General features: G+C 50.8%; 1 protein-coding gene across 1 annotated transcript; it reads right to left on the reverse strand.

Annotated features, from left to right (window-relative positions):
- Nucleotides 1–3,605: 3,605 nt before the first annotated feature.
- cers4a (ceramide synthase 4a) lies at nt 3,606–61,681 on the reverse strand. The gene is made up of 11 exons (XM_072482638.1): nt 61,508–61,681; nt 40,910–41,083; nt 38,081–38,198; nt 35,285–35,403; nt 25,170–25,227; nt 19,436–19,486; nt 17,973–18,065; nt 14,844–14,972; nt 11,874–11,980; nt 7,299–7,455; nt 3,606–5,701 (listed from the first exon to the last, which is right to left on the reverse strand). Exons 2-11 carry the CDS (start codon nt 41,080–41,082, stop codon nt 5,525–5,527), a joined length of 1,182 nt encoding a protein of 393 aa, XP_072338739.1. The 5' UTR covers nt 41,083; nt 61,508–61,681; the 3' UTR covers nt 3,606–5,524.
- Nucleotides 61,682–144,179: the final 82,498 nt, after the last annotated feature.

The raw sequence follows: 144,179 nt of genomic DNA on the forward strand, positions 1-144,179 counted from the left end.
GGGTCCTTTTTAAAAATAAATTTAGAGTACCCAATTGTTTTTTGTTTCTTCAGTTAAGGGGCAATCTACCTACCCTGCCCATCTTTGGACCCACGCAGACACTGTGCAAACTCCACATGGGCAGTGACCCGAGATCGAACCTGGGTGAGGCAGCAGTGCTAACCACTGTGCCTTAGTGTTGGGTGAGGTTACTGGGTTATGGGGATAGGGTGGAGGTGTTGACCTTGGGTCGGGTGCTCTTTCCAAGAGCCGGTACCGACTCGATAGGCCGAATGGCCTCCTTCTGCACTGTAAATTCTATGATGTCACCCTGTTGAGAGTTAAGCACAATTAAGACACACTATGGGTTAGTACTGCTGCCTCCCGATCTCGGCTCTGGGTCACTGTCCGTGTGGAGTTTGCACATTCTCCCCATGTTTTGCTCCCACAGCCCAAAAAAGATGTGCAGGGTAGGTGGATTGGCCACGCTAAATTGCCCCTTAATTGGAAAAAAAATGAATTGGGTACTCTAAATTTATTTTTAAAAAGACACTGTGTTGTGTCTAGAAATATTTTAATCTTGATTTTGATTAATAGATACTTGGTAGAAAATTGTGGCATTGTCCTTTAATGTTGGACATACAAAATATATAAGAACACAATTAGTTTAACCTCAATGACCATACTATTTAGGATTGTGCTTTTGGATTGCGGGTGGCATAGTTAATGAGAGGGATCCAGTTTGTGAGTTGTTTCTGGAGCACTAAACTGGACAGACAGGTTTCAGTTAGCTGCTATTTCCTGGTTGCTAATGTGCTTAATCCTGTGTTTAAATTAAAGTTTGTTTTACCACAAAAACTGTCTGCTGGTCAGTGTTTTCACTCCTGTTGTGGAGTAACATTTCCTCAGTTTTCCAAAGTAAAAAAAATTGGGGTTCTGGTCCAGACCCTTAACCCTTCTAAATAGTTCAGTTAGAAGTCTTTCCTCTCGTGTGTTATGACTGTAGATTATAGATGCGGACACACTTCTCTTTTAGCTCCGTTTCTTCCGTCATGTCAGAATTATTTGCAATGAGACATTTCCTCCATGACATCAGCAGTTTTTTTTCTACTCCCATTCAAATGCCTGAAAAATATACTGTACACCCAGTTGGTGAGCACTGCAAACCAAGTGTTTGCAATTAAAATAAAACTTCAAACAGTTCAGTGTTATTGGTTACATGGCAGAGTTGGTAATCTGACTCCTAGGGAAGTAGATTATCCCAGAACAGAAAGCCAGTCACATTCACACAGTGCCCAGTGCTCCGGGAGACATAATGACCTATTAGACTAAATTCCAAACCCCCCCCCCGCCCCCTCCCAATGCCGTGAGGGCCCTGCCAGGAACGGGTGTAGTCAAACTGCTACAAACTCATGAGCAAAGCCTTTACTACAGTGTGTCACTTGGGTGAACTACATGGCAGCAGTTGTTACTGGACAAGCAATCCAGAAACCCAGGCTAATCTTCTGGGGACATATGGGTTCACCATTGCAACCATTGGAATTAAATTGAAGAAATCTGGAATTAAGCGAGTCTCTGTAATGATGACCACAAAACCATTGTCGTTAAAAACCAAACCAATCTGGTTCGCTCATGCCCCCGAGTGATGTCAGAGGTAGGTTCTTTACTCAGAGTAGTATGGGCGTGGAATGCCCTGCCTGCAACAGTAGTGGACTCACCAACACTAAGGACATTCAAATGGTCATTGGATAGACATATGGACAATAAGGGAATAGTGTAGATGGACTTTAGAGTGGTTTCACAGGTCGGCGCAACATCGAGGGCCGAAGGGCCTGTACTGCGCTGTAATGTTCTATGTTCGATGAAGGAAATTTACCGTCCTGACCTGGTTTGGTCTACATGAGTTTCCAGGCTCACAGCAATGTTGTTGACTCCCAACTGCCCTCTGAAATGGTCCAGCAAGTCACTCCTTTGCATCAATCCACCACAGCAAAGTCAATAAGGAATGAAACCATATGGTCCCCTCAGCGTCGACCTAGGCACTGGAAACTACAATGGTGCACCCAGCCCCGTTGACCCTGCAAAGTTCTCCTTACTAACCTGTAAGGATTAATCCCCAAATTGGGATAGCTGCTTCACAGACTAGTCAAGCAACACCCTGACATAGTCATGCTCACGGAACCAGTCCGTACCATGTCCCAGTGTGAATAATATCAACAATCACCATCCCTGGGTATATCCTTTCCAATTGGCAGGACATATCCAACAGAGGTGGCAGCACCATGGTATACAGTCAGCATGGAGTTGCCTTGGGAGTTTTCAACAATTCACTCTAGTTACATAAAATCTCATGGCATCTGGTCAAACATGGGCAATTAGGTCTCCTGCTGATTACCACTAACTGCCCAACCCTTTTCATTTCCACTTTCAGCTGATGAATCAGCACTTCATGTTGAACATTTGGAGGAAGCACGAAGGGCATCAGTGGTACAGAATGTACTCTGGGTGGAGGACTTCAATATCGATCACCAAGAATGGCTTGGTAGTGCCAGAAAGTACATAGATGCTAATCTGTAGCAGGTGGTGAGGGGACTAAGAAGGAAAAACTGCTTGACCTCACTTCACCAATTTACCCGTTGACAGTACTGGTAAGAGTGACTGCTGCACAGTCCTTGTGGAGACAAAAGCCCCATTTTCATATTGAGAATACACTCCCAACGTGTTGTGTGGCACTACCATTGTGCTAAATGGGGTAATTTCAAACAGATCTTGTAACTCACAACTGGGAAGCCATGAGGTGTTGTGGGTCATCAGCAGCAGAATTGTAGTCACCACAATCTGTAACCTCATGGCCCAGCATATTCCCCACTCTACCATTACCACCAAGCTAGGGGATCAACCCAAGTATGCAGGAGGAGGAGCCAGGAGCAACACTAGGTATACCTAAAAAGGAGATGTCAGCCTGTTGAAGCTACACCATAGGACTGCTTTCATGCCAAACAATATACGCAACATGTGGCAGACAGAGCTAAGCGATCCCAAAATGAATGGGTCAGATCTAAGCTCTGCAGTCATGCCACATCCAGTCATTAATGGTGGTGGACAATTAAACAAATGACAAGAGGAGGTAGTTCCACAGATATCTCCATCCTCAGTGCAAAAGACAAGGCTGAAGCATTCACACTCATCTTTTGCCAGAGGTACTGTGGATGATCCATCTCAGCCTCCCCAGCATCACAGATGCCATTCTTCAGCTAATCTGGTCCACTCTACATGGTATCAAGAAATGGCTGATTGCATTGTATACTACAAAGTCTCTTGGCTCTGGCAACATTCTGGCAAATAGTACTGAAGACTTGTGCTCTAGAACTAGCCGTGCACCAAGCCAAGCTGCTTCAGTACAGCTACAACACTGGGATTTGATGATCAAAAAAGTGAAAAAAGCCAGTTCTATTTCTTTCCTTCTATCAGTCTGGGCTAGATTTGAACACTGATCCCCAAGGTGTTTAAATAATTCTTCCAAAGATCTATCGTGAAGCAATGCATAAGGAGTTATAAATCCAGCAGTAACCGTACAAGAGACACCTTGGCTGGCAATCCCTCAATTTCAATTAATATCAGAGCCATTGATGGAAAAAAATTATTTAATTTATTCAGATATTTCAAAACATAAAAACGTATTTAAATTTCTACTGAAATCTTATTTAAATTTCTACTTAAATTGTAATATGTCAATCAAATGTCAATCAGTTCAGGTACTTAAAGATGTGCACTCATATTTTAATATATTTACAAACAGTGTAACTAAGACTGTGTCATCTGTACAACAGCGTCATTCAGTCCAGATATGGTTCAACACCAAACTGATTAAATAAATATGAGTAAGAGGGCGCATTAGAAACTTGAACGTGAAATGAGGAAGTCCATAAGATTATTTCAGTCTTGGTTGTTGCACCTCATGCCCTAGTGTTCATGATTGAAAAGGAGTTTCTTTCAAACTGTCCTGTCACAACCCATCTTCTGTCCTTCAGATTTCAGACTCTATTCAATAATTGGTCATAACGTCAACACGATTGGCATGGTCTCGAGTCTTAAAACAAGACTCCTCTGGGCCCATTGATTTCTTTCCCCATGGCAGAGTTAGTTATACACAAAACATCTGGAGACTGCAGCACCTCACATCTTTAAAATGGTCCACTTTTGTGAGGCTTAGATCCAAGAAAACAACAGGTACACTTGTGCATCCTGCAAATAAATGCCACGGGACCATGTGAAATCGATCACGCCCCATCCCGACTGTCCATTCCTGGAAGCCATCTTGTGTCATTGCATGTTTTTCACGGCTGCAGGGATTGCTGCCTTTAGGGAATCGGACATCATTGCAGCGCAACCTGATAATGCCCCCAGAAATTTGAATTCCAACTTGGAAAGGTTTGTGGAAAAGTTAACCTCCATTCCAAGTGATGCCAGCTTACCCACAGTGCACGGGAAGTTAAAAGGAATAGTGCCCCATAAATGCTGCACCGCTTTACAGGCTGGTTACAACAGAATCCATTGGGTTTCCTACAGTGGGATAAGGAGGCAGAGCAGCAAAAGGTCAAAACCCCTGAAGCATGTCCCTTTCCTGCTCAACGTCTTAGTGAATATGCTAATTCCAGTGAGAAAATGGTGTCGTAAGCTGGATCGCCATCATCTCCGAGCACTTTGATCATTTCTATGTAGCTTCACAGAGAACTACTGAAACACAATTAAAAATCCCGTCGATCAGAAGCTGGGTTTGTATTCCAATTTGATGCCCTGTGATCAGCCCAGTGATACTTGCTCGGTCAAGCGCTAAACATTCAAAAGGACACCCCAAAATGCATTCAACAATTCTGCTTCAGAATAAAAACATTTTAAAAATGTAACACTAAACACTACAAATGTTTAGCATATCCAGTCAAAAGCGGTTTACGCTGGGGTCTGGATTGTCTTGTTAGTATCCTAGTGGGTTCCCTATCTCAGATGTGCTGATAACCAGTTCAGGCTTCTCCCAAGAACAAATCGGCCCAGACTAGTCTTGCGCACTAACTAGTGTCCACTATTGGAACCACACTGAAAAGTCCTGGGGAATTAATGGCTCAATGCAGTGGGGGGGGGGGGGGGGGGGGGAGAGAAATAAAACTGATCAGTTCTACAGAATCATTCAAACAACTTCACTTTGCTAATCAATATTTCAATTTTGAATGAGTTTCCTGGATCACGCTAAATTCTCTATCTGCACAAAGGTCTCAATAGTGACAATGAGATGCACGAAAATGAAAACAATTTGTGCCCTCCCACAAAACATTTGAAGGTTTTGGGTGAGAGTTGACAAATCACAGCGGAGCGACAGGCCTGATCCAGTTGAATTGTAGATTCTGTAGCGGAGACCCTTTTTTTTTTTTACAAACATGTAGGACAAGTGTCAAAGAGCAGGCAGTTGTTAGTGTTCAGCAAAAATCTAAAGAACAAATCTTTTAATAACAGTTGATGCTAAACTCGTCCTTATTTACGCAGCCGGCAGCTACCTGGCTTTGGGTAGCTTATTCCTTTCATTTGATTTGCTCCTCATCCCATTTGTCATTTTATTTAGCACACCATTGTGATTGGTCGATGATGCAGACTTTGATTCCATCCTCCCATCTTCCACCTCCTCAGCCTCATCGCTTTCTTCATCATCACTCCTTTCATCCTTGTCAATCTGTAGCAGATCCAAAAACAAGCTCTCAAATTTCCAAAGGGAGTCTACACATTAAATAATCAGTCACAAAGTTATCCATTGCAAGATCCCCTCCGCTGGCCTTCTCTGCAATCTCTCTGTAAAGTCTACATCATTCTGTTAGTCCCGTTAATCCCCCCCGCCCCCCCACCCTCGGAAACCTCCCAGTCTCAGGTGGGAGGGGGAAAGGAGCAGAGTGGAGAATAAACACCCCACTACTCAAAGAATATTCTGATCTCTATCCGTAGGGAATCCAACAAGATAAGATGGGAATACTAAACGTGAAAGAGTGCTGCTCAACCAAACTGGATCATTAAGCTCTCATGCCGAGATCTGCAATTTCCAACAGAATCTCAATCCCTGGGCAGCATGGTGGCACAGTGGTTAGCAGGTTCGATCCTGGCACTGAGTCACTGTGGAGTTTGCATATTCTCCCCGTGTTTGCGAGGGTTTCACTCCCACAACCCAAAAATGTGCAGGTAGGTGGATTGGCTACACTAAATTGCCCCTCATTTGGAAAAAAATACTGGGTACTCTAAATTTATTAAAAGAAAAAGAAAGAAAATGGCGAACTTAGTCTTCTGACATTGGAATGACTTCTTAACAATGGGATGAGGGGGTTAGATCCGTTTATGGATTGGAGTTGGAGGGTAAATTTGTGTGATATACTTAAAATGCGAAGTACTTCTTAAAAAAAAGATTATAGTCTCCTCAATGTTGGGCAGCACAATGGTGCAGTGGTTAGCACAGCTGCCTCACAGCGCTGAGGACCCGGGTTTGATCCCGGCCCTGGGTCATTGCCTTTGTGGATTTTGCACATTCTCAACGTGTTTGCGTGGGTCTCACCCCCACGACCCAAAAGGGTAGGTGGAATGGCTGTGCTAAATTGCCCTTAAATGGAAAAAAAAAAAGAATTGGGTACTTTAAATTTTTAAAAAAGGAAAAATATCTCTTCAATGTTCATTAGTCATCTTCCCTGTGATCAGGAATGTGATTGCTCACTGCAGATCCTAGCTCCATTCATATTGCCATTTGCTCTCTCATCTAAAGACTTGTCATCGGGGCAGCACGGTGGCGCAGTGGTTAGCATTGATGCCTCACAACGCCGAGGTCCCAGGTTCGATCCTGGCTCTGGGTCACTGTCCGTGTGGAGTTTGCACATTCTCCCCGTGTTTGCGTGGGTCTCGCCCCCCACAACCCAAAGATGTGCAGGGTCGGTGGATTGGCCACGCTAAATTGCCCCTTAATTGGAAAAATGAATTGGGTACTCTAAATTTTTTTAAAAGAATAAAGATTTGTCATCATAACTCTCATTTGGGCATTCTGTTAATCTGCTGTCACTGGAAGGAGAGATTTGGGATCATCTCATCCATTTGGGACCATCAAGCTCTATTTCCAAACTTATGGTTCCAGTTGATGAACGACCGAGCCCAGTGAGGCGAGGTCAAAAATCCTGTCGTGAAACTGAGCCAACTCTGGTAACCAGCCAGGTTCACCCACCCCAGAATCGTTGCTGCCACCCTCAAAATGTCTGCTCACTGTGCATTTCCAATTCATTTCACACGCAGCATATCCTTACCTTCCCAACAAACACAAACTTGGCTACCATCCTCAGGATGAGGTAGGCCCAAAATATGTGTAACAGCTGCAGGATCATCAGGAGAACGTTGAAAAAATAGTAACCAAAGAAGGGCCGGAAGACCTCCATGGAGTGGTAGAAGGTGGTATAAATTACCCTGCAAATGACAGTTTACAACAGTTAGCATGTGTGCCAGGGAAAGACAGCAGCAAACAAGAGATCGAGGGACCTCAATTCTCACATCTGTTGGCTCGAGACTCATGGGTGCACTGGCACTCGGTTCACTCTCATCTCTGTGGAATGTGCGCTGAATGCCGGTACATTGAGTAAATTTGAGGAGATAGATTTTTAACCAGTAATGGATTGAAGGATTATGGAGAACGGGCAGGAAAGTGGAGTTGAGACTGAGGCGATCAGCCATGATCGTATTCAATGGAGGAGGGGCTCGAGGGACCGACTTGCCTAAGCTTGCTCCTAGTTCTCATCTCAATAACCGTATCTCTCTATAACATGGGTTGCTGGTGGGAAGATTTTATGTTCAAAGGATGGCGCCTGGTGGGGTGGGGTTAAAAGGATGTTTTGCATGGAATCTGTACAGCAATTTGCATGTACTAAAGGGGTTCAGCTGGGCATTAATAGGTCAGAGTTCACAACAACAGTTCCTTATCAACTTTACTCCCACCTTGGTCAGATATTAGGTGATTGTGGGCAGCATGGTGGCACAGTAGTTAGCACTGTTGCCTCTTGGCGCCGAGGACCCAGGTTTGATCCCAGGTCACTGTCTGTGTGGAGTTGGCACATTCTCACCGTGACTGCGTGGTCTCATCCCCACAACCCAAAGATGTCCCACGTAGGTGGATTGGGCACGCTAAATTGCTCCTTAATTGGGAAAAAGAAATTGGGTATTTGAAATTTAAAAAAAGATTAGGTAGTGCAGAGTTAAGGGCCAGTTGTACCTAAACCAGTGGGAAACTTTGGGCAAGATTCTCTCAGCACACGCTGGGTCGGCGAATCGGCGGGCCGGGTGCGATTTGCATGACGCCGCCCCGACGCTGGTCCACCAATTCTCCGGTCACCGGAGAATCCGCGCCACTGGCACGGCGCCGGCCCCCCCGGCGATTCTCCGCCTGGGATGGGCTGAGCGGCCGCACAGAAAATGCCCGAGTCCCACCAGCGGCATTCACATCTGGTCTTACCCAACGGGACCTCGGCATCAATCCTGCCTGGGGCGGCCTGGTGGGGGGGTCCGACCCGGGGGGGGGGGGGGCTCCACCGTGGCCTGGCCCGCGATCGGGGCCAACCGAACGGCGGGCCGGCCTCTCGTAGTGGGGGCCTCTTTTGCTCTGCGCCAGCCCCTGTAGTCCTATGCCATGTTGTATTGGGGCCGGCGCGGAGAAAGGAGCTACCTCGCATGCGCGCATTCGCGCCGGTCGCAGCGCATATGCGCAGACCCACAGCGCCCATTTGACGTCGGTATCAGCAGCTGGAGCGGCGTGGGTCGCTCCAGTGCCGTGCTGGCCTCCTGTAGGGCAGAGGATCACTACACATAGCGGTCCGATGACACCGTCGTTAAACTCTCCAGTTTTTACGGCGGCATCAACACTCTGCCTTCAGATGGGAGAATCCCGCCCCAAATATTTATTGTAGGCAAACCCATAGCCATTCTTCGATGTATTCAAGTTCCACTAGCATTTTGCATGTCTAACCTCTATTTGGTGCATTTGTCGACAACTAAAGAGTAAGGAAAGTTGCCAATGATACCCACTAGCTCTAAAACACAGATACACGCAGTCAACTTAGAATTAAGATTCAAAACTAGCTTTGTCTTAAAGCTGCCCCAAGAAGCTGCTGTGCCATCAAGGCTCTGATGGTGGCATTACTGAGCTTGCACAGGTCACTTTACTCAACAGCACCACCTGTAGGACCTCACATTACTTCACCCCAACTCTCCCATTACTGTCACAAAGGCTGCAATGAACAGCATAGGACAGAATCCTCCCATTTTGAGACTAAATGCTATGGCAGGGACGGGAATGGCCGGTGGGAAAACATACCAAAACATCCAGCCCGGCCTCATTAATTATGTACCCGGGTGTTTTACGCCGTATTCAACTGCAGGGCAGGCCGGAGTGGTGCGTAGTCCATCGTCGTGTCCAGGTACCATGTTGAAAAGATGCCCAACATCACTGACCCACTATTGAAGAAAGAAGATGGACCTCGTGGAGCATCGAGATCGGAAGAATGGGCCTTCTGGAACATTTGAGACTGGAAGATGGACTTCCTCCACGACACTGAATCTGGAAGTTCCGCTTGCAGATGCACCCCTGGCCAACCGCTTTGGCTCCAGGGTTGTGGGTGGCCTCCATCCTGAGCTCCAAATGCAGACCCAGCCATTGTTTATGCGGTCCTGACATCTGTACACCACGTTCTGAACGCGTTTCACACCGGTGTGTTTTCCTGCCGGCATCGTGGAGAATCTGGTGTTTGTGCGGGGACGGTGTTCAGGCCTTCATCTGCATCCCCCTCTGTAAATTCACACGGGCGTGAAACAGATTTATGGGCCCTCCCGTCATATTCTCTCCCAGGCTTGGGGGAAATATCTCTGTCGGGTCAATATTTCCAGAAGTTTCTGTTTTTATTTGTCACCTTTGTTCAGTTTTCAAGATTGGAGTTTTTAAAAGAGTAGTTTAGCCTTGGGCACAATTAACATTTGCAAGCTTAATTGTGGATTTCTACTTCGGTTGGGACAGTCATTTAAATGAAATGAAAGAAAATCGCTTGTCACAAGTAGGCTTCAATGAAGTTACTGTGAAAAGCCCCTAGTCGCCACATTCCGGCCCCTGTTCGGGGAGGCTGTTACGGGAATTGAACCGTGCTGCTGGCCTGCCTTGGTCTGCTTTCAAAGTCAGCGATTTAGCCCTGTGTTAAACAGCCCTGTTGCATTTTGTAACATGGCCAAGGGCATGAATCTTAGGCCCGATATACAACGGGACACTTTAAATTAAAACCCACAGTCAGACAGGCCTGATGGGAATTTAAACAGCCAAGTTTGAATATACTGAACAGCGACAAACAGCCAGGGTAAGTCCGGGCCTGTCCTGTAAACAGGAGATCAGAACATAATTGGCCCCATTCAAATAGATCAATTGTTGTGAATTGCCCAGATGAAGCCAAACCTTCGGGCACCTAGATTTCCCATCATTACCTTATATGGGATAAGATTACATATGGACAATGCACCAGAGGAGGGACATCTGGGGCGGTGGTGGTGGGGGTGTGAAAAGAGTTCCTGGTGTTCTGCAGAGTTGCAAACAGCAAATTCCATTGGGTGTTGTGACCCCTGCCCAGCGACCTCATTGGTTGAGGGCCAGAGAAACCTCTGGAAGGGGCAGAGAGGGGGATAAGACGACACCCTGGGACCCTTCCCAATGAATTCCTGATGCAGAGGCAACAGAGAAGACTCGACGGCAGACAAAAGTACGGATAGAAGACGCGTGCAAGATCCACCTTCGCCGACGAAGATGACCGAGGTTCAGAGGATTGGACCCGCAGCTCGATTACGTCCATCAGCCCCTGTAGTATTAGAATCCTGGCCACGTTATATTTGGGAGGATACATTGGGTTTGAAAACAAACTTGTGTTGAATTGTTAACTTGTGTCTTTCCTTTGGTCACCTCACAAATAAGGATGCCCGGGTAAATGATTTGAATAATAAACTTGTTAGAGTGTCTGATAATTTCCAGATGATAAGGAACTAACAACTGGGACATATGAAGGCTTTTACACCTGAAAGCTTAACTTGGCTGACCGGTGGTTGTGTGTTTTCAGCATTTTCTGCTCAAAATCACTAGAGTTGTTGGTATTTAATTCTCGCCAATTTTTTCAATCCTGTGTAGCACTCTGGCTACAGGCCCATCAGTCTTCTGCTCTTTCTGAAAGAGTTGTTTACTGTAATACATACCTGCAGGCAACTAAGACCAGAATCATGCATCCGTACACTCCACATCAGAGTGACAGGAATGATTGCCAAAAGATTCAACAAGGGCATTGTCCCTCCCTTGATCTATCCCAGCATTTGCCAAGCAAAAAGAAAGAAATAAAAGAATTGGCCCTTCAGCAACAAGAATCCTATTCATTGCAACCTGTGTGACTTTGGGGCTAGTAAGAGTGTTAAAATGGGCCTTAATTAGAACTGCAGGAGCACTGCTTCAAGGGTAACTTTTTAAAAGGGAATTGGGTAGATAATTGGAATGAAAGATTGCCAGAGCAGGAATGAAAAATTGCCAGAGCAGGAGAGTGCAACTAATTAGATAGCTCCTTTAGAAAGCTAGCACAGGAACAATGGGCCAAATGGCCTCCTTCTGCACGCTATGACTCTTTTCACAGTGCTTCTAGAAAGGTTGGGTCTCATGTCCAGGACAGTTGGCAGCCTTCGATAGACCTTTGTCTTCGTTCTGGAGTAGAAGAGCTTTGTTTCAGCTTGAATGGTGGTAGATTGTTTTCTCAACCCTATTGGACAGTCCCCAATCACCCAGTGTGGAAAAACATAACATCTCCAAGTAAAGAAATACTCACACGTTTGGAAAGATGATCAGTCGCGTAATCAGAAAGACCACAGAAAAGGCCACAAACAGCACGTCACAGCTCCTTCGCCATCCTGCGTAGTTCAACATTTTCGCACACTGCAAATTCAATAAAAAGGCTAAAGGATTCAGGTCTTGGATTTACTCCTCAAACACAGGGTTCATTTCAGATTCCTCGGTGAACATTGGCTGATTAAATATTTGGAAAATTGAAGCCATTTGTCTTCAGTCCCAACCACAAACTTTATTCCTCAGTCACTGACTCCACCTCCTTCCCAAACAGCGTCTGAGATTGAACTGGCTGGCTTCTGACCTTGGTATCTTATTTCATCCCGATGTGAGTTTCCGACCTCATATTCCCAAGGCCATTCTGTGATATCATCTGTTTGTGCGCCACCTCAGCTCACTGCTGCGAAGGTTCAAGACCTTGACTATTTTGATATCTTCTTGATTGGTTTCCATGCTCCACCAATAAACCTGAGCTCATCCAAAACTCTGCAACTTGTAACCTAATTTGCACTAAGCCCTGTTCACCCATCACCAGTGCTTGCTCTCCTATTCTACTAGCACCTGCACGGAATCACCTCCATTTTGAAATTTGCATCCTGGTGTTCAAATCTGCCCCCGGGCCTTACCTATCTCTATAATCCTCCATCCAGCATGGGAGAAGACACTGGTGTAGTGGTAACATCACTGGACTATTAATCCAGAGGCTCTGGGGACACAGGTTCAAATCCCACCACTGCAGCTGGTGGAATTTATATTCAATGAATAAAACTTGGACTTGACGAGCATGAACGGATCATAGATTGTCATAAAACCCATCTGGTTCACTAATGTCCGATAGGAAAGGCAGCCCTCCATCCTTGCCTGGTCTGGCTGTGACTCCAGATCCACAGTGAAGTGGTTGACTCTCAACTACCCTCTGAAATGGCAAAGCAAACCTCTCAGTTCAAGGGCATTTAGGGATGAGTAATAAACGATGGCCCCGTCAGTGACACCCACATACCATGAAAGAATAAAGAAAAAGTACAATACTCCGAGATCTCTGCATTACTCCAATCTCCCCCAGCTGCGATTTCCTTTGCTCCACCATTGGAGCTTAGAACCTAACCCCTGGCATTCCCCTATTAAAACTCTCTGCCTGTCTACCCTTTTGACCAAGGTTATTGGTCCTAATATCGCTACATGGCTGTCAAATTATGTCAGCTAACAATCCTGTGAAACACTTTGGGATGTTATATTAAGTTGAAGCTTCTATGAAAGGTGTTATTTTCAGTGATGGACTGGGACTGTTGAGTGTCAGGTGCGCTGGAGTGAAACCTCTCCATGTTGGGCCCCTGAATTATACATCACACAGAAAATTCTATACACAACACAGATTTTAATGAGTCAGACTTGTTTTTGGCCTCTCGGATGTTACAAAACTGGTGCTTTCTGGTGAGAAGTGTGGGCTGGGAAACAGTGGCATTGAACATGCCGACGAGATGTGGATATAACCACCTCCTCTGCCCATAACCTTCCCCTTAGACCCTCCGCAACTCCGAACCCACGTCAGATCAGCCAACACAGCACAGACTGGTGATCACAACTTGCATTTTCCAAATGTGTATGACACCATGCGGTGCATTAGTCTATCTAGCCAACAAAAGCTTGTACATGACACTTGACCATATTTTCATTCTGTGCTGGTCAGTTTCCAGTCAATTCAACAGCAACAACATTTTAATAGCAAGTTCCAAACCTTACCACGGATTGTTACAATCCCAATAGAGACTGATAACATTAAAAAAAAAACGAAATTTGAACTTCCAGTCAGTAGCTAAAAGGATAATCTGACAAAATTTCACGTTTTAAAACTTTTACTGTAACATCAGACTAAAAACATTATTGACTAAACATTACTTTTGTAGGCAACTTGCACTTTATACCATGGCACAACTGAAAAAAAAACACCTCACAGGTATACTTTACATTGCCCTTTTAATTCTCCCCAAATCAATCAAAAATTATTCTCAACCTGGTAATTTCTAACCCCCAGAACTGTCCTTTACGGTGAGATTATTACTGGAGATTCTCCCTCTAGCACAAGCTAGGTGAATCGTCCAGCCTGGTTTTAATTTCCCGTGCATTGGTCTTTTCAATCCGAATGAGTTTACAGTCGCATTCAAGCACGGTGAATCTGGCCTTGAGCTGCTTTCATTACCCCGGACCCTGGTAGACTAACCGTGGAATAGAGCTATTGGGAAACCTTAGAAGCCCTTCCCTTCTCAGAACCCATTTCCATGGCAATATGAATAATGTGGGCTGTGTATCCAGGTAGAAATGTTGATTAACTATCCTCGAAAACTGGGGCGGCACCGGTTAGCACTGCAGCCTATGGCGCTGAGGACCCGGGTCACTGTGTGGAGTTTGTTTCACCCCCACACCCAAAAATGTGCAGGTCAAGTAGATTGGCAAATTGCCCCTTAATTGGAAAAAAAAATGATTGGGTACTCTAAAAATTCAAAGAAATTTTCAAAAAAACCTATCCTCAAGAACCACATTCTCAACACTAGAACTTTAGAAACTCAGTCTATTCACTGTTAGCAGGTAGTCCTTTGCCACTGTCTCCAGATGTGAACATCTTGCACCTTTGCCCAGTAAAATAACCTGAGCCCCCATTTAATCTTTAACAAACAAACCACTCAGGCAGGCTTCAGAACAGGTCATGTGATCCCCTCATTTTACTGCAAGTTGACAATTCCAAAACAATCTTACAAATCTCGCAGTTGTAGCAGGATTCAAAATTTACAATTTGTTTCACGAGCCATCTGTGTGAGATTTGGAAACTTCACCCAAAATTAGCCTGCCGAGAGCCCAAATTCCAAACTGACCCAATCTGGGAAAATCGGGACCTATCCCAATAGACCAGTGGGAGACAAGAATCACTATAGTGTTACATCTTGCAAAAGTATCTCACCTCCATAATATAATCAGATGCATCATGGACTAACATCACTAGGGTCCCCACCCGAATGTAGTTTGCACAGTAGGAGAAGCCAATCAAAAAGATGGTGGCAATGTGGTGAATAATCTGCTCCTTGAAGTCCTGCAGCAGAAGTAAACAGAAGCAATTTAGATTCAAGCTAACAGAACACACAACCCTGGAGATCAGGTTAAAAGCAGACTAAGGCCTTAGAGCAATGAGTATTTCAGACAATTTCTCCAAAACAACTAGGATCCACCGTCCCTAGAGTTTGCACACCTCTCCAGATTTTGAACGGCACCCGACCTGAAGCTGGGTTCAAATGGGTTTGGATAATTTCCCATAAACAGGACAAAGCTGAAAATGCTCAGGTCTGGCAGCATCTGCAAAGGGAGAAATAAAGTTAACACTTCAAGTCTGTGACGTTTTATCAGGTTCTCTGCTTAATCATAAAGGTGGGATTCCTCCTGATTTGTACACCTGAAAACATGACTTAAAAATAAATTATAATCCCTGTAATTATATAGGGGAATGTCATACCAAGGAAATATTCTGCAGAAACAGGCCATACAGCCCAACCAGTCCATGGTAGTATTTATGCTCCACTCAAGCCCCATCCTATCCAAATCTACCATCATAACCAACTATTTGTTTCTCCCTCTCTTGTCTAGTTTCCCTTAAAATGCATCTATGCTATTCACTAATGACTGTATGGTAGCAAGTTGCAATTCTTGAGTAAGGAAGCTCTTATGAACGGTGTATTGTATTACTTTGTGACTAGTTTATATTGATGGCCTCTCCTCGTGTCCTTCCCCACAGGCAGCACCATTTTTCTCTGCATCAACCCTGTTAAAACCGGTCATAATTTGAAAAGCCTCTCCTTGGGTCACCTCTCTTGAGAAGAGGAAGCTGTATACCCACACATTTTTGGTATCATCCTTGTAAATACGTTTCTCCAATGCCTCCATATCCAAGAACTGCTGCACATTTCTCCCAAGTGTAGTCTAACCAAAGTTCAACATAGAGTTTGCATCACTTCCCTACTTTGCATTCTCGCTCTCGAGCAATTGCCAACTTATGGCATAACTTAGAAAATGTTGGAAAAGCTCAGCAGCTCTGGAAGCATATGTGGAGAGAGAAACAGAGTTAACGTTTTGTGTCTATATGCGCTCTCTGAAGATTCATACAGACTCGAAACCGTTAACTCGGTTTCTCTCTCCCCAAATGCTGACAGACCTGCTGAACCTTTGCATCATTTTCTGTTTTTATTTCAGATTGCCAGCATCTGCAGTATTTTGCTTTTATTTTAGTGTTTAATACACAACCTTTAGTGATGGTTGCATTTGTACTCAGATCCCTTTGCTTCTCTACCTCACCCAAACTTGCAACATCGAAGAAAGAATTGATCTCCCTATTCTTCCTACCAGAAAGGTACTACATTTATCAGTGTTGAACTTAATTTGCTAATTAGTTGCCCATTCTGCAAGTCTATTAATGTTCTCCTGTAATTAGGTGCAGTCGTCCTCAGTATTGACAATCCTCCCTAATTTGCCGTCATCTAAAAACTTTTCACTGGAGCAAACTACTTTTACACTGGAGGGGGCAGGAGTCCAGAAGCACAGTCCAATGAGGAGAGAGTTAAATTCAATAAGACTTTTAATGCATCAAATCCCCACTGTGAAGGGGGCCATTCGGCCCATCGAATTAGCACCGGTCATCTGAAAAAACACCCTACCTAGGCCCACTACCCTGCCTTATCCCCAGTTAACCTGCACATCTTTGGACATTAAGGGACAATTTAGCATGCCAGTCCACCTAACGTGCGTATCTTTAAGACTGTGGGAGGAAACCAGAGCACCCGGAGGAAACCCACGCAGACACATTGCTTCTTAATCGAATTCTCTGTTAGCATTCAAAATTGCAAACCTTGGTCAACCTTCAATCCAAGTTTGCTGTCAGCTAATCAATACTTGTCTCGTTAGCTCCTATCCTCTATGCTCCAACCTTGCTTGATCCAACACTGTGGGACCAGGCTCTTCAGCCAGTGCTCCACACAAGAGAGCCAACTTAAGGTGAGCTGTTGACCTTGCTAGAAATATTTATTTAAGACTCTTGATGATTGCAACAAACAAATAGGAAAGTTTCAGAAGCCGGTCTCATTCTAAATTGTTTCTTGAATTATGTCAGCCAGTCACAAACCCCTGGACCAGCAGGCAATCCTGACAGAAGCTGGTCTTAAATATCTCAGAGTGACGCCAACAGTTCTGGCATTTAATACCTCAATGAGATTTTAAACGAGGTGGAATGAAGCCCAAGATTTCAGTAAGAGCAGCACCAGGTGATTTTGGTTGCATTGGTCCAAGGCTGAAACTCAACTCCAATCGCTAATTCAATTCTCTGTGTCACGTGATGCTGAAACAGGACACTGAAAGATCATCTTGTTCCACTGGTAACTCCTTCGGGGGCTTTTGATCTAAAGAAACAAACTAAGCCATGTAATTCCAAACATTCCCTTCCAAAAGTGAGCCGAGTGTGTTCAAAAACGATAGTAACTTTTAATGCAGAAGCAATTCAAAACTGAAGCTTAAAAAAAATCTAAGTCAGATGTGGAGATAGCGGAACAATAAATAGAATCTATGATTGAGAGACAATTGTTGAAGTTAGTGTAAAAAAACAATGTCAAATTAAGTCCACAAAGTCCACAGCCAAAATGTTTAGGTTAGTGGGGGCAGAGCACATCCTTACCAACTCCCAAAGCCCCGCTGCCATTTTATGCATCACTTGGAAGGAATACCCACCTTGGGAGAGCTGCTGGCCATCCAGTTCCTTCAGCAATATTGCTGCAGCGGCCGGATCCCTTATTATTGTTACTACTTTTATTCATTTACGGGATGTGAGAATCGCTGGCTAGGCCAGCAATTATTGCCCATCCCTTGTTGCCCTTCAGAAGGTGGTGGTGAGCTGCCTTCTTGAGCCGCTGCAGTCCTTGAGGTGTAGGCACACCCACTGTGCTGTTAGGGAGGGAGTTCCAGGATTATGTTGAAGGTGCTAAACAAATGCAAGTTATGATCGTTGTTGAGAAGATGTTAATGTCTATCACTAATAGATCAGGAAGTCACTTACTTTCCTCTTCACATCCAACGAGACCCTGAGGAGGAGGGACCAGTAGAAAGCCAGCTCTATCATATAGTACCAGTAATGGGAGGGCAGCAACATCTGAAACAGAAGCAGGAACTTAAGACAAATAGGGCTAAAAACTGAAACCAAGATGAGAGCAAGAGATACAGCACGCAAAAGTATTTTGTATAAAAGAAAACAAAACAGGGTTAAGCACTGAACCAAATTCAAAATCTAGATTTGATCCCGCATGTTTCAGGAGGGGGAAGAGCAAAACAATCAGGAAGTAATGACCGACCGGTCATGGCCCATAAATCAGGAATTTGATTTTTAAAATCTTTTCTGCAGAGTGTTTGCAATAAGATTCATAGATTATCATAGAATTTACAGTGCAGAAGGAGGCCACCTGGCCCATCGAGTCTGCACCGGCTCTTGGAAAGAGCACCCTACCCAAGGTCAACACCTCCCCACAACCCAGCAACCCCACCTAACACTAAGGGAAATTTTGGAAACTAAGGGCAATTTATCATGGCCAATCCACCTAACCTGCACATCTTTGGACTGGGGGAGGAAACCGGAGCACCCGGAGGAAACCCACGCACACACGGGGAGGACGTGCAGACTCCGCACAGACAGTGACCCAAGCCGGAATCGAACCTGGGACCCTGGAGCTGTGAAGCAATTGTGCTATCCACAATGCTACCCTGCTGCATAGGTTGTAGTTAGCGGTTTCATACATGGAGTCAGAACGGCACTGGAGGCAGCCGTTCAGCCCATCACATTCATGCCAACTCTCCTCAGAGTAATCCTCGGACTCATTCCGACAGTAGTTTGCGTCCACCAAATTTCCTTTCGAAATCATGGATCATCTCCACTTTCAGCTCCCCCAGCAGTGAGCTGCTGGTCACCATTAACCTCTCTCCTTCAGGCACAGCATCCGGTCTCAAACGATTCCAGGAGTTTACATCAGGTCCTAAATTCCCCTTTTCCCAAGAGTGGGCGACATAAACCAGGCAACATTTATTGCTCTAAATCAGAGTCAATCCATGTGAGCAAGACTGGGTGGTCGGTCCATTTCCATGAAGGACATTAGTTGTCACAATCCAGAAGCTTTCACATTCATTTACTCTGACCATCCCACAAATTAACAATTTTATTAATTGCCATGGTGATTTAAATTAATGGCCTGTACAATGGCCACTACATTGTCCTCTATATCTGCCCTGTAATCTTTTATACATCAGCAAACATCACCTCAGACAGTAAAAGGGCCTCAGCCTTTCCAGACTTCACCATAACACAATCATTTTGGTGGCAGGTCACTGCACCATGTCTCCTGCTGGATTAACAATATCAATTGAACATGCTGAGAATATTGCTGGGGATAGGTTGCCCACTAGGGGATTGTTGGGATAGTTTAAGCATCGCTCCTTGGATAGATTTACTTTGGAAACACAGCCAGTACATACTTGCTGAGGGTATCCTTTCCAGCACTCCTTTTGATCCCAGAACCATGGCTTCTGTAAACAAAAGACAAGTGTATTGCAGTGACTGACAGGCTGATTGGAGAGGTGGGTCAAGATAAATGTTGATAAAAGGGATATAGGAACAGGCGAAATAACAGTAATGAGAACTATTTGCTAGCACCGAGGGCAAAGGTGGATGAGCCAAAATGGCCCATTTCCCTGTCTTAACTTGTGTTTTTCTGGATTTTCATTACAGCCACATCTTTCACCTGTTAAGACACCTTCCTGCTCAGCAAGAACCTAACAATTGAAGCATAAGAATTTGTTACACTCAACTGGGTCCATGCTGGAACTTTGGTAACCCCTTTAAAAACTATTGTTGCCCATGATTATACTGAAGAATAACGTACCCTTTAATTTTTCAGTGCACTGCACAACCGATTAAGTTCATGGGGCCTTTAATTTTTTTTTTCCCCAAACATAGCCACGCACCAGTGACTTAGAGTTTGGGTTGTGCATCCCATGTGGAGTCCTCTTGGTTACTGTGCATCCACACAGCTTAGTGGGAGCATTACTCAAAAGCCCTATATTTTGTTCAGGATACTAGAACAACTCAAAACAGCAATATTCTTTCACTCATTTTCTCCCCTTTTGACATTGAACTGACAGAGAAGCCTCCACCATGTTAGTTCATGAGAATCTTCCGAGAGGGGTGTATGGGTGGAGCAGGTAGAAGATTTGACAGGGCCACCTACCCCATCGTTGGGTGGGGAGCATCTCAGGTACCAAAGGTTTCATCAGAATGGAGCTGGGAGTCGAGGCAGGGAGAATCGTGTCAGACAAGGGGGGTAGGTACATAATGGTGAGTGGGAAGCTGGAGGGGGTGCAAGTGGTACTTGTGAACATATTGATGCGACCATCAATTCACTCGAAGACACGTGGAGAAGTAAACTGGTTTTAATCAGCTTAGAACTGTGCCTGCCTGTGACTGGTACAATACTGAAGGCGGCCCCGCAGGTCAGCTGCTCTTATACTCCCTCTAAAGGTGTGGAGCCATGGGCGGAGCCCGTACATGCCCCAAAATATCCCCCTGTGGGTGAAGCCACACAATGGCCCATAAGTGGAACCCACAGGGTTAATAACATAACATAATACAGTGCACTGGTGAATTATCAGAAATTCTACATTCACCACATTCACCCCCTGTTTAAAAAATGAAGTCCGGGGGGGGTGACGGGCTCATAGATTCAGTCGGTCCGACTGCCAAAGCACTGGTGTTGCAGCCGCTTCGGGTGGCTGTGGAAGCGGGTCCGAAGCAGGCACAGGCGTGGACTCCAGGAGCAGCTCTTCGATACTGATGAATTATCAGTAATTATACATTCACCACACATATATGCTCCAAATTGGGACGACGTGGAATTCATGAGGCGGGTGTTAGGCAAGATCCCAGATTTAGAGTCACATAACCTGATCATGGGAGGGGACTTCAACACAGTCACTGCTCTGAAATTGGACCGGTCAATATCCAGGACAGGGAGGAGGCCGGCTGCGGCAAAGGAATTGCAGGGTTTTATGGAACAGATGGGGGGGGGGGGTGTAGACCCATGGAGGTTTGCACGGCTGAGGACGAAGGAGTTTTCCTTTTTTTCTCACGTCCACAAGATATACTCTCCCGTCGACTTTTTTGTTCTGAGCAGGACGCTAATACCGAAGGTGGTGGATACTGAGTATTCGGCAATCGCAGTGTCAGATCATGCCCCACACTGGGTGGATCTACGGGTTAGTGTGGAGAGGGCAACGCCCGCTGTGGAGTCTGGATGTGGGGTTGCTAGCGGACGAGGCGGTTTGTGGGCGGGTTAACAAGTCCATCCAGAACTAACTGGAAACAAATGATACGGGGGAGGTCTCTGCAGCGACGGTCTGGGAAGCTTTGAAGGCAGTAGGGGGAAGTCTCTGCAGCGACGGTCTGGGAAGCTTTGAAGGCAGTGGGCAGAGGGGAATTAATCTCGATACGGGCCCACAGAGAAAAGGCGGAATGGGCTGAGAGGGATAGAATAGTGGAGGAGATATTCCAGGTGGACAGGAGATAGTCGGAGGCCCCGGACGCGGGGTTATTGAGGGAGTGGCGGAGGTTACAGGTGGAGTTTTGGGGGTGGGGGGGGGGAAGCACCGGGTCTCGCTCTACGCAGGTGACCTGCTCTTGTACATTTCAGAACCGTTGGAGGGGATGGGGGTAGTAATGCAAATCTTGGGGGAATTTGGCAGTTTTTCGGGGTATAAATTGAACATGGGGAAGAGCGAGATGTTTGTGATCCAGGCAAGCGGGCAGGAAACAAGACTGGGAGAGCTGCCGCTTCGAATGGTAGGGAAGTGCTTTCGATATTTGGGAATCCAGGCGGCCTGGATGGAGGTACTACACAAGTTAAACCTATCCCGGTTGGTAGAACAAATGGAAGGGGACTTGAAGAGATGGGACATGCTCCCACTATCACTGGCGGGGAGGGTACAGATCGTGAAAATGACGGTCCTCTCCAGATTTCTGTTTGTCTTTCAGTGCCTCCCCATCTTCATCCCCAAGGCCTTTTTCAAGCGGGTGAATAAGATTATTTTGGGCTCTGTGTGGGCGGGTAAAACCCCGCGAGTGAAGAAAGTGTTGCTGGAGCGCAGTCGGGGGGGGGGGGGGGGGGGGGGGGGGAGGGTGGGTTGGCGCTGCCAAACCTCTGCAATTACTACTGGGCGGCTAATATAGCCATGATTAGGAAGTGGGTAGCTGGGGAGGGGTCGGCATGGGAGCGGATGGAGGTGGCGTCATGTAAAGACACCAGTCTGGGAGCATTGGTAACGGGACCTCTGCCGTTCTCGCCAGCCCGATACTCCACAAGTCCGATGGTAGAGGCGTCTGAGGATCTGGGGGGCAATGGAGGCGATATAAGAGAGGGGAGGGAGCATCGATTGGGACCCGGATTTATAACAACCACAGGTTTGTACCGGGTAGGCTTGATGGCGGGTTCTGGAGTTGGCAGAGGGCAGGAATTAGCGCCTGGGGGATGGGGGATCTATTTATAGATGGGAGCTTTCCCAGCTTGAAAGCTTTGGAGGATAAATTTAAATTGCCACCAGGGAATGGTTTTAGCTATTTGCAGGTGCGAGACTTCCTGAGAAAACAGGTGCCGGCCTTTCCGCTGCTGCTGCCACGGGGGATACAGGATAGAGTAGTTTCCAGCACCTGGGGTGGGTGAGGGGAAGGCATCGGATATTTACCAGGAGCTCTCAGAGGTGGAGGAAACTCCAGTGGAGGAGCTGGAGGGCAAGTAGGAGGATGAGCTTGGTGGAGAGAAGAGGTGGGTCTATGGCTGGATGCTCTAAGCGGGGTTAGTACCTCCTCATCATGCGCCAGGCTTAGCCTGATACAATTCAAGGTAGTCCACCAGGCTCACATGACAGTGGCTAGGATGAGCAAGTTTTTCGGGGTAGAGGACAGGTGTGCGAGGTGCACGGGAAGCCCAGCAAATCGTGTCCATATGTTTTGGGCATGCCCGAAGCTTAGAGGGTTTTGGCAGGGTTTTGCGAAGGCAATGTCCATGGTACTAAAAACACGGGTGGTGCCGAGTCCGGAGGTAGCGATCTTTGGAGTGTCGGAAGATCCGGGAGTTCAGGGGGTGAAAGAGTCCAATGTTCTGGCCTTTGCCTCCCTGGTAGCCCGGAGACGGATCTTGTTAATGTGGAGGGACTCGAAGTCCCCCGAGCGTAGAGACCTGGGTTAGTGACATAGCTGGGTTTCTCAGTCTCGAGAAAATAAAGTTTGCCTTAAGAGGGTCAATGTTAGGGTTCACCCGGAGGTGGCAGCCATTTGTCGACTTTCTCGGGGGAAATTAGAATGTCAGCAGATGCAGTATCCCAAGGAAGGGGGGTGGGGGGGGGGGGTGGGCGGCGGATTGTTGCTGTTTGGTTGAGGTGTGAGAAAATTGGGCTGGGGGGGGTGGAAATGTTTATTTTGCCATGTGGATGTTATTATTTTTGTTAATGTTATAAAAAATTTCAATTACCTCAATAAATTTATTTAAAAAAAAAAAAGAATGGAGCTGGGAGATCTGCGGTTAACCATTCCCCTCTATTGAGAAGCAAGTTAGCGTTCAAAGAGGTTTGGGAGATCAGGACACCGGTATATTATTTCTTAGTCCGAATAAAGCTCGTAGCCTTCCAGTTGAAGTAAATGTTTTATTGAGTAAGTTTGGTCTCTCTCCAGAGAGATGTTACATCTGAGCTGTCTGTCTGTGTCTGCCACTAGCTGCTATTCCTGTGAAGAGAGAGCTCCTGGCTTCCGTCTGTCTATTTTATACATCTCTAGTGCTCCGTCTAGTGATTAATGTAGTGTACTTACATTAACCCCTTGTGTACATACAGATATGCAGATCACTACAACCAGAATGTAACTTTTCTTGCGCATCTGCAAAGTACGACTACTACAGACAATTAACAAAGTGGTGTGTTATCGGATGTGTCACATGGTGTTGTTGGGATGGACAAGCCTTACGTTCTGTGCAACACCCAACAGAGTGGGCTCACAAATCCCACAGTTGGAAGATAGCTAACATGAGCATTTAACCAAGCCACACAAAATTACAAGAGTTTAAAGTGCACTGACCGACTCTGGAAAACTTTGTTCAAGCCTCGGTTGGCTGGAGCTGCTTGGGACCTGCAGCGAAAGAGAACCCGCAGGCCCCAGCCCAGGGACACCATGCACCCAGGGCCCAGTGAACCTGATGGGCCAGAGGGAAGGTAAGCATCTGGGTAAGTGCATGCAATTTCAAGGTCCCCGCTCTGGGAGGTGAGCCAGGTTGGGGTTAAAGAGTCGGATCCGTTTGAGAAGACGGGGAGTGTCTTCGAGTTGGCCGGGAGGATTGGAAGTGGGGGGAGGGGGTGAATGTTGGGAGGGGGTGAATGTTAGGAAGGGTGTCTCATGTGGAGCTCAATCTGGGGGTTTAAAATAGTTACACTGAAGTTAGAAGTGGTTTTATTCCTCTTTCAGAGTAACTACGAGGGTAAAACTGGCATCTGAAATTATCGATTCAAATCGCTTTGTTTGACGGTTCCTAGCCCAGCGCAATTGTCCAGGGAAAGTTGGCTCTTCTGCACAATTACTGAGTAAATCCTTACGTGGGAACTTCCTAGAGGGATTCGCCAGTGCACCTTTGGGTACTTCACAAATTCAACGCTGGGGAACCAGAAAGTCACAGGCTATTATATCTTTCAGAAAAGAGGGAAAAATAATTGAATCAAATCAGCACTCTCCAAGTCACCAGCCATAAATATGGTCTTTGCTGATGAAAACAGGCGCTAAAATGGATAGTTCACTACTCTGCAGCTTAATGCAAAACATCTGTTACCTGAGAACCAATTAAACCTTTGTACTAAAGTACAGACAGTAAAAATTACAGTAAAACAGAATCATGATAAAATGCCTCATGGGAAGTTCAGAACATCCATCGCTATAAGCTTGTGACTTTCTTCTCTACCATCCTGCCTTTTAAAATATTTGTTTCACTAGGATGTGGCTGGCTATCAACAAACACGCTGTAGAATTAACCATCAGAAGCAGTTGCAGTCACCATGGCAATCCCAACAAGAGAAGGGGATGTGAGGACAGCATTAGGCCTTGCCTGCCAAGCCCTTTAAAGCCTGGGCATTTTTCCAACACGGCTAACAATGCAGTCAAACAGGGAGGATTTATACTTACATCGAGGAGCACACAGAGGCCAGCAACAAACGCAAGCAGGTAAAATGCAAACCTCCAACTGCAACAGATAAAGAGAAGATGTGCTCAGAAACACAAGCAGCCAGAACAGTCAAAGTAAAGTAAAAGGGCAAAAGCCCCTTTACTCCGTCTGAAACCTTTGCTAATGTAAAAGCTTCAGTTACTAAAAACAGATCAGAAAAGGAAGCAGAAATTCCCTCTCACCGACCCATACATTGGGTGGGGTCATCCTTGGACTTGGCAATTTTGCCGAGGTTTTGTTGATGAAAGTACAGATGTTCCAACCCATCCGTAAAGCTCTGGTAAAACAGGCTGGAACATTGGTTACATGATGCTCCTGAGGGCACAGATTCTCTCCAGGCTGCAACATCACAAACACAAGCTGCTACTGGGATATTGGTTTGTGTTCAGTTGGTATCCTCCTGTTCCTGACTCACATCGCCACGTATGACATGTTAGACAGACGAGGACACATTTTCCAGCATTGGGGTCACAGAATAATAATCTGGTGTGTGAATCCATAGTACAGACTGGCTAGGGTAAAATCTAGCACCTTAATACCATGCATGCATTGATCTGATCTGTCAAGCTAAGGCCAGGGATGAAACCTGCAATTCTGTTTCCCCATGTGACTCAAATCACACACGGTTTAGTACAATCCAATTAAAAGAATCTTCCTCGATGAAATATTCACAAACAATCACCCCATCTCCAACAGTGATTGTACATGGTATGGTTTAAGTTTAAAATTCCTTTGTGTGTACGAATCATTCTTTATACATGTTCTTGCATTTCTCTAAATAGAATGAGGAACTGTACGAAACTGGGAAACACCACAATTATTCAGGATCGCCTCATATTTCAGTGTCTTGCCCGTCACCTCAACAATCCTGCCCCCGGACCTCCATTCAGCCCTTGTGATGCTGATCCCCACTGTGTTCAGCTCCTTTAACCCAGTTATCCTGTTCAGGACCCTCGCACTGTCTTACAGTACTCACTAACCGATGCTGCTCACGCAGCCACCCTGATCTTGGTTTCTGTGGTCCCAACATTCTCAACCAGTGACCAAACAACAAAGAACAAAGAACAAAGAACAAAGAAATGTACAGCACAGGAACAGGCCCTTCGGCCCTCCAAGCCCGTGCCGACCATACTGCCCGACTAAACTACAATCTTCTACACTTCCTGGGTCCGTATCCTTCTATTCCCATCCTATTCATATATTTGTCAAGATGCCCCTTAAATGTCCCTATCGTCCCTGCCTCCACTACCTCCTCCGGTAGTGAGTTCCAGGCACCCACTACCCTCTGCGTAAAAAACTTGCCTCGTACATCTACTCTAAACTTTGCCCCTCTCACCTTAAACCTATGCCCCCTAGTAATTGACCCCTCTACCCTGGGGAAAAGCCTCTGACTATCCACTCTGTCTATGCCCCTCATAATTTTGTATACCTCTATCAGGTCGCCCCTCAACCTCCTTCGTTCCAGTGAGAACAAACCGAGTTTATTCAATCGCTCCTCATAGCTTATGCCCTCCATACCAGGCAACATTCTGGTAAATCTCTTCTGCACCCTCTCTAAAGCCTCCACATCCTTCTGGTAGTGTGGCGACCAGAATTGAACACTATACTCCAAGTGTGGCCTAACTAAGGTTCTATACAGCTGCAACATGACTTGCCAATTCTTATACTCAATGCCCCGGCCAATGAAGGCAAGCATGCCGTATGCCTTCTTGACTACCTTCTCCACCTGTGTAGCCCCTTTCAGTGATCTGTGGACCTGTACTCCTAGATCTCTTTGACTTTCAATACTCTTGAGGGTTCTACCATTCACTGTATATTCCCTACCTGCATTAGACCTTCCAAAATGCATTACCTCACATTTGTCCAGGTTAAACTCCATCTGCCATCTCTCCGCCCAAGTCTCCAGACAATCTAAATCCTGCTGTATCCTCAGACAGTCCTCATCGCTATCCGCAATTCCACCAACCTTTGTGTCGTCTGCAAACTTACTAATCAGACCAGTTACATTTTCCTCCAAATCATTTATATATACTACAAAGAGCAAAGGTCCCAGCACTGATCCCTGTGGAACACCACTGGTCACAGCCCTCCAATTAGAAAAGCATCCCTCCATTGCTACCCTCTGCCTTCTATGGCCTAGCCAGTTCTGTATCCACCTTGCCAGTTCACCCCTGATCCCGTGTGACTTCACCTTTTGTACTAGTCTACCATGAGGGACCTTGTCAAAGGCCTTACTGAAGTCCATATAGACAACATCTACTGCCCTACCTGCATCAATCATCTTAGTGACCTCCTCGAAAAACTCTATCAAGTTAGTGAGACACGACCTCCCCTTCACAAAACCGTGCTGCCTCTCACTAATACGTCCATTTGCTTCCAAATGGGAGTAGATCCTGTCTCGAAGAATTCTCTCCAGTAATTTCCCTACCACTGAAGTAAGGCTCACCGGCCTGTAGTTCCCGGGATTATCCCTGCCACCCTTCTTAAACAGAGGAACAACATTGGCTATTCTCCAGTCCTCCGGGACATCCCCTGAAGACAGCGAGGATCCAAAGATTTCTGTCAAGGCCTCAGCAATTTCCTCTCCAGCCTCCTTCAGTATTCTGGGGTAGATCCCATCCGGCCCTGGGGACTTATCTACCTTAATATTTTTTAAGACACCCAACACCTCGTCTTTTTGGATCACAATGTGACCCAGGCTATCTACACCCCCTTCTCCAGACTCAACATCTACCAATTCCTTCTCTTTGGTGAATACTGATGCAAAGTATTCATTTAGTACCTCGCCCATTTCCTCTGGCTCCACACATAGATTCCCTTGCCTATCCTTCAGTGGGCCAACCCTTTCCCTGGCTACCCTCTTACTTTTTATGTAAGTGTAAAAAGCCTTGGGATTTTCCTTAACCCTATTTGCCAATGCCTTTTCATGACCCCTTCTAGCCCTCCTGACTCCTTGCTTAAGTTCCTTCCTACTTTCCTTATATGCCACACAGGCTTCGTCTGTTCCCAGCCTTTTAGCCCTGACAAATGCCTCCTTTTTCTTTTTGACGAGGCCTACAATATCACTCGTCATCCAAGGTTCCCGAAAATTGCCGTATTTATCTTTCTTCCTCACAGGAACATGCCTGTCCTGTATTCCTTTCAACTGACACTTGAAAGCCTCCCACATGTCAGATGTTGATTTGCCCTCAAGCATCCGCCCCCAATCTATGTTCTTCAGTTCCCGCCTAATATTGTTATAATTAGCCTTCCCCCAATTTAGCACATTCATCCTCGGACCACTCTTATCCTTGTCCACCAGTACTTTAAAACTTACTGAATTGTGGTCACTGTTACCGAAATGCTCCCCTACTGAAACATCTACCACCTGGCCGGGCTCATTCCCCAATACCAGGTCCAGTACCGCCCCTTCCCTAGTTGGACTGTTTACATATTGTTTTAAGAAGCCCTCCTGGATGCTCCTTACAAACTCTGCCCCGTCTAAGCCCCTGGCACTAAGTGAGTCCCAGTCAATATTGGGGAAGTTGAAGTCTCCCATCACCACAACCCTGTTGTTTTTACTCTTTTCCAAAATCTGTCTACCTATCTGCTCCTCTATCTCCCGCTGGCTGTTGGGAGGCCTGTAGTATACCCCCAACATTGTGACTGCACCCTTCTTATTCCTGATCTCTACCCATATAGCCTCACTGCCCTCTGAGGTGTCCTCTCGCTGTATAGCTGTGATACTCTCCTGAACAAGTAGCGCAACTCCGCCTCCCCTTTTACATCCCCCTCTATCCCGCCTGAAACATCTAAATCCTGGAACGTTTAGCTGCCAATCCTGCCCTTCCCTCAACCAGGTCTCTGTAATGGCAACAACATCATAGTTCCAAGTAGTAATCCAAGCTCTAAGTTCATCTGCCTTACCCGTAATGCTCCTTGCATTAAAACATATGCACTTCAGGCCACCAGACCCGCTGTGTTCAGCAACTTCTCCCCGTCTGCGCTGCCTCAGAGCCACACTGTCCCTATTCCCTAGTTCTCCCTCAATGCTCTCACCTTCTGACCTATTGCTCCCGTGCCCACCCCCCTGCCATACTAGTTTAAACCCTCCCGTGTGACACTAGCAAACCTCGCGGCCAGGATATTTATGCCTCTCCGGTTTAGATGCAACCCGTCCATCTTATACAGGTCACACCTGCCCCGGAAGAGCTCCCAGTGGTCCAGATAACAGAAACCCTCCCTCCTACACCAGCTGTTTAGCCACGTGTTTGTCTGCTCTATCTGCCTATTTCTAGCCTCACTGGCACGTGGCACAGGGAGTAATCCCGAGATTACAACCCTCGAGGTCCTGTCTTTTAACTTTCTGCCTAGCTCCCTGAACTCCTGCTGCAGGACCTCATGCCCCTTCCTGCCTATGTCGTTAGTACCAATATGTACAACGACCTCTGCCTGTTTGCCCTCCCCCTTCAGGATTCCCTCTACCCGTTCGGAGACATCCTGGACCCTGGCACCAGGGAGGCAACATACCATCCTGGAGTCTCTTTCACGTCCACAGAAGCGCCTATCTGTGCCCCTGACTATAGAGTCCCCTATAACTATTACTCTTCTGCGCTTTGACCCTCCCTTCTGAACATCAGAGCCAGCCGTGGTGCCACTGCTCTGACCAGAGAACACTTCCCCCACCCCCCTCCCCGCCCCGCCCGCCACTCTCAACACATCTGACCCTCCCCCTGCTCACCACCACACAGCCCCTGCTCCCCCTGTCCCCAAGACCCTGCTCCCCCTGTGCTCTCAGCTATCCCAGCTTCCCACCCTACAATGAATTCCAGATTATTTTCACTTATTTCTATTGTACACAGTGGGGAATGTGCAACCTATTCCCCAGAGGTAGCAAACAAAGTATCTGCGAATAAACCACCCAAAAGGCAGGCCTCCCACTCAACACTCACGATTCCATGGAGCCAAGTGTCTCCCAAAAGGCAGAAATCCATTTTGAAAGGGTCTTTCCAAATTAAACTTAATCCAATTATCTGAGTCGGCCATTCATGCATCTCACGTTTTCAGATTGCTCATTATTGTAATCTTGCTATGTAAAGAACAGACAGATTAAGTTTGTCATAATATCCACTCATGTATATAATGAGATGCAGACAGGCAGTGATTGCCACACAGGATGACCAGTAAGCACACAACACAGTGCAGGCAATCACCAGACAGGACACTACCACTATAAAGCCAGAGGGCACTAGGTTTCCCGCTCTCTCTGGACCCAGCCACTGAGACAGTCAGAGTCCACGAGCTAGCACAGTGCAAACACCATGCGGTAGCTAGTAAGTCTGGTCAGGCTACGACAAGGTCTCCAGTCAGTTCAGTATAGTGTCGACCAACAGCTGAATATGTATATCAGTTCTATCGTTGAATAAAACAGTGTTGGATCTTCTCCAGTGTTAGACGTCTGTTTCTAGCTTCCCTGCATCGAGTGCAGTCCACATCAAACCAACCTGCCTAACACATCTTGGTACCAGAGTGATACTGATCTTGACGGACCTACCTCGAGTGAATCAGCATTGTCCAGCAAACAGCCATCCGGTGAAATGGAAAACATCCAGCCTCCTCCGCAGCTCCGGCAACCTCGGCGCCAATTGGAAAATCTTCAAGCAAAAGTTCCTCTTGTACATCGAGGCCTCCGAACTCAAAGCAGCATCGGGTGCCAGGAAGATCGCGCTATTTCTCTCCACTGCGGGGGACCACGCCATCCACATCTACAACTCCCTTACGTTCGCTGATGGCGAAGACAAAACAAAATTCAAAATAGTCCTGCTGAAGTTTGACAGCCGCTGCAGCATTGAGGTGAATGAGAGCTTTGAACGGTACGTTTTCCAGCTGAGGCTTCAGGGTAAGGATGAACCTTTTCAGTCCTTGTTGACCCATCTCCGCATCCTAGCGCAGTCATGTAACTATGACTCGACGGCTGATTCCATGATCCGGGACCAGATAGTTTTCAGGGTCCACTCCGACTCCCTTCGGCAGCAGCTCTTGAAAGTCAAACAGTTGACCCTCTCTGTCGCTATCGAGATGTGCGTTGTCTGTGAGCATGCTAAGAATCGATACTCCCACATCAGGGTGGCAGAAACTGCAAAGCTGGCCTCCCACAAGGCAGAACGGGTGCAGGCCATTGCACAAATGTCGGGCCTGAGCATCAAGGAGAGTGGCTGTTTCGCGCGCTTTTCTCGGGTCTCTGTGCATGCGGGCCACAACCGAGTGGACGACGAGCCCGACAGCCCGATTGCACAGGTGCGTACGTCAACTGACCGGACTGCGCATGCGCAATGGCGCACGGAACGTGTCCGAATTGTGGCTCCGCCCATTTAAAGCGGCAATGTCCGGCAAAAGGACGCCGGTGTCTACAGTGTGGCAAGCTTGGCCACTACGCAGCCCTTTGCAGATCTGCTCCACCGCTCAGCAGCCAGCGATCCCAGCTGCGGCGCAGCTCAGTACAACAAGGCAAGCCAGATTCCGATCCTGACAGCCCAACAGACCCTGATGCCGAGTGCCTCAAGTCCCCATACCGGGTGGGCATCATAACTACACATGCGCTGCCTCCCACCACAATGGCGAAACGCCTCTCGTTCCTCAGTGTGGATCCCGACGGCAAGTGGTGTGCTGTCCTCACAGTTAACAAGGCTCACATCCGATTTAAACTGGACACCGGCGCATCAGCGAACCTCATCTCAAAATCCGCCCTCGACACCATCCGCGCCAGACCAAGCATGCTTCCACTGGCCTGCCAGCTCCTTGACTATAATGGCAATGCCATAGCTGCCAGTGGCTCCTGTCAACTAGGGGTATCCAACAAGGTGATCAAGGCGACGCTGCGGTTTGAAATCGTCGGGCCTGACAGAGTGTCCCTGCTCGGTGCCTGCTCGAGCCTGCAAGCTCCTGAAACTGGGTCAGCGCGTCCACACCATGTCATCATCACCGGCGACGGCCTCGCCCGATGGAAACTTGCAAGCCGACATAGATGACATCATCACGCAGTACCACAGCGTATTCGACGGAATGAGCACGCTCCCATACCGATACAAAATCCTGCTCAAGCCGAACGCCACCCCTGTAATTCATGCACCACTCCGGGTGCCGGCATCCCTCAAGGATCGTCTGGAGAAGCAATTACAGGACCCCGAAGACCAGGGCATCATATCGAAGGTCACAGAGCCAACAGACTGGGTCAGCTCCATGGTCTGCGTTAAGAAGCCGTCAGGGGAGCTTCGCATTTGCATTGACCCCAAGGACCTAAACCACAACATCATGCGAGAGCATTACCCGATACCAAAATGAAGAGTTGACCAGTGAGATGGCCGGATGCCAAATTCTTTACTAAGCTGGACGCCTCCAAGGGTTTTTGGCAAATACAGCTGGACGTGTCCAGTCGCAAGCTGTGCACGTTCAACATCCCGTTCGGTCGCTACTGCTACAACCGGATGCCTTTTGGGATCATATCTGCTTCCGAAGTATTTCACCGCATCATGGAGCAGATGGAGGGCATCGAGGTGGTGCGACGTAATTATCTGGTCCACAACGCCCCAGGAACATATCGCTCACCTCAAGAAGGTATTCCAGAGAATCATGAACATGGTCTCCAGCTCAACAGGGCCAAGTGCTCATTTGGTCAATTGGATATTAAGTTCCTGGGTGATCACATCTCGCAGCAGGCCGTGTGGCCAGATGCCGACAAGGTCTCTGTGATTAACGCCATGAAGACCCTGGAGGACAAGAAGGCGGTCCTCCGCTTCCTCGGGTTGCTCAACTTCCTCGGGAAATTCATTCCCAATATGGCATCCCACACCACGGCCCTCCACCATCTCGTTAAGTCGTCGACGGAATTCCAGTGGCTGCCCACGCATGAAGAGGAATGGCGTGAGCTGAAAGCAAAGCTCACCACAGCCCCGGTTCTAGCATTCTTCGACCCAATCAAGGAAACCAAGATATCGACTGATGCAAGCCAGGACGGCATTGGGGCGGTGCTCCTTCAGCGAGATGACTCCTCGTCCTGGGCTCCAGTGGCGTATGCCTCCAGAGCCATGACGCCCACTGAGCAACGGTATGCTCAGATTGAGAAGGAGTGCCTGGGCCTCCTGACAGGGATAGTCAAGTTTCACGACTACGTTTACGGCCTGCCAAAATTCACAGTAGAAACAGACCACAGGCCTCTAGTCCATATAATCCAGAAGGATTTAAATGACATGACACCCCAGTTACAGCAAATTCTTCTTAAGCTACGCCGCTACGACTTCGAACTTGTCTACACATCAGGCAAAGAGCTGATTGTTGCAGATTCCCTATCCAGGTCCATTACCACACAGTGTGAACAAAGTGACTTCATCTGCCACATAGAAGCGCAAGTGCAGTTGTGTGCCACCAACCTTCCGGCCTCTGATGAACAGGTGGTCCAAATTCGTGAGGAGACGGCCAAGGATCCTCTGCTGCAGCGTGTGATGCAGCACCTTACCAATGGCTGGCAGAAGGGACAATGTCCCCAGTTCTATAACGTAAATGACGACCTGATGGTGGTGGAGGGAATCCTTCTGAAACTCGACTGGATCGTAATTCCTCAGAGCATGCGCGCTATGGTGCTGGGCCAACTCCATGAGGGTCACCTTGGAGTCGAGAAATGCCGCCGCAGAGCGGTCTATTGGCCAGGCATCAGCCAGGACATTGCCGACACAGTCCTCAACTGCCCTACCGGTCAGAAGTTTCAACCAGCTCAACCCAAGGAAATGCTGCAACAGCACAAGATCATGACCTCTCCTTGGTCCAAAGTAGGTATAGACCTTTTCCACGCCAAGGGGCGTGACTACGTACTCCTGGTCGACTACTTCTCCAGTTACCCAGAAGTGGTGAAACTGTCCGACCTCACGTCGAAGGCGGTAATCAAAGCCTGCAAAGAAACGTTCGCCAGGCATTGGATTCCGTTCACGGTAATGAGCGACAACGGTCCTTGCTTTTACAGCCAGGAATGGTTTGATTTTGCACAGTCCTACAACTTCCGTCACGTGACCTCCAATCCCCACTTCCCGCAGTCAAATGGGAAGTCCGAGAAAGGGGTCCATATTGTAAAGCGGTTGCTGTGCAAAGCTGCAGACTCAGGCTCCGACTTCAACCTGGCGATGCTGGCATACAGGGCAACCCCCACTGTCCATTGGGCTGTCTCCAGTGCAGATGCTCATGAATCGCACTCTGAGGGCCACAGTTCCATTTTCTTGTTTACATATAGATGGCTAATGGAATATTGTTTGTGTTTAGGATTTTCCCTGGGTTGGAGATAATTTATGATGGATGGTGTTTAGTCCCAGCTAAGCAGGTCATGGGACATTTTAGTTGGGGGGGGGGGGTGGGAAGAGACTGGAGAATGCCTTATGCTTGGGATACAGATGACGTAATTAATGTGAGGAGCCAGGTCCAACTGTAGTTTTGCCATAGTATTTTAAGATGAACAGCAAGTGTCAGACAAGACAAGGATTTTTAGATTGTTCCTGAAAGAATCTCTCTCCACAGGTCAGCACAGAGAAGCAAGTAACCTTATTTATAAGTGGCACTTGAACTGTTACTTAATTGGAATGTACAGTGGCAGGTGTAGACAGTGTGTTAAAGTTTTTTTCCCTTGTATTTAAGAACGGTTTTAACTGTTAATTGGAAAGCTATTTCTTTGTGATTAATATGGTTAATTCTGTAAAGTGTGTTTTTTCTTTCACTTTTCTAATTAAGGGGCAATTTAGCATGGCCAATCCACCCTGCACATCTTTGGGTTGTGGGGGTGATACCCACGCAGACATGGGGAAAATTAAAGTTTGTCTTAGCATAAAAGATACCTATTGGTCAGCGTTATCAGTCCTGTGGTTTAGTGGTCTTCCCTCAGTCTTCCAAATTGTTGGGATTCTTGTACGGGACCCTAACCCAGGTAAAGGAAAAGCAGCATCTACACAATAGAACAAACTCTGTGATCTCAGAATTATTCAATGCTGATATATTGGGAGCCATCTCTATGTCTGAAATTAGGATGAACTTGGTTTAATTGTTTCATCATCCTCCTCACCTGGCTTCACAGAATTTCTGGGTGATGCTGGGTCTGTCCTGATTTCTCCGATGCCGAAACCATGCCGTCACCTGCTGCACCGGGATGTCACACTGCTTGGAAAGGGCAAGGAGATCACTCTACAATAAACAGAGAGCAAAGTACATTGATCAACCTGGCTTGCTCAATCTTATGAATACACAGCTTGTACCAGAAAGGTTATTTACACTGCAGCATAGCTTCAGTCAGACAGCACTGTCCACCCTTACACTAGCTTCTCCAAAAGCATTCAAAACAAGCCTCAAATTAGCTTTACACCCCTCATTTCATCCCAGTCAGGAGGAGAGGAAAAAAAAAGTCGAGGAGCCTTGCAGAGTGTTGACAGAAAAGTGGCAGGAGTTGGGAGAGTCTTGCTTTGGGTAACTATTTTCCAGAAGAACGGACAACACTAACTTGATTTCTAAGTCCTTTTTAGACACAAGTGACAAGAGAAAAATCAGGTCTATATTTCAGCAGAGTGCTCGTATGCTTTCTAATGAAGGGTCCTAATATTAGAATGATTTCTTCTCAGAGTTGCTCACCAACCTTTTCCCAAACCATTTCCAGTCCTTGGCCATTACAGTCCGAGCATTCCTTTCAATCAAATTCATTCTGCAAGGTACCCCACCCTGATGAATGCTCAGACCCATTAGGTTCAGCTCACTCTTGGGCACAGACAGCAAGTTGATAAAATATTTGTTTGATATATGATAAGCAGGAACCTCCAGCAAATACGTCACGTGCTCAGTGTTTAAGAACTTTCTATTTTATGGAATTCCAATGATCCAGAGGATGTCAGCTACAGGATGGCATCTGGCTGCTCCTTGACAAATAAGGAAGTCATCAAAAGTCAAATCCATTCAGACACTGCATGGGATGGTGGCCGAACGCCAGTCTTACACACTTCCCCCTTCTGTACAAATCCCTAGTCTCACATGGAATTCAGCTCTAGTGGGATCAGGTTACCAGCCAGGGATATGGAGGTGAATAATTTATACAACAGAGCTAGGTTTTGAAACGTTCGCCAGTCAGCAATTGTGACAAGTATGAAATAGTATAAACCACAATGAAGTCCCCAAACATCAGCTACTGGGTTACTTAATACTTCTGGTTTATAAAAGATGTTGTGAAAGCACACTGCACCCTCTACTATTTTCTGACAATAACAAATGAAACCTGTCAAGTAGCCAAGGCCTATTTACTCGAATCGATGGAACATTCTACACTTCCAAGCGGGAGTGTTGGAACCTCCTTTTAGAGCCGTTCATCCACCATACCCATGTTTCCCCCAAGTGCTGCTCATTTCCTCATGTTCCCCAGTTCTCCGTTTGTTGGCCTGAATAGTGCTGGTGTTCCCCTGGTCTCCAGTTGGCCACCAATTTCTTCATTCTTTCATTGGACGAGTTTAGGGCTAAATCGCTGGCTTTGAAAGCAGACCAAGGCAGGCCAGCAGCACGGTTCAATTCCCGTACCAGCCTCCCCGAACAGGCGCCGGAATGTGGCGACTAGGGGTTTTTCACAGTAACTCTATTTGAAGCCTACTTGTGACAATAAGTGATTTTCATTTCATTTCATTTGTTGCCCATCCCTAATTTCCCTTGAACTGAGTTGCTTGCTAGGCCATTTCAGGGAGCATTTAAGAGTCAACCACATTGTTGGGGGCCTGGAGTCACATGGAGGCCAGACCAGGTAAAGATGGCAGATTTCCTTCCCAAAAGAACATTTATGAAGAAAATGGGTTTTTGCAATAATCACTGAATTTCATGGTCACTATTACTGTGTTAGGAAAACAAAGATAGTTTTAAGGGATTTTATATATGTATTGGTAAATATTCAAAATAAGATATAGCTCCATGTGTGTTTAATTTAATGCTTATGTGCCTGAAAAGTTAAAAGCTGCAGTTAGAGTCGTGTTGGACAAAGGTTTGTATGTGTGGGGATTGATTTCAATTCCAACTGTGATTCTATTATGCTTAGAGAGGGTTATGGCGTGAAGAATAAATAGAAGTAGCAGTGATTGCTTAGCAACTGCAGCCTTGTAAGGCAGAGGGGCTTTTAAGTTTTAGTTAGCTGAATTTGATTGCAGTTGGAAATAGGTAGCGCTCACAGCTCTGCTGAAAACAAATTTGTTTTAGAAGGCTAAAGAGATTGCATCTCTCTTAGTCTTGCTAGAAGAAAAGCCATACTATGGAGTAATGGTTAAAAAAACATACTGGAAACCTAAAGTCAAGCTAGTTAAGGAAATTAGAGAAATGAGGGAACGTTCCCAAAAAATCTTTTCAGGAATGGAGGGAACTGGGATCCAGAATGTACCCGTGTCACTCCAGAGAGTCTTTTAATCCTTTTGGATATGTACTTTATTGCATTCCCTTATCCCTAAACCGTCTCTCCCCCCCTCCACCCACTCAGGACAGTTAAAATATGGCGCAAGTCAAATATTATTCCGCTAATTAATTTTCTGTATAATTGCATTGCTGGCAGTAAATGGGACTTTGATTTTAGTTTCAATGAAGCTTTTCCGCATTGGAGAAGGACCGGTGATTCCAGGAAATATCAGTCGTGAATGCACAATAGTATAGAAGGTAGTCATTGTCTTGTGCCATACTAACTCATTTATGTCACGGATAAGGATGCAAATTTCAGATCACATGAAATGCTGGCCACCTAATGAAAACTGCCCAATTGTTGTGAAGCTTATTGGGAGAGTGCTGAATTGTATTATTGAGCTGCAAGTCCCTCCCACCCCACGTTGGAATGATATAGAATATTCTCGCCCACCTTCTTGGGACACGTGTTCTGTGTTGCATACACCTTCTCCAAGGTCGGCTGAGAAGGTGCGATCTTTCGGGATTTCTCTCTCACACCCATATGTTTGCTCAGAGGTAAAGCAATAAACCTGAATAAGCAGAAAAGGCATAACTGTCAATGAAAATACTTTGAACAGTAGCAGTCCAGGACATATATGGAGTCTCAGCGGAGTGCCGGGTGAAAAATTTAACTGTTTTTACTGCAAGGAGATCAGAGTCAGTTGCCGCTATTCACCGCCCAGCAGTTGCTTCTTCAGTTAAATCCTGATTTTGCTACATGAACATGAATATTTTCTGCACAGACATGGAAATAGTCAGCATCACCTCACTACCGCAAGCTGCCCAATGCTTGAAATTCCTCAATGAAGGTTTGCATGTACAATCTCTGACCAATACAAGGTGCCACACAACACAAGAGCATATGGAATTGGAGGGGTGGGCCATTCAGGCCTTTTGAGCCTGTTCCACCATGCAATGGGATGATAACTAACCTGCTACTTTAGCTACACCTTCCCACGCTATCCCCAATATCCTACTCTAAATTTACTTTGAAAAAGGGGATAATTTGAGGCTTCTCCACATTATACTACATCTGCCATGTTCTTGCCCATCTCGGTGTCTTTGGGTCCTTCTCACAGTTTACTTTCCCATTTGTATCATTAACGAACTTGGTTACATTATGCAGAATCCAAGACATTGATAAAGATTGCAAATAGCGGAGGCCCAATATTCCTCCAGTCAAAGCCTGTGAACCTAAAAAGGAATGGCTAACTCACTCGATTATCAGCACCTTCACAAATCCTCAATCAATACTAATATATTGGCCCCAATCCTACGAGTTCCACTCAAGCAACTTCTTGTTGCATTTTATTGATGGTTTAAAAACAATAAAATTCAAATACACATCCACTGACTGGTTTCCCGAGCCTACCCTTGAAAGTTACATCCTCAAATCATTAACTGATTTGTCAAACCCCACTTCCCTTTCATAAATCCGTGTCTACTCTACCCATCAATCAAATGTGGATTTATTGGCCATCTGACCAAGTCTCTAATAATTTCCCATGTTTCCTCTACTAATGATGTCAGGTTAACTGGACTATGAATGCTGTATTTTCACTCTCCTCCTTTATAAAAAGAGTAGCGTTATATTTGCCCCCCATCCAATTCACGGAGACCATTCTTGAATTTTGGATATTCTGAAAGATGGAAACCAACACATCCACTATTTCTGCAGCCATCTCTTAAAACCCTAGATTGTAGGCTAGGACATTTAGACATTTAGCCTCATTAATTACTCTCATACTATCTTTAAGCTCTACTTTCTCTTTAGAAGGATTAGCTTTCTTCGTCTTAGATAAGTGTGAGTTATTGAAACTAGAAGTGACCAGGAAGTTGGGAATTAAAATCACAAGGGCAATATTCATGCTCTATAAACCACTGCCGGGGACAGCACAGTGGCGCAGTGGTTAGCATTGCTGCCTCACGGCACCGAGGTCCCAGGTTCGATCCCGGACCTGGGTCACTGTCTGTGTGGAGCTGCACATTCTCCCAGTGTTGCGTGGGTTTCACCCCCACAACCCAGGAGATGTGCAGGGTAGGTGGTTTGGCCACACTAAACTGCCCCTTAATTGGAAAAATGAATTGGGTACTCTAAATTTATTTTATAAAATATAAACCATTGTCCACTGTGAATGGATTAAATGCCAAAGAAAGATTATAAGATTGTATCAAGAAGACGAGAAAGCTGTCACTGTTCCCAACTAACAACAAGAGACTTTTAATCAAGAGGAGAGATCAAATTTACAATTGTGGCTTGAAATATGGTTTGGAACTAAAAACCAGAAAATCCTTTTAAGTGTTTTTTATATATCTATGTAACAAAATGGGTTTACACTTATAGTTCCACTTCACTCAAATCCGCTATCTCGGGGCCCAATATCCCCAGCTTTCTCAGTTTTTGAGCCTCTCTGAAACATGACCACATCATCAGAACCATCAGCTGCCACAACAATTTGCTACTTTTACACTCCCTGCCCCTTACCAAGAATGCCAACACTCCACTTGCCTTCCTAATCACTTGCTGTACTTGCGTACTAACTTTACTGCTCCGATTTCAATTGTGGTGCAGGTTAACCAGAGGTTAATTGAGTAGGCTGACAATCCAGTGCAGTACCGTGGGAGTGCTGCATTGTCTGCGCTGCCATCTTTTGCATGAGCCCCATTCTCTCTCGGGTGCATATCAATGATCCCACGGTCACAGAATAAGGACAAGGGAAATCGCCCTGGTCAACATCTATGCCTCAATCAGCATCACAACATATATAAAATGCTGGAAAAACTCAGCAGATCTGGCAGCATCTACGGAGAGAAAAATATAGAATTAACATAAGAGTCCAATATGTCTCTTTCTCGGAACCTCACAACATAGCTAGTCATTATCATCTAACAGTTTGTGGGAGTTTGCCAAGGGCAAATTGGCTGCCACATTTCTTACATTACTATCGTAACAATGCTTCAAAAGTATTTCATTGGTTGTAAAGCAAACAGTGGTCACGAAAGGTACCAATATAATTGCCAGTCTTTCAACATATTGAGCCTATACCCGGATCATATTTCTTACTTCAATCCTGCCAAATGGTTTTTAAACAACAATCTTCAAGTTGAAATAGTTTCATCGAGACTAGACTATAAATTATTAAAGAGGATTCTTCTAATTATAGCCATGCAAACGAGAACAGAATATAGAAATAAATGAGTACCAAACATAGGAATATTGGCGAGTTGGCGCTAAACTTACCTTTCAAACAGAAAGCGTACAGCGATAAACACAAAGGCATATGGGATAGCGATGGCAAGGTCACGAGGTCGGGGATATCGGGCATGTTCAGAATCTTCCATTTCTTTCCATGTGATACCTGGTGGAAGCCAGTATTCGTGGTGCCACAGCCACTTGTCCAGGACAGAAGACATCCTAGAGGCAAGGGGGGTGGGGGAGGGAAAGGAGGTGGTCAATTTAAAGTCAATGCCGACAGCTTTCAGTTCATTTTCTTGCACTTCCCTGAATTCGGCCTCAATCCTATTTTCCAAATAAGCTATTAACCCAAATTTGAGTTCAAGTAGTGCACAAACCTACACATGTTTAAATACATTAAAGGAATCCCATCTCATATCAAAACATGATCCCGAATCCAGAGGATACGCAGGCAGAATTCCTAGTTGTACCTCTTGGGCGAGGACAGTTTTGAAGATGAAAAAAAAAAAGATTTTCACACAGTTCCTTCCATAACATCACATCCACACCATGAAAACACTCCAGGACTCGAGCACACAAAAAAAATTTAAGGCTGGCATTCCAGCGTAGTCCTTGGAGTGCTGCAACGCGAGGAGTACGGTGTTCTGGATGAGACATTAAACTGAGGTCCCATCTACCCCTCGGGTGATTGCAAAAGATCCCATGGCACTATTTCAAAGACGACCAGGGGAGTAGTTATTCCTAGCATCCTGACCTATATTTACCCTTTAATCAACACCATAGATAACAGATCATCTGATCATTATCGCATTGCTCTTTGAGGGAGTTTGTTGTGTGCAAGTTGGCTGTCACATTTTCTACATTACAACACTTTGCTTCGAGATGCTTCAGTAGTCATGAAAAGCACCATCTAAATGCAGGACTTGTCATATGTTGGCACCACTTCTCACCAATGGTTTGGTTTAGTTTCCAGTGCAGTCACTGGGATTTCAATAACAAAAATGGACATGGCAGAATTTCACACCGTCCCCAGATGAAGTGTGGTGAATATGGAGTAAGGTGACCATACTTTTTTCAGTAATGAGCCACAAGTGCATGTCTCAGGACAAGCAAATGTTTCCATCGCAACCCGATATTACTTTGGGAATCACTATCCGAAGAGGGACATTCGGGCTCTGGCATCTTCATTGCTCAGCAGAAACCCCAGTTGGTGAACAGTCAAGTGTGGGGAAGGCACCAGAAGATGACTGAATTAGGCCCAGTTCCGAGGAACCCAATCAGTACTTCCTCAAAGTTTAGATATGAAGACTGAAACCTTGCCCAAGCACCTGAAAAGGCACAGGCAACATGGAATAATCAAAGTGAGGGAATTTTCCCGTCTGGACATGATGGGAGAAAAGTAAAAACTAGGTGAAGTGATAAGGATGTGATCGGTATGCTGGTGTGCCATGGGATGGGCCTGTGGGTCTCTCCATTCTAACCAACCAAGGTCAATTCAGGTGTCTTTATTTACCCAATTAGTCAGGACGCCAAAAAGAAAACGCATTGGTTTCCCCATTCCTACACACACAGTGCTTTTCTTTACAGTAATTAATTACAAGTCACTTTCCATGGGCTTCTTGTTGAACCAGTTTCTGACCATGTTTATTTCATTGCATCATAATAAATGCTGTTGAGACATATTGCAGTGAGACATTATGCGGCTTTGAGGAAGTAATATTTCTAACCAACAATATGCTTGTAACATTCCTCTCCTCCATGGAATCATAGAAGAATCATAGAATGTCTACAGTGTAGGAGGCCATTTGGCCCATCAAGTCTGCACCAATTCTCTGAAAGAGCACCCGACCTAGGTTCACTCCCCCTGCCCTATCCCCATAACCCCACCTTTAAAAATTTTTTTTTAAAGAGTATCCAATTATTTTTTCCAATTAAGGGGCAATTTAGTGCGGCCAATGTACGTACCCCTACACATCTTTTGGTTTTGTGGGGGTGAGACCCGCGCAGTCATGGGGAAAAAACTCCACATCGACAGTGACCCGCGGCTGGGATCGAACCTGGGTCCTCTGTGCGTGATGCAGCAGTGCTAACCACTGCACCACCATGCTGCCCTAACCCTACCTAACCTACACATCTGTTTGAACACTAAAGGGGCAATTTGATCATGGCCAATCCACCCAACCTGCAGACTTTTGGACTGTGGGAGGAAACCGGAGCATCCGGGAGGAATCCCACGCAGACAAGGGGAGAAAGTGCAAACTCCCCACAGACAGTCGCCTGTGGCAGGAAGTGAACCCGGGTCCCTGGCACTGTGAGGCAACAGTGCTACCACCATGCCACCTGATCAAACACTATCCCGTACCAGCTTCCCCGAACCGGCGCCGGAATGTGGTGACTAGGAGCTTTTCACAGTAACTTCATTGAAGCCTACTTGTGACAATAAACGATTATTATTATCTACACAGACAGCAAAGACCCCTTTATGGGTCTTTTAACTGGTGCTTAGATATTCAATGGCTCAGTGGGTAAATGCACTGTGTGGTGTGGTGCTGAGTCACTTAATAGTGCAAAGTCACAGGTTGCAGTTCAAAGGGAACCACAGAAGCTTGGTGCACAGAAAGGGTCCATCTGGCCCATCAGGTGCATGCTAGCCTTCGATTAGAACAATTCAAAACTAATTCACTGCCCTGGTGCCCTGTCCAATCTCCAATATCTGCTTAAAAGATTTGGTGATCTCTGCCTCAGGCATTCCCTGATCAAGGCAGAAATAACCATTCTCAACAAGGGCAGGAACAGAGCATCACAATTGGCCTGAGCTCCCTGGACATAGAAAGGAAAATGGAGGTCAGCCAGGGCTACGAGCATTGTCCACGGTTTCCCCATGCAGAAAAATTGGGTGCATCGTGCTAACCTGCAAAAGCTGATGAATATCTATTGAGCTGCGCTGTGCCAAAATAAAATGCTGACAATTGAAAAACAGTCCAATTTTTTAAAAATCCAACGACTTGCGTATTTAAATTCTCACTTTAAAAATAAACTCTCAACCCCAGTAAGTGTTGTCAGATTGCACACCGCAATTCAGTTTGTTTTTGTCAAAATAGAAACCCAATAATTTCACTGAGCATGTGCAAAAATAGCAACGGGAATCCCGTGGGCCAGGAACCTCTCATGTCAGAAGAAGCCTCTTTGCCCAACCTTCCATCAGTTGTGTTATTGGGGAGGGTAAAAACAGATTGGCAATTTCTGCAGATGAATTTGGGCATTTTTGAAGATGAGGTTAACTCGGATGGTGTTTGCTGAGCTCAGTTGATATTTTCTCCTCCTCTTAAAGCAGAAGTTTATGGATTCAAGCACAACGTACCTGAACACAATCCAGGTAGAGTACGTATTGCAAAATAAATTGTCTTTTTACGGAGTTATTAAAATAAGGCCCCACCTACCTGCTCATTTATAAAAATGCAGGAGTTATTCCAATGGCCTAGCTAACATCCCTCAATCAATGCCCAAAACAAATTACCTGGTCATTTGTTTAGTGCTGTTGTTGGGTTCTTGGGCAGAAAATGGTTTATATATAAATAACAAAGTGACTCAGAGAAGGTGCGCCATAAAATGTGGACTGCTCATGTCCTATAAAATATCCATGATGTGGAGATGCCAGTCTTGTACTGGGGTGGGCACTGTAAGAAGTCTTACAACACCAGGTTAAAGTCCAACAGGTTTGTTTCGAATCACTAGCTTTCGGAGCACAGCTACTTCATCAGGTGAGCACTTATCTGATGAAGGAGCTGCGCTCCCAAAGCTAGTGATTCTAAACAAACTGGTTGGACTTTAACCTGGTGTTGTAAGATTTCTTGCTGTAAAGTATGGAATGGACTGGTGGGTGTCATAATATACACCAGTATATCATGGTGCAGACACACACTGATGGACACACAGTGGGACCAATCAACATACACAACACCACAGCCAATCGCCAGTGAGAGCACACGCACTATAAATTCAGGGGACATCAGAGTTCCCGCTCATTCGAGTAGCAGCTAGCTCGGTGCACAGAGCTCACAGCCTGCAACACAGACATTCACCATGTGCTGAGTGCATCAACTGGTTAGGACAAGGCAAAGGTCTTTAGTCAAAGCTGGTATCGTATTTACCCACAGTTCAAGTATGTTTAAATAGTTAACCTTTTCATAAAATAGTGTTGCACTACTTCAAGTGTTGGTGACCTGTATGTGATCCAGAACACCCAACACATCATGGTACATCAATGGGAATGGGCAGAAACAAGTACCTGGTGCCCCACCCCCAGCAGCGACAAAACACAAGGTAGCCTACCACACAAACTAAGAGTATTTGTTTCTAAGGTAGTGCATCAACAATCTTTTCTTCACAAGGACAATCCCAGGCTGTCAAAGGAAAGTCACAGCCACATCACTTGAAATCGTCAAGACCCATCTCTCCATCATTTCTATTTATAGGGTTTCCCATCATCAGATTACAATTTCAGCACATTAGGTCTGGTTTAGCTGCCATATAAAATCAGTAGAACATGGATGTTAGTCGGTGATGCCAAAGTAGAAATAAGGGGAGAGATTGTCTGGCCTTCCCACACAGTGTTTCTCGGTGGCAAGAGGTGGCCCACCTTTGGCAGATGATGGAATATTGCTGGTCCCACCGCTGTCAGGGATTTCCCATTGAATCCACCCATGCCACCAGGAAACCCATGGCGCAGGTGCCAAGATCTCACCCATGGTATTTCTCATCTCCCTATTCTATTCCATCCCAAACTCTCTCTTTAATGGAAGATTGTAATGCGTGAACTTTGCATCTTATTTAAATGTTTTCCATTGCTGTTCTACACTCATTTACAAATTTTTCCTTCCATTTAATCCAGGCAAGGTCCCCAACCTTGATCACCTCCTACACGGAACCAAAAAATAGCACTTTACTCAAAGGCTCATCTGTTTTTATACTCGTTTCCCTTCATTACCTCGGACATGAAGTTGCACTTCTTGACATTGAAATAGCACCACAGTGAGACAATTGTCCAGAATGCACTGGCAAAATCTTCCCACGATAAACAAATATTTCACCTATTCCGATTTTATCTTTGTAAAATTAGAATATCCTGCTACTATATCCTTAAAACACATCTCTCTTATTTGACTACAAGTTTAATTTCCTTTCCACTGTTAGGCAGTCAGTATAAAATACTGACTGCATTTAAAATCAATCCCTCCAATATTCCTCAGTTCAAATTGAAAAGGGTCTTATTTGGATCACTTTTATTTAAACCATCACAAAGAACAATGTCAAAGCTCTAAATGTGTACGGACATTATTCTATAAACATACCACAATAACACACTCGCGAGATAAGTAAAGTGCTCACAAGAACCCTGTACTTAAATGCTGGTGTCACACAAATTGCTGGCAGACACAAACCCAGCGCTGAACTTTGACAGCACTTTCTGCAGTCAAAACTAAGTGAAAGGATATAATTGAGGACCAATACTCAAGGGCCCGGCCTTTCAGAGTTTAAAAATCACATTCCAAACTGTACTTGCATAAGGAGAAAGCTGTATCAGAATTCTAAACAGTTCAAATCATTCCACATCCAGTGATCAGATTTAATAACTCTTAGTGTGATAGCAAGATAAAACTTGTATTCATCTCCTCTGTGTGTTATCAACAGGAGGGAACAAAGATCAACCACTTGCACCCTTATCGATGGCCCACTGAAAATGTGCTGCAGAAGGCGGCGGAACTTCATTTTGAAGTGGCAGGACGAGTTCTTCTTCAGCAACATCTCACTTGCAGCAATTCCTCTGGGCCCCCCACCCACCTACCCCAGGCCTAACAGGATTACAGCAGACTTTTTGGCCTGGAGTCTCGAATAATAACCTTTCGGACACTTAAAACTCAGAGACATTATGATAATGATCTTTTGTCATTTTAACACCTTTGTCTTTGAGTTATGCAAGTATTGGGCGAAAGGCTGTCTAACCGGACAAAACATTTGGGGGTGGGAAATTATAATAATCTTTATTGTCACAATTAGGCTTACATTAACACTGCAGTGAAGTTACTGTGAAAAGCCCCTAGTCGCCACATTCCGGCGCCTGTTCCCCAAGAGTACATCCACTCAAACTTCACAAAGGGAGTAAAGGTCCCAAGTGGGTTCACGAGGTGTTGCCTGGTACAATGAGAGTAACGCATGCCCACACAGCCATGGTGGAATCACCCCCACACACTGCCCCACGACAACAGCAATGGAGAGTTGACACAGTGGCAGGGAGGGGGTGGTCTTTGTTTTACACCCCCCCACCAATCATTTTTATAGTGTTATATGTAACTGACACACAAATAGGCTGAACTTCCCCTGTGCAACCTTTAGCACCCTAAATCATTTTGCAGGAAAACTCTGCATGGATTTCAAAAATCAAACAGGTAGTGACTTAAACAAAATAAAAACAACACACCAGAATTTCATAAAATGTGTCAACTATTGAAAGACAGCATAATGGAAATTCAGCCCTAAAGACATTAAATTATACAATCTTGGCATCACAGAAATGGATTCAGAGATGAGTGTCCAGACAATGGTGGCAGAAAATTTTAAATTAATCTCCATTGAAAGGATCAGACATTAAGGGCAACTGGATGTGTATTTTTGAGATTCAATTGTTATTTTTAGGGAGCAGCTGAACTGTCCTGTGTGGATCAATTTCATTCCAGTAATTATCCCACTTAGTGGTGAGATCTAGGGCATTCATTATATAAAAGTGACCATCACCAGATTTACAACATCCGAGGTATCTGCACTCCTCCAATTCTCATCTCCTCTTGTATTCTTGCTTTACACGGCCCAGCCGCCCATCCTAAACTGCAGGGTGCCTGTAGCTTCAGTCACTAAAGTCTGTGTGATGAACGGTTACTGTACTACTGAACCCTTGTCATCATGTAAGGTGATGTCCCCTTTAAGACCGGGCTTGGAACCCTGGGGGACTCCGCCTCCGCCCACCTGGGAGCCATATACAAGGGGCTGCCTTGTGGGCGGCACCCAGTTAGCACCCGTCTCGGCACCAGGCCAGTTCTTAGCTTATTAAAGCCTTCTTTACTGTTTTACTCTCTTTTAAAAACATTTTTTTTTTTTTAATTCTCCTCCTTTTTCCACATTTTCTCCCACATTTACATCCATCAACAATAAACAATAGTCAGCAAGATATGTCAGTCCCCATAATAACAACAATCCCATCTACCCACCAACCCCCAAACCTCAGCCCACATGTTTACATAAACAAATGACAAAAAGGAATCAGGGATTACCCGTAGTCACCCTTAATCTTACACAGCAGCCCCCCCCCCCCCAGGTCTCCAGCTCCTCACGTCCACTGCCTCTTGTAAAACTCCTCCTCCCAACCTCGGTTCCTTCTCCCCAACTTTCCACCCCGGCTGGACCACTCGGACCCCGTTCTACCAGGCTCCGATGGCCGCAGCCCCTCCCCCCACCTCACTCCCGTTCACTGGCCGGCTTAAACCGGCCAGCGTAGAGGCCCCCGCCCGGGTCCCTTTCCCACTTGCCTGGCCCTAGGAAAGCCCAAAGATCCCCTTTTAGCACACAAACCCCGCATATCCACCTACACCCCAAAGGACCCTCATACCGTTTTACTCTCTAAGCGTAGTTATTGAAGGTACAACAATCTGGAATTCCCTCTGTACTTCACTCTTCCCCTTTTCAAAGAAAAAAGCCATTTAAGCGGCAATTTAGTGTGGCCAATCCACCTACTCTGCCTATCTTTTTAGATTGTGGGGGTGAAACCCATGCAGACACGGGGAGAATATGCAAACCCCAGATCTTCCCCTGTAGTACTCTCCTTAAAACCCACCTCTCTGACCAGACCAAGCCTCGAGCCCGGACACCTTCCAGTGGCAATATTGAGTCATCAGGGTTCAGTTTTCCAGCAAATGGGCGGACAGGAAGGGTAAGCATAGCAAAAGTAGATAGAAACAAATTCTTTAGCTGTTTGTTGATTTGGAAAAAAAGAGTTGACTGTGTTGTCAATTAGTTAGAAATGAATATTAGCCTTTAATTGGGACCGATGGCTACCCGAGATCCGATGCTATCCGATGAGGATACAGCTGATGGATCTCAGATCAAAGAGCAGAATTTAAATAAGAAAAAATATAAAATCAAATTTCTGTCATAGTCCAGAAAGTAGTTGAAGGATGATAATGAATCAAATCTTTATTCCAGTCTATTAATTTACAGAGTGCAAGATTACAAGCATACAGCTAGTTTAACCACACAATTTCTACAAGCGTCTCTTTATGTGCTAAGGTAAAACCCCTAATGAATGCCCTCTACTAGTATATATTTAAACATAATTGATATACAACTAACACTTCAGACCATCCGCTTTTTAAGCCCAAAGGTGTCAGATGTCCAGTTTAGAGCAGAAAAGAGAACCCAAACCCGAAATATTTTTAAAATTATTCTTGCTGATGTAATTTTTTCTTAAATCACATTACATCACTTGTAATTTCATGATTGCAAGTGGTTTCGGTTAACCCCCAGGTGAGGCGAGTTAGCTCCCAATGTATCTCCCCCGTAAACGTCCATTACATTTGTTTACTGCCCAAGATGTGATCAGGCCATTATTCTGTGAATATCGAAGGCAAGGTTATTTTCAGAGGGAGCAGATCAGCTGTCAGTTTAAATTGTTGGCACAATTTAGAAAGCCTTGGTGCACAAACGGCAGCCTTAGCGTTCGTGCAGGATGATCTCTGATCTCGGAGTTGGGGCCAAGCCCTGTTTCCACCCCCAGCAAGGAAAGTCATTCACCAGCAGGGTTGACACAACAAGCTGCTAATCATAACATTGCTGTTGTCATGGCTCCACTCCTGGCAAGCTTCATATTACAAAGTAGCTGGGTTCAGTTAAGGGTGCTGCAGGAGCTTATTGATCTTGTACTAAAATGGAGACCGTTGGCAGAATTTTCCAAAGCTCCTGACGACGTGACTCATCTGAACAATGCCTTGGATTGCTCCCAAGATGGAGGCCAGCCACAACCCTGCAGTGGGTCGGGGGTGCATCCACATGTCGACCTATCAGATTCAGTGTCCTGGAGGGACAGTCTTAGAATGTTCCTGGAGATCCATCTCCAATTTTCAGGAGGTCCGCCTTCTTTCATCAATAGGGTGTTCGGCACCTTTTCGATATGGCAGCCGGATACAAAGAGCAGATCCCAGGTCTGCCCCATCACCAAACATGGTGCATACCTGGGTGTATAATTAATGAGGTCAGGGTCGGAAGATTTGGCGTGTTTTTCCGTCGGATACTCCTTTGTTCCCGTCCCCACCACAGCATTTAGTCTCAAAATGGGAGAATGCCACCTCATGTCCAAAACGTCTAAACTCGAAACAAGATACAGATCCTTTTACCCAGTGAAAACCAGTACTGACACCTCAACGACCCCATCTTAACTCCTTTCCTTGCCCCATCCATCTCATGAAGGTGGGGACTCTCACTGGGTCGATGTTTGCTGGGCTCTTTTTGGTACACCGCCCAAGTGGTTATTCATCATATGTGTCTAGCCAGTGCCAGTTAGGGATTTGAACACCAGGGATATAACATACAAATCGAATCCATCTTGCACCCAGAAGGGATTACTGATAGAAACAGGGACCCCTAACTCAGTCTCCGTCAAACAGAGGTTCTTGATATACTACATTTGGCAGCTCCCGCTCAAGGCAGATTTTTCGGATCTTTTCCCCGCTCGTAGGGTGGAAGTTTTGATGAAAAAAGGTGCAGGAGTGATTGGAGAAAGTGAAACTCCACTGGTGTGGCTGGATCCACGGACCAGAAGCGAGTTGAAAAGAAGGGAGCAGTTGGAGCGGGAGAATCTTCGTGCGCCACAGATCAAGATGGTGGAGGTAAAGGCCCAGTCATAGAGTCATCGATGTTTACAGCATAGAAACAGGTCCTCCGGCCCAGCTTGCCCATGCCGCCCAGTTTCTATCACTAAGCTAGTCCCTTGCCCGCATTTGGCCCATAATCGCTCTATACCCACCCTGCCCATGTAACTGTCTAACTGTTTTTTTTTTTAAAAAGGAAAACATTGTACCCGCCTCTACCACTGCCTCTGGCAGCTCGTTCCAGGTGCTCACCACCCTCTGTGTGAAAAAATTCCACTCTGGTCTCTTTTGTATCTCTCCCCTCTCACCTTAAACCTATGCCCTCTAATTCTAGTCTCCTCTACCTTTTGGAAAAGATATTGACTATCTACCTTATCCATGTTCATTATTTTATAGACCTCTATTAAGATCCCCCCTTAACCTCCTACGCTCCAGGGAAAAAAAATCCCAGCCTCTCCTTATAACTCAGACCATCAAGTCCTGGTAGCATCCTCGTAAATCCCTTCTGCACTCTTTCTAGTTTAACAATATCCCTCCTGTAATAGGGGGACCAGAACTGAACACAGTATTCCATGTGTGGTCTTACAATATATCTTGTACAACTTCAACAAGATGTCCTAACTCCTGTATTCAATATTCTGACCAATAAAACCTAGCATTAGGAATGCCTTCTTCACCACCCTGTCCACCTGCGACTCCACCATCTTTAAAAAAAAAACATTGAGTACCCAATTAATTTTTTCCAATTAAGGGGCAATTTGACATGGCCAATCCACCTACCCTGCTTATCTTTTGAGTTGTGGAGGTGATGCCCTATCTATTACGACGAGACGAGAGTAGAGAGTAGAGAGTAATCAAGGCTTTATTAAGCAGAGATGTGTTGCCTCCTGCAGCTGCTGCCGAAATGGCTGCAGCTCAGTGAGCACACACATTTATACTCCGCCTACTGGGCAGAGCCAGCAGGCAGGGATCTACCCCCATACCTGCAGTACAGGAGCCTTACCGTATTATCTCTCATATACGTATTATACAAACAGTGGTGACTACCACAGGGGGCAAAACCCATGCAAACAGAGAGAATGGGTTGTTGAACGAGAGGTAGAAGGTCCAGATGGAGCTTGGGTTAGTGTCCACGGGGAAAGCAGTAGAGCAGTTGTGGAGGGCTGAAGGAGCGGTGTGTGAACACGGGGAGAAGGCAAGTAGGATGCTGGCCCACCAACTTAGGAAGCAGGAGGCGGCGAGGGAGATTGGAAGAATGAAGCACGTGATGGGAAGAGTGGTACTGGACCCGGTGGGGGTCAATGAGGTATTTTCTTTTATAAATTTAGAGTATCCAATTCTTTTTTTCCCCCCAATGAAGGGGCACTTTAGTGTGCCCAATTCACCTACCCTGCACATCTTTGGGTTGTGGGGGCGAGACCAACCAAACACAGGACGAACGTGCAAACTCCACATGGACAGTGACTTAGGACCAGGATTCAAACCCGGGTCCTCAGCGCCATGAGCCAGCAGTGCTAACCTCTGCACCACCGTGCCACCAGTTAAAGGGGTATTTGAGGAGTTTTGTAGGAGGAGTCCCCAGCCGGAATTTTCCTGTTATTTCCTCAGGGATGCTTTTCCAAGATCAGTGGGAGCACAGGATTGGGTAAAGGCCATCTAAAAATAACACCTTTCAGATTATATATACTCGCGCTACCCAATCCCACTTGTAAAGTCGCCACATTATTGGTCTAAATCTCAAGAGGATATTCAAAACTCTTTTTAGTTTTTAACTTTTGACAAGATTTGTATTAAACAGATCACTACAGACGTGTAGTTAGCCAGGGTACCAGAACAGTGCCCTGTGGAATCATTCTGTCACTGTTTCCTATGCAATGCCTGTGCGAAGCTTCAAGTCAAAATACAAGTATATAAAAGGGGATGCAATTCAATTAAATTTCAACAAAACATCCCCCACCCCATCCCAAATTACCCAGAACCAAATGAACAAGGACAAGGGGCTGAGGAGATCCCATTTATTCCCTTTTCAGAAAACCTCACCAATAAAAGTGCGCTCTAAACTCCTGGCATCTTTGCTTGACCCCAGTGACATCCATCACCATTTGTTTCCAAATGGATATAAATCCTGTCCCTGAGAATTCTCTCCAATAATCTACCTACTACCGATGTGAGGCTCACCGGCCTACAGTTTCCAGGATTATCCCTGCTACCTTTCTTAACCAGCGGTCCCACATGAGCTATTATCCAGACCTCTGGGATCTCACGTGTAGCCAATGAGGATACAATGTTGTCAGTCAAGGCCCCAGCAATTTCCACCCTTGCTTCCCTCAGTATTCTGGGGTAAATCCCATCCAGCTCAGGAGATCACTCTATGTTAATATCTTTTAGCAGACCCAATACCTCCTCCTTTTTGATGTTAATATGACCCAGACTGTCCACACACCCTACCCAAGAATCATCTTCCACAAAATCTCTTTCTTTGGTGAACACTGATGCAAAGTACTCATTTAGTACCTCACCCATTTCCTCGGGCTCAACACATAGATTCCCCCCGCTGTCCTTAAATGGTCCAATTCTTTCCCTGGCCACTCTCTTGCATTTTACATATGAACAAAAAGCTTTGGGATTCACCTTAATTCTACTTGCCAAGGACTTTTCATGACCCCTCCTAGCCCTCCTTATTTCCTGCTTCAGTACCTTCCCACTTTCTTTATACTCCTCAAGCGTTTCGACTGTCCGCACACTTCTAGACCGTACAAAAGTCTCCTTTTTGACGAGGTTCACAATATCCCTCATTATCCAAAGCTCTCTAAACTTCCCATACTTATCATTCGTTTGTGAAGTTTGCACATTCTCCCCATGTCTGCGTGGGTCTCACCCCCACTACCCAAAAGATGTGCAGGCTAGGTGGAGTGGCCACACTAAATTGCCCTTTCATTGGAAAAAAAAATAATTGGGTACTCTAAATTTTTTTAAAAGGTTAGTCAGGCATGACCTACCTGTCATGAATCCATGCTGGCTGTCCCTAATTAACTGAAAATTTGAGGTGTTCAGTTATCTTATCCTCGATTATCGACGCCAACAATTTCCCCACCATAGATGTAGGCTACCTGGTTTGTAATTCGCTGATTTTCCTCTTTGTCCTTTTTAAAAAGCGGAGTGACATGGGAATTTTCCAATCCGGAGAGACTCCTGAATCTACAGAACTCTGAAAGATTATTCTTGGGCATCTACAATGTGCTCCCCTACTTTCTTTAAAACTCTTGGATGGAAACCATCGTCCGGGAGATTTGTCACTCTTCAGTTCCATTAATTTCCTCATTATTGATGTTATGCTTACACTAATTTTAATTAGTCCCTGTTCCAATCCACTCAATGTCTTCTGGACCTCCGACAAGCTATTGTTGCTAACTTTCTCCTTGGTTCAATTGCTCTGTTTTGTTACCTTTGCTCTCGAGTCGCCAGGTATCTTTATGATACCGCCACGAGGTTCAAGTCGGAGTAATGATCAATAACCCAATACACCGATTAGTAAGATTCAAATCAAAGCACATTTATTATACACAGTAATCGCTACTCATGCACAAATTCTACGTCTAAGCTACTTCTACAACTAACAGGCCTATACTTAACTTCGGACTGGCCCACCAGGTCAGGGGAACAAATGGCCTTTCGTTCGGGTTCTGAGGTCTGCGGGATTCGAAGTTGGTACAGATCGGTAGCGAGGAGCGCCTATCTCGTAGCGAGCATTGAATTAAGACTTACTTTGTTCGGGGGTCACTGCATCGGTCATGGTCAATGTTGGTTCGTGTTGCTGGGTGACCCGGGCAGGACGCAGAGATGAAGAGAACGATTTGAACTTGGGGCTTAACTCTTATAGTCCCCAGGGGCTTCCCGCCTTTCGGGGCGGACACTGTACCTGGTCCCAAGTGATTGGACTTTGTCCCAATCGCTTGGTTCGATTTCTCCAATACTGGAGCGGTTCCCTGATTGATGGGCGGTCTTGAGGTGCTCGTTCACCTCCTTTGTGTTGGCTCCTGCTGGCGCCGAGGAGTCTGGCTTTGCTTTGTGTGTCCCAAATGTTACTTATTGTTCCCGGGGATTGCTCATCAGTATGTAGATGGCTGTTCGCTTTGTTATGCTGATGGTCGCTGGTATCGATGATGTCTTGGCTTTGCAGAGGTAAATACACAGCAAACCTGCAGCTGCTGGTTTCTGTCTATGTTGGCTGACTTTCCCATCAGCCTTTGCCGTTTAAATCGAGAGTTGGCCAATTTAGGTGGCTACACTATCCTCATTTTCCACTGTAAATACTGAGGCAAAGTAATTATTCAACATGTCTGCCATTTTCCCATATTCAGTGACAATATCCGTGCTTCCAGTCTGTAGCAGGTCAACATTGCTCCTGATCACCCACGTTCCCTTTATGTAATAAGACTGGTAAATTCCTCTCTCTCTGTTACTCTCAGCTACCGCCTAGAATCTGCAGGTGTTCAAAACCCAAACTGGCCGTCACCTGATCATTGCTTCCCAATTCACTGCCTCCTCACGCTACCTATTTTCAAACTTGTGGAACTTGGCTCTTGCCAAGTTTTCTTACAACACAAACATCAGAAGATGGTGGCAGCAGGATCGGACTACAATGGAATAGGAGGGGCTGTGGTGAAGAATACCTTTGAAACTCAATCCCTGCACCTACAGTTAAAGCAGAACAATTTAGAAAGCTCGTGCATTATAATTGGTTGCTACTTTTGCACAACATGCACCATCCATGCTGCTTACTGAGACTCCGTATTGCCTTCTTTTCTTTTAACATTGAAATCTCTCAAAGCCTCCCATTCTCTTGCTGAAAATAAACCTGAAGTCACCAATAAGCAGACATTCATAATGATCAATTATGCAAGCCACTGACTAATCAGGAATACCAGAGATACACATTTGCTGCTAACTTACTGGATCAGGCATTGAGCTACCAACGGTCACACCTTCATAATGATCAATTATGCAAGCCACTGACTAATCAGGAATACCAGAGATACACATTTGCTGCTAACTTACTGGATCAGGCATTGAGCTACCAATGGTCACACCCAACGATTACCTTAAAGAAAGGTGCGAAGTGAGTGGGAAAACCAATAGACGTGTGTGTCGTGTTGGGTGTTCTGGTCTACAAACAGGTCAACATGGCTGGAGATGGTGTAACTCTATTTTATTAACAATTCAACTGTAATAACATACTGTAAGCTTGGGTACGTGCATTACCAGCTTATCTGTGGACCCTGTCCTATCACTATCTAGGTGAGTAACTCAGCACATGGTGAATGTCTGAGAGGCAGGCTGTGAGCTCTGTGCTCTGAGCTGGCTGCTGCTAGAATGAGCGGGAACTCTGGTGTCCCCCATCTTTATAGTGCGTGTGCTCTCACTGGTGATTGGCTGCGATGTTGTGTATGCTGGCTGGTCCTACTGTGTGTCCATCAGTGTGTCAGTGTGTGTGTGATTGCACCATGATATGCTGATGTATATCATGACAGTGTGGTTAGAACTAATGGGGAAACGAAAAGGAAGCACAGGAGAAAATGCATAGGAGAAAGCGAGACACGGTGGTTAGCACTGCTGCCTCACAGCTCCAGGGACCCGAGTTAAATTCCAGCCTTAGGTTACTGTGTGGAGTGTGTATGTTCTCCCTGTGTCTGTGTGGGTTTCTTCCGGGTCCTACGGTTTCCTCCTTCAGTCCAAAGATGTACAGGTTAGGTGGATTGGCCACAATAAATTGCCCCTTAGTGTCCAAAAGGTTAGGTGGGGTTACTGGGGTATGGGCCTAGGTAGGGTACTCTTAGAGGGTTGGTGCAGACTCGATTGGCCAAATGGCTTCCTTCTGCACTGCAGGGCTTCTATGATAATTAGATACAGCTCATCTTTCCTGACTGCTTCTCTGCAAACATGGTTTGCTACTCGCACACATCTTTACACTTGGAAGCACTTGCTCGTAAGATCTTTAACCACAAATAGTGAACATGAAGCAATACCACAACTCTAAAAATTCTCATCCACTCATTCAAATCTCTCCATGGTCTCGCCCTGCTGATCCTCTGTAACCTCCTCCAGACCTACAACCCTCTGAGGTCTGTTCACTCCTCCAGTTTTGAATGCTTCAGCATCCTTGATTTTTATGGCAAGAGCATTGGTGGCTGAGCCCTCTGCTACCTAGGCCCCAGCTCTGGAATTATATCCCCAAACATTTTCGTAAGAAAAATAGAAACATTGAATTAGAAAATAAGGAGTACAAGAGCAAAGGGATCTAGGGATTCAAGTGAACAAATAATTTAAAAGTAGCACGACAGATCAGAAAGGCAATTAAAATGCTACCAAAGCATTTTTTAATTTCGAAAGAATTCAAAATGTGTGAAGTTATCATGCAAGAAACCATGGTCAGGCCTCATTCAGAATGCTGTGCATAGTTCTATTTTTTTTCCATAAGGGTTTATGTATTTGAAAAAGCACAAAAGAGATTTATAAGAAAAGGTACTGGAACTGAGGACTACAGATACCAGGAAAGGTTGATAGATTGGGACTCTTTGGAAAAGAGAAGACTTATAAAAGGCCTGATTGAGACCTTTAAAATATTAATGAGTTGAACAGTCTGGATGTGCAATGCTTCCACTTGTGGGAGAGTTCAAAACTAAAGGCCATAAATACTAGATAGCTAACAAATCTGACAGGAAAAATCAGGAGAAATTTCTTTATTTCGGTTAGAATGTGGAACTCATTACCACAGGAAATAGAGACAAAGAGCAGATGTATTCATCTAGTTTTCTTTTACATGTACAAGGGAAAAGTGAATAAAAGTGAACAATATGAGGAGGGGCTGAGAAAAGACAGATGGGATGGGAGAGACGTGTGTGGATTATAAGCACCAGCGCATAGTTAAGCCTGATGGCAGGCTCAATGCTGAATAATCTACATGAACCCCTCCTTTCCCTACAAGAGGCTTTTCAAATCTTACTTCTACCAATGTTTTAATCATCTTGCCCAATGGCTTGGTTGAGAAGGCAGGGCCGGTACGGGCATTGAACCCATGTTGCTCCGCATCATGAACCAGCTGTCCAGCCAACTGAGCTAAGCCAATCCCCTATGTTGAGCTGAATATAGTGGAGCAAAGAGCCCCACTGCTGATCTCATGAAAGAGGGGTGGATAAGCAACTAACAACATAGGTCTTCAACCGACAACCTCCTGACTCAGGAGGCAAAGGAACAACCAACTCAGGCAGGTTGACAGCTATGCAGTGTACAAACATGGTTTTGTACCGTGTTCAAGTCCGACTGTGTAAACTCGCTCTCAAGTCCGTCTGTTTTAAATTCGATAATTAATGCACCACAGCAGATCGAAAATTCAAATCCAGTTTTTAAAATTAAGGTCTGGTCACAGTCCCCTTTTCAGGATTTTACAATAGGCTGTTGTTTGTTTATATCAGTTAGTCGAACAATGTTCAGACTGGAGAATTTGCATGCAGCTTTTGGTGAAGTTTAATACCGGCCTGAATGTGTTGGATGTACTGGAGTCCGGGGAATTCCTGAATATTGTGGTTGGGCTTGTTCTACAGTTACTATCCTTTCTCAAATACAAAAAGGTTGTATATTTATATCCCATTAGAAGCAGTTCAGCGGAGGTTCACTCGATTCCATTGCTTGGATGAAAAGGAAGGCCGAACAGATTAGGTCTATACCCGGTAGAGTTTAAAAGAATGAGGGGTATTAAAGGATACAAGAACACAAGGGGATTTTTGGGGGTAGATACTGGGGGACGTTTTCACTTGTGGAGGAAACTAGAAGGAGGGAACATAGTTTATGAATAAGTGGTCTCAAATAAGTAGTCTTACTTTTCAGACAGAGATGAAGAGAAATGGTTTCTCCCAGAGGCTCATTAGTGTGGAATTCACTTCCCCAGAAGATAGTGGAGGCTTGGTCATTAAATTTATTCAAGGCTGACTGAGACAGACTTTTGTTAATCAAGGGTTATGTGGGAGGGAGGAAGGGGGGGGGGGGGGGGAGGGAGAAGAGGCAGACAGGAAAGTGGAGCTGAACCAGATTAGCCATCTTATTGAATGTTGGAGCAGGCTCGAAGGGCCTACTGCTGTTCAGAAATCCCATGCTGACATGGTCTTCCTCATCATCCACTACCTTTCTAGCCTATTCTTAAATGTTGACATTGGGCACGATCTAACCGAATTGCAACAGAGTCCTGTGTTAAGTGTGTTTAACCAGGTGCTTCCTGGCACTCCCAGCGGTGAGAAAGACCACACGATCTAATGGGACTTTGTTGCAATCCAGGGCTGGGGGGGGGGGGGGGGGGTGCAAAAAGTGGTTCTAAAATTGTTGTTCTTCAATCAAGCAGGATGTGCTCCTATCCCACTGTAAGTTGTAACCTTGCCCACATCCCTACCCCTCAGGTCCGCGGTTCCTCCTGCTCACAGCCTCTACCTGGACACACACCAAACCTAGCTCCTCTCACCCATGCTTCCTACACCCCTCCCCTTATCCGAACGTTTTGTCAACACTGGCTGCTGATAATTCCGTCCAATTTAAACTTTGTGCCACTGTCCAACTCTCCATCTCTTTCCTAATGGGAGAGATAACAGAGTGTGTTCAACACAGATCTGACTGGATGCTCAGTCCAGGAAACACATCAAGTGAATGAAAGACTGAAGATAGGCCAAATAGCATCTCACCCATGGAGCAGAGGCGACCGAGGGGGGACATGATTGAGATGGATGGAATTATGAGGGGCATTGACAGAGTAGACGGGAAGAAACTTTTCCACTTGGTGGAGGGATCAATATCCAGGGGGTTAGGGTTGGGGCAGGAGGTTTAGAGGGATTGAGAGGAAAATATATTCACCCATGAGGGTGGTGGGAGTCTGGACCTCACTGCCTGAAAGGGTGGGAGAGACAGAGACCCGCATAGTATAGTCTTAAGAATTCCTCTGCCCCACAAAAAAAATCTAATTCTTCTCCAGAAAATTACCTAATTTGTGTGACTTGCTTTAGTCCATGATAAGGAACGGTGGTCAAAAAGAAAAATTATGTTTATAAAACACCCAAATAACATTTTTCTATCGATTCCAAATAAAAGCAAAATACTGCAGATGCTGGAAGTCTGAAATAAAAACAGAAAATGCCGGAAAACGTCAGCGGCGAGAAACAGTCAATGTTTTGAGTCTGAATGTGAAGAGGCATATTGAATTGAAACATTAACTTGGATACTCTTTCCACAGATAATACCGGATATACAACATTTCAAAGTTCTGTTTGGAGATATGCGATTTGCAAAAGGGCTGGACAGACAGGATGGAGGAATGCTGTTTCCTCTGGTTGGGGGAAGGTCTCGAGCAAGGAGTCACAGCCTCAGGATACGGGGTAGGCCATTTAGGACAGCGATGAGGAGAAACCTCTTTACTCAAGGGTGGTGAAGCTGTGGAATTCTCTACCACAGAAGGCTGTGGAGGCCAAATCACTAAATATATTTAAGACGGAAATAGGTAGATTTCTAGATCTTAAGGTATGGGGAGAGAGCTCGGGAAGTATGGAGTTGAGATCGAGGATCAGCCATTGAACCCCTGCAGTGCAAAAGGAAGCTATTCGGCCCGTCGAGTCTGCACCACCCCTCTGAAAGAGCACCCTACCTAAGCACACTCCTCCACGCTATCCCTATAATTCCAGAATCCCACCTAACCTACACATCTTTGGACACCAAGGGGCAATTTAGCATGGCCAATCCACCTACCCTGCACGTCTTTGGACTGTGGGAGGAAACCGGAGCACCTGGAGGAAACCCACGCAGACATGGGGAGAATATGCAAACTCCACCTAGTCACCCACAGCCTGAATTGAACCCAGGTCCCTGGCACAGTGAGGCAGCAGTGCCAAACATTGTGCCACCATACTGCCATGATCACACTGAATGGTAGAACAGGCTCAGTTGGCCGAATGGCCTACACCAGCTCCTATTTTCTGCGTTTCTATGTAAGCATGGGCCATTGCTCCATGTAGATATCCTGAAGGAGCGTAATTCCAACACTCATCATATACACAGTCACCTTGACCTGGGTCATACCAAAGTACCCTTTGAGCCTGCACAATCAGCCAAAAAATTACTTTACAATCACCAGGCAACCCCCAGGTTGAAAACATAACGCACGACACAGCATTGAGAATGTTCCAGATTGGGGGGGGGGGGGGGGGGGAGCACCTTTCGCCCCCCCAATCTGGAACATTCTCAATGCTGTGTCGTTTTTCTAGCGATAGTGTTTCTACCAATTTACCAACCAGAAATCTCCAACTTTAAAATGCACATATTGAATTCAGTGGAGGGTTAATCCCAGAATGTCAGGCAGCTGACTAACTGCACAATCGCAAATAAAAATTACAAGACAATAACTGCAGATGTCCCAAGACAAAACACGAAAGTAAATAATGAAGCAAAAAACAAGCCTCCTTCGCTCTCTGCACACTTCACACCTGCCCCATTATTCTCTGTGCTGTCTCTTCACTCATTTCCACTAAGCTGACCAATTCTAACCCTCCTGCCCCGATGCTCTGCCTCTTTCCCTCTTCCTCTCTCCCCCCATTCCTTCTCCTCTTCCCATTCCTCCGTCCGGCCGCAACCCTTTCATTTCATTCATACAACCGGGAAAGTTGCAGTAACTGTTTCTGGGTTAAAGTTTCTCACCCACCTGCCGCTTGCAGCTGATGTGACTTCGACACTGGTTTGAGGATTTGATAAAACAGCGGGAGGGCGGGAGAAAGCCGGGCAGCTTCAGAAGGACACGGCTCGGCCGGCAGAGTGAATTCCAGGTAGAGGATTCTCACTGAGCCTGGCCAATAGCGGAGCTGAAATAAAGCTGCCACCGAGCGCACAACCTACAACTACCAGAGATCCTCTAACAGGCGGGGTGGAGACTTCCAATTGATCAGCTGCACATACCCAGGTCCAGATGTGGGCTGGGGGAGGCAAAACATACTCACTTGAGGCGAGGAAAGCCCAACACCGACGACTCAGGGGGGAATCCCCAACACCCCGACCTGGAACTCAGAGGGGAATCCCCAACACTCCCACCTGGGACTCAGGGGAAACCCAACACCCCCACCTGAGACTCAGGGGGGGATCGCCAACACTCCCACCTGGGACACAGGGGAACCCCAACACTCCCACCTGAGACTCAGGGGGGGATCGCCAACACTCCCACCTGGGACTCAGGGGAACCCCAACACTCCCACCTGGGACTCAGGGGGGAATCCCCAACACTCCCACCTGAGACTCAGGGGGGAATCCCCAACACCCCCACCTGGGACTCAGGGGAACCCCAACACTCCCACCTGAGACTCAGGGGGGAATCCCCAACACTCCCACCTGAGACTCAGGGGGGAATCCCCAACACCCCCACCTGATACTCAGGGGAACCCCAACACTCCCACCTGAGACTCAGGGGGGAATCCCCAACACTCCCACCTGGGACTCAGGGGAACCCCAACACCCCCACCTGAGACTCAGGGGGGAATCCCCAACACCCCCACCTGGGACTCAGGGGAATGCCCAACACTCCCACCTGGGACTCAGGGGAACCCCAACACTCCCACCTGAGACTCAGGGGGGAATCCCCAACACCCCCACCTGAGACTCAGGGGGGAATCGCCAACACTCCCACCTGGGACTCAGGGGGGAACCCCAACACTCCCACCTGAGACTCAGGGGGGAATCCCCAACACTCCCACCTGGGACTCAGGGGAACCCCAACACTCCCACCTGAGACTCAGGGGGGAATCCCCAACACCCCCACCTGAGACTCAGGGGGGGATCGCCAACACTCCCACCTGGGACTCAGGGGAACCCCAACACTCCCACCTGAGACTCAGGGGGGAATCCCCAACACCCCCACCTGAGACTCAGGGGGGGATCGCCAACACTCCCACCTGGGACTCAGGGGGGAATCCCCAACACTCCCACCTGAGACTCAGGGGGGAATCCCCAACACTCCCACCTGGGACTCAGGGGAACCCCAACACTCCCACCTGAGACTCAGGGGGGAATCCCCAACACTCCCACCTGGGACTCAGGGGGGATCCCCAACACACACGTTTGGGGCTGGCAAGATCCCCAACAAACACACATGGACGGCATGGTAGCACAGCGGTTAGCACTGTTGCTTCACAGCTCCAGGGTCCCAGGTTCGATTCCCGGCTTGGGTCACTGGCTGTGCTGAGTCTGCATGTTCTCCCCGTGTCTGCGTGGGTTTCCTCCGGGTGCTCCGGTTCCTCCCACAAGTCCCGAAAGACGTGCTGTTAGTATGGTAGTATGTATTAGGGGTCACGTGGGACTGTGAAGCCGTGATGCTATTGGCTGACAGATCCCGGGTCCTGGTTGGCTGTTGACCTCTGGCTCCGCCCTGAAGGCGGAGTATAAGAACCCGTGCTTCTCCCCGCCGCTCCATTCTGTTGCTGAACTGCTGGGAACAAGTCATGCTTAATAATGCCTCATCGACTTCATCTCTACTCGTCTCTCTTGTAAGTCATTGTGCGCTACAATTTATTAAGCGTGCTTAAAGGACTATGGAGCTCCGGATCGCCCCGGAATGCCTGCGGATCAGCCCCCATGCAGTGAACTCGGCAGCAGTTTTTAAACACTGGCAAGCTTGTTTCGAAGGCTACCTCTGAACGGCCCCCGGCCGGATCACAGAAGACCAGAAACTGCAGGTCCTGCACTCAAGGGTAAGTCCGGAAATTTACCCTCTCATAGAAGACGCAGAGGATTTCCCGACGGCGCTCGCAGCACTGAAGAGCATCTACGTTCGCCCCGTGAACCTGGTCTACGCACGCTACCAACTCGCAATGAGGTGGCAAAGTCCCGGAGAATCGTTAGAGGAGTTCTACGCCGCGCTGCTAATTTTGGGACGGGGCTGCAGCTGCCCGCCGGTAAACGCGACTGAACACACGGACATGTTAATTCGCGATGTGTTTGTGGCAGGTATGAACTCTCCCCAAATCCGCCAAAGACTTTTAGAAAAAGAGTCGCTAGGACTCTCAGAGGCACGGGCCATTGCAGCTTCCCTAGATGTGGCCTCGCAAAACGCCCGCGCCTATGGCCCCGACCGCGCGGCAGCCCCTTGGGCTCCATGGACCCCCGTCGCGTCAAACCCCCCCCCCTCCCTCACTGGCTTGCGCGGTTAAAGCGCCGGATCATCCCGGGGGGGGCCCGCTGCTATTTCTGCGGGCAAGCGAAACACCCCCGGCAGCGCTGCCCGGCCCGCGCAGCTATGTGCAAGAGCTGCGGCAAAAAAGGCCATTTCGCGGCTGTGTGCCGGTCCCGGGGGGTCGCCGCAATCCCTGGAGAAGAACGAGCCCAGCGCATCCCAACCGCTCCCCAACCGCCCCATGTGCGACCCGCGGGCGCCGCCATTTTGAGTCCCGGCCACCACGAGGGGAGGATGGGCGCCACCATCTTGTGACTCCCCAGCCACGTGCGATGCATGGGGGCGGCCATTTTGTCCACCCCCGACCACGTGCGATCCATGGGGGTGGCCATTTTGTCCACCCCCGGCCGCGTGCGATTCATGGACGCCGCCATCTTGGATGACAACAAAGGACCCCAGCATTGACGGCTCCACGGGGTCCGAAGAAGACGCTGTGACACTACGACCACGACTGGCTTCGGTGACGCTGGATCAATCACGGCCCCGGACGCTCCAGACGACGACAACAACGGTGCTGATCAACGGACACGAGACACCATGCCTGATCGACTCCGGGAGCACCAAAAGTTTCATCCACCCCGACACGGTAAGACGCTGTTTTTTGACCATCCATCCAAGTACGCAAAAGATTTCCCTAGCTGCAGGATCCCACTCCGTAGAGATCAAAGGGTTCTGCATCGCGAACCTAACGGTGCAAGGGAGGGAGTTTAAAAACTACAGGCTCTGTCCTTCCCCAACTCTGCGCGCCCACATTACTGGGATTAGATTTCCAGTGCAACCTGCAGAGCCTAACGTTTCAATTTGGCGGCCCAATACCCCCACTCACTATCTGCGGCCTCGCAACTCTCAAAGTTGAACCGCCGTCCTTGTTTGCAAACCTCACCCCGGATTGCAAACCCGTCGCCACTAGGAGCAGACGGTACAGCGCCCAGGACCGGATATTTATTCGGTCTGAAGTCCAGCGGTTGCTGAAGGAAGGCATAATCCAGGCCAGCAATAGTCCCTGGAGAGCACAGGTGGTAGTAGTAATGACCGGGGAGAAGCAAAGGATGGTCATAGACTATAGCCAGACCATCAACAGGTACACACAGCTAGATGCGTACCCTCTCCCCCGCATATCCGACATGGTAAATCGGATTGCCCAGTATAAGGTTTTCTCCACCGTGGACCTCAAGTCCGCCTACCACCAGCTCCCCATCCGCCCAGGTGACCGCAAGTATACAGCCTTCGAGGTAGACGGGCGTCTATACCACTTCCTAAGGGTCCCATTTGGTGTCACGAACGGGGTCTCGGTCTTCCAATTGGAGATGGACCAAATGGTTGACCAGCACGGGTTGCAGGCCACGTTCCCGTATCTCGACAACGTAACCATCTGCGGCCACGATCAGCAGGACCACGACGCCAACCTCCAAAAATTCCTCCAGACCGCTAACGCCTTGAACCTCACATACAACGAGGAAAGGTGTGTTTTTAGCACAAACCGGCTGGCCATCCTGGGCTACGTAGTGCGCAATGGGATAATAGGCCCCGACCCCGAACGCATGCGCCCCCTCATGGAATTTCCCCTCCCCCACTGCTCCAAAGCCCTGAAACGTTGCCTGGGGTTCTTTTCATATTACGCCCAGTGGGTCCCCCAGTATGCAGACAAGGCCCGCCCGCTAATACAGACCACTACTTTCCCCCTGTCGACAGAGGCTCGCCAGGCCTTCAGTCACATCAAAGCGGATATCGCAAAGGCCACGATGCACGCCATTGACGAGTCCCTCCCCTTCCAGGTCGAGAGCGACGCCTCCGACGTAGCTCTGGCGGCCACCCTTAACCAAGCTGGCAGACCCGTGGCCTTTTTTCTCCCAAACCCGCCACGCCTCAGAAATCCGACATTCCTCAGTGGAAAAGGAAGCCCAAGCCATAGTGGCAGCTGTGCGACATTGGAGGCATTACCTGGCCGGCAGGAGAGTCACTCTCCTCACCGACCAATGGTCGGTAGCCTTCATGTTCGATTGCATCAGTATTCACCAAAGAGAGAGAATTGGTAGATGTTGAGTCTGGAGAAGGGGGTGTAGATAGCCTGGGTCACATTGTGATCCAAAAAGACGAGGTGTTGGGTGTCTTAAAAAATATTAAGGTAGATAAGTCCCCAGGGCCTGATGGGATCTACCCCAGAATACTGAAGGAGGCTGGAGAGGAAATTGCTGAGGCCTTGACAGAAATCTTCGGATCCTCGCTGTCTTCAGGGGATGTCCCGGAGGACTGGAGAATAGCCAATGTTGTTCCTCTGTTTAAGAAGGGTAGCAAGGATAATCCCGGGAACTACAGACCGGTGAGCCTTACTTCAGTGGTAGGGAAATTACTGGAGAGAATTCTTCGAGACAGGATCTACTCCCATTTGGAAGCAAATGGACGTATTAGTGACAGGCAGCACGGTTTTGTGAAGGGGAGGTCGTGTCTCACTAACTTGATAGAGTTTTTCGAGGAGGTCACTAAGATGATTGATGCAGGTAGGGCAGTAGATGTTGTCTATATGGACTTCAGTCAGGCCTTTGACAAGGTCCCTCATGGTAGACTAGTACAAAAGGTGAAGTCACACGGGATCAGGGGTGAGCTGGCAAGGTGGATACAGAACTGGCTAGGCCATAGAAGGCAGAGAGTAGCAATGGAGGGATGCTTTTCTAATTGGAGGGCTGTGACCAGTGGTGTTCCACAGGGATCAGTGCTGGGACCTTTGCTCTTTGTAGTATATATAAATGATTTGGAGGAAAATGTAACTGGTCTGATTAGTAAGTTTGCAGACGACACAAAGGTTGGTGGAATTGCGGATAGCGATGAGGACTGTCGGAGGATACAGCAGGATTTAGGTTGTCTGGAGACTTGGGCGGAGAGATGGCAGATGGAGTTTAATCCGGACAAATGTGAGGTAATGCATTTTGGAAGGTCTAATGCAGGTAGGGAATATACAGTGAATGGTAGAACCCTCAAGAGTATTGAAAGTCAAAGAGATCTAGGAGTACAGGTCCACAGGTCATTGAAAGGGGCAACACAGGTGGAGAAGGTAGTCAAGAAGGCATACGGCATGCTTGCCTTCATTGGCCGGGGCATTGAGTATAAGAATTGGCAAGTCATGTTGCAGCTGTATAGAACCTTAGTTAGGCCACACTTGGAGTATACTGTTCAATTCTGGTCGCCACACTACCAGAAGGATGTGGAGGCTTTAGAGAGGGTGCAGAAGAGATTTACCAGAATGTTGCCTGGTATGGAGGGCATTAGCTATGAGGAGCGATTGAATAAACTCGGTTTGTTCTCACTGGAACGAAGGAGGTTGAGGGGAGACCTGATAGAGGTATACAAAATTATGAGGGGCATAGACAGAGTGGATAGTCAGAGGCTTTTCCCCAGGGTAGAGGGGTCAATTACTAGGGGGCATAGGTTTAAGGTGATAGGGGCAAGGTTTAGAGTAGATGTACGAGGCAAGTTTTTTACGCAGAGGGTAGTGGGTGCCTGGAACTCGCTACCGGAGGAGGTAGTGGAAGCAGGGACGATAGGGACATTTAAGGGGCATCTTGACAAATATATGAATAGGATGGGAATAGAAGGATACGGACCCAGGAAGTGTAGAAGATTGTAGTTTAGTCGGGCAGCATGGTCGGCACGGGCTTGGAGGGCCGAAGGGCCTGTTCCTGTGCTGTACATTTCTTTGTTCTTTGTTCTTTGTTTGATAATGCACAGCGGGGCAAAATTAAAAATGACAAGATCTTAAGGTGGAGGATCGAGCTCTCCACCTTCAACTACGAGATCTTGTACCGTCCCGGAAAGCTGAACGAGCCGTCCGATGCCCTATCCCGCGGCACATGTGCCAACGCACAAATAGACCGCCTCCAAGCCCTCCACGAGGACCTCTGCCACCCGGGGGTCACTCGGTTCTACCAGTTTATAAAGTCCCGCAACCTCCCCTACTCTGTGGAGGAGGTCCGTACAGTCACCAGGAACTGCCACATCTGCGCGGAGTGCAAACCGCACTTTTTCAGGCCGGATAGAGCGCACCTGATCAAGGCTTCCCGCCCCTTTGAACGCCTCAGTCTGGATTTCAAAGGGCCCCTCCCCTCCACCGACCGCAACACATACTTCCTGAACATGGTGGATGAGTACTCCCGTTTCCCCTTCGCCATCCCCTGCCCCGACATGACAGTAGCCACAGTCATTAAAGCCCTTGGCACCATATTCACACTGTTCGGTTGCCCCGCATATATCCATAGCAACAGGGGGTCCTCCTTCATGAGTGACGAGCTGCGCCAGTTCCTGCTCAGCAAGGGCATAGCCTCAAGCAGGACGACCAGCTACAACCCCCGGGGGAACGGGCAAGTAGAGAGGGAGAATGGCACGGTCTGGAAGACTGTCCTACTGGCCCTACGGTCCAGGGATCTCCCAGTTTCCCGGTGGCAGGAGGTCCCCCCGGACGCTCTCCACTCCATCCGGTCGCTGCTGTGTACCACCACTAACCAAACGCCCCATGAGCGCCTCCTTGTCTTCCCCAGGAAGTCCTCCTCCGGAACGTCGCTGCCGACCTGGCTGGCGACCCCAGGAGCCATCTTGCTCCGGAAACATGTGCGGGCGCACAAGTCGGACCTGTTGGTCGAGAGGGTTCACCTCCTCCACATGAACCCGCAGTACGCCTACGTGGCATACCCCGACGGCCGACAGGACACGGTCTCCCTGCGAGACCTGGCGCCCGCCAGCAACACACACACCCCCCCGACACCGATCATCCCCTCCCTGCCACCGGCGCACCCCGCGACCACCCCCTTCCCGGGAGGATCGGTCCTCCTCCCGTGTCCGCCCAGGAGTGAAACAGGAACAAACACCAAAACGCTCCCGGAGACGACAATGCCGGAACAAGCACCTGCACCACCACCGGGGCTGAGGCGATCGACGAGGAAGACCAGACTGCCCGCTCGACTCGTGGCATCGGTGTGACATCAAGAATGTTGTTGGACTGTAACGAAAATGTTCTTTTCTCTTACGAATATTGTAAATAGTTTCACAAACCTTGTACATAGCCCAGTGTAGGGCTAAAATTGTAATGACATGCCCAAAATTTTTCCTCCCAGGACCAGCCTTGTAAACCCCTACCACCATGCGAACCACCACCCCGCCGGGTTCATTCTTAACAAGGGGTGAATGTGGTAGTATGTATTAGGGGTCATGTGGGACTGTGAAGCCGTGATGATATTGGCTGACAGATCCCGGGTCCTGGTTGGCTGTTGACCCCTGGCTCCGCCCTGAAGGCGGAGTATAAGAACCCGTGCTTCTCCCTGCCGCTCCATTCTGTTGCTGAACTGCTGGGAACAAGTCACGCTTAATAAAGCCTCATTGACTTCATCTCTACTCGTCTCTCTCGTAAGTCATTGTACGCTACAGTTAGGTAATTTGGGCATTCTGAATTCTCCCTTTGTTGGGAACACCAACGCCTACCTGAGACTGGGATAACCCCAACACAGACACACTCACCTGGGACTGGGGGAATCCCTAACACACACACACACACACACACACACACACACACACACACACACACACACACACACACACACACACACACACACACACACACACACACACACACACACACACACACACACACACACACACACACACACACACACACACACACACACACACACACACACACACACACACACACACACACGGGACTGGGAGGATCCTCAACAGACACACATACCTGGGACTGGGGGAATCCCCAACACACACACATACCTGGGACTGGGGGAATCCCCAACACACACACATACCTGGGACTGCGGGGATCCCCAACACACACAACACACCTGGGACTGGGGGGATCCCCAACACAGACATGCTCACCTGGGCCTGGGGGGATCCCCAACACACACATCTGGGAGTGGGAGGGACCCCAACACACACCTGGCACCGGGAGGGAAACCCACACACACACACATGTGACTGGAAGGGGGCTGCACCCAATGACACAAACACCCACTCACACACATGGGACTGGGAGGAGGCTAAACCCCAACACACACGCACACAAACCTGGGATGGCGGGGATCCCCAATGTACACACCTTGGAATGGGGTAGCCCCAACACACACACCTGGGATTGGGGTGAACCCCACGCATACACGCAGCTGGGGCTGGAGGAGAAACGCCAACACACACATTCATCTGTGACTGGGGGGGAACCCCAACACACACACACCTGGGACTAGCGATACCCCAACCTACTTAAACATCTGGGAATGGATTAACCCCAACACACACACACCTGGGACTGGCGATACCCCAACCTACATAAACAGCTGGGAATGGATTAACCCCAACACACACACCCGGGACTGGGGGAACACCAACATACACACACAAAGTCAACATCTGAGAACGGGGACACACACCAACACACATACCTGGAACTGTTGGGGGGGGGGGTGAACAGCAACACACATACAGCTGGGACTGGGGGGGGGGCACCAACACAAACAGACACCTAGGACTGAGGGGTACACCAATGCACATACACACCTTGGACTGGAGTAACCCCAACATACACACATCTATGAATGCGGTATCCCCAACACATACACCTGGGACTGCGAAGATCCCCAACACACATACACATCTGGGACTGGGGTGATCCCCAACACACACACACACCTGTGACTGAGGTGTTCCCTAATGTACATACACACCTGGGGATAGGTGCCCCAAAACTCACCTGAGACTGAGGTGTTCCCTAATGTACATACACACCTGGGGATAGGTACCCCAAAACACACCTGAGACTGAGGTGTACCCTAATGAACATAAGCACATGGGAATGGGTACCCCAACACACACGCCTGGGACTGAGGTGTTCCCTAATGTACAAACACACCTGGGGATAGGTACCCCAATGCACACACCTGGGACTGAGGAGTTCCCTAATGTACATACACACCTGGGAATGGGAACCCCAACACACCCACCTGAGACTGAGGGGTACCCTAATGTACATACACACCTGGGGATAGGTACTCCAACACACACACTTGGGTCTGAGGAGTTCCCTAATATACATACACACCTGGGGTTACGTACCCCAACATACACACCTGAGACTGAGGGGTACGCTAATGTACATACACACCTGGGACTGAGGGGTACCCTAACGTACATACACACCTGGGGATGGGTACCACAACACACACACCTGGGACTGAGTGGTACCTTAACGTACATACACACCTGGGGATAGGTACACCAACATACACACCTGAAACTGAGGGGTACCCTAACGTACATACTTACCTGGGGTTGGGTACCCCAACACACACACCTGGGACTGAGGGGTACCCTAACGTACATACACACCTGGGGATGGGTACCCCAACACACACACCTGGGACTGAGGGGTACCCTAACGTACATACACACCTGGGGATGGGTACCGCAACACACACACCTGGGACTGAGGGGTACCCTAACGTACATACACACCTGGGGATAGGCACCCCAACACACGCACCTGTGACTGAGGAGTTCCCTAATGCACATAAACATCTGGGGATGGGTACCCCAAAACGCACACCTGGGACTGAGGTGTTCCCTAATGTACATACACACCTGTGGATGGGTACCCCAACACACACACCTGGGACTGAGGTGTTCCCTAATGTACATACACACCTGGGGATGGGTACCCCAACGAACACACCTGGGACTGAGGTGTTCCCTAATGTACATACACACCTGGGGTGGGTACCCCTACACACACACCTGGGTCTGAGGAGTTCCCTAATATACATACACACCTGGGGATAGGTACCCCAACACACACACCAGAGACTGAGGAGTTCCCTAACGTACATATACACGTGGGGATGGGTACCCCAAAACACACACACCAGGGTCTGAGGTGTTCCCTAATGTACATACACACCTGGGGATAGGTACCCCAAAACTCACCTGAGACTGAGGTGTTCCCTAATGTACGTACACACCTGGGGATAGGTACCCCAAAACACACCTGAGACTGAGGTGTACCCTAATGTACATACGCACCTGGGAATGGGTATCCCAAAACACACACCTGGGACTGAGGTGTTCCCTAATGTACATACACGCCTGGGGATAGGTACCCCAACACACATACCTGGGACTGAGGTGTTCCCTAATGTACATACACACCTGGGAATGCATACCCCAACACACACACCTGGGACTGAGGTGTTCCCTAACGTACATACACACCTGTGGATAGGTACCCCAATGTACACACCTGAGACTGAGGGGTACCCTAATGTACATACACACCTGGGGATAGGCACCCCAACACACACACCTGGGACTGAGGTGTTCCCTAATGTACTTACACACCTGGGGATAGGTACCCCAACACACACACCTGGGACTGAGGTGTACCCTAATGTACATACACGCCTGGGAATGGGTACCCCAACACACACACCTGTGTCTGAGGTGTACCCTAATATCATACACACCTGGGGATGGGTACCCCAAAACACACACCTGGGTCTGAGGTGTTCCCTAATGTACATACACACCTGGGGATAGGTACCCCAAAATTCACCTGAGACTGAGGTGTTCCCTAATGTACATACACACCTGGGGATAGGTACCCCAAAACACACCTGAGACTGAGGTGTACCCTAATGTACATACATACCTGGGAATGGGTATCCCAACACACACCTGGGACTGAGGTGTTCCCTAATGTACAAACACACCTGGGGATAGGTACCCCAACGCACACACCTGGGACTGAGGAGTTCCCTAATATACATACACACCTGGGGATACGTACCCCAACATACATACCTGAGACTGAGGGGTACGCTAATGTACACACACACCTGGGACTGAGTGGTACCTTAACGTACATACACACCTGGGGATTGGTACCCCAACATAAACACCTGAAACTGAGGGGTACCCCAACGTACATACTCACCTGGGGATGGGTACCCCAACACACACACCTGGGACTGAGGGGTACCTTAACATACATACACACCTGGGGATAGGTACCCCAACACACACACCTGGGCCTGAGGTGTTCCCTAATGTACATACACACCTGGGGATAGGTACCCTAACACTCACACCTGGGACTGAGGTGTTCCCTAATGTACATACACACCTGGGGATAGGTACGCCAACACACACACCTGGGACTGAGGAGTTCCCTAATGTAAATACACACCTGGGGATGGGCACCCCAACACACATACCTGGGACTGAGGTGTTCCGTAATGTACATCCACCCCTGGGGACAGGTACCCCAACACACACACCTGGGACTGAGGTGTTCCCTAATGTACATACACACCTGGGGATAGGTACCCCAACACACACACCTGGGACTAGGTACGACACAAACCCATCCACCTGGGACTAGGGACGACACCAACTCACACACATGCACACCCACTCTTAGGTTTGAGGGGCACACCAATACACACACACCTGGGATTGGGGGCGGGTGAACCCCAACACACACACACACCTGGGATTAGGATAACCCCAACACACACACACACACCTGGGATAACCCCAACACACACACACACACCTGGGATAACCCCAACACACACATACACCTGGGATAACCCCAACACACACACACCTGGGATTGGGATAACCTCAACACACACACACACACACCTGGGAATGGGATAACCCCAACACACACACTCACCTGGGATAACCCCAACACACACACACACCTGGGATAACCCCAACACACACACACACCTGGGATTGGGATAACCCCAACACACACAAACACCTCAGATTGGGATAACCCCAACACACACACAAACACACCTGGGATAATCCCAACACACACACACACCTGGGATAACCCCAACACACACACACACACCTGGGATTGGGATAACCCCAACACACACACACACCTTGGACTGGGTAACAACCCTAACATATGTACACACACACACACACCTGGAATGGGGGACCGTATCACACACACACATGGGACTATGGTGACCCCAACACAAACATACACATAGACATCTGAGACTGAGGTGGAATCCCGCCACACACACACACACACAGACCTGGGACTGGAGGAACCCCAAAGCACATGCAGCTCGGACTGGGTTGAACCCGACTCATACACACACCTAGGCAAAATATGGATCCTTTTCCTCCACTGGCCAAGTTCCTCTCTGATGTTGCTGACTACTTTGGAGGCTCAGCCTATTAAGTCTGCAGTGACTTACTGAAATGGCTCATACCTGGGCAAGACAGTGAGTATTAAACTGAGGAGGTGTCGTGTTGAAGCCTATCCTCTTCCCATTCAATTTAAGGGGTATGAGGAACTTCAGTTCTGGAGGTAGATCAGGGAAGTTAGGATTGTTTTCCTTATAGAGGTGAAGGCTGAGAGGGGCAGTCAAAATCATGGGGAGTCTGGATAGAGTAGTTGAGGAGAAGATGATGACTTCCGGTGACGGTCATGAGCTGAGTGATCGCACAAAAGGGGACTCAGGTCGAGCAACCTTGGTTAAGGCCCTTTACCACCAACATACAAGCACCAAAAGAAAGAAAAATCCCCTAAATTAATCCTCCATCGACCACAATGCTGCTCAAAGCGCCGAGGAATCAGCAATCCAAACAAAAAACTTCCAAAGAGGAAGAGCAGGAAACCTCAGCCTCGGAACACAGGAGCCCGTGTGGCGGCAAGGAACTGACCGCGGACAGGCCCATGGACTTTCCAGTGCAGGCCCAGGCACTGATGGAGAAAATGATGGGTCAACGCAGAGTTCGGCAAGAAAACAATGGCCGAACTCCCTGACCGAGACACCAACCGCCTCATCATGTGGGTTGACTTTAATTGCGTGCAAGACCCGAAAAGGGACAGATCCAATTACAGGGAGAGAGCCATAACCGGAATGGCCCAAGAGCTAAACTCCTCTATGGACCAGGTGGGGTGGGTAGACCCATGGAGGTTCAACCACCCGAGTGAAAAATAATTCTCCTTCTTCTCCCCTGTGCACAAGGCCGACTCACGTATCGACTTTTTCATTGTGGGGAAAATGGTGCTTCCAGAGGTAGTGAAGGCAGAATACTGCACGTTGATAATCTTCGACCACGCGCCTCATTATATGGACAAAAAGTTGGGGAAGGGCTGGGTCCAAACCCCCCCACCCACCCCCACCCCCCATCCCCCATGGAGGCTGGGCACAGCCCTCCTCGCTGAGAGGGAATTCTGTACAAAAATATCCCAAGCCATCGACAATTACGTAACCTGCAATCAGAACTGGGAAGTCTCACCCTCTACGTTCTGGGAGACACTGAAAGCGGTGATCAGGGTGGAAATAATGTCTTATAGGGACCTTAGGGTCAAGAGGCAAAGGGCAGCGGCTGATCAATTCCATGCGGGAGGCGGATCAGCAATACTCCTCAGCCCCAACCATAGAACTGCTGGCTGAAAGGAAAAAGCCGCAGATGGAATTTGATCCAGCTCTCCATGAGGAAAGCAGACCACCAGCTCCACCGGTCACGGGCGACCTTCTACGACATGGAGACACAGCCAGCCACATGCTGGCCCATCAACTAAGAATGCAGGCTGCCGTGCAAGTAACGGACTGCAATGATAGGATGGTGCCAGTCCCGAATAAGGTTAATGAGGCCGTTGCAAAGTTTCACCGAGGCCTGTACACCTCAGTGCCCCTGAAAAGGGACTCAGAGATTAAACTGTTCCACGACCGGAAGTACTGGTGATGGGGGAGGAAAAGAGTCAAGGGCTTGAGGAGGTCATGGACTGAATGAATTCCATGCAGTCATGGAAGGCGCCGCAACCATACAGATTCCCGGTAGACTTTTATAAATAATTGTGGTGAACCACTGTATTACAGGATGTAAGGTAGGACCTGCACTACAGGTTCGCCGGTAGCTCCTGCCGGCTGGCTCCGCCCACGGAGAACTGTATAAATATGCATGACCTCCAGTGTCCTGCCATTTCGGCAGCTGCAGCAGGAGGCCACGCATCTGACTGTAATAAAGCCACAGTTGTACCCAACTTTAGTCTTTGTGCAATTGATCGTGCATCAATTTATTACAGCCAGATTTTCCACAGAATGGATATCAGAATTAAGCCCGATCGCCTGCAGCTGGATCCACACACGTCCGACGCCAGGAAAGACTTTACTCACTGGCTATCATGTTTTGAGGCCTACATCAAGGCTGCAGACCCAGAGCCAACGGAGGCTCAGAAGATAAACGTCCTGTACTCCAGACTGAGCTCCAGCGTGTTCCCGTTGATCCAAGACGCCACGAATTACACAAAAGCAATGGAACTCCTCAAGGAACACTACGCGCAGAAGGCGAACACGCTCTTCGCCAGGCATGTACTTGCCACCCACTCGCAACTACCTGGTGAGTCCATCGAAGACTTCTGGCGGGCCCTAATTCCACTTGTCCGGGACTGTGACTGTCAGGCCGTTACGGACGGAGAACACGCAAATCTCCTCAAGCACGATGCCTTCATGACGGCGATTGCGTCGGACCGCATCCGAGAACGATTACTGCAAGGGGCCACGCTCGAACTGGCGGAGATGAAAACCTTGGTGCTCTCCATGACGGTCGCATCCCGTTACGTACAATCATACCCCTCCCGCCACGCTGCCCACCCTTCTACTCCTTCCTACCCCTCCTGGACTCCGCCGACGACCTCCTCAACCGGGGCCCTGCCATCCCAATACGCCTGCGCCGCACGCCGATCTGCGCACCCTGGGGGTCCCCGCTGCTGCTTCTGCGGTCAGCAGAAGCACCCCCGCCAACACTGCCCGGCCCGCACTGCAGTTTGTAAAGCCTGCAGTAAAAAGGGCCACTTTGCGCTTGTGTGCCAGGCCCGCGCAGTCGCTGCGATCGCGCCCGCTATTGCCCCCTCACCCACGCCAGACACACAATGGGAGCCGCCATCTTCTCCTCCCAGGTCCATGTGCGACCAATTGGCGCCGCCATCTTGTCCCCCTTCGGCCATGTGCGCTGCACGGTAGCATTGTGGATAGCACAATTGCTTCACAGCTCCAGGGTCCCAGGTTCAATTCCGGCTTGGGTCACTGTCTGTGCGGAGTCTGCACATCCTCCCCGTGTGTGCGTGGGTTTCCTCCGGGTGCTCCGGTTTCCTCCCACAGTCCAAAGATGTGCAGGTTAGGTGGATTGGCCATGATAAATTGCCCTTAGTGCCCAAAATTGCCCTTCGTGTTGGGTGGGGTTTACTGGGTTATGGGGATAGGGTGGAGGTGTTGACCTTGGGTAGGGTGCTCTTTCCAAGAGCCGGTGCAGACTCGATGGGCCGAATGGCCTCCTTCTGCACTGAAAATTCTATGATAATCTACCGGCCAGACCGTGCGTGCCTGGTGAAGGCTTCCCGCCCCTTTGAACGCCTCAGCGTGGATTTCAAAGGGCCCCCCCCTCCACCGACCGTAACACGTACATTCTCAGTGTGGTCGATGAGTACTCCAGATTCCCCTTCGCCATCCCATGCCCCGATATGACGTCTGCCACCATCATCAAGGCCCTCAGCACCATCTTCACTCTGTTCGGTTTCCCCGCCTACATCCACAGTGACAGGGGATCCTCATTCATGAGCGATGAGCTGCGTCAGATCCTGCTCAGTAGGGGTATAGCCTCCAGCAGGACGACCAGTTACAACCCCTGGGTAAAAGGGCAATTAGAACGGGAGAATGGGATGGTGTGGAGGGCCGTCCAGCTGGCCCTACGGTCCAGGAACCTCCCAGCCTCTCGCTGGCAGGATGTCCTCCCTGACGCTCTACACTCCATCCGGTCACTATTGTGCACCGCCACTAATAACACACCCCATGAATGTGTTTTTACCTTCCCCAGGAAGTCCACATCCGGGGTGTCGCTCCCGACTTGGCTCGCTGCTCCAGGACCGGTCCTTCTCCGTAGGCACGTCCGACTCCACAAGGCGGACCCCTTGGTGGACAGGGTTCACCTGCTCCATGCCAACCCTCAATATGCCTATGTTGAGTTCCCCGACAGCCGCCAAGATACTGTCTCACTCAGGGACCTGGCACCGTCAGGTTCCACCCCAATACACCCCCCCACCAATGTGCCCCCCCCCCCACCTCCCACCACGCCGCCAATATTGACCAACCAGAGCAACCCCCCCCCTTTTCCACACAAGAGGATGAAGAGTACTTCTGCACGCTCCCGGAGTTCCCCGATGACTGGCCAGCACCACCACCGCCATTGGTGCCACCTTCACCACCGCCAGCACCGACTTCACCGCCACCGTTACGCCGCTCCCAACAAAGCACCAAAGCACTGATCCGGCTGAAACTTTGACGGATTCCGGACCGTCGGACTTTTCTTTCCCTACCACTGTACATAATTGCACTATTTGTATATAGTTTCACGTCACCCCTGCCGGTCTCATTTTTAACAGGGGGTGAATGTGGTAGAACCATTGTAATAGGAGATGTAAGGTAGGACCTGCACTACAGGTTCGCTGGTAGCTCCTGCCGGCTGGCTCCGCCCACGGAGAACTGTATAAATATGCATGACATAGTGGCGCCAACAACGACATGTCCTCTAACCCGAAATGTTGCCTGCACTGGGTTCACACCCGCAACGCTGAAACCACCGCTGGGCTCACGGAGTACTGGACCGGCGAGAATGGAAGGGACGCCAACAACAGTGCCCTCAAACCCGCAACTCAACACGACGTTGCCTCCATCCGCCCCCACTGATCCCTCCTCCGCTGCCCATTTCCTCGCAATTGGGATATTCGCCGCCCATTAACAGTTCATCAAACCCAGCAACGCCAGCCCGCCCCTCTCCCCCCGCCCCCAGAACACCCTCCTCACCCGCGGAGTCTTCCCCGTCCACACAAACCCTGAAATTACCCCGTTCACCTTCCTGAAAAAGGAATTGGGGACAGAGATGGGGAGGTTTTGGAACGTGAAGAAGAACCTGGGCAGCACCATCATTGTAACCATCTGCACCCACCCAGCCAATGACAGCTGCAACATAACCCACCTGTTGAAATCCGCCTTCATTCCCTCCACCAGTCGTGCCAACTTCAATTTATGCAACTATGCCCAGCTCCACACTACCTGGATTCCGAGATACCGAAAACTCACCCCCGCCACCCAGAACGGCAACTCCCCTTACCTCCTCTCCTGCTCTCTAGCATTAATCGGGACCACCTCGCTCTTCCCCATGTTCAATTTATACACCGAGAACCGGCCAAATTCCCTCAGGATCTCCATGATCCTTTCAAAGCTGCCCATTTTCCGAGATATATAACAAAAGATTGTCTGCATACAACAAGACTCTGCTCGGCACCATCCCGCTCAATCCCTTTCCAACCACTTGACGCCCTAAGTACCATTGCCAGCTGCTCTATTGCCAAAGCAAAAAGCAATGAGGAGCGTGGGCATCCCTGTCTCGTCCCCTAATGTAGCCCGAAGTACCGCAAGCTCGTTCTATTCGCCTGGAAACTTGCCATCGGTGCCCAGTACAGCAGCCGAAACCAATCCACCAACTCCTGGCCAAACACAAACCAACCCAGCACCTCCAACAGATACGCCCACTCCACCCAATCAAAAGCCTTCCCTGCATCCATTGCCACCACTACCTCTACCCTCTGCCCCTCTGAGAGCATCATAATGACAGTAATGACAGCCAACGCACATTTGTCGACAACTGACGTGCCTTCACAAATCCCGACTGGTCCTCCCCCTCACCCCTGGCATACAATCCTCTATCCGCGATGCTAACACCTTCGCCAACAACTTCTCTTCGACATTAAGCAGCGATATCAGGCGGTACGACCCACATTGATCCGGGTCCTCATCTTTCTTCAAAATCAGCGAAATGGACACCTGCGACAATGTGGGGGGGGGGGGGGGGGGGGGGGGGTGGGGTGGGGGGGGGGGGGGGCGGGGAGAGCGGGGAGAGCTCCCCCCTACCCCTCACCTCATTGTACACCCCCACTAACAGAGGCCCCAACTCCACACCAAACGTCTTGTAAAACTCTGCTGGGAACCCATACGTCCCCGGGGCCTTCCCTGCCTGCATCGCACCAACGTCGTCCAACACCTCCCTCAGCCCAATCGGGGCCCCAATCCGTGCACCTTCCCCTCCTCCGGCCTAGGGAACTCCAACTTATCCAGGAACCACTTCATACCCTCCACGCCAGGGGGAGCCTCCGATTCATGCAGTCTTCTATAGAAGGCCCCAAATACCTCATTCACTCTTTTGGTCTGACACCACCTTGTCCCACTCATTCCTCACCCTACCAATCTCCCTCATCGCTGCCTGTTTCCTCAGTTGGTGGGTCAACATCCTACTCGCCTTCTCCCCATATGAGTACACTGCCCCTCTGGCCCTCCGCAATTGCTCTACTGCCTTTCCCGTGGATACCAAACTAAACTCCATCTGGAGCCTCTGCCCTCTCCTCGAAAAGCCCCTCCTCTGGTTCAACCGAGTACCTCCGCTCCACTCTCAAAATCTCATTTGCTCTCTCCTTCAGTTCCACCCTCTCCCTATGTGCCCTGATCGAGATAAATTTGCCCCATCTACCGCCTTAAGTGCCTCCCACAGCGTGGAGTCCGAGACTTACCCCGTATCATTCCGCTCCACATACCCTCGAATGGCAGCCCTCACTCTCTTGCACACCCCCTCATCCTCCAACAACCCCACGTCGAACCTCCACTGCAGCACTGGGCCTCCTCCTGAGCCACCTGCAAATCCACCCAGTGCGGTCGCGTGGTCAGAACCATGACTGCCGAATACTCTGAGTTTGTCAGCCCGCCAGCAATGCCTTGTTCATCATGAAAAATCGATCCAGGAGTACACCCGATGCACATGTGAGAAGTACGAGAACCCCTTCACCCTCGACCTCCCAAACCTCCTCAAGTCTCCCCCCCCACCCCATACTGTCCATGAACCCCCTCAACTCCCTCGCCATCGCCGACCCCTTCAACGACCTGTGACATGACGGGCGGGATTCTCCCATGCTGCGCCGTATGGGGGAATCGCGTGCGCGCCATTTTTTCCCGCGGCACCGGTCCGACGCCGTTCCGCCATTCTCCCAACCGGCAAGAACGGCAGGTCACGCCGACGCCGTTCACCCCTGGTATATAAAATGTGGAGGAAGGAGGTGAGTGGCCGACATCACCTTAGGCAGCAGGAAGTGGTGTCCACGGCCGGTGCTGGGGGGGCCGTGGGAGGATTCTCGGAGAAGGATGCCGCCATGCCCGGGGTGGGGGGGGGGGGGGGGGGGAGAAGGGGGGGGGAGGAGCAGGGGGTGGAGGAAGGAGTGGGGTAAGGAGGAGGGGGTGGGGTGAGGAGGAGATGGTGGAGGCAGGAGGAGGGAGTTGAGGAATGAGGAGGGGGTGGGGAATGGAGAAGGGGTGGAGGAATGAGGAGGGGGTGGGGGAAATGATGCCGCCATGCTGTGGGGGTGGGGGGGGGGAGGGCGGGCAAGGTTACCTGTGGGAGCGACATGCCAGTTAGGCGGTCAGCATCAAAACGTGCAGGTGTTGGCAACATTATATGACTGGGTGGGGGACACTGGGCGCCATGCTAATGGCAGCTCTCAAGGGGGGGGGTGTTGCCCATGTGGGTCGGGTACAACGTGGTGTCCCCAACTCCCCTCCCTCCTGCATGGGGGGGGGGGTCCCGCAAGATGTGGTGTGGGGGGAGGGAGGGGTGGGGTGTGGCCCGAGGGAACCCTCGGGGTACTTACCCTGGCAGCCCTCGTGAGGCTGTGGAGCTTCTTTCAGCACTGGTCTCTAGAGCGGGGAATGTGCCCCACAGCTCTAACCGCGGTGCCCACCTCACGCCAGCCGCGCTTCACAGTGCTGGGTGGTTGCCGGTGCCCACGTCTCGGGCACAAGATGGCCCTGCGCTCCTCTACAGCATCCAGCAGCATCTCAAGATCACTGTCCCGGAACCTGGGAGAGGCACGGCGGGGCTCAGCCATCTCGATCCTTCGGGTCCTGTGGCGCACTTTAAATGACGCAGCGTCAGCCGGGTGATGCGCGATGATGCAGCTGCTCTGGCGCCATGCCCACCGCGTTTCCCGCGGCCCCACTGCTGGCCCCTTTTCGGGGCCTGGATCGATCGTGCCCGCGGCCATTTCGCGCTGTCGTGTAATGCGACGGCCTTCATGATGGCGCGGACACTCTGTCTCAATATCGGAGAATCCCGTCCGACAAGCCCATCCTCAGATCCAGAACCGTGTTAAAATTGCCCTCCAGCGTCAGTCGGTGTGTCCAAATCTGGGAGCTTCCCCAATATCCTTCTCATCAAGTCCACATCATCCCAATTTGAGGCATAAAGATTCACCAGGAGTACCGGAATCCCCTCCAGCTTCCCACTGACCATCACATATGTACCCCCTGATCGGCTACAATACTACCCACCTCGAAAGCCACTTTCTTATTGACCAGCACCGCCACCCCCCTCGTCTTCATGTCCAACCCCGAGTGGAACACTTGCCCCACCCATCCCTTCCTCAGCCTCGTCTGATCTCCCAACTTCAGTTGCGTCTCCTGCAAAAACACAACATCTGTCTTCAAAATCCCCCAGTGCGCACAAACACGCAAACGCTTAACCAGCCCATTCAACCCTCGCACATTCCAAGTAACCAGACAAGTCAGGGGGCTCCCTGCCCCCCCCTCCCCTGCTGCAGCCATAACCCTTCCTTAGCCAGCTCCCCCCGGCCGTGCCACGCACTCTCCAGGCCCGCCTCAAGATGTCTGCCGCCATCTCTCCCTTCCCAGCCTCACCCTCAACTCTAACTTCCCTCCCTAGACCCAAACAAAGACCATCCCATTCCCCCCTCCCCCACTCCCTCCTCCTGACAACCGCCCACTTCACTGCTATTAACTAGCCCACCCAGCTGGCATGGTGCCCCCCACTCGGGGCCTCTGGCAGATGGAATACAATGTTGACAAATGTGAGGTTATCCATTTTGGTAAGAATAACGGCAAAAAGGATTATTATTTAAATGATAAAAAATTAAAACATGCTGCTGTGCAGAGATCTGGGTGTGCTAGTGCATGAGTCGCAGAAAGTTGGTTTTCAGGTGCAACAGGTGATTAAGAAGGCAAATGGAATTTTGTCCTTCATTGCTAGAGGGATGGAGTTTAAGACTAGGGAGGTTATGCTGCAATTGTATAAGGTGTTAGTGAGGCCACACCTGGAGTATTGTGTTCAGTTTTGGTCTCCTTACTTGAGAAAGGACGTACTGGCACTGGAGGGTGTGCAGAGGAGATTCACTAGGTTAATCCCAGAGCTGAAGGGGTTGGATTACGAGGAGAGGTTGAGTAGACTGGGACTGTACTCGTTGGAATTTAGAAGGATGAGGGGGGATCTTATAGAAACATATAAGATTATGAAGGGAATAGATAGGATAGATGCGGGCAGGTTGTTTCCACTGGCGGGTGAAAGCAGAACTAGGGGGCATAGCCTCAAAATAAGTGGAAGTAGATTTAGGACTGAGTTTAGGAGGAACTTCTTCACCCAAAGGGTTGTGAATCTATGGAATTCCTTGCCCAGTGAAGCAGTAGAGGCTCCTTCATTAAATGTTTTTAAGATAAAGATAGATAGTTTTTTGAAGAATAAAGGGATTAAGGGTTATGGTGTTCGGGCCGGAAAGTGGAGCTGAGTCCACAAAAGATCAGCCATGATCTCATTGAATGGCGGAGCAGGCTCGAGGGGCCAGATGGCCTACTCCTGCTCCTAGTTCTTATGTTCTTATGTTCTTATGTACCCTTCACCCTCCAATCCGTCCAAACAACCAAGCATACAAAGTAAAACAAAAGGTCCACTCACCATCACTGCTGCTCCCGTCGTAACCCGCACCAACCCACCGGCCCACTGTGCCCCACATGTTACACAGAACTCCACTCCAAAGTTCAATGTCCTCACACTCCTCCCAGTCAAGGTCCCTCATAAAGTCCATCGCCTCCTCTGGCGAATCTAAATAAAACTCTTGCTTCTGATGTGTAACCCACAAGCGGACGGGGTACAGAACCCTAACTTTACAGCCTTCAAGTAGAGGGCGGCCTTAATCCGGTTATACTTGGCCCTCCGCTTGGCCAACTCTGCTTCCAGGCCCTGCTAAATCCGCAGCCCCACCTCCTCCCAGGTACATTTCTTGGTCTGCTTCGCCCACCTCAGGATCTTTTCATTACCAAGGAACTGATGCTGCCTCACCGCCATCGCCCTTGGTGGCTTCCCACCTGCGGCCATCTCCTCAGTGCCCTGTGCGCTCGGTCCACCTCGAGAGGCCAGCCAAAAGCCCCCTCCCCCATCAGCGTCTCCAGCATGCTCGCCACGTACTTGGCGGCCTCCGCGCGTCAATGACTTCAGGCATTCCCACGATCCGCAGGTTTTGCCTCCTGGAGCGGTTCTCGAGATCCTCCAGCTTCTCCCTCAACCTTTTCGGGCTGCTCATCACCACCCATCTCTGCCTGCAGCGAGGTCAACCGATCCTCAAGCTCCCCCACCGACTCCAGGCCCTGAGCCTGCTGCCTCTGCTCCATCCGCTCGATCGCCGCACTAAGTGTCGCCATCACCTAGGTCAAGACCTCTGAGGCCTCCTTCCTCTGCTGCTGGAATTTGCCGTTAATGATTTCCCAGCTGCTCATAGACCACAGGGCGGGCACGCTGCCACCCCCATCCCCCCCCACCCCCACTCTCTGCCATGTTGTGTTCTGTGATATAACCGTTGTATTGAGATACACAGAACATCTAGTTGTTTGACTGGAAAGATAACTTATTGACAAACATGTGGAAAGATAACTAACAGATAACATATAGACAAAGGCTACAAAGTGAATTCGGTGAATTCTCCTAGAACTATTCAATCTGCGACTATCCTCTCGCACGTTCTACTACCAACTGACGGGTATCTCATGTCACGTGATGGATATATGACGCCACCAGCTGGTTGGATGTTGCATTACTAACTATATACAAAACTGTGCACAAGCATATCACCACACACCACAAAAACGTTCTTGCTCAAGTTGCTGTCTCTTCCTCGTTGCACTTCTCATCCAATGAGCCATAAAGCAGTCCCACCAGAGGAGTGTCACATTCCCTGGGCACGCATGCACTTTCTGCCATCAAACATCTCGAGCGGGAGCCACCAAATGTGCAACCACTCACTCCGTGGCCGTCACCAGGAGTCCCCCTGCTTCATGATTCTTATTCCTCGCACCTCATATCCTGTCTTCATTCATTCCACTTTATGAAGCTTGCTGCCCACTGAGCATGCTCCTTACTCCCCGCTTTCCAACACCCACACCAATCTCTGGCCTGTTTCCCGGCGGAATGAGCCCATCTCCTCCGTGTGGTTCTCTAAAAGAGGTAATCAATTAGGGCCACACATCCCTCTCTCTCTCTATCGGCCTGTAACCTCTCAACATCGAATGTTTATTGTAATCCATTTTGAAAGTCACTATTGCATCTGCTTCCAACACTTTTGCACCTCCCATTAATTTGACTGATTCAAAACCCCTGCTGTCCACATCTGTACCAAGCCCTGTCACCCGATCAGTCAGTGCACGCTGATGATTATTAGCCCCTGCTCCTGGTCCAGCATCGCTTCGATTTTAACATGTTCTTCCTTGTCTTCAAATGGTTCCAGGGCCTCATCTCTCCCTATTTCTGTAACTCCTCAAGCCCTACAACCCACAGCAGATCAGGAACAGGAATAGGCCATACATTCCGTCGGGCCCGCTCTGTTATTCAATATGGTCATGCCTGACCTTGGGCCTCTTCAACTCACTCCCCATTTCCCTGAGAGACCACAAATCTGTCAATCCCCGTCTTAAATATATTACTCGATGCAGCATCCATGACGCTCTGGAGCAGGAAATTCCAAAACTTCACTACCCTTTGAGTGAAGTACTTTCTCCTCATCTCAATCCTGAAAGATCCGCCCCCCCCGATCCGGGGACTGTGCCCCTGTGTTTTAGATTCCCCGAGCAGCGGGAAGGACCTCTCAGTCTCTACCCTAACCAAGTCACTTCAAAAACCTGTAGGCTTTAATGAGAACACCTCTCATTCTTCTAAACTCCAGAGAATATAAGACCCAATTTACTCAACCTCTCGACCCAGCGATGAATTTAGTGCAGCTTTGTTGAATCATCTCCAAAGCAAGTGTATCCTTCCTTAAATATGGAGACTAAAACTGCACACAGTGTTCCAGGTGTGGTCTCACTGAGGCCCTGTACAATTGTAGCAAGACTTCTTTTTTTTCTGTAACCCAATCTCCTTACACTCAAGGTCAACATGCCATTTACATTCCTAATCTTCAGCCCACTATTGGTGGTCATGCCTCCAGCTCCCTCTTGCTCCTTCTTTAAGATGCTCCTTGAAACCTACCTCTTTGACCGAGCTTTTTGTCTCTTGTGTGAATGTTTCCTTCTTAAACTTGCTTGCTTGAGCTCCTGTGAAATGAAGTGTTAGGTAGGCGGCACAATAGCATAGTGGTTAGAACTGTTGCTTCACAGCGCCCGGGCCCCAGGCTCGATTCCCGGCTTGGGTCACTGTCTGTGTGGAGTCTGCACGTTCTCCCCGTGTCTGCGTGGGTTGATGCGATCATCAATTCACACGAGACGGAGAGTTGAAGTGAACAGTGGTTTTAATCAGCTAGAACTGTGCCTGCCTGCGACTGCTCTGTACTGAGTGCCGCCTACAGGCTGCAGATCTATATACCTCCCCCGAGGGGGCGGAGACACAGGCGGAGCCCACTAGGGCACCAACATAATACAATGTAATGTAATGTAATACAATGGTGAATGGTAGCAGTAATACATTCACCACATTCACCCCCTTGTCAAAAATTGAAGTCCAGTGGGGGTGTAGTGGGCTCACAGATTGAGTCTATCCGGCGCCTTGATCATTCGCTGTGATCGCCTGAGCTCTGGTTTCGCTGCGTGCACGGGTGTTAAACTCGTCGCCGCGGGCACGTTTGTTGAACTCCGATGCAGCATCCATGTTGACTCTGGGACCCTGTCTTCTGGAGCTTCATCCCTGTAGGTCGGCGATGGGGGGAGGGGTGTGTAGGCCATGTAGGGGCGGGGACGGTGTTCGTTGTAGGATGGGGGGGTAGGTGATGGTCACAGGGGAACCGGCGGATGCCAGGTTCTGGAGGCAGACCGTAGCTTGTCGGCCGTCGTGGTGCACCACGTAGGCATACTGGGGGTTGGTGTGAAGGAGCTGGACCCTCTCAACCAGGGGGTCGGACTTATGGCTCCTCACGTGCTTTCGGAGGTGTACGGGCCCCGGTGTCATCAGCCAGGACGGAAGCGAAACCCCGGAGGTGGATTTCCCAGGGAAAACAAACAGGCGGTCATGAGGGGTCTCGTTCGTGGCTGTGCAAAGGAGTGACCTAATGGAGTGGAGCGCGTCGGGGAGGACCTCCTGCCAGTGGGAAACTGGGAGACTCCTAGACCGTAGGGCCAGAAGGACGGCCTTCCACACCGTCGCGTTCTCCCTCTCCACCTGTCCGTTTCCCTGGGGGTTGTAACTGGTAGTCCTGCTCGAGGCGATGCCCTTAACGAGCAGGTACTGACGCAGTTCGTCGCTCATAAACGAGGAGCTCCGGTCACTGTGGACGTAAGTGGGGAAACTGAACAGGGTGAAGATACTATGCAGGGCCTTAATGACAGTGGCCGCGGTCATGTCGGGGCAAGGGATTGCAAAGGGGAAACGGGAGTACTCGTCAACGACGTTAAGAAAATACGCGTTGCGGTCAGTGGAGGGGAGGGGCCCTTTGAAATCGATGCTGAGGCGCTCAAAGGGGCGGGAGGCCTTCACCAGGTGGGCCTTGTCTGGTCGACAGAAGTGCGGCTTACACTCCGCGCAGATTTGGCAGTCCCTGGTCATGGCCCTGACCTCCTCGGTGGAGTAGGGCAGGTTGCGGGCCTTGATGTAGTGGGGAAGCCGGGTGACTCCCGAGTGGCAGAGGTCGTTGTGAATGGCCCGGAGTCGTTCATCGTGCACGCTGGCGCATGTGCCGCGGGACAGGGCATCTGGGGGCTCGTTGAGCTTCCCTGGACGATATACGATATCGTAATTATAGGTGGAGAGTTCAATCCTCCACCTCAAGATTTTATCATTCTTGATCTTGTCCCGCTGTGTATTGTCGAACATGAAAGCTACCGATCGTTGGTCGGTGACGAGGGTGAACCTCCTACCAGCGAGGTAGTGCCTCCAATGCCGTACGGCTTCCACGATGGCTTGAGCTCCTTTTTCGACTGAGGAGTGTCAAATCTCGGAGGCATTGAGGGTACGGGAGAAAAAGGCTACGGGCCTGCCTGCCTGGTTAAGGGTAATGGCGAGGGTGACCTCTGACGCGTTGCTGTCCACCTGGAAGGGCATGGACTCATCCACCGCGCGCATCGCGGCTTTGGCAATATCTGCCTTGATGCGGCTGAAGGCCTGGTGGGCCTCAGCCGCTAGTGGGAAGATGGTGGCTTTGATCAGTGGGCGGGCTTTATCCACATAGTTGGGGACCCACTGGGCGTAATAAGAAAAGATCCCGAGGCATCTTTTCAGGGCAGTGGGGGAGGGGGAGTTGCAGGACGGGGCGCATGCGATCGGGTCGGGCCCTAAGACCCCGTTTTCCATGACTTAGTCGAGGATGGCCAGTCGGGTTGTGTGGAAAACGCATTTCTCCTTGTTATAGGTGAGATTGAGGGCTTGGGTGGTTTGGAGAAACTTCTGAAGGTTGGCGTCGTGGTCCTGCTGATCGTGGCCGCAGATGGTGACATTGTCCAAGTACGGAAATGTGGCCCGCAGCCCGTACTGGTCCACCATTCGGTCCATCGTTCTTTGGAAGACCGAGACCCCATTGGTGACGCCGAAGGGGACCCGGAGGAAGTGGAAGAGGCAGCCGTCTGCCTCAAAGGCCGTGTAGTGGCGGACACCGGGCGGATTGGGAGCTGGTGGTATGCGGACTACAGATCTACCGTGGAGAACACCCGATAGTGTGCAATCTGATTCACCATGTCCACTATCCAGGGAAGGGGGTACGCATCGAGTTGCGTGTACCGGTTTATGGTTTGGCTGTAGTCTACAACCATCCGGTTCTTTTCCCCGGTCCTGACGACCACCACTTTAGCTCTCCACTGGCCTCGATAACCCCCTCCCTCAAGAGCCGCTGGACCTCTGACTTGATAAAGGTCCTGTCCTGGGCACTGTACCGCCTGCTCCTGGTGGCGACGGGTTTACAGTTGGCGGTGAGTTTCGCGAAGAGCGGGGGAGGAGCGACCTTAAGAGTCGCGAGGCTACATACGGTGAGAGGGGGTAGGGGCCCGTCGAACTTCAGGGTCAGGCTCCTGAGGTTGCACTGGAAGCCCTGTCCCAACAGGAGAGGGGCGCAGAGGTCGGGGAGGACATATAGTTTGAAATTGGCGTACTCGGCGCCCTGTATCGCGAGGTTCGCGACACAGAATCCCCGGATCTGCACCGAATGTGATCCGGAAGCGAGGGAGATTGCTTGGAATGCGGGGGAAATTTGGAGAGAACAGCACCTTACCGTGTCTGGATGTACAAAGCTCTCCGATCTCCCAGAGTCAAACAGGCAGAGTGTTTCGTGCCCATTGACCCGGACGGTCATCATCGAGTTCCTGAGGTGCTTGGACCGTGACTGGTCGAGGGTGACAGCACTGATCTGCGGGTAGCCGGCGTGGTCGGAGGTGGTGGGGTGGTCCCAAGATGGCTGCCCCCATCGGTCGCATGTGTCGGGCGGCGTTGAAGAGGGCGGCCAACATTGCTGCCCCCATGAGTCGCATGGGTAGGGTTAAAGAAGGCTGCCCCCACGGACAGGACGAGGCTGATGATGCGTCTGAAGGGGGAGGTACCGGCAGGCACGCAGCCATGCTGCGGGGCCTGCGGGCCTGTGAGTCTGAAAGTCGGGCCTGTGATTTAGAAGATTTGGATCTGTCCATGCAGACTTTGGCAAAGTGACCTTTCTTGCCGCAGTCACTACAGGTTGCGTTCCGAGCCGGGCAACGCTGCCTGGAGTGCTGGTGCTGGCCGCAGAAATAGCAGGGCAGCCCCCCCGGTTGGGCGGGCAGCCGCGCGGCACAGGCCTGGGGTTCCCTCTGATCGGGTGTCCACGAGGGGATCGCGTGGTCGGAGGGGGAAGCATTGATGCTCTGAAACGCTACTTCTAAGGAGGTGGATAGTTTTACCGTCTCTTCTAGGTCGAGGGCGCTCTTTTCGAGCAAGTGCTGTCTGACGTAGTTGGACCGGACTCCAGCCACATAGGTGTGCCGGATGGCGAGTTCTATATGCTGCGAGGCCGTGACGTCCTTATAATTGCAGTTTTGAGCGAGTACCTTCAGGTCACGTAGGTATACCTCCAGCGGTTCCCCGGGGCGTTGACGACAAGAGGTGAGGAGATGCCGCGCGAACACTTCGTTCACCGGCCTCACGTACTGCCTTTTCAGGATCACGACCGCGTCTGCGTACGTGGTCGCTTCCTCGATCTGCATGGAGATTCTGTGGCTCACCCGGGCATGGAGGGGACTCAGTTTCTGTTCCTCGGTGATGGTGGGTGAGGAGGAGGCGGCGAGGTAGGCCTCAAAACAGCTAAGCCAGTGCGAGAAAATTCCTTTGGCTTCTGCTGCCTGAGGGTCGAGTTCCAGTCGATCAGGTTTGAGGGCTGCTTCCATTGCGATATTGTAGCTGATTAAATTGATGCGACCATCAATTCACACGAGACGGAGAGTTGAAGTGAACAGTGGTTTTAATCAGCTAGAACTGTGCCTGCCTGTGACTGCTCTGTACTGAGTGCCGCCTACAGGCTGCAGATCTATATACCTCCCCCGAGGGGGCGGAGCCACAGGCGGAGCCCACAAGGGTACCAACATAATACAATGTAATGTAATGTAATACAATGGTGAATGGTAGCAGTAATACATTCACCACATGGGTTTCCTCTGGGCGCTCCCGTTTCCTCCCGAAAGACATGCTTGTTAGGTGAATTAGACATTCTGAATTCTCCCTCTGTGTACCTGAACAGGTGCCAGAGTGTGGCGACTAGGGGATTTTCACAGTAACTTCATTGCAGTGCTAATGTAAGCATACTTGTGACAATAATAAAGATTATTAGATTATTATTAAAGCCGCTGTATAAATTCAAGTTCTTGTTTCTGGTGTTGGTTCTTGGTAAGCCACCAGATGGCAGCCTCTCCTCACGGAAGGTGGACTTAACTGCCAGCGGCCTCAGAAGAAAGGATGCCGGGGTTAATTCACTCACCCCAGCAGAAGAGCTGCAGAAATCACAACAAAATGGTGTCAGTTTTTTTTCTGCAGCCCTTCTCCCTGTTTTGGTGGAGCAGGGGGAGAACCACCTGCTGCACATTATGGGGTTACGGGGCTTGGGGGGGGGGGGGGGGGGTGGGGAGGGTAGGGGGGCAGTGGGTCTAGTAGAGTGCTCTTTCAGAGGGTCGGTCCACACTCGATGGGCCAAAAGGCCTCCTTCTGCACTGTAGGAATTCTATTCTATTCCATATTCATTCCCTTAGAGTAGACTGTCTGCATCGCTGGAGAGACGGTCATCATTGTGACTTGCCAAACAGTCTAGCTTGGCCTGAAGGCATTTGAAAAAATACTTTAATGGGATGTTGGCATCGCTGGCAAGGCCAGCATTTGTTGCCCACCCCTTAATGCCCTGGAACTGATGGACTTACTTGGCCATTTCAAAGGACAGCTAAGAGTCAACTACATTGCTGTGAGGTCTGGAGTCACACGTAGGCCAGACCGGATAAGGACGGCAGATTTCCTCCCCTAAAGGGCATGAGTGAACCAGATGGGTTTTTACAACAATCGCTGATGGTTGTCGAGGCCACCATTTACCGGGACCAGATTTATATTCCAGATTTGCTTATTGAATTTAAATTCCACCAGTGGCTGTGGTGGGATTTGAATCCGGGGACCCCGGAGCATTCGCCTGGGCCCGTGGAATGCCCGTCCGATGACTTTTGCCATTGCACCACCATCTCCTCCGATCTTGATTTGACTTTGCGAAGTTGCCCCCCCTCAGCACTGGCCCCAGTTTTATAGGGGCAGCCGATTCTCTCAGGGGGTGATCGCTCGCCATTGCTGCCAAAAGTGAGGTTTACCTGTGACCGTGAACAGCGCCTAGGAGCACCTCTCTGTGGCTGTAAGGCCATCGTCACAGAATCACAGAAAAATCCAGTGCAGAAAAGGCCCTTCGGCCCATCGAGTCTGCACCGCCGCATGAAAGGCACTTGCTCTGCCAATCCTAATCCCATTTGCCAGCACTTGGCCCATAGCCCCGAATGTTAAGACGTGCCAAGTGCTCATCCAGCTACTTTTTAAAGGATGTGAGGCAGCCTGCCTCCACCGCCCTCCCAGGCTGTGCATTCCAGACCGTCACCACCCTCTGGGTAAAAAATATTTCCTCAAATGCCCCCCTGAACCTCCCACCCCTCACCTTGAACTTGTGTCCCCTCGTAACCGAGCCTCCAACGAAGTGGAACAGCTGTTCCCTAGCTATCCTGACCATGCCCCTCATTGAAAAGTGGTTGAAAGGTGGAGTGTGTGTCCCAGGAATCCTGCAACAACCAAACGCACCCACAAACCACCCATAGCCCCACAATGCATTGGCATGAAGGCGGGGAAGAGCAGTCAAGCCTTTCAGCCTCTCTGAGTTTGTCATTGTGTGAAATAGATTCCAACCTGACTCCACTAGGAAACATTCTCCAGGTATAATCCATTGGAAAGTCACCTAATCTATCAGTCACACAAGTTGATAGAACCTGTGTTGCACTTAAATTGAAATGCATGGCCTGAAACTTACCAATCACACACAGGATTGCTAAACTAAATGTAGATTTGGTTTATTCAGAGGTGCAGTACAGGTCGAGTACAGGTTTGCCCAGCAGACATATTTACTACAAAGATTCAACAGCTATTGTTAACAAGAAAGCACAACTACAATTCTTTCACACCAAATGCTGCCAGCTAAATTGAAAACCTTCTCTGGTCACATGATTACATCCTGGCTACTCACTCATTAAGTAATTCTCTCTTCAAGCAACATTACAACAGTAACTACCAAAAAGCAATTGGATAAATACTTGAAGCAGAAAGATTTACAGGACTGTGGGGAAAGAGCAGGAGAATGGGATTAATAGGACAGCTCTTTCAAAGAGCCCACAAAGGGACGATGGGCCGAATGGCCTCCACCTGTGTGGTATGAGTCTATTCAGTTAAACTGGGATAAATTGGCCCTGACTCCAGGTCACATTCAAAGGTCTGGAATCAAAATGTCAGAGCGGCACGGTGGTTAGCACTGCTGCCTCATGGCGGCGAGGACCCAAATTCGATCCCGTCCCCAGGTCACTGTCCGTGAGGAGTTTGCACATTCTTCCCATGTCTGCCTGGGTCTCACCCCACAACACAAAGATATGCAGGGTACGTGGATTGACCACGCTAAATTGTCCTTTAATTGGAATTTTTGTTTAAAATGGAATCAAAATGTCTCAGTTCAGCTCTCCTCTTCCTCTGATATCTCTGTGTTAACTGTGTGGGACCCTTTAAATCTGAGTCACTCTTCAGCAAGTGAGTAATAGTCATGACCACCTACCCCACACAATATGCCAATTCATCCACAGAGCAAAACGGCTCTGTCCTTCTGGCCAGCAGGTGGCAACAAGTCCTCGTTGGGTTCATATATTAGCACAGCAGCACAGCGTATATTGAGGTGAGACAGATTGGGACCAGTTGGCGTTTAAAGTTATTTAATCAATCTAAACTGTAGTCATTCAATGGAAAGAGAACAGTTGCAGTTTTATAACCCTTTTCAACACCTCCCAAAGCAATGAAGTACTTTATGAAGTTTAGTCACCGCCGTAACGCAGTGGAAAGCGGCAGCCAATATGTGCACAGCAAGATCCCACAAATGGGAAGGTTCATGTGGGAAGGTTTGTGCAATAGATTGAACATGGAGTCTGCCATGGATCCAATGTCTCCATCACCTGCCAGCTCTGTGTTTGATAACTGCTAGTGTCCCTTGTTGTCAGGGAACTATTGACCATGCTGTATATTAACCACGCTTCACCCTTCAGCCCCTAACTGGGGCATCAGTAAGTGGCTTTGATGGCGCTCTGAATCACCAGAGGGGACCATGAGCTGTGGGGCTCAACAGGCATCCACTCCATCCATTCGGGTGCCTTCTGTGCCACTGACCACTCAATGAGTCCGAGTACAGGAGGGAGATAGAGAACTTAGTAACATGGTGCAATGACAACAATCTCTCCCTCAATGTCAGCAAAACTAAGGAGATGGCCATCGACTTCAGGAAGAAAAGTGTTGTACATGCCCCTGTCTGCATCAATGGTGCCGAGGTGGAGATGGTTGACAGCTTCAAATTCCTAGGTGTAACCATCACCAACAATCTGTCCTGGTCCACCCAGGTCGAAGTTACTACCAAGAAAGCACAACAGCGCCTATCCTTCCTCAGGAAATTAAGGAAATTCGGCATGTTCACAATGACTCTTACCAATTTTTACAGATGGACCATGGAAAGCCTCCTATCTGGCTGCATCACAGCCTGGTATGGCAAATGCTCGGCCAAAGAACACAAGAATCATGAGAGACATGAACACAGAGTCATGAATACAGCCAAGTCCATCACGCAAACCCACCTCCCATCCACTGACTCTGTCTACACCTCCTGCTGCCTTGGGAAAGCGGGCAGCATAATCATAGGCCCCTCCCACCCGGGTTATTCTCTCTTCCAACCTCTCCTATCGGGCAGAAGATACAAAAGTTTGAGAACATTTACCAATAGATTCAAAAACAGCTTCTTCCCCGCTGTTACCAGACTCCTGAATAACTCTGTTATGGACTGAACTGATCTTTCTACGCATCTTCTTTACAATTTAGCTCTGCATTCCGTATGCTTCACCCGATTACTATGTTTATATATTTACATTGCGTATTTATCGTATGTTCTATGTTTGTCACGTAAACGATCTGCCTGGACTGTATGCAGAACAATACTTTTCACTGTACCTCAGTACATGTGACAATAAATCTAAATTCTCCAGAGCATTGCATGAATTCTGTGCATGTCAGTACATTGTTCCTGCATCTGCTCTGAGTGCTGTTGCAAATGGCTCTCTGTGAATTTGGTCATCTTTCTCGTAGCTTCAAAACCCTGAACCACTGGGGCCGGGTTCTAGGCCTCATAGCTGGCTCTGTGGTCTGTCGATCGGTATGGTTTGTCGGTTTCCTGCCCAGGGGGGTGGGAGTGCAGGTTGGTGCCCCTCCCCGTACCGAGCGGTTTGGCCTTGGCCAGCCCCCATTTTGTCCTGCGGCCTTTCATCCCAGCTGGAGAGCCCTGACTTTGTGGCTTTGTTCTTGGCCCCCTGTTGTCTATTCTGGCAGTTCCCAACCTTCCCCCCCTTCTCCCTGGCCTCCCCCACCCCCCCCCCCCCTCCCTTCCACCCTCTTCCTGTTCCCTGGTGTGTTTTTGGACCCTGTTTGCCCCCCCCCCACTCCACCCCCCCCCCCTCCCACACACACACACTTGCTCTATTGGCTTCAAACAGGTCTCGGAACAAGTTGGTGAATGGTCCCTAATTTTGTGGAAGCTCACCTCTGACCCTCGGTTGATAAATTTGATTTTCCCCGGGTGGAGAAATTCTTACAGGTCTGCCAGCCAGTCTGCAGCTGTGGTCGGAACTCTCGAAGCATTGAAGAAGTATTTTGATGTTCACGTGCGCAGCAAATACCTCCAGGGTTCTGAGCCAAGCGCTGGAAAATGGGATTAGTGTAGTCAGATCTTTGTTGACTGGCGTGGACACGATGGGCCTCCTTCTGTGCTATAAATGTCTGTGAATCAATGAATCCATGAGCCTCTATTTTGCCTTTTAACATTTTGTGCAGCACCTTATCAAATACCTTTTGGAAATCCAGGTATATGACATCTCCTGGCTCCCCTTTATCTGCCCGACTAATACCCTCAAAAAACTGTACTGCAATCAATCTGATGATCAGGATGTCCCTTTAGTAAAACCACATTGACTTGTGATCAAATTAGACTTTTCTAAGTACATTGTTAAGAATTCCTCAATAATAGGTTCCAGCATTTTCCCAAAAACTGATGTTTGACTAACTGGCCTGCAGTTCCCTGCTTTCTCTTTCCCTCCTTTCTTGAAAAGTGGAGTAACTTTTGCCAACTTTCAATTGAATAAGACCATTCCGGAATCAAAGGAATTTTAGAAATTCATAACTTGTGCATCCATTATCTCTGCAGCTCTCTCTTTTAAAACACGAGGGTGTAGGCCATCGGGTCTCTGGAATTTGCCAGTCGTTAATCCCTTAAATCTCTCCAATATTTTATCTCTGCTGATAACAATTTTCTACATTTCCTCACCCTTCTTAGCCCCTAGGTTACCATCCATTTTTTGTCTGAAATATGTCTCTTTTCCTTTGAAGTCAGACCCAATATATTTGTTCAGTGTTTCTGTCATTTCCACATTCCCCATAATAATTTCTCCTTTATTTGCTTCAAAGGGACCAACCTATACTTTAGCTACTTCCCTCCTTATTGCACACAACTTCATGTTGGGCTCCAGCCTCCTTTCCACATCCGCAATCATCCCTCTGCCTAATAGTCTCTCACCGCTCCGCTGTCCGTTTCATGCACATGATTCTGCTTATCACCACTCCACGGTCCCCATGCTGATCTTTGTTGGTAGAGGATAGCCCTGCCTATGTACCACAGGACCCAATGTGAACAGCCCTGTGCCCCACAGTACCCAGTGAGTAGCCCTGTGCCCCACAGCACACAGTGTGAACAGCCCTGTCTGTGTCCCACAGCACCCAGTGTGAACAGCCCTGTCTGTGTTCCACAGCACCCAGTGTGAACAGCCCTGTCTGTGCCCCACAGCACCCAGTGTGAACAGCCCTGTCTGTGCCCCACAACACCCAGTGTGAACAGCCCTGTGTCCCACAGCACCCAGTGTGAACAGCCCTGTCTGTGCCCCACAGCACCCAGTGTGAACAGCCCTGTGTCCCACAGCACCCAGTGTGAGCAGCCCTGTCTGTGCCCCACAGCACCCAGTGTGAACAGCCCTGTGTCCCACAGCACCCAGTGTGAACAGCCCTGTCTGTGCCCCACAGCACCCAGTGTGAACAGCCCTGTGTCCCACAGCACCCAGTGTGAACAGCCCTGTCTGTGCCCCACAACACCCAGTGTGAACAGCCCTGTCTGTGCCCCACAGCACCCAGTGTGAACAGCCCTGTCTGTGCCCCACAGCACCCAGTGTGAACAGCCCTGTGTCCCACAGCACCCAGTGTGAACAGCACTGTCTGTGCCCCACAACACCCAGTGTGAGCAGCCCTGTCTGTGCCCGACAGCACCCAGTTTGAACAGCCCTGTCTGTGTCCCAGAGCACCCAGTGTGAACAGCCCTGTCTGTGCCCCACAGCACCCAGTGTGAACAGACCTGTCTGTGCCCCACAGCACCCAGTGTGAACAGCCCTGTGTCCCACAGCACCCAGTGTGAACAGCCCTGACTGTGTCCCACAGCACCCATTGTGAACAGCCCTGTCTGTGTCCCAGAGCACCCAGTGTGAACAGCCCTGTCTGTGCCCCACAGCACCCAGTGTGAACAGCCCTGTGTCCCACAGCACCCAGTGTGAACAGCCCTGACTGTGTCCCACAGCACCCATTGTGAACAGCCCTGTCTGTGCCCCACAGCACCCAGTGTGAACAGCCCTGTCTGTGCCCCACAGCACCCAGTGTGAATAGCCCTGTCTGTGCCCCACAGCACCCAGTGTGAACAGCCCTGTGTCCCACAGCACCCAGTGTGAACAGCCCTGTGCCCCACAGCACCCAGTGTGAACAGCCCTGTCTGTGCCCCACAACACCCAGTGTGAACAGCCCTGTCTGTGCCCCACAGCACACAGTGTGAACAGCCCTGTGTCCCACAGCACCCAGTGTGAACAGCCCTGTCTGTGCCCCACAACACCCTGTGTGAGCAGCCCTGTCTGTGCCCCACAGCACCCAGTGTGAACAGCCCTGTGCCCCACAGCACCCAGTGTGAACAGCCCTGTCTGTGCCCCACAGCACCCAGTGTGAACAGCCCTGTGTCCCACAGCACCCAGTGTGAACAGCCCTGATTGTGTCGCACAGCACCCAGTGTGAACAGCCCTGTCTGTGCCCCCACAACAGCCAGTGTGAACAGCCCTGTCTGTGCCCCACAGCACGCAGTGTGAACAGCCCTGTCTGTGCCCCACAGCACCCAGTGTGAACAGCCCTGTCTGTGCCCCACAGCACCCAGTGTGAACAGCCCTGTGTCCCACAGCACCCAGTGTGAACAGCCCTGTGCCCCACAGCACCCAGTGTGAACAGCCCTGTCTGTGCCCCACAGCACCCAGAGTGAGCAGCCCTGTCTGTGCCCCACAGCACCCAGTGTGAGCAGCCCTGTCTGTGCCCCACAGCACCCAATGTGAACAGCCCTGTCTGTGTCCCACAGCACCCAGTGTGAACAGACCTTTGCCCCACAGCACCCAGTGTGAACAGCCCTGTGCCCCACAGCACCCAGTATTAACAGCCCTGTGCCCCACAGCACCCAGTGTGAACAGCCCTGTCTGTGCCCCACAACACCCAGTGTGAACAGCCCTGTCTGTGCCCCACAGCACCCAGTGTGAGCAGCCCTGTCTGTGCCCCACAACACCCAGTGTGAGCAGCCCTGTCTGTGCCCCACAGCACCCAGTGTGAGCAGCCCTGTCTGTGCCCCACAGCACCCAGTGTGAGCAGCCCTGTCTGTGTCCCACAGCACCCAGTGTGAGCAGCCCTGTCTGTGCCCCACAGCAACCAGTGTGAACAGCCCTGTGCCCCACAGCACCCAGTGTGAACAGCCCTGTGCCCCACAGCACCCAGTGTGACAAGCCCTGTGCCCCACAGCACCCAGTGTGAACAGCCCTGTCTGTGCACCACAGCACCCAGTGTGAACAGCCCTGTGCCCCACAGGACCCAGTGTGAACAGCCCTGTCTATTTCCCACAGCACCCAGTGTGAACAGCCCTGTGTCCCAGAGCACCCAGTGTGAACAGCCCTGTCTGTGTCCCACAGCACCCAGTGTGAACAGCTCTGTGTCCCACAGCACCCAGTGTGAACAGCCCTGTCTGTGTCCCACAGCACCCAGTGTGAACAGCCCTGTGCCCCACAGCACCCAGTGTGAACAGCCCTGTCTGTGCCCCACAGCACCCAGTGTGAACAGCCCAGTGTCCCAGAGCACCCAGTGTGAACTGCCCTGTCTGTGTCCCACAGCACCCAGTGCGAACAGCCCTGTCTGTGTCCCACAGCACCCAGTGTGAACAGCCCTGTCTGTGCCCCACAGCACCCAGTGTGAACAGCCCTGTGTCCCAGAGCACCCAGTGTGAACAGCCCTGTCTGTGTCCCACAGCACCCAGTGTGAACAGCCCTGTGTCCCACAGCACCCAGTGTGAACAGCCCTGTCTGTGCCCCACAGCACCCAGTGTGAACAGCCCTGTCTGTGTCCCACAGCACCCAGTGTGAACAGCCCTGTGCCCCACAGCACCCAGTGTGAACAGCCCTGTCTGTGCCCCACAGCACCCATTGTGAACAGACCTGTCTGTGTCCCACAGCACCCAGTGTGAAGAGCCCTGTCTGTGCCCAACAGCACCCAGTGAGAATAGCCCTGTCTGTGTCCCACAGCACCCAGTATGAGCAGCCCTGTCTGTGCCCCACAGCACCCAGTGTGAACAGCCCTGTCTGTGCCCCACAGCACCCAGTGTGAACAGCCCTGTGTCCCACAGCACCCAGTGTGAACAGCACTGTCTGTGCCCCACAGCACCCATTGTGAACAGCCCTGTCTGTGTCCCACAGCACCCAGTGTGAAGAGCCCTGTCTGTGCCCAACAGCACCCAGTGTGAACAGCCCTGTCTGTGTCCCACAGCACCCAGTGTGAACAGCCCTGTGCCCCACAGCACCCAGTGTGAACAGCCCTGTCTGTGCCCCACAGCACCCATTGTGAACAGCCCTGTCTGTGCCCCACAGCACCCATTGTGAACAGCCCTGTCTGTGTCCCACAGCACCCAGTGTGAACAGTCCTGTCTGTGTCCCACACGACCCAGTGAGAACAGCCCTGTCTGTGCCCCACAGCACCCAGTGTGAACATCCCTGTCTGTGCCCCACACGGGCCAGTGTGAACAGCCCTGTCTGTGCCCCACACGGCCCAGTGTGAACAGCCCTGTCTGTGCCCCACAGCACCCAGTATGAGCAGCCCTGTCTGTGCCCCACACGACCCAGTGTGAGCAGCCCTGTCTGTGCCCCACAGCACCCAGTATGAACAGCCCTGTCTGTGCCCCACAGCACCCAGTGTGAACAGCCCTGTGTCCCACAGCACCCAGTGTGAACAGCCCTGTCTGTGCCCCACAGCACCCATTGTGAACAGCCCTGTGTCCCACAGCACCCAGTGTGAACAGCCCTGTCTGTGCCCCACAGCACCCAGTGTGAACAGCCCTGTCTGTGTCCCACAGCACCCAGTGTGAACAGCCCTGTGCCCCACAGCACCCAGTGTGAACAGCCCTGCCTGTGCCCCACAGCACCCATTGTGAACAGCCCTGTCTGTGTCCCACAGCACCCAGTGTGAAGAGCCCTGTCTGTGCCCAACAGCACCCAGTGAGAACAGCCCTGTCTGTGTCCCACAGCACCCAGTATGAACAGCCCTGTCTGTGCCCCACAGCACCCAGTGTGAACAGCCCTGTCTGTGCCCCACAGCACCCAGTGTGAACAGCCCTGTGTCCCACAGCACCCAGTGTGAACAGCCCTGTCTGTGCCCCACAGCACCCAGTGTGAACAGCCCTGTCTGTGCCCCACAGCACCCATTGTGAACAGCCCTGTCTGTGCCCCACAGCACCCATTGTGAACAGCCCTGTCTGTGCCCCACAGCACCCAGTGTGAACAGCCCTGTGTCCCACAGCACCCAGTGTGAACAGCCCTGTGCCCCACAGCACCCAGTGTGAACAGCCCTGTCTGTGCCCCACAACACCCAGAGTGAGCAGCCCTGTCTGTGCCTCACAGCACCCAGTGTGAACAGCCCTGTCTGTGCCCCACAGCACCCAGTGTGAACAGCCCTGTCTGTGTCCCACAGCACCCAGTGTGAACAGACCTTTGCCCCACAGCACCCAGTGTGAACAGCCCTGTGCCCACAGCACCCAGTGTGAACAGCCCTGTGCCCCACAGCACCCAGTGTGAACAGCCCTGTCTGTGCCCCACAACACCCAGTGTGAACAGCCCTGTCTGTGCCCCACAGCACCCAGTGTGAACAGCCCTGTGCCCCACAGCACCCAGTGAGAACAGCCCTGTCTGTGCCCCACAGCACCCATTGTGAACAGCCCTGTCTGTGCCCCACAGCACCCATTGTGAACAGCCCTGTCTGTGCCCCACAGCACCCAGTGTGAACAGCCCTGTGTCCCACAGCACCCAGTGTGAACAGCCCTGTGCCCCACAGCACCCAGTGTGAACAGCCCTGTCTGTGCCCCACAACACCCAGTGTGAACAGCCCTGTCTGTGCCCCACAGCACCCAGTGTGAACAGCCCTGTCTGTGTCCCACAGCACCCAGTGTGAACAGACCTTTGCCCCACAGCACCCAGTGTGAACAGCCCTGTGCCCACAGCACCCAGTGTGAACAGCCCTGTGCCCCACAGCACCCAGTGTGAACAGCCCTGTCTGTGCCCCACAACACCCAGTGTGAACAGCCCTGTCTGTGCCCCACAGCACCCAGTGTGAACAGCCCTGTGTCCCACAGCACCCAGTGTGAGCAGCCCTGTCTGTGCCCCACAACACCCAGTGTGAGCAGCCCTGTCTGTGCCCCACAGCACCCAGTGTGAGCAGCCCTGTCTGTGCCCCACAGCACCCAGTGTGAGCAGCCCTGTCTGTGCCCCACAGCACCCAGTGTGAACAGCCCTGTCAGTGTCCCACAGCACCCAGTGTGAGCAGCCCTGTCTGTGCCCCACAGCACCCAGTGTGAACAGCCCTGTGCCCCACAGCACCCATGTGAACAGCCCTGTCTGTGTTCCACAGCACCCAGTGTGAACAGCCCTGTCTGTGCCCCACAGCACCCAGTGTGAACAGCCCTGTGCCCCACAGCACCCAGTGTGAACAGCCCTGTCTGTGTCCCACAGCACCCAGTGTGAACAGCCCTGTGTCCCAGAGCACCCAGTGTGAACAGCCCTGTCTGTGTCCCACAGCACCCAGTGTGAACAGCCCTGTGCCCCACAGCACCCAGTGTGAACAGCCCAGTCTGTGCCCCACAGCACCCAGTAAGAACAGCCCTGTCTGTGTCCCACAGCACCCAGTGTGAACAGCCCTGTCTGTGCCCCACAGCACCCAGTGTGAACAGCCCTGTGTCCCACAGCACCCAGTATGAACAGCCCTGTCTGTGCCCCACAGCACCCATTGTGAACAGCCCTGTCTGTGCCCCACAGCACCCAGTGTGAACAGCCCTGTGTCCCACAGCACCCAGTGTGAACAGCCCTGTGCCCCACAGCACCCAGTGTGAGCAGCCCTGTCTGTGCCCCACAGCACCCAGAGTGAGCAGCCCTGTCTGTGCCCCACAGCACCCAGTGTGAGCAGCCCTGTCTGTGCCCCACAGCACCCAGTGTGAACAGCCCTGTCTGTGTCCCACAGCACCCAGTGTGAACAGACCTTTGCCCCACAGCACCCAGTGTGAACAGCCCTGTGCCCCACAGCACCCAGTGTGAACAGCCCTGTGCCCCACAGCACCCAGTGTGAACAGCCCTGTGCCCCACAGCACCCAGTGTGAACAGCCCTGTGCCCCACAGCACCCAGTGTGAACAGCCCTGTCTGTGTTCCACAGCACCCAGTGTGAACAGCCCTGTCTGTGCCCCACAGCACCCAGTGTGAACAGCCCTGTCTGTGTCCCGCAGCACCCAGTGTGAACAGCCCAGTCTGTGCCCCACAGCACCCAGTGAGAACAGCCCTGTCTGTGTCCCACACCACCAGTGTGAACAGCCCTGTGTCCCAGAGCACCCAGTGTGAACTGCCCTGTCAGTGTCCCACAGCACCCAGTATGAACAGCCCTGTCTGTGCCCCACAGCACCCAGTGTGAACAGCCCTGTGTCCCACAGCACCCAGTGTGAACAGCCCTGTCTGTGCCCCACAGCACCCATTGTGAACAGCCCTGTGTCCCACAGCACCCAGTGTGAACAGCCCTGTCTGTGCCCCACAGCACCCAGTGTGAACAGCCCTGTCTGTGTCCCACAGCACCCAGTGTGAACAGCCCTGCCTGTGCCCCACAGGACCCAGTGTGAACAGCCCTGTCTGTGTCCCGCAGCACCCAGTGTGAACAGCCCAGTCTGTGCCCCACAGCACCCAGTGAGAACAGCCCTGTCTGTGTCCCACACCACCAGTGTGAACAGCCCTGTGTCCCAGAGCACCCAGTGTGAACTGCCCTGTCTGTGTCCCACAGCACCCAGTGTGAACAGCCCTGTGTCCCACAGCACCCAGTGTGAACAGCCCTGTGTCCCAGAGCACCCAGTGTGAACAGCCCTGTCTGTGCCCAACAGCACCCAGTGAGAACAGCCTTGTCTGTGTCCCACAGCACCCATTGTGAACAGCCCTGTCTGTGTCCCACAGCACCCAGTGTGAAGAGCCCTGTCTGTGCCCAACAGCACCCAGTGAGAACAGCCCTGTCTGTGTCCCACAGCACCCAGTGTGAGCAGCCCTGTCTGTGCCCCACAGCACCCAGTGTGAACAGCCCTGTCTGTGCCCCACAGCACCCAGTGTGAACAGCCCTGTCAGTGTCCCACAGCACCCAGTGTGAACAGTCCTGTCTGTGTCCCACAGCACCCAGTGTGAAGAGCCCTGTCTGTGCCCAACAGCACCCAGTGAGAACAGCCCTGTCTGTGTCCCACAGCACCCAGTGTGAGCAGCCCTGTCTGTGCCCAACAGCACCCAGTGTGAACAGCCCTGCCTGTGCCCACACAGCACCCAGTGTGAACAGCCCTGCCTGTGCCCACACAGCACCCAGTGTGAACAGCCCTGTCTGTGCCCCACAGCACCCAACGTGAACGGTCCTGTCTGTGTCCCACACGACCCAGTGAGAACAGCCCTGTCTGTGCCCCACAGCACCCAGTGTGAACATCCCTGTCTGTGCCCCACACGGCCCAGTGTGAACAGCCCTGTCTGTGCCCCACACGGCCCAGTGTGAACAGCCCTGTCTGTGCCCCACAGCACCCAGTATGAGCAGCCCTGTCTGTGCCCCACACGACCCAGTGTGAGCAGCCCTGTCTGTGCCCCACAGCACCCAGTATGAACAGCCCTGTCTGTGCCCCACAGCACCCAGTGTGAACAGCCCTGTGTCCCACAGCACCCAGTGTGAACAGCCCTGTCTGTGCCCCACAGCACCCATTGTGAACAGCCCTGTGTCCCACAGCACCCAGTGTGAACAGCCCTGTCTGTGCCCCACAGCACCCAGTGTGAACAGCCCTGTCTGTGTCCCACAGCACCCAGTGTGAACAGCCCTGTGCCCCACAGCACCCAGTGTGAACAGCCCTGCCTGTGCCCCACAGCACCCATTGTGAACAGCCCTGTCTGTGTCCCACAGCACCCAGTGTGAAGAGCCCTGTCTGTGCCCAACAGCACCCAGTGAGAACAGCCCTGTCTGTGTCCCACAGCACCCAGTATGAACAGCCCTGTCTGTGCCCCACAGCACCCAGTGTGAACAGCCCTGTCTGTGCCCCACAGCACCCAGTGTGAACAGCCCTGTGTCCCACAGCACCCAGTGTGAACAGCCCTGTCTGTGCCCCACAGCACCCAGTGTGAACAGCCCTGTCTGTGCCCCACAGCACCCATTGTGAACAGCCCTGTCTGTGCCCCACAGCACCCATTGTGAACAGCCCTGTCTGTGCCCCACAGCACCCAGTGTGAACAGCCCTGTGTCCCACAGCACCCAGTGTGAACAGCCCTGTGCCCCACAGCACCCAGTGTGAACAGCCCTGTCTGTGCCCCACAACACCCAGAGTGAGCAGCCCTGTCTGTGCCTCACAGCACCCAGTGTGAACAGCCCTGTCTGTGCCCCACAGCACCCAGTGTGAACAGCCCTGTCTGTGTCCCACAGCACCCAGTGTGAACAGACCTTTGCCCCACAGCACCCAGTGTGAACAGCCCTGTGCCCACAGCACCCAGTGTGAACAGCCCTGTGCCCCACAGCACCCAGTGTGAACAGCCCTGTCTGTGCCCCACAACACCCAGTGTGAACAGCCCTGTCTGTGCCCCACAGCACCCAGTGTGAACAGCCCTGTGCCCCACAGCACCCAGTGAGAACAGCCCTGTCTGTGCCCCACAGCACCCATTGTGAACAGCCCTGTCTGTGCCCCACAGCACCCATTGTGAACAGCCCTGTCTGTGCCCCACAGCACCCAGTGTGAACAGCGCTGTGTCCCACAGCACCCAGTGTGAACAGCCCTGTGCCCCACAGCACCCAGTGTGAACAGCCCTGTCTGTGCCCCACAACACCCAGAGTGAGCAGCCCTGTCTGTGCCCCACAGCACCCAGTGTGAACAGCCCTGTCTGTGCCCCACAGCACCCAGTGTGAACAGCCCTGTCTGTGTCCCACAGCACCCAGTGTGAACAGACCTTTGCCCCACAGCACCCAGTGTGAACAGCCCTGTGCCCACAGCACCCAGTGTGAACAGCCCTGTGCCCCACAGCACCCAGTGTGAACAGCCCTGTCTGTGCCCCACAACACCCAGTGTGAACAGCCCTGTCTGTGCCCCACAGCACCCAGTGTGAACAGCCCTGTGTCCCACAGCACCCAGTGTGAGCAGCCCTGTCTGTGCCCCACAACACCCAGTGTGAGCAGCCCTGTCTGTGCCCCACAGCACCCAGTGTGAGCAGCCCTGTCTGTGCCCCACAGCACCCAGTGTGAGCAGCCCTGTCTGTGCCCCACAGCACCCAGTGTGAACAGCCCTGTCAGTGTCCCACAGCACCCAGTGTGAGCAGCCCTGTCTGTGCCCCACAGCACCCAGTGTGAACAGCCCTGTGCCCCACAGCACCCATGTGAACAGCCCTGTCTGTGTTCCACAGCACCCAGTGTGAACAGCCCTGTCTGTGCCCCACAGCACCCAGTGTGAACAGCCCTGTGCCCCACAGCACCCAGTGTGAACAGCCCTGTCTGTGTCCCACAGCACCCAGTGTGAACAGCCCTGTGTCCCAGAGCACCCAGTGTGAACAGCCCTGTCTGTGTCCCACAGCACCCAGTGTGAACAGCCCTGTGCCCCACAGCACCCAGTGTGAACAGCCCAGTCTGTGCCCCACAGCACCCAGTAAGAACAGCCCTGTCTGTGTCCCACAGCACCCAGTGTGAACAGCCCTGTCTGTGCCCCACAGCACCCAGTGTGAACAGCCCTGTGTCCCACAGCACCCAGTATGAACAGCCCTGTCGGTGCCCCACAGCACCCATTGTGAACAGCCCTGTCTGTGCCCCACAGCACCCAGTGTGAACAGCCCTGTGTCCCACAGCACCCAGTGTGAACAGCCCTGTGCCCCACAGCACCCAGTGTGAGCAGCCCTGTCTGTGCCCCACAGCACCCAGAGTGAGCAGCCCTTTCTGTGCCCCACAGCACCCAGTGTGAGCAGCCCTGTCTGTGCCCCACAGCACCCAGTGTGAACAGCCCTGTCTGTGTCCCACAGCACCCAGTGTGAACAGACCTTTGCCCCACAGCACCCAGTGTGAACAGCCCTGTGCCCCACAGCACCCAGTGTGAACAGCCCTGACTGTGTCCCACAGCACCCAGTGTGAACAGCCCTGTCTGTGTCCCACAGCACCCAGTGTGAGCAGCCCTGTCTGTGTTCCACAGCACCCAGTGTGAGCAGCCCTACCTGTGCGCCACACGACCCCAGTGCGTACAGCCCTGTCTGTGTCCCACAGCACCCAGTGTGTACAGCCCTGTGCCCCACAGCACCCAGTGTGAACAGCCCTGCCTGTGCCCCACAGCACCCAGTGTGAACAGCCCTGTCTGTGTCCAACAGCACCCAGCGTGAACAGCCCTGTCTGTGCCCCACAACACCCAGTGTGAGCAGCCCTGTCTGTGCCCCACAGCACCCAGTGTGAGCAGCCCTGTCTGTGCCCCCACAGCACCCAGTGTGAACAGCCCTGTCTGTGTTCCACAGCACCCAGTGTGAACAGCCCTGTGTCCCAGAGCACCCAGTGTGAACAGCCCTGTCTGTGCCCCACAGCACCCAGTGTGAACAGTCCTGTCTGTGTCCCATAGGACCCAGTGTGAGCAGCCCTGTCTGTGCCCCACAGCACCCAGTGTGAGCAGCCCTGTCTGTGCTCCACAGCACCCAGTGTGAACAGCCCTGTCTGTGTCCCACAGCACCCAGTGTGAACAGCCCTGTCTGTGCCCCACAACACCCAGTGTGAACAGCCCTGTCTGTGTCCCACAGCACCCAGTGTGAGCAGCCCTGTCTGTGTCCCACAGCACCCAGTGTGAAGATCCCTGTCTGTGCCCCCACAGCACCCAGTGTGAACAGTCCTGTCTGTGCTCCACAGCACCCAGTGTGAACAGCCCTGTCTGTGTCCCACAGCACCCAGTGTGAACAGCCCTGCCTGTGCCCCACAGCACCCAGTGTGAGCAGCCCTGTCTGTGTCCCACAGCACCCAGTGTGAACAGCCCTGTCTGTGCCCCACAGCACCCAGTGTGAACAGCCCTGTCTGTGCCCCACAGCACCCAGTGTGAACAGCCCTGCCTGTGCCCCACAGCACCCAGTGTGAGCACCCCTGTCTGTGCCCCACAGCACCCAGTGTGAACAGCCCTGTCTGTGCTCCACAGCACCCAGTGTGAACAGTCCTGTCTGTGTCCCACAGCACCCAGTGTGAACAGCCCTGTCTGTGCCCCACAGCACCCAGTGTGAACAGCCCTGTCTGTGCCCCACAGCACCCAGTGTGAACAGCCCTGTCTGTGCCCCACAGCACCCAGTGTGAACAGTCCTGTCTGTGTCCCACAGCACCCAGTGTGAACAGTCCTGTCTGTGCCCTACAGCACCCAGTGAGAACAGCCCTGTCTGTGTCCCACAGCACCCAGTATGAACAGCCCTGTCTGTGCCCCACAGCACCCAGTGTGAACAGCCCTGTCTGTGCCCCACAGCACCCAGTGTGAACAGCCCTGTGTCCCACAGCACCCAGTGTGAACAGCCCTGTCTGTGCCCCACAGCACCCAGTGTGAACAGCCCTGTCTGTGCCCCACAGCACCCATTGTGAACAGCCCTGTCTGTGCCCCACAGCACCCATTGTGAACAGCCCTGTCTGTGCCCCACAGCACCCAGTGTGAACAGCCCTGTGTCCCACAGCACCCAGTGTGAACAGCCCTGTGCCCCACAGCACCCAGTGTGAACAGCCCTGTCTGTGCCCCACAACACCCAGAGTGAGCAGCCCTGTCTGTGCCTCACAGCACCCAGTGTGAACAGCCCTGTCTGTGCCCCACAGCACCCAGTGTGAACAGCCCTGTCTGTGTCCCACAGCACCCAGTGTGAACAGACCTTTGCCCCACAGCACCCAGTGTGAACAGCCCTGTGCCCACAGCACCCAGTGTGAACAGCCCTGTGCCCCACAGCACCCAGTGTGAACAGCCCTGTCTGTGCCCCACAACACCCAGTGTGAACAGCCCTGTCTGTGCCCCACAGCACCCAGTGTGAACAGCCCTGTGCCCCACAGCACCCAGTGAGAACAGCCCTGTCTGTGCCCCACAGCACCCATTGTGAACAGCCCTGTCTGTGCCCCACAGCACCCATTGTGAACAGCCCTGTCTGTGCCCCACAGCACCCAGTGTGAACAGCGCTGTGTCCCACAGCACCCAGTGTGAACAGCCCTGTGCCCCACAGCACCCAGTGTGAACAGCCCTGTCTGTGCCCCACAACACCCAGAGTGAGCAGCCCTGTCTGTGCCCCACAGCACCCAGTGTGAACAGCCCTGTCTGTGCCCCACAGCACCCAGTGTGAACAGCCCTGTCTGTGTCCCACAGCACCCAGTGTGAACAGACCTTTGCCCCACAGCACCCAGTGTGAACAGCCCTGTGCCCACAGCACCCAGTGTGAACAGCCCTGTGCCCCACAGCACCCAGTGTGAACAGCCCTGTCTGTGCCCCACAACACCCAGTGTGAACAGCCCTGTCTGTGCCCCACAGCACCCAGTGTGAACAGCCCTGTGTCCCACAGCACCCAGTGTGAGCAGCCCTGTCTGTGCCCCACAACACCCAGTGTGAGCAGCCCTGTCTGTGCCCCACAGCACCCAGTGTGAGCAGCCCTGTCTGTGCCCCACAGCACCCAGTGTGAGCAGCCCTGTCTGTGCCCCACAGCACCCAGTGTGAACAGCCCTGTCAGTGTCCCACAGCACCCAGTGTGAGCAGCCCTGTCTGTGCCCCACAGCACCCAGTGTGAACAGCCCTGTGCCCCACAGCACCCATGTGAACAGCCCTGTCTGTGTTCCACAGCACCCAGTGTGAACAGCCCTGTCTGTGCCCCACAGCACCCAGTGTGAACAGCCCTGTGCCCCACAGCACCCAGTGTGAACAGCCCTGTCTGTGTCCCACAGCACCCAGTGTGAACAGCCCTGTGTCCCAGAGCACCCAGTGTGAACAGCCCTGTCTGTGTCCCACAGCACCCAGTGTGAACAGCCCTGTGCCCCACAGCACCCAGTGTGAACAGCCCAGTCTGTGCCCCACAGCACCCAGTAAGAACAGCCCTGTCTGTGTCCCACAGCACCCAGTGTGAACAGCCCTGTCTGTGCCCCACAGCACCCAGTGTGAACAGCCCTGTGTCCCACAGCACCCAGTATGAACAGCCCTGTCGGTGCCCCACAGCACCCATTGTGAACAGCCCTGTCTGTGCCCCACAGCACCCAGTGTGAACAGCCCTGTGTCCCACAGCACCCAGTGTGAACAGCCCTGTGCCCCACAGCACCCAGTGTGAGCAGCCCTGTCTGTGCCCCACAGCACCCAGAGTGAGCAGCCCTGTCTGTGCCCCACAGCACCCAGTGTGAGCAGCCCTGTCTGTGCCCCACAGCACCCAGTGTGAACAGCCCTGTCTGTGTCCCACAGCACCCAGTGTGAACAGACCTTTGCCCCACAGCACCCAGTGTGAACAGCCCTGTGCCCCACAGCACCCAGTGTGAACAGCCCTGACTGTGTCCCACAGCACCCAGTGTGAACAGCCCTGTCTGTGTCCCACAGCACCCAGTGTGAACAGCCCTGTCTGTGCCCCACAACACCCAGTGTGAGCAGCCCTGTCTGTGCCCCACAGCACCCAGTGTGAGCAGCCCTGTCTGTGCCCCCACAGCACCCAGTGTGAACAGCCCTGTCTGTGTTCCACAGCACCCAGTGTGAACAGCCCTGTGTCCCAGAGCACCCAGTGTGAACAGCCCTGTCTGTGCCCCACAGCACCCAGTGTGAACAGTCCTGTCTGTGTCCCATAGGACCCAGTGTGAGCAGCCCTGTCTGTGCCCCACAGCACCCAGTGTGAGCAGCCCTGTCTGTGCTCCACAGCACCCAGTGTGAACAGCCCTGTCTGTGTCCCACAGCACCCAGTGTGAACAGCCCTGTCTGTGCCCCACAACACCCAGTGTGAACAGCCCTGTCTGTGTCCCACAGCACCCAGTGTGAGCAGCCCTGTCTGTGTCCCACAGCACCCAGTGTGAAGATCCCTGTCTGTGCCCCCACAGCACCCAGTGTGAACAGTCCTGTCTGTGCTCCACAGCACCCAGTGTGAACAGCCCTGTCTGTGTCCCACAGCACCCAGTGTGAACAGCCCTGCCTGTGCCCCACAGCACCCAGTGTGAGCAGCCCTGTCTGTGTCCCACAGCACCCAGTGTGAACAGCCCTGTCTGTGCCCCACAGCACCCAGTGTGAACAGCCCTGTCTGTGCCCCACAGCACCCAGTGTGAACAGCCCTGCCTGTGCCCCACAGCACCCAGTGTGAGCACCCCTGTCTGTGCCCCACAGCACCCAGTGTGAACAGCCCTGTCTGTGCTCCACAGCACCCAGTGTGAACAGTCCTGTCTGTGTCCCACAGCACCCAGTGTGAACAGCCCTGTCTGTGCCCCACAGCACCCAGTGTGAACAGCCCTGTCTGTGCCCCACAGCACCCAGTGTGAACAGCCCTGTCTGTGCCCCACAGCACCCAGTGTGAACAGTCCTGTCTGTGTCCCACAGCACCCAGTGTGAACAGTCCTGTCTGTGCCCTACAGCACCCAGTGAGAACAGCCCTGTCTGTGTCCCACAGCACCCAGTGTGAACAGCCGTGCCTGTGCCCCACAGCACCCAGTGTGAGCACCCCTGTCTGTGCCCCACAGCACCCAGTGTGAACAGCCCTGTCTGTGCTCCACAGCACCCAGTGTGAACAGCCCTGTCTGTGCCCTACAGCACCCAGTGTGAACAGCCCTGTCTGTGCCCCACAGCACCCAGTGTGAACAGCCCTGTCTGTGCCCCACAGCACCCAGTGTGAACAGCCCTGCCTGTGTGATGCACTAAGCGTCAAGAACCACAAAGACATGTGAGACTTTAACCAAGGCTTTAATACACTACATAGGAAGCTTACCCGACACAGATGACCCGAGACAAAATGGGTCAGGTCTCAGGAGCTGGGTTTTATACCTAACTCCCGGGGGAGTGGCCAAGGCGGAGCTTTCCGTGGCCAGGTCAGGTTACATACAGGTGACCGAACCTCTACAGAGCTACAGTACAATACACAGTACAATACACAGGATTACAGGACCACGTTATACACAACTATTATATAACTATGTACAATGCTAGGGAAGTACAGTGTTGTATCACCACATTCACCCCTTGTTTAGAAGGAAGTCTGGGGTGAAAATATGGAGTAGCAAACACAGTGAGCAAACAGGGAGTAACGAACAGAGTCCATCAGGAGGTTCCGTGTCGTCAGAGGTCGAGACGCACGATGGGTTTGGTCGATCTCTTTGAACGTCGGATCTGCGGCGCTGAGGTAGTGTCCGGCGGTATCCGTGCGGTCGGTGGTGCTGGGTCGCGAGGCGGCATGATGTCCCCCACCGCTTCGGCTGGCTCGAGGCGAAACTGCGGGATGACAGCGGCTGGCACGGAGTAGTAACAGGCCGAGGGATCGACGGGAGCAGAGAGGGAGCGGGGTGGAGGTTGCGGGGCTGGGGCGGCAGGGGCCCCAGAGGGGGCCAGGTCCTTGATGGAGATGGTCTCCTCACGCCCGTCGGGGTACGCTATGTACGCATACTGTGGGTTGGCGTGGAGGGGACGGACTCTCTCCACCAGGGGCTCCTCCTTCGATGTCCGCACGAGCTTGCGGAGCAGGACGTCTCCCGGGGACAGGAGCCAGGACGGAAACGATGTCACGGATGCCGATCTCCTGGAGAAGAGAAACATCCGCTCATGAGGGGTAGCATTCGTTGCAGTACACAAAAGGGACCGGATGGAGTGGAGTGCGGCAGGGAGGGCCTCCTGCCAACGGGAGACTGGTAGGCCTTTGGACTTGAGGGCTAGCAGCACGGCCTTCCAAACTGTCGCGTTCTCCCTCTCCACCTGTCCGTCCCCCCGGGGGTTGTAACTGGTCGTCCTGCTCAAGACAATGCCCCTGGCGAGCAGGTACCGACACAGCTCCTCACTCATGAAGGAGGAGCCCCGGTCACTGTGAATGTAATTGGGGTAACCGAACAGCATGAAGAGGTCGTGCAATGCTTTGATGACGGTGGCGGAGGTCGTGTCGGGGCAGGGAATGGCGAAGGGGAACCGCGAGAACTCGTCGATGACATTGAGGAAGTACGTGTTCCGGTTGTGGGTGGGGAGGGGCCCTTTGAAGTCAATGCTGAGACGTTCAAAGGGGCGGGTAGCCTTGATTAGGTGCGCCTTGTCTGGCTTGTAGAATTGCGGCTTGCATTCCGCACAGACTTGGCAGTCCCTAGTCATGGCCTTGACTTCCTCGACTGAGAAGGGCAGGTTGTGGCCCTTGGTGTAGTGGTAGAACCGCCTGACGCCCGGGTGACAGAGGTCATTATGTAGTGCCCGCAGTCGGTCATCCTGTGCATTGGCACAAGTACTATGGGACAGGGCATCAGGAGGATCATTGAGCTTACCTGGCCGGTATAAGATACTATAATTGTAGGTGGAGAGTTCGATCCTCCACCGTAATATCTTATCATTTTGATTTTACCTCGTTGCATGTTGTCGAACATGAACGCAACTGATCGTTGGTCAGTAACGAGGGTAAATGGTTTTCCGGCCAGGTAGTGCCTCCAGTGCCGGACGGCTTTCACTATGGCCTGTGCCTCCTTCTCAACAGTGGAGTGGCGGATCTCGGGGCCTTAGAGTGTGCGGGAAAAGAAGGCGATGGGCCTGCCCGCCTGGTTGAGGGTGGCACCCAGGGCAAAGTCGGAGGCATCGCTCGCGACTTGGAATGGTGCAGATTCATCTACCGCATGCATGGCGGCTTTGGCGATAGCGGTTTTTAGGAGGTGGAAGGCCTGACAGGCCTCGGGAGGGAGGGGGAATGAGGGGGAACGGAGGAGGGGTCGGGCCTTGTCAGCGTACTCGGGCACCCACTGGGCATAGTAGGCAAAGAACCCGAGGCATCGCCTCAGTTCTTTGGGGCAGGTGGGAATGGGGAGTTCGAGAAGGGGGCGCAGACGGTTGGGATCGGGGCCGAGGACACCGTTCTCCACCACGTAGCCGAGTATGGCGAGGCGGGTGGTGCCGAAAACACATTTTGCCTCGTTGTACGTGAGATTGAGGCATTTGGCAGTTTGGAGGAATTTAGTGAGGTTGATGTCATGGTCCTGCTGGTTGTGGCCGCAGATGGTGACGTTGTCCAGATACGGGAAGGTAGCCCGCAGTCTGTTCTGGTCCACCATTCGGTCCATCTCCCGTTGGAAGACCGAGACTCCATTGGTGACGCCAAAGGGTACCCTAAGAAAGTGGTAGAGGCGGCCGTCCGCCTCGAAGGCCGTGAAGTTACGGTCCTCCGGGCGGATAGGGAGCTGGTGGTAGGCGGATTTCAAGTCTATGGTGGAGAACACCCGGTACTGTGCAATCCGGTTGACCATGTCAGATATGTGGGGGAGGGGATACGCATCAAGCAGCGTGTACCGGTTGATGGTCTGACTGTAGTCAATGACCATGCGGTGTTTCTCGCTAGACCTGGCTACCACCACTTGGGCTCGCCAGGGGCTGGTGCTGTGAGCAATGATCTTTTCCGAGAGAAGGCGCTTAATCTCCGCTTGAATGAATTGGCGGTCCCCGAAACTGTAACGCCGACTTTTAGTAGCCACGGGCTTGCAGTCGGGGGTGAGATTAGCAAACAGTGAAGGGGGGGGGGGGGGATCCTGAGCGTGGAGAGACTACAGGTGGGACCCGGGGGGGGATCAGGGAAGAACTGGGGGTTGGAGACCGTGAGGGGGGGAGGGGGCCGTTAAAATGCAAGGTGAGGCTGCGCAGGTGGCATTGGAAGTCCAGGCCGAGGATCGCGGCGGCGCAGAGGTGAGGGAGGACCATGAATTTGAAATCCTGGAACACCGCGCCGTTCACTGAGAGGGTGACGACGCAGTAGCCCGAAACCTCGGCCGACTGGGAGTTGGAGGCCTGCGCGTGGGTAGTACCTTGAGGGAGCAGCGGCGCACGGTGTCCGGGTGGAGGAAGCTCTCCGTGCTGCCGCTGTCGAAGAGGCAGGTAACAGTGAAACAATTTACCTGAACCTCCATGGTGGATCTGGCGAGCTGATGCGGTCGGTCCTGGTCGAGGATGATGGATGCGATGGTGGAGCTGTTGGAGAAGGGTGCCGGATCCGGGGAGCGGCCTGCGGAAGAACGTGGCGGCGCCCAGGCATCGTAGGCTGCTGTTGGAGGCCAGGTTGCTGTCGTTGGCAGCATCTCAGTTGTTTGCAGCATTTCGGTCGAGTGAGCAGGACCGGAAGTGACGATCGGCGGTGGACCGGAAGTGACGTAAGTCGGGGTTCCGGGCGGCGCCCATGCAGACCACGTGGAGGGGGGGCCAGAGGTCGAGTGCGCAGGTCCGAAAGTGACGATCGACGGCGGGGCGGACCCGGAAGTGCCGATCGGCGGCGGGCCGGAAGTGACGTGCGGCGGACCGGATGTGAAGGAAGCCGGGCCGGGGATAATCAAAGATGGCGGCGCCCATGCGTCGCACGTGTCGAATAACGAGCCGGGAACGAGGATGGCGGCACCCAGGAGTAGCAGGCCGCGGTGTTGGACCCTGAGGCAGCGGTGGAGTGGCAGACGTTTGCAAAATGGCCTTTCTTGCCACAGGCTGAACAGGTAGCATCTCTAGCAGGGCACAGACGACCCCAGACAAAATGGGTCCGGTCTCAGAAGCTGGATCTTATACCTAACTCCCGGGGGAGTGGCCAAGGCGGAGCTCTCCGTGGCCAGGTCAGGTTACATACAGGTGACCGAACCTCTACAGAGCTACAGTACAATACACAGTACAATACACAGGATTACAGGGCCACGTTACACACAACTATTATATAATTATGTACAATGCTAGGGAAGTACAGTGGTGTATCACCACACTGTGCCCCACAGCACCCAGTGTGAGCAGCCCTGCCTGTGCCCCACTGCACCCAGTGTGAGCAGCCCTGTCTGTGCCCCACAGCACCCAGTGTGAGCAGCCCTGTGTGGTGATACACCACTGTGGGAGGGGTCTGAGGCAATGTGGGAGGAGTCAGAGGCAATGTGGGCAGGGCCTGAAACACTGGTAGTGGTCTGAGGTAGTCTGGGAGGGATCTGAGACAGTGTAGGAGGGGTCTGAGGCAGTGTGGGAGGGGGTCTGAGGCAGTGTGGGTGGAGTCAGAGGCAGTGTGGGAGGGGTCTGAGGCAGTGTGGGAATGGTCTGAGGCAGTGTGGGAGGGATCTGAGGCAATGTGGGAGGGGTCTGAGGTCATGTGGGAGGGGTCTGAGGCAATGTGGGAGGGGTCTGAGGTTATGTGGGAGGGGTCTGAGGCATTGTGGGCAGGGTCTGAGGCAGTGTGGGCTGTCCAAGACTGTGAGGCTGATTCTGCGACAGTATGGCCAGGGGTCTGCAGCAGTATGGGAGGAGTCTGAGGCAGTTTTCCCCTTTGAGACGGAGAGCTGACGGATGGTGATTTAACCTGAGGATTACCTCACCTCAGGCGAGGGGTAAGGTTCAGAAAGTCCGTATAGTGGTCACAAAGGAGTCATGTCCGAGAGTGTAATGAAAACAATTTATTTTCACAGGTCACAATCCAGGTCCCAGCCCGGACCTCTCTACCCAGGCTCCTATCTGGGCTGGCTTTTATGTCCATCGTCAATTTACCCGCTGATGGGCCCCCACCTCTCAGTGGGGGAGCTCGTATTCCACGAGGCTTACGTGTAGGTTAATGGGTCCCTCACCGTAGGTCTCGTGGGCTTTCATGTATAACCTCAGTCGTTACGGGACTTGAACCCCTTGAAGTTGGCCTTGCTCTGCTTCACAAATCAGCTGCCCAGCCAACTGGTCCCATTGAGCATTTAAGCATCAGAGGAATGTGAGGCAGACAGCCATTAAGGGAACACCGCTGCTGAATGCAAGTACATCTTTCCTTACCTGAGGGATTGCAACAAAGGTTCACCAAACTCCTGGGTTAGAGGGGCTATGCTATGAGGAAAGACTAAGCCTTTATTCTTTGGAGTTTAGAAGAATGAGAGATGATCTCATTCAAACATACAGAATTCTTACAGAGTAGATGCAGGGAGAATGTTTGCTGTGGTGGTGTATCTAGAACCAGCGGACACAGTCTCTGAATAAGGGGAGGCCATTTAGGACTGAGATAAGAAGCAATTTCCTCACTCAGAGGGTGGTGAATCTTTGGAATTCTATATCCCAAAGGGCTGTGGAAGCTTGGCCATTGAGTTTAGTGAAGAATGAAATTGATAGTTTTTTAGTATGAAAAATATCTAGGGATACGGGGATAATGTAGGAAAATGGCACTGAAATAGAAGACTCTCATTGAATGGCAGAGTGAGCCTGAAGGGCCTCCTCCTGCTACTATTTTTTATCTTATTGTGTTGTTATATGCAAGAAGCTCTATGAAAGCCTGAAAACTGCAGCGTCCAATTGATGAATCACAGGGCACAAGGCAGCCAATGTTGCCATTCAATCGCTCCAAAAGTGCAATGAAAAGGTCATCTCAAATCCAAATTAGACAGTGTATGAATGCCTCTCGTGAGCCTCGAACTGGCATGGCTGTGCTCAACCCCTCTTCCGTTCAATATGGGATTGAGATGTCAAGATATTGAAGTGACTTCTTAAGCACCTATAATTTGTGAAGGAGCCCCTCAACTACCAAGGTGGATCAGAGAAAGGTGGGAAACGCAAGCACAGCCCAAGGGCATGGCCGTGGCTTTCTGGCTGGGAGGGTGAGGTCTGTTGGGAAGATAGATCCAAGCGATGAGTGTATCTGTCCACAGGAAGAAGGATTGAGAATGGAGGTCAATGCGGCCTTCTTGATGGCAGTACTCAGATTGAGGGGGAGAGGAAGTGGCCGGCACCCCAGCACAGATTAGAGAAGAGCTCCGGCCTGAGGCACATGGCCCTGGGGAGCCCCAGGAAGACCCAGAGGCTGAGGAGTTCAGATCCATCCCACATGGCGACTGGTATGATCAAGGATATACCAAAGACACCTTTCCTATTTGGTGATGAGTGTGGGTCAGTGCTACGCACGTCCAGATTTCTCAAGAGATGTGGTGGCTCATATCTGCCACATTCTGCAGGAGGATCTGATGCCAGATTGAATTGGATTGTGTTTATTGTCACGTGTACCGAGGTACAGTGAAAAGTATTTTTCTGCGACAAGCTCAACAGATCATTAAGTACATGAAAATAAAATAAAAATACATAATAGGGCAACACGACGTACACAATGTAACTACATAAACGCCGGCATCAGGTGAAGCATTCAGGGGTGTAGTGTTAATCAGTTCAGTCCATAAGAGGGTCATTCAGGAGTCTGGTAACAGCGGGGAAGAAACTGTTTTTGAGACTGTTCGTGCGTGTTCTCAGACTTATGTATCTCCTACCCGGTGGAAGAAATTGGAAGAGTGAGTAAGGCGGGTGGGAGGGTTCTTTGATTATGCTGTCCGCTTTCCCCAGGCAGCGAGAGGTGTAGATGGAGTCAATGGATGTGAGGCAGGTTTATGCGATGGACTGGGCTGTGTTCACGACTCTCTGAAGTTTCTTGTGATATTGGGCAAAGCAGTTGCCATACCAGGCTGTGAAGCAGCCAGATAGGAGGCTTTCTATGGTGCATCTGTAAAAGTCGGTAAGAGTTAATGTGGACATGCCAAAATTCCTTATTTTCCTGAGGAAGTATAGACGCTTTTGGGCTTTCTTGGTGGTAACATCGATATGGGTGGACCAGGACAGATTTTTGGAGATGTGTACCCATAGGAATTTGAAGCTGCTAATCATCTCCACCTTGGCCACGTTGATGCTGACAGGTGTGTGTACAGTACTTTGCTTCTGAAGTCAATGACCAGCTCTTTAGCTTTGCTGGCATTGAGGGAGAGATTGTTGTCGCTGCAGCACTCCACTAGGTTCTCTATCTCCCCCCTGTATTCTGACTTGTCGTTATTCAAGATCCGGCCCACTATGGTCATATCGTCAGCAGCCATTCCTCAGCCAGTGCCCGGCAAGGTCACCACTGCACTCAATTTCTTTGCAAATGGCTCATCCCAGGGATTCATTGGGGACCTGTGCTGCATCACTCTGCCCACCATACATAAATGTATAAAGGAGGTGATGGATGCCCTCTACAGGGGGAGGCAGTGGCACAGTGGTATTGTTCCTGGACTAGTAATCCAGAGACCCAGGGTAATCCTCTGGGGACCCAGGTTCGAATCCCACCATGGCGGATGGTGGAAATTTGAATTCAAAGCCTAATGAAGATTGTGAAACCATTCTTGTAAAAACCCATCTAGTTCATTAATGTCTTTTAGGGAAGGAAATCTGCTGTCCTTATCTGGTTTGATCTACATGTGACTCCGGATTAACTCATTAATGCCCTCATAAATAGCCTAGCAAACTATTCAGTTCAAGGGCAATTAGGGATGGGCAATAATTGCTGATCCGCCAGTGATGCCCACATCCCCTGAATGAATAAAAAAAGTCACCATTATATAAAGTTGAAAATGGATGAAACTAGCCGGACTGTTAGATTTCTGGAATTTGCGGTAATCCCAGGTTTCTCTTGAATGCGTGCAGTGATTGATTGCACACATGTCACTTTAAGAATTCCCCGGCAGAAGCCCCTAATCTTCATTGACAGGAAAGGGTTCAATTCTATCAACATTCAACTGCTCTGCGATGATTGGAAGCAGATCATGCACGTTTGTACCAGGTACGCTGGGCGTTCCCACAATGCCTACATTCTGACTCACTCCCAGGTGGCGCTTACAGAGTTGGCTGATGGGTGAAGTGATGGTTCATGACACCCATGCGTCACTCTCAAGGTGCCTCGAAGGAGAGATGCAACATGACGCACGCTGCGACAGGGTCCATCATTGAGCAACCCATTGACATCCTGAAGTTGCGATCCGTTATTTGGACCATTCAGATGGGACTATGCAGCACTTTCCAGAGGAGGGGGCCCGCACAACCTGGCGATTCAAAGGAGAGATCACTTGCCACAAGGACGCATGGAGGAGGAGATTTCCTCGGATGTGGAGGACTTGGAAGGGCAGGAACCTGAGGAGGATGATGATGGCCAGCTTCCACTTGAGGATGCCATCACAGTGGTGCAATGTGGAAGATGTTCCCAGGACACGCTGGTAGCCACAAGGTTCCAGCAGGAGTAAGATCCAGACAATGGACCCAAGCACATTCCCCTGTCCCTTAGAACCATGCACAAGTAGTAACATCTCAAACAAGAGCGGCACAATGGCACAGTGGTTGGCACTGGTGCCTCACAGACCTGTGTTCAATTCTGAGCTTGGATGGCTGTCCTTATGGAAGGATCATAGAATAGAATCATAGAATCCCTACAGTGCAGAAGGAAGCCATTTGGCCTATCAAGTCTGCACCGGCCCTTGGAACGAACACCCTATCCTCGGCCCACTCCTCCACCCTATCCCTGTAACCCAGTAACCCCACCTAACTCTCTGGACACTAAGGGGCAATTTAGCGTGGCCAATCCACCTAACCTGCACATTTTTGGACTGTGGGAGGAAACCGGAGCACCCGGAGGAAACCCACGCAAACACAGAGAGAATGTGCAAACTCCACACAGAGTCACCCGAGGCTGGAATTGAACCCGGGTCCCTGGAGCTGTGAAGCAGCAGTGTTAACCACCATGCTGCCGTGCCGCCCAAGTTTGCACATTCTCCCTGTGTCGGCTCCGATTTCCTCCCACAGTCCAAATGCAGGTTCGGCGGATTGGCTGTGCTGAATTGTTAATGCTAATGTACCGGGAGTTCTGGGAAACACAAGTTTTAGTGAGGAGCTGAAGGAAGTTAGGATTAGTAAAGAAATGGTTTTGAGGAAATTAATGGGATTGAAGGAGGACAAATCTCCAGGTCCTGTTAATCTTCATCCCAGAGTACTTAAGGAAGTGCCCCTAGAAGTAGTTGAACCATTGGTGGTCATTTTCCAAAATTCTTTGGGCTCTGGAATGGTTCCTGCAGATTGAAGCGTGGCGAATGTAACCCCGCTATTCAAAAAAGAAAGTAGAGAGAAAACAGGGAACTATAGACCAGTGAACCTAACGCCAATAGTAGGGAAGTTGCTGGAGTCCATTATCAAGGATTTCATAGCACAGCATTTGGAAAGCAGTGGTGTAATCAGACAAAGTCAGCATGAATTTTCTGATTCTATGATTATATTCTACGATTCTTCCATAAGGAAAATCATGCTTGACAAATCTACTAGAATTCTTTGAAGAGGTAACTATTAGAGTTGACCAGGGAGAACTGGTGGATGTGGTATATTTAAACTTTCAGAAGGCTTTCGACAAAGTCTCACATCGCAGATTAATATGTAAAGTTAAAATGCATGGGATTACGGGTAGTGTCTTGAGATGGACAGAAAGCTGGTTAGCAGACAGGAAGCAAAATGTTGGAAAAAATGGGTATTTTTCTGATTGGCAGGCAATGACTAGTGGGGTACCACAGGGGTCTGTGCTAGGACCCCAACTGTTCACATTATATATTAATGATTTGGATGAGAGAACTAAATGTATTGGGCTCGATTCTCCGTCGCCGGGATCCTCCGTTTCGCTGGCAGCGCACTCGTGCCCATGGATTTCCCGATGGCGTGGGGGTGCCCACAATGGGAAACCCCATTGGCCAGCTGCCGGGACAGAGAATCCGGCTGCCGGCAGGGGTGCGCTTTCTCCAGATAATGGGTGCGGCGTGTTGCTGATTTTTGCCTTAGTTTAATTGCTCTGTTTTATCGCCTTTGCTCTTGAGTCGCCAGGTATCTTTATGATACCGCCACGTGGTTCAAGTCCGAATAATGATCAATAATCCAATACACCGCTTAGTAAGATTTAAATCAAAGCACATTTATTATACACAGTAATCACTACTCATGCACAAATTCTACGTCTAAGCTACTTCTACAACTGACAGGCCTATACTTAACTTGGAACTGGCCCACCAGGTCAAGGAAACAAATGGCCTTTCGTTCGGGTTCTGAGCCTGCGGGATTCGAAGTTGGTACAGATTGATAGCTAGGAGCGCCTATCTCGTAGCGAGCGTTGAAGTAAGACTTAAAGGTTCGATCGGCTGCTGAAGAGTGACGAGAGCTGGAAGAGAGCTGGAAGCGAGCCGAAGAAGAAGAAAGCGACTTGAACTTGGGGCTCAATTCTTATAGTCCCCAGGGGCTTCCCGCCTTTCGGGGCAGACCCTGTACCTGGTCCCAAGTGATTGGACTTTGTCCCAATCGCTTGGTTCGATTTTCTCCAATGCTGGAGCGGTTCCCTGATCGATGGGCGGTCTTGAGGTGCTCGTTCACCTCCTTTTGTGTAGGCTTCTGCTGTCGCCGAAGAGTCTGGTTTTGCTTTGTGTGTCTAAATGTTGCTTATTGTTCCCGGGGATTGCTTATTAGTATGCAGATGGCTGTTGTTTTTCTATGCTGATGGTTGCTGGTATCGATAGTGTCTGGCCTTTCCAGAGGTAAGTACACAGCCAACCTGCAGCTGCTCGTTTTTGTCCTGTTGGCTGACTTTCCCATCAGCCTTTGCCGTTCGCCATTTTGAACCGGGAGTTGGCCATTTTAAGTGGCTACAGGCGGGATGGGGCATTCCATCTCCAAATTTGGAGATGTTACAAAGTTGGGTGGGAGGGTGAGCTGTGAGGAGGATGCAGAGGTGCTTCAGTGGGATTTTGACAGGCTGAGTTAGTGGGCACATGCATGGCAGATGCACTATAATGTGGATAAATTTGAGATTATCCGCTTCGGTAGCAAAAATAGAAAGGCGGATTATTATTTGAATGGGTGTAAATTGGGAGAGGTGGATACTCAGCGAGACCTTGGTGTCCACGTGTATCAGTCGCTGAAAGTAAGTGCGCAGATACAGCAGGAAGTAAAGAAGGCAAATGGTATGTTGGCCTTCATAGCGAGAGGATTTGAGTATAGGAAGAGAGATGTTTTACTGCAATTGTATAGGGCATTGGTGAGGCTACACCTGGAGTATTGTGTCCTTTTCTGAGGAAGGATGTTCTTGCTATGGAGGGAGTGCAGCGAAGGTTTACCAGGCTGATTCCTGGGATGGTGGGACTGACGTATGAGGAGAGACTAAGACAGTTAGGATTATATTCATTGGAGTTTAGAAGAGTGAGAGAGGATCTCATAGAAACTTACAATATTCTAACAGGATTAGACAGGTAGATTCAGAAAGAATGTTCCCGATGGTGGGGGAATCCAGACTTAGGGGTCATAGTTTGAGGATAAGGGGTGAACCTTTTAGGACTGAGGGGAGGAGAAATTTCTTCACCCAGATAGTGGTGAATCAGTGGAATTCGCTACCACAGAAGGTAGTTGAGTCCAAAACGTTGTGTAATTTCAAGAAGGAAGGTCTTGGGGCTAAAGGGATCAAGGGGGAAGGCGGGATCAGGGTATTGAACTTGATGATCAGCCATGATCATAATGAATGGCGGAGCAGGCTCGAAGGGCCGAATGGCCTCCACGTGCATTTATTTACTATGTTTCTATGCCACTTAGTGTCCAAACATTTGCAGGTTAGGTGGGGTTACAGGGATAGCAAGGGGAGTGGGCCTGAGTAGGGAGCTCTTTCAGAGGGTCGGTGCACACTCGATGGGCCAAATAGCCTCCTTCTGCACGTCAAGTACTCTATGGCTTCTAAGGTCAGCTTGCGACCTTGGACCTGTAAAGATGACAAAGCCCTCATTCTTAGAAAGGTCAGCATCCAGAGCTGCATGTGGCCAGTGTGCGAGGCGAAAGGCAGCACACAAGAGTGCACCCTGTCTTCACAATGAACACAGCTTAGCGTTGATTAAACAGCGTTACAACATTCCGAGACACACGAGCTCACGTAATTCCACGGTGTGTTACAAGGCTTAAAGGATCAAATCTCAATGTGCACTCACTTTCAGGATATGGCTTGACACATCTCCTTTCCATGACACAAGAAGCGGGAGACTAACTTGAGTCTGCGAAACATTACATTAACCTGAGGCACACAAAGGGAGGCAATCGCGGAGCTAGAGCTTGGGTCACCCTTGCAATAAGAGGGCAAATAGATTAATATAAAAGAGGTAATGACATGATGAGAATATTATCATGAACTCAAAATGCATTTACAAAGGTGCATGATATATTCAGTGAGTGTGTGCCCTCATTGTGCTGCCAGCATTTCTTAATTTTCTAACCCTACTGTTCCGTCTCGGTGCATCTCCTGACATCCATGGCAGAGGTGGAGGCAGCCTGCTGACTGCTATACCTTCAAATAATAACAAAATACTGTGGATGCTGGAAATCTGAAATAAAATCAGAAAATGCTGGAAAAACTCAGCAGGTCTGGCAGCATCTGGAGAAAGAAGCAGGACTGACGTTTCGAGTCTGGATGACTCTTCCTCAGAACCTGCTGCTGTGCCCTGTGGTCTGCGATGACTTTGACTGACATCCTCTGGAAGGCCCCACCCTGAATCTGTGCTTTGGGCCGTTTCCAGAAGCTCGTCATCGGACTCGGACTCAGTTCCCCAGCTCCCCCTCGAGTGCCAGAGACCTGCGCTGTCACTGCCTCCGGCCGCTGCGGAGCTGGGTCCGTGAAGGGTTCTCCAGAAAGTGATCCCAAGCCTAATCTACATTGAGCACCCAACTGAAGTGTGCCTCTGCGCTGAAGAAGGATGCAGCTGAAAGCCATGACGGGTCTTCATTGAATGGTCCCTCGTCTGAGGTGGGGCTGATGGGCTGGCGGAAAGAGAGAGAAGAGAGATTTTGTTCATGAGCAGGCAGAATGCAACATTGCATGTCACTCACTGTGGACGTCAGGGTGTGGCTAACTAATGGGTGGCTCATCCGTGAGTGGGGGGGGGGGCTGATGATCCCGTCTTCACCACAGGAGCGATCCCTGTACTCCCCTGAAATCTCAGGTGCTTCCTCCTCAAAGGGTGTGAGCTCCTGGATGTCCACCATCCCTCCTCCTTTTGTGGGTCAGCTTGGTCTGCATGAGGACCAATGGATGGGATGTGATGGGAGGAGATGAAGGAGAGGTTGGGGAGCGTGCCTGCTGTGTGTGCTGAGTTCTCCTTAGTAAGGGGTGAGGATGGAGTTTCTGCAGCAAGAAAGATGGGATGGTGATGTTTAGGTGTGTGTGAGACAATCAGCGCCGATGTCTCCTCCGCTAATAATTGTGCGAGATCCCCGAGGAGTTTAACTCTTTGAGTGCCTGATGTCATTATGAAAGTGTGAGTTTGGAGTGAGCAGAAGTTTCACTTACTCTTCAGAGTGGCACAGATCTCCGCTGCGACCCCCTCCCAGGCCGGCTAGGTAGGTTTGGTAGATCTCCTGTCTCGATCCCTCAGGAAGGGAACATCATGGTGTTGGGGACCATGTTGATGAGAGTCACCAGGGAGTTTTAGCTGAACCTGAGAGGTAAATCGTAGAATCCCTACAGTGCAGAAGGAGGCCATTCGACCCACCGAGTCTGCACTGATCCATGTCCCGCCCTATCCCTGCTACCCCATAACCCAAACTTCCCATCCCTGGACACTAAGGGGCATTTTAGGATGAGCAATCCACCTACCTTGTACACCTTTGGACTGTGGGAGGAATCCGGAGCACCCTGAGAAAGCCCACGCAGACACGGGGAGAACATACAAGCTCCACAATGACAGTGACCCAAGGCCGGAATTGAACCTGGGTCCCTGGCGCCGTGAGGCAGCAGTGCTGACCACTGTGCTATCGTGTCGGTTTCTTTCTCTTGGGGTGGGGCCGTATCAGGATATCCAGATCATAGAATTAACATAGAATTTACAGTACAGAAGGAGGCCATTCGGCCCATCGAGTCTGTACTGGCCCTTGGAAAGAGCACCCTACCCAATCCCACACCTCCACCCTATCCCCACACCTTCAACCTATCCCCATAACCCACCTACCTTTTTTTAGATATTAGCATGGCCAATCCACCTAACCTGCACATCTTTGGACTGTGGGGGGAAACGGGAGCACCCGGAGGAAACCCACGCAGACACGGGGAGAATGTGCAGACTCCGCACAGACAGTGACCCAAGCCAGGAGTCGAACTGGGAATCTGGTGCTGTGAAGCAACAGTGCTAACCACTGTGTTACCGTGCTGCAGATCAGACAGGTGAGCTGCAGAGAGTGAATATGTGTTTGGCTAGATTTTAAATATGGCGCCAGCACCTTTGACCTCGTACAGTGATGGTGCGGCGGTTGAATCTGAGCCCACTTAGAGGAGGGTATGTGGGCTGATGCCCTAAGCAGGGTAAATTCCTCTTCCTCATGCGCCAGGCTTAGCCTGATTCAATTTAAGGTGCTACATAGAGCACACATAACGGGAGCAAGATTGAGCAGGTTCTTTGGAGTGGAGGACAAATGTGGGAGGTGTGGCGGGAGCCCGGCAAACCACGCACATATGTTTTGGGCATGCCCGGCACTGGAAGGGTATTGGAAGGGAGTGACGGGAGTGATTTCGCGGGTGGTGAAGGCCCGGGTCAAACCAGGCTGGGGGTTAGCTCTATTTGGAGTTGCGGAAGAGCCGGGAGTGCAGGAGGCGAAAGAGGCCGACGTTGTGGCCTTTGCGTCCCTAGTAGCCCGGCGCAGGATCCTACTCATGTGGAAGGAGGCGAAACCCCCCGGACTGGAGGCCTGGGTAAATGATATGGCGGGGTTCATTAAACTGGAGCAGATAAAGTTTGCCCTGAGAGGATCGGCTCAAGGGTTCACCAGGCGGTGGCAGCCATTTCTCGACTACCTAGGGGAACGTTAGAGGGAAGACAGATGACCAGCAGCAGCAACCCAGGGGGAGGGGGGGGGGGGGAGGGGGGGTTTAGTTTAGGTCAAAGATAAAGGGGTTTTGTTACTTGTGTATTGTTTAAAATTTCTGTATTGTTATTGTTGCGTTTGCTTTGTAAGAGGGGAAAAATTGTTGTTTGGGAAAAAATTTTCAATAAAACATTTATAAAAAAAAAAAGAATCTGAGCCCACCCCACTTTGCGATTCAGTGATCGGCTCATCACTGCATAATTATGATTTTTTTTTAATGCATTTTATTACAAACATGTATCAAAACAGGTTACAGCAAATAAACACCCCGGGAACCATACTTCTCAACAATCAACTACACAGTATGTACAGACTTTTCCTCTTTTTCACACACCCTCCTCCGTGACAAACAGCTCCTCAAACACAGTCACAAACATCCCCCCACCTTTCCTCAAACCCCCCTGAAGAGCCCCTTAACTCGTACATTATCTTCTGTAACAGCAGGAAGTCGTACAGGTCACCCAACCAAGCCGCTATCCCCGGTGATGATGCCGACCGTCACTCCAGCAAAATTCACCGCCGTGCAATCAGGGAGAGGAAGGCCACGACATCGGCCTTCCTCCTCTCCATGAGCTCCGGCTTCTCTGAAACCCCAAATATCGCCACCAAAGCGTCCGGGTCCACCTCCTCCTCCTCTATCCTGGCTAAGACCGCGAACACTCCTGCCCAGAATTTCCCCAATTTTTCGCAACCCCAAAACATGTGCACGTGATTCACTGGCCCCCGCCCACACTTCTCACACTCACTTCTCACACTCATCTGCTACCCCCTGAAAGACCCCACTCATTCTCGCCCAAGTCATATGCACCCTGTACACCACCTTAAACTGTATCAGGCTCATCATGTGGCGATATTTGGGGTCCTTGCACAAGAGGAGGTCCCGTTTACCCTACGCAGTGTCTCACTCCATACTCCCCAATTGATCTCCATTCCCAACTCCATTTCCCATTTCTCTTTGATCTTCACCACCCACTCACCTCCCTGCTCCCCCAGCCACTTGTATATATCCCCAATTCTTCCCTCCCCTTCCACATCCGGAAGCAGCAGTCGCTCCAGCATTATGTATCCCGGCAACCTAGGGAACCCCCTCCAGACCTTTTGTGCAAAGTCCCTAACCTGCAGATACCTGAACTCACTCCCCCTCGGCAGCTCCACCCTCTCCCTTAGCTCCCCCAGATTGGCGAACCCTTCCTCCAAATACAGATCCCTCAACCTGACCAGCCCCACTTCCCTCCACCTCTTGTATACACTATCCATCACCCCCGGCTCAAACTTATGCTTCCCGCACAGCGGCGTTAGCACCGACATCCCTTCCACCCCAAAATGCCATCTCAACCGATTCCATATGTTCACCGTGGACTGCACCACCAGGCTCCTTGAATACCTACTCGGGGCCATTGGCAACGCTGCCGTCACCATAGCGCTCAAACTAGACCCCTTACAAGATTCCTCCTCCATCCTAACCCATTCTACCCCCGCCGCAGAGAACTGACCCCTTGAGAAAGGTGTTGCTTTTCCCCCGCCTGTCACCGCCACCGCATAATCTCCAGAATGGAAAATTGCTCCCAAAATATTCGCTCACTATGGGTTGTCAGCAGCTCAGCTGAGGTATCTGCTGGTGTCTGTGGGCCTGGAGGTCTGTCACCTGGGGGTCTTGCTGCACTCACCTTGCCATAACTAAAGGAAGCCATGATGTAGCGATGCCAACGTTGGACTGGGCTGGACGCAGTAAGAAATCTTACAACACCAGGTTAAAGTCCAACAGGTTTGTTTTAAATCACTAGCTTTCGGAGCGCAGCTCCTTCCTCAGGTGGATCACCCCGAAGAAGATCAGTGAACGGCACTTCATCCACGTCCTCCACATATACACAGCAGCTGCCAGTGCAATTCCAGGCTTGCTTGGTCTGGCTGGGTGACCTCCTCCTGCCACTCTCCTGGAAAGAAACACCTTGATTATCTCTCACCACCTCCAACATCAACCCAACGGCTGCAGTATTCATCCTTGGGATGACTCCACTCAGGTATCTGCCCTCTTGCCTTTCCTGCTCTTCGTTCCGCTCTGCCATAGTGTTTCATTATGGAAACCACAGGAGCCCTGCTTTCTTACACAAACAACCAGTCAACTGAATGTTCACTGGCTATTCAACTTTGGATAGCATCACAGCGGGGTCTACTTCCCTCATTCAAACACAGACACAGGAGGGGTGGCTAGTCATTGGGAGACTTTGGTTGATTAGTATTCAAACTGTTTTGGTACTTCTTTGTCAATTATTGGTTGTGATTCAGTGGCCTCATTACGCTTGAGCGAGAGCGAGAGCATGGCGAGGCCGGTGAATAGCGGGAGAGACCAAAAACGAAAACCACGCTGGGCGCCATATCGTATGCGATGCAACCGGCCCGCTCCTGTAGGCGAAATTGGGATCTCGCCGTAGCGTGGTGAGAAGCTAATAATCACCACTTAAGCTCTATTTCCATACAATCAATGGGGGCCATCCCATATCCAACGGCCTCCCCAGCAAGTGGTCATGCTGACGCCGATTAGTACTCCTTTTGAAAAATGTGAATCTGGCGGGAGGGCTTCTGCGGGGAGCAGAGGAGGTGAGTAGCCATCTTCACTCACAGGCAATGAGCCCAGGGGCACTGGGCATGCCACCTCTGTGCTCAGAGGGGGGTTTGGGGGGGAACCCTTGGCTGGGGTGGTCCACCGTGGGAGGGGGTTGGAGTTGTGGGGGGGGGGGGCAGGTTACTCCGCTGGGGGGCAACCGTGTGCGGCTCCTCCATGCCAACCTCTGGATCGTTTGTACTCTTTCCGGGGGCAACCCTTGCCCTTTCCTGTCTGCCCCACCGACCACACATAACACCCACTGACTGCGCCTGAAGGTTATCGCTGAATCGGCGGCCATGGTTAGGCGAGCACTTCACGCAACCCAAGTGGATTCCCGTGGGTTGGGGGGGGCATGTAACATATGGGAGTCATTGCCTAGCAGCATGCTCAGACCGCAATGCCTGGACACTGTGCTCGAACACTGCGGGCGGCAACATCACACAGGCAGCAGCCGAGATCCGAACACCCAGAGATGGGCCCCAGCACCAGGGACATTACCACGGCCAGAGGGTGAGTGAGTGCAACAGAGAGGGCACCAGTGCCCGGTCTAGGTAATGTTATGTGCGGGTGTCAGTGGTACAGAGTCTGGGGTCCGGTGAGGGGTGGGGCCCACACTGCTGCCAGGTGTACGTGGGCAGGACGCGCCGGGTATGGGGGATCAATGGGGGAATGGAGGGTCCTGGGGTGGAAGACGTCGTGTTTGACGGTCTAACACCCTCTCCCAATTCCTTACAGATATTGAACGGTATGGACGATATTTTGGGCCCCGCAGAACAGGCCCTAGTTGTACTGCTGGTAGGCTGGGCGGCCAGACACCAGAGATGGCGGCAACAGCAGCCTCTGCAGAGGCTTGAGGCAGCAGCCCATGTGCCGGACGCCACCCCATACCCTGAGGACCCAGCCGCCTATCAGACCCAGAGGGGGAGGCCCCCGATGGTCCAGGGCGTGCAGGCATTGCTGGTCGTTTGAACAGATGACAGACAGCGTGTGCTGCCGGAGGCTCTGCCTCAACAAGGAGACAGTGCAGCACCTGTACCACGTCCTCGCGGACTTGACACCACGTGGAGGAGGAGGACACCCGCTCCCAGTGGCCGTCAAGGTCACCGCAGCCCTGAATATTTATGCCTCAGGGTCATTCCAGGGCTCAAGCGATGACCTGTGTGGCATCTTTAAGGCTACAACCCACAGGTGCATCCGACAGGTCACGGATACCATGTGTCATGGGAGTGTCTCTTTAAGAAAGGTTTTTGTCTTATCACATGGCTTCAATTATGTCATTTTTGTGGGTGGAGCTGAGCTGTGGCTGTGAGTTTTACTTTTGCTTTCAGTTTTTGGCTGCTGTGGACTCAGACAGAGAACAGAAGTGTTTTGGTCTGTCTCTCGATTTCCAATTTAAATATCTGTTCCAGTAAAAATCACCTTGCTGGTGGCTTTAGATATATTTGCTTTCCGGAAGTGTTTAAACCTGTTGGTGAGACGGGGTCAGAATCTCAGGAAAAGCCAGTCTTACTTAAGTGCTCGTTAATGCCCTTGAAAAGGGGTTTTGGTTTATGGGTTTTGTTTTTGAATTGGAACAGTTAAGGGGGAATTCATTAAGTGTTATACATAGATTACTGTAGCTGTGGGGTGTCTTTATGTTTGTAATTGATAAAAATTCTTGCTGCGTGTTTATATAAATGTTAACTAAGTTCTTAGAATAAAGCTTATTTTGATTAAAGTATCAAGAAAGACTGTTGAATCACACCTCAAGTGAAGGCTCGTCTGCTCACTCTAGCCAAATTCAACAAAAAGTTATATGTCAGGCGAACTCCATAATATACTTTGGAGTTTCTAAACCCTGGCCCATAACACATGTTCGCTCCACTTTGAGGTGGTCGGTTTTGCCCTCCACAACCTGGCACAGCAACGGAGCTGGAAGTGGGGATGAGGAACATGTGGATACCTCCGAGGAGGAGGAGGGCGAGGATGATGAGGAGACGCCAGAAAGCAGGGGCTGAAGGATGAGCCCGGGGAGAACCAGTCGGACGCTGCAGAACAGGTGGCAGCTGTGAGGGTCCGGCATACTCGCCCGCTTCACACAGGACGTGGCCTGGTCTGTCAACACTAACCCTTCCCCCGCCCCCCCCTTTTCCCACCCTCCCAGGGTCCAGGCTGCTGGGACTATGTCGGCACTGTCAGCAAGTCACTGCGAGTGGAGGGGGGGTTGATGATAACTCGCAGAGAGCTGAGCGCTGGTGCTCCTCAATCTATGCCATAGTCTGACCCCTGCCCGTCTGCTGAGTGCCCGCTCACACCCATCACCTGCACGTGGTGTGCCCGGGGGGATTCCTGGAGAGATGGGCCAAGGGTTCGAAGTTCGGCCCCCATAGTGGAAGAATGTGACACAGGCGTCATACTGGTTGTAGTGAAGGGTTTTTAATGTTTCACAGATGGCCAACAATGCTGAAGTGCTTCGAAAGGTTGGTCATGAGACATACCAACTCCCAGAATGCCTTGATCCACTGCAATTTGCGTACCGCCACAACCGGACCAAAGCAGACGCTATCTCCCTGGCCCCATACTCATCCCTGGAGCATCTCGACAACAAGGACTCCGACGTCAGACTCCGAATCATTTTAAAAAAAATATATTTTTATTAGAGTATTTGCAAGTTTTTATAATTTTTTTTAAAAACCAAGATGGCGCCGGACCGAGGCGACTCTCTGCGAGCTCTCCCCAACAGATCCACATTTTACTGAACTTATACTCGTTCTAATCTTTTAAAAATTAATTCTAAAATTATTATTACTTAACCTCTCTTATCTTCTCTTGCAGGCTTGAACATCTTCCGAGGCCCATGGAGACCTTTTGACCCGACCCGACCTGACCTCCACGACCTGGAAGTGGATCGGGCCCAAACCGTAAGTGAAGCCCCAACCTCGATTTGGAGCCGACCCGGACCTCAGAGCGCCCAACCCGGCCTAACTACCGACGCCAGCCCCCGGATCGCCTTGCCCAGTCCCCGGAGCTCCCGACCCGACTCCCGATGGCAAGACCCAGCCCAACGCGACCCCCAGAGACCCGCCCAGTGACCCGACCCGGAGAGGCCCACCCAACAACCCGACCTACCTGGTGATGGAAGAAAGAAAAATCCACGTGGAGGCCTGACCGGGCCTACTTCAAGATCCGACCGCAGGAGCGCCCAGGGAGGGAACAGACCACGGGACCCAGCCCAACCTGCCTCAGGAAGCCCCTGCCCACGACCCAGGACCCCCGAAACGGCGGAGACTCTGCGCGAGGACCCAAATGCGCTGCAAGGATTTCCCGCGCCCGCAGAACGCCGGGACCCATCCAGATCGCAAACATGCCCCCCTAGCAACCCCTCTACCTCAACCAGTGCCCGGGACCCTGCCAGACATGACCCCAGATATGTAAACAGCGTCCTGGACCCCGCCAGCGCCCTGGACCCTGCCAGACGTGACCACCTACCTTCCACAAGAGCTGACATCTGCCATCGGATCCCAGGATCATCCAGCAGTAGACGCTGACTGAGGAAGCGAGGGAAACGCAGCGGTCTGCAGGTTAGACTGAAACAACGAGCGTTTCAAGACCCCTCTCCCCAGCATACTCCTGGCAAACGTCCAAGCGATCGAAAACAAGCTGGATGAACTTAACGCCAGACTTAACTCTCAGAGCGAAGTAAGAGACTGATATGTGCTCTGTGTCACAGAGACATGGCTCACCCCCGCCTCACCGGACTGTGCCATACAACCTGAAGGCTTCTCAATTCACCGGGCGGATGCACGGCATCATCAGGCAAAGCGAAGGGTGGAGGGGTGTGCCTCCTCATCAACTCCTCCTGGTGCTTAGATGTGGTGACCCTGGCGACCTACTGCTCCCAGACCTGGAATGTCTGACCGTGAAGTGCCGCCCATATTATCTTCCACGTGAGTTCACTTCAGCCATTATCACAGCGGTCTACATCCCACCCCAGGCAGAAGTGAGGAAGGCGCTGGACGAACTATACACAGTTATAAACAACTACGAAACAGAAAACCCGGAGGCCTTGTTCATCGTGGCCGGAGACTTCAACAAGGCCAACCTCAAGAGTGTACTGCCAAAATTCCACCAGCAAATCTCCTGTCCAACCAGGGGTGACAACACTCTTGACCACTGCTACTCAAAAATCAAGGGCGCCTACTGTTCCATCCCCCTACCACACTTTGGGAAATCAGACCATAAGACGGTGCTCCTTCTCCCAGCATACAAGCAGAAACTCAAGTGGGAGAATCCAGCTAAGAACGTTGTGCAGTGCTGGTCCGAGGAGACAGAAGAGCTCTTATGTGACTGCTTAGAGACAGTGGACTGGTCCATATTTAAGAACTCAGCGACCAACTTAAATGAGTATGCCACCACCGTCACAGACTTCATCAGCAAATGTGTGGACGACTGCGTGCCAAAGAAAGCAGTACGTGCGTTCCCCAACCGGAAACCATGGCTCAATCACGAGATTGACTCCCTACTGAAGGACAGATCTGAGGCGGTCAAGACAGGCGACCCTGACCTATAAAAGAAATCCAGGTACGACCTCCGCAAAGCCATCCGAGATGCAAAGAGAGAATATCAAACCACGCTTGAGTCACAGACAGACTCTCGGCGGTTGTGGCAAGGACTAAACAACATAACGGGCTACAAAGCGAAGTCGAACAGTATCTCTGGCAGCAGCGCACCCCTCCCCGATGAACTCAATGCATTCTATGCTCGGTTCGAGCTGGTAACCAACAATCCACTGGCAAGTGCCCCAGCAGCCCATAATTCACCCATACCCACCATCACAGCTTCCGAAGTCAGATTGGCCTTCCTGAAAGTGAACCCCCAGAAGGCGACGGGCCCAGACGGGATCCCTGGTCGTGCACTCAGAGCCTGCGCGGACCAACTGGCGGAGGTATTCGCGGACATCTTTAACCTGTCCCTACTCCACTCCGAGGTCCCCACCTGCTTCAAGAAGACCACCATCATACCATAGAACATAGAACATAGAACGATACAGCGCAGTACAGGCCCTTCGGCCCACGATGTTGCACCGAAACAAAAGCCACCTAACCTACACTATGCCATTATCATCCATATGTCTATCCAATAAACTTTTAAATGCCCTCAATGTTGGCGAGTTCACTACTGTTGCAGGTAGGGCATTCCACGGCCTCACTACTCTTTGCGTAAAGAACCTACCTCTGACCTCTGTCCTATATCTATTACCCCTCAGTTTAAAGCTATGTCCCCTCGTGCCAGCCATTTCCATCCGCGGGAGAAGGCTCTCACGCCTTTGGTACTGATACCAGTACCAAAGAAGAACCAGGCAACGTGCCTCAATGACTACTGTCCAGTGGCCCTGACTTCAGTCGTAATGAAGTGCTTCGAGAGGTTGATCATGAAGCACATCACCTCCATACTCCCAGAACGCCTTGATCCACTGCAATTCGCATACCGCTGCAACCGGTCCACATCAGACACCATTTCCCTGGCCCTACACTCATCCCTAGAGCATCTCGAAAACAAGGACTCCTACATCAGACTCCTATTTATTGACTACAGCTCCGCCTTCAACACCACAATCCCAGCCAAGCTCATATCAAAGCTCCAAAACCTAGGACTTGGCTCCCCACTCTGCAACTGGATCCTCGATTTTCTGACCAACAGACCACAATCAGTAAGAATGAACAACAACACCTCTTCCACAATAATCCTCAACACCGGGGCCCCACAAGGCTGCATACTTAGACCCCATCTCTACTCCCTGTACACACACGACTGCGTGGCAAAACTTGGTCCCAACTCCATCTACAAATTTGCTGACGATACGACCATAGTGGGCCGGATCTCGAAAATCGACGAGTCAGAATACAGGCTGGAGATAAAGAACCTAGTGGAGTGGTGTAGCGACAACAATCTCTCCCTCAATGCCAGCAAAACTAAAGAGCTGGTCACTGACTTCAGGAAGCAAAGTACTGTAGCAAAGTACTGAAGCAGTACCTAGGAATTTGAAACTGCTAACCATCTCCACCTCGGCCCCTGTCAGCATCAACGGGGCCGAGGTGAAGATGGTTAGCAGTTTCAAATTCCTAGGGGTGCACATCTCCAAAAATCTATCCTGGTCTACCCACGTCGACGCTACCACCAAGAAAGCACAACAGCACCTATACTTCCTCAGGAAACTAAGGAAATTCGGCATGTCCACATTAACCCTTACCAACTTTTACAGATGCACCATAGAAAGCATCCTATCGGGCTGCATCACAGCCTGGTATGGCAACTGCTCGGCCCAGGACCGCAAGAAACATCAGAGAGTCGTAAACACTGCCCAGTCCATCACACGAACCTGCCTCCCATCTATTGACTCCATCTACACTTCCCGCTGCCTGGGGAAAGCGGGCAGCATAATCAAAGATCCCTCCCACCCGGCTTACTCACTCTTCCAACTTCTTCCATCGGGCAGGAGATACAGAAGTCTGAGAACACGCACAAACAGACTCAAAAACAGCTTCTTCCCCACTGTCACCAGACTCCTAACTGACCCTCTTATGGACTGACCTCATTAACACTACACCCTGTATGCTTCATCCGATGCCAGTGCTTATGCAGTTACATTGTATATGTTGTGTTGCCCTATTATTTTCTTTTATTCCCTTTTCTTTCCATGTATTTAATGATCTGTTGAGCTACTCGCAGAAAAATACTTTTCACTGTACCTCGGTATACTTGACAATAAACAAATCCAGTCCAATCCAATCCAACAATAACAATGGCACAATAACAATGGTACAATAAACATTTCCCCCCCCCCATCCCAATTTTCACACATCCCAATCATGAAACAACAATCCGGCCCCCCCCCCCCGCTTCGTCCCCAAATTTGTAATACTGCTCCTGCTAATTGTTTAATTTCCCCGAGAAAGTCGACGAACGGCTGCCACCTCCGGGCGAACCATAACATTGACCCTCTTAAGGCAAACTTTATTTTCTCGAGACTGAGAAACCCAGCCATGTCACTAACCCAGGTCTCTACACTCGGGGGCTTCGTGTCCTCCACATTAAAAGGATCCGTCTCCGGGCTACCAGGGAGGCAAAGGTCAAGACGTCGGCCTCTTTCGCCCCCTGAATTCCCGGCTCTTCCGACACTCCAAAGATCGCCACCTCCGGACTCGGCACCACCCATGCAGACTCCTATTCATTGACTACAATTCTGTCTTCAACACCATAATCCCAGCCAAGCTCATATCAAAACTCCAAAACCTAGGACTTGGCTCTTTCTTCTGCAACTGCATCCTTGACTTCTTGACCCATAGACCACAATTAGAAAGGATAAACAAAGAGCAGCACAGTGGCACAGTGGCACAGTGGTTAGCACTACTGCCTCACGGCGCTGAGGTCCCAGGTTCAATCCCGACTCTGGGTCACTGTCCGTGTGCAGTTTGCACATTTTGCCCGTGTTTGCGTGGGTTTCACCTCCATAACCCAAAGATGTGCAGGCTAGGTGGATTGGCCACGCTAAATTGCCCCTTAATTGCAAACAATGAATTGGGTACTCCAAATTTATAGAAAAAAAAAGAAAGGATAAACAACACGCTAGTCCTCAATACCAGGGCCCCGCAGGGCTGTGTACTTAGCCCCCTACTATACTACCTATACACACACAACTGTGTGGCAAAATTTGGCTCCAACTCCACCTACAAGTTTGCTGATGACACGACCGTAGTGGGTCGTATCTCGAACGACGATGAGACAGAGTACAGGAGGGAGATAGAGAACCTAGTGGCATGGTATAATGACAATCATCTCTCCCTCAACAACATCAGCAAAACTAAGGAGCTGGTCATTGACTTCAGGAAGCAAAGTATCGTACACACCCCTGTCTGCATCAATGGTGCCAAGGTGGAGATGGCTGACAGCTTCAAATTCGTAGATGTACACATCACCAACAATCTGTCCTGGTCCTCCCACGACAACGCTCCTACCAAGAAAGCACAAGAGCGCCTGAACTTCCTCAGGAAACTAAGGAAATTCAGCATGTCCACATTGACTCTTACCAATTTTTACAGATGCGCCATAGAAGGCATCCTCTGTGGCTGCATCACAGCCTGGTATGGCAACTGCTCAGCCCATAGACCGTAAGAAACTACAGAGAGTCGTGAACACAGTCCAGTCCATCACACAAACCCGCCTCCCATCCAGTGACTCTGTCTACAGCTCTTGCTGCCTTGGGAAAGCGGGCAGCATAATCAAAGACTCCTCCCACGTGGGTTATTCTCTCTTCCAACTTATTCTATCGGGCAGGAGATACAAAAGTTTGAGAACACGCAGTAACAGTTTCAAAAACAGCTTCTTCCCCGCTGTTACCAGATTCCTGAATGACCCTCTTATGGACTGATCTGATCTCTTCACACATCGTCTCTACTGAGTAGTTCTACACTCCATAAGCTTCACCCGATGTCGATGTTGAGATTGTGTATCTATCCTATGTTCTCTGTTCTATGTTTGGAACGATCTGTCTGGACTGTACACAACAATACTTTTCACTGTACCTCGGTACATGTGACAATAAACTTGATGCTCGATCAATGACTCCAGAAGCGAGATTGGTTGACAATTGAAGGCTTTATTGGACTAGATGTTTCCCCCAGCAGCGCAGGTACAGAATGCAGCTGCTAGGGGGACACAGACTCTTATACTCCGCCTTACTGGGCGGAACCAGCAGGCAGGCTTCACCAATGATATTGCTGTCTCAGGTACCTCCCACACCAATGGTCTTACAGCATCAACCTGGGTACCGTACTACCCCTAATACCGACTACCACATTCACTTCCTGTTAAAAAAGAGTCCGGCGGGGGTGGTGGTCTCGCGTTATACAGTGGTAGAGGCTGAGGTTATGGTGGTACATTAGTACAGTGTTTTGCCTCGTTACATGTCTTACTAATTTTTCAGTATTTATTTACATTCAAAATGAAGCAATTAGCCGGTCAGAGGGCCTGGTCGTCCTCTGCGATCATCGCAGTTTCGGCGGTGATGCAGGCACCGGCTCGGGCATCCGTGGCTCTGGGAGCATGGCTTTGGCTTCTCCGGCAGCTTCATCACCCCTAGATGGGACCAGTGAGAGAACCGATTCACCTGGGAAGGGGGCGGCTGTGGGTTGCGCCGGTGGGAGGGAAGGTGGAGTTGGTGGTGTGGATGGGGACCCAGCGGGCGCCAGGTCCCGTAGGGAGACCGTATCCTGTCGGCCGTTGGGGTACGCCACGTAGGCGGATTGAGGGTTAGCGTGAAGGAGGTGGACCCTCTCGACCAATGGGTCTGACTTGTACGCCCGCACGTATTTGCGGAGCAGGATGGGTCCAGGAGCTGCCAGCCAGGTTGGGAGCGAGGTCCTGGAGGAGGACTTCCTAGGGAAGACAAGGAGACGTTCGTGAGGTGTCTGGTTGGTCGTGGTACACAGCAGTGATCGGATGGAGTGGAGAGCATCTGGAAGGACCTCCTGCCAGCGGGAGACTGGGAGATTCCTGGACCGTAGGGCCAGTAGGATGGTCTTCCAGACCGTTCCATTCTCTCTCTCTACCTGTCCATTTCCCCGGGGGTTGTAACTGGTCGTCCTGCTCGAGGCAATGCCCTTGCTGAGCAGGAATTGACACAGTTCATCACTCATAAAGGAGGACCCGCTATCGCTGTGTATGTAGGCGGGGAAACCAAACAGTGTAAAGATACTGTGGAGGGCTTTTATGACGGTTGCTGCGGTCATGTCAGGGAAGGGGATGGTGAATGGGAACCGGGAGTACTCGTCAATCACGTTCAGGAAGTACGTGTTGCAGTCGGTGGAGGGGAGGGGCGCTTTGAAGTCCATGCTGAGGCGTTCAAAGGGATGGGAAGCCTTTATGAGGTGCGCTTTCTTTGGCCTGTAGAAGTGCGGCTTGCACTCCGCGCAGATTCGGCAGTTCCTGGTGGCAGTCCTGACCTCCTCGATGGAGTAGGGCAGGTTGCGGGTCTTAATGAAATGGAAGAATCGAGTGACCCCCGGGTGGCAGAGGTCCTCATGGAGGGCCCGGAGTTGGTCCACTTGTGCGTTGGCACATGTGCCGCGGGATAGGGCATCAGGAGGCTCATTTAGCTTCCCGGGATGATACAAGATCTCATAGTTGCAGGTGGAGAGTTCGATCCTCCTCCGTAAGATCTTATCGTTCTTTATCTTGCCCCGCTGTGCATTATCGAACATGAAAGCAACCGACCGTTGGTCAGTGAGGAGAGTGAATCTCCTGTCGGCCAGGTAATGCCTCCAATGTCGCACATCTTCTACTATGGCCTGGGCCTCCTTTTCAACTGAAGAATGGCGGATTTCTGAAGCGTGGAGGGTGCGTGAGAAGAAGGCCATGGGTCTGCCCGCTTGTTTGAGGGTTGCCGCCAGAGCTACGTCGGACGCGTTGCTCTCGACTTGGAAGGGAAGGGATTCATCGATTGCGTGCATCGTGGCCTTTGCAATGTCCGCTTTGATGTGGTTGAAGGCCCGGCGGGCCTCTGCCGACGGGAAAAACCGTGGGTTGAATTAGTGGGCGGGTCTTGTCCGCATAGTTGGGGACCCACTGGGCATAATATGAAAAAAATCCCAGGCAGCGTTTCAGGGCCTTGGAGCAGTGGGGGAGAGGAAACTCCATGAGGGGGCGCAAGCATTCGGGATCTGGGCCTATAACACCATCATGCACTACGTAGCCGAGGATGGCTAGACGGTCGGTGCTGAACGCGCATTTGTCCTTGTTGTATGTTAGATTAAGGATTTTTGCGGTATGGAGGAATTTTCGGAGGCTGGTGTCGTGGTCCTGATGGTCGTGGCCGCAGATGGTGACGTTGTCGAGGTACGGAAATGTGGCCCGCAAACCGTACCGGTCAACCATTCGGTCCATCTCCCGTTGGAAGACCGAGACTCCATTTGTGACACCAAAGGGAACCCTTAGGAAGTGGTAGAGGCGCCCATCTGCTTCGAATGCAGTGTACTTACGGTCATCCGGGCGGATGGGGAGCTGGTGGTAGGCGGATTTGAGGTCCACCGTGGAAAAGACCTTGTATTGTGCAATCTGATTGACCAAATCAGATAGGCGGGGGAGAGGGTACGTGTCGAGCTGCGTATATCTGTTGATGGTCTGACTATAATCGATGACCATCCTATGCTTCTCCCCGGTGTTTACAACCACTACTTGAGCCCTCCAGGGACTGTTGCTGGCCTCAATAATGCCTTCCTTCAGTAGCCGCTGGACTTCCGACCTAATGAAGGTCCGGTCCTGGGCACTGTACCGTCTGCTCCTGGTGGCGACGGGTTTGCAATCCGGGGTGAGGTTCGCAAAAAGGGAAGGCGGATCGACCTTGAGGGTCGTGAGGCTGCAGACAGTGAGGGGGTGTATAGGGCCGCCGAATTTAAAAGTTAAACTCTGGAGGTTACATTGGAAATCTAACCCTAGGAGCGTGGCAGCGCAGAGGTGAGGGAGGACGTAGAGGCGGAATTTTTTTAATTCCCTTCTGTGGACTGTGAGGTTCGCTACGCAGAACCCTTTTGTCATGATATTCAAACACACACATCATGATGGACACACTAACAGGCAAATCAGAGTACACAACACCACAACCAATCACAGACAAGAACACCAACCACATAAAAAGCACGAGCACGACACCTGGAGGTCAGTAGGTCTGGGGAGAAGGAAGCATGAAAGAGCTGTTGAAACACCACAAGCAGGGAGCCCCCCACGTGCAGAGTGCAAAGACCAAGTTGTAAATAGTGAGTTTAAATAAACAAGCGTTGTACCATATGCAACTGTGTTGGCTCTTCTGTGTGTTAGAACACCCAACACCACATGGTACAGGAGTGGATCGATACCTGCCTACCAACCTGCCATTCTGGACATGGACCACACCGGCAAACCGCAGCCGATGCAAGTCACGGGGAACCTAGGCACCAACTGGAAGCTCTACAGGCAGCGATTTGACCTGTACATCCGTGCCACCGAAAAACAGAATGTCTCGGATGATTCGAAGATTGCAATGCTCCTCTTCTACGCAGGCCCCCACCCAAATGATGTCTTTAATTCACTGGTGTTCGAGGAAGGCGAAAACCAGGCCAAATATGACACGGTCATCCTCAAAATGGACCAGCACTTTCAAACTGAAGTAAACGAAACTTTCGAAAGATACATCTTTCAGCAACGCCTGCAAGGTAAGGAGGAGCTTTTTCAACCCTTTTTGACGCACCTCCGGATTCTGGCGCAGTCCTGCGGTTACGGCACCACCACAGAGTCCATGATCAGGGACCAGATTGTTTTTGGCGTTGCCTCCAGTGGCCTACGCCAGCAGCTTCTTAAAATAAAGAGCCTCACCTTAGCGTCTGCTGTGGAAGCCTGTGTCCTCCATGAAAATGCTACCTGCCGTTTTGCCCGATTTCAGGCGTCCGAGTTGGCACGGAGGGGGTCCCCAGCCGTCGAATCGGCAAGCCAGGCCGCCCACGACGTTGAACGCATCCAGGCCGTCGATTTCTTCCCGCCCCACGGCCCGGACGACAGCGGCCGCTTCCCGCGCTTTTCGCGGTCTCCCGCGCAGGTGCGCGCCAAGAATAACGGCCACAACGAGGGACGCACTGCGCAGGCGCGCCCACCGCAAGATCGCACTGCGCATGCGCAGTGGCGCAACGAACGCCGTGACGTCATGACGTGCAGCAAGTGTGGAGGTCTACACTTAAAAGGGCAATGTCCTGCAAAATACCAACAGTGCAACAGATGTGCCATGATAGGCCACTACGCAGCCCGCTGTCGTGCGGCTCAACCCATGGATCCGGCGCATCCTCGACAACCTCGCACACGAGTCAGGACCGTCCAGCCCACGCATCAAGACTTCCAGTTAAGTGATGCAGATGACCAGGATGACTTCAGAGTTGCCGTCATTGATGTCAACAAGGTCAATGCCATCAATCCAGACGATGAGTGGTGTGCCACCCTGACGGTCAACCGATCGCGCGTCGCCTTCCGTCTGGACACCGGCGCATCCGCCAACCTGATTGCTTACTCTGCAGTCCAGGCCATGAAGGTCAAACCACTCATCACACCATCCCGGCTTAAGATGGTTGACTATAACGGGAACGTTATCCCGTCCGTAGGATCTTGCCAGCTACAGGTGACTCACAAGAGGTACACGGCCACACTCCCCTTCGAAGTTGTGGGCTCATCAAAGGACTCGTTACTGGGCGCACAAGCGTGTAAGGTCCTTCACCTGGTACAGCGCATCATGTCTCTCTCTCCAGATGAGATATCCGACTTCCCGGATGCTGAGTTCCACGCGAATCTCCATTCCCTCCTCGCTCACAACCAGGAGGTTTTTGAAGGCATGGGGACATTGCCACACACGTACAAGATTCGACTCAGACCGGACGCCATCCCTGTCGTTCACGCACCTCGCAGGGTTCCTGCGCCTCTCAAAGACCGCCTCAAGGCACAACTGCAGATTCTTCAGGACCAAGGGGTCCTATCCAAGGTCACGGAGCCCACGCCATGGGTCAGCTCCATGGTCTGTGTAAAGAAGCCCTCTGGCGAGCTCCGTATATGTATAGATCCAAAAGATCTGAACAACAACATCATGCGGGAACACTATCCCATCCCGAAACGAGAAGACCTCACCAGCGAGATGGCGCGAGCCAACATATTCACTAAATTGGATGCGTCCAAAGGATTCTGGCAGATCCAACTGGACCCGGCCAGCCGAAGACTATGCACATTCAACACCCCTTTTGGCAGATTCTGCTACAACCGGATGCCATTCGGCATCATTTCGGCATCTGAAGTATTCCACCGCATTATGGAGCAGATGATGGAAGGCATCGAAGGGGTACGTGTATATGTGGACGATATCATCATTTGGTCCACCACTCCGCAGGAACACATGCATCGTCTTCGACGTGTCTTCACCCGCATACGGCAAAATGGCCTGCGTCTCAACCGTGCGAAGTGTGCTTTCGGCCAGACGGAGCTGAAATTCCTCGGGGACCACATCTCAAGGTCCGGGGTCCGTCCCGATGCAGACAAGGTTAGCGCCATCACAGCCATGCCACGACCGGCTGACAAGAAGGCTGTCTTAAGATTCCTGGGCATGGTCAACTTCCTTGGGAAGTTCATTCCCAACCTGGCTTCTCATACAACAAACATGCGCCATCTCGTAAAAAAATCGACGGAATTCAACTGGCACCAGTCGCATCAGCAGGAATGGGAGGAGCTCAAGCACAAACTGGTCACGGCACCAGTGCTGGCCTTCTTTGACGCGACTCGCCCTACAAAGATCTCAACAGACGCCAGCCAATCTGGTATTGGAGCGGTACTCCTGCAAAAAGACAGCACGTCATCATGGGCCCCGGTTGCGTATGCCTCACGAGCCATGACCCCTACCGAACAGCGCTACGCGCAAATCGAAAAAGAATGCCTGGGCTTGTTAACTGGACTGGACAAGTTCCACGACTATGTGTATGGCCTGCCACGATTCACGGTCGAAACTGACCACCGCCCCCTGGTCAACATCATTAACAAAGACCTGAACGACATGACTCCTCGCCTCCAGCGCATCTTACTCAAACTCAGGAGGTACGATTTTGAACTGATCTACACTCCGGGGAAGGAACTCATAGTGGCGGACACTCTTTCCCGAGCAGTGAGCACACCACCAGATGCGGAGGGGTTCGTGCGTCAAATTGAGGCACACGTGACTCTGACAGCAGCAAATATGCCAGCTGATGATCCTTGTCTGGCCCACATACGCGCAGAGACGGCGACTGACCCTCTGCTGCAGCGAGTGATGCGCCACATGACGGAAGGGTGGCTAAAAGGGCAGTGCCCCCAGTTTTATAATGTGCGAGATGATCTCACCAATATAGACGGGGTCCTTATGAAATCGCAT

This window comes from Scyliorhinus torazame, chromosome 18, assembly GCF_047496885.1.
Source record: "Scyliorhinus torazame isolate Kashiwa2021f chromosome 18, sScyTor2.1, whole genome shotgun sequence".
In the NCBI taxonomy this organism is placed as follows: Eukaryota; Metazoa; Chordata; class Chondrichthyes; order Carcharhiniformes; family Scyliorhinidae; genus Scyliorhinus; species Scyliorhinus torazame.

Bases quoted from the DNA above. Each gene is read 5' to 3' on its own strand.
- cers4a (XM_072482638.1), bottom strand. From the start codon at position 41,082: ATGTCTTCTGTCCTGGACAAGTGGCTGTGGCACCACGAATACTGGCTT. The intron at 25,228-35,284 runs GTGAGGAGGATG...TATCTGTTGCAG, and splicing joins CAGAAATTCTGTGAAGCCAG to TTGGAGGTTTGCATTTTACC. The intron at 11,981-14,843 runs GTGAGATACTTT...TTGAATTTGCAG, and splicing joins CATCTGATTATATTATGGAG to TGTGCGAAAATGTTGAACTA.